Source organism: Calidris pugnax, unplaced genomic scaffold, assembly GCF_001431845.1.
Source record: "Calidris pugnax isolate Ruff unplaced genomic scaffold, ASM143184v1 scaffold44, whole genome shotgun sequence".
NCBI classification, from domain to species: Eukaryota; Metazoa; Chordata; class Aves; order Charadriiformes; family Scolopacidae; genus Calidris; species Calidris pugnax.
The window spans coordinates 1,984,382-2,128,560 of record NW_015094506.1 but is presented as its reverse complement, the minus strand read 5'-3'; positions in this window follow the sequence as shown (position 1 = coordinate 2,128,560).

The following is a 144,179-nucleotide window of genomic DNA, read 5'->3' as shown; positions in this document are numbered from 1 at the left end:
ATCAGAGAAGCAGTTAGATAATTTTTCAGGGCTGTGCTATTGAACTGAAGTTCACATTGATGTTGGAAGGTTAAAAAGGCACAAAAAAATGCAAGCAGGAGGTAGGGTTGGCAAAACACATGGAACCAAAAGGACTGCAAGGTGATGCTATGTATTGCAGAGACACACACTGGTGGTGTGGCATGCAATGGGTTAAAAATAACAAATAAGAAAGAGCACATGGCAAAAGTCACTACACACAGAAATGAAATTCTGTTCCTTTCTGCATGTCTGCAGGGTACAAGTCTGGGTCATACATGGGGTACACATGCTGAACTCCAAGATTATGCACAGCAGTCCAGTAGCATATTTGCTCTGCTGCCTGCTGGTCTGGATCACAACCTGATGATGTGAGTTTCCAGCCCTAACATCGTCCATGCATTTTCCATGGCTTATATGCCTGATATTTCTTTCCAATAATAACTTCCCTTTAGGCACGGTTATTAAGACCTCCGTCACTGTGAAATAGCTTGTGTTCAGTGAGGCAGTCTTTTAATGGGATGTGATGCTGTTTTGCAGAGTTTCATCTACTACACTCAAGAAGGTAAATGATAGATTGTTTACTCCCCTAATCCATCTAATTATGGCAGCTTACAGAAAATTGGAGAAAAAGAATTTGTGCCGTAGGTGATGCTGAGAGAGATCTGAGAGCATGTTGATTTAAAAGGCCATAAAGGCATTGTCTAAAATGTATACAGAACAGCTTGTTGATCTCACTATAAGAGACAGCACTGATAATTCAATCCCTCCTCCTCCCCCAGGAGATGCCCTGTTACCACATACTGTAAAAATTTCTAGCCTCTTTTGTCTTCCTTTGAAGGGTGGGGAGCTCAAGGGGGAAGCTGTAGAGCTGTCCTTATAAAGCTACATCTGACTATGGAAGGGAGAAGGTGTGGAAGAGGAGTTACTACAATAAAAGCAGAGTTTCAGGGCTGGGGCCTGCCTGGGGATCAGCACAGAAGCTGTGCCTCCCACCAGCTGCCACATCAGCCTTCTCCTGTGCCCCCTTCCTTGGCAACAGCACAGCTGCCATGTGTGGGAGCACAGCCTATGGTGTCCCACCAACACCTCCTGGTCACACTGCACTTCACAGAGCAGAGAGAGGAAGACTGGTGCTGCTTTCGTCGCTGACAGCTACTGTGAGTGAAAACAATGAGTTGTTCTGGGAGCTCTGGTGCAAGTAAAGAGTCATGTCTGCAAGGATATTTTTCTTTGGCCATTGACTTTGGTGTTTAAGGAGGTACAAAGTCTGCCTGGACCTTTTTGCCAGGTGTCCCATGAGGACTCGTCTCCATGTGGGTTGCCTGGGGTTTTGGCTCGTGGGACACAAAAAAGTCTCTCCCTCGGGCTCCACGGTAGATGCCCTTGAGTACACAGCAACCTATTTCAGTGAATGTGGTTGGCACCTTCATCAGACTGGGTTAAAATTCAGCATTGTGTTCAAAATTTATTGCCAAGTGGAACAGGAGAGGATACTCACACAAAGCATGTCTATATAAGCTTCTAATAAGAAAACAGATCAAAATGCAGACTTGTTTTAGTTTCCTATGTAAACTGTTGACATTTAGGACATGCATAATTTTTCAAGAACAGTATCTCTTCTGCAGCCTAATTGCTTTCTATACTACTACCATTAACAAATCTGCTATTTTGTGGGTTTCTTTTCTTCCTCTTGTTGCTTTTTGCATCTCTCAACATTTTAAAAAGGCTTTTTTCTTCTCCCCACCCCATCATACTGCCCCCACTTGCCACTATTAAGTGAGGTCAGGTGCTTTTAGAACTAATTGCATCTAATTATCTGCAATATAATTAGCATTTCTAATAGAAGCTCCTTGTGTTGGTTTTCATTGGGGTGCAGAAGAGCAACAAGGTAAAGAGTTTGACAATTAAAGCTTCATTATCATGTTCTTCCCTTTACATTCTCTGTTTAATAAATCCTTCACTGCAGAAATGGACATGCCAGAGCTCATTTGAGATGAACATTGTGAAGAGCTCAATATTATTTTTTCATCTGTTTTGCATTCTTTACAAGGAGGGTGGGGAGGCAGACAGGGAAGGAAGAAGGAATTTGAAAAATTAAGGAAACTAGTAATATAACAAAAATTCTTTCTTCTTGCAACCTGCTTGCCAGATGGTCTGACAGACACAGATTTCAGGCTGAGAGAGAGAATTGTTTTATCTTTTTGTAAATCAGAACTCAAAAATATGTAGTCTGTAGAACGTGTGTGTAAGAGATGCCGTTTTGTTTACCAGGGATTGAAACAAGAACTTCCAGAAATGCAAGCTGGAAGGTTTCCAGTATGCATTGTCGTGACATGTGGCTCTTAAATCCTGAAAAGAAAACTCCTGCTAAGGCTGTAGCAAGTGGAAGGTGCAAATACTGTCTCTCTTAATCTGAGGTTGCAAGAGACCAACATGTCATTGCATAGCTTGTTAGGCAGTTGCAATGATGTGAAGAGGGATGGGGTGCAGGAAAGTTTGGCTTTTAGGCAGAGCTATTAACTGGGTTAGGAAATTGTATATATAAGTGAAGCTTTAGAAGTTTATACCTGGCTGCAAAACACCTTTAAGTTCATGCCTGAACTGAACTACACTTGCAGAATGTGATGGCCTTCCTTCCCTCTCTCCTTCCTCCCAGCCAAAGATGTTTGGGTGCTCTGCAAAGCCCCATTTCAGGAGGAACTCATCCTGCAGACAGTAGACCCTATAATCCCTCTCTTGGTGGTGCTGTATCATCATGTACTCCCCTTTGACTCAAAGGCTTTGTCCCTTCAGCCATAAACTGTGAAGTTAGCAATTGCGTGAGGAAGTACGGAAAGAGAGGAAATAAAGAGACTCTCCAAAGTTCAGCTTTACAAAGGGATTTGGATGCCTAAAGGTATCGGTAGGCTATGTGATTATGACCCTTGGAATCCCAGCTTCTAAATAGATCTCTGTGCCTAGTCTTTGGAAAAGGCAGGCCATATTGAAGAGAGGTTTAAGGGGTTAAAATAAAAGTGCTGAGCAGAAAATTGTCTGGAGGCAGCCTAGAGAAGACATTAGCCAAGGATATTGCATGAAACATGTCTATCTGCAAGTGTTTTAGTGAGTTGTGGTCTAACTTTCATTCTAGGACAGTAAACATGGGGAGTAGGAAAATGGAGAAACTCATAAGAAAAAGAGCATTTATTTTTCCCCTACTACCTATAGAAAAAGCAACAGGAGGTGAAACAAAACTGATAGCTCACTGGGAGGTTAACGAGAAGGTGAGAGGAGAGCAAACGTGTTGATGGAAGAGCCCACTGCCCCCTACAGATTCCAGCTGCTCATGGTCTTCTTTCCCTCTAGTTCCTGAACAGTGAAAGTAAATACAGCAAAAATCAGCAGCTGGGACTGTGTTTGCAAGGCAACAGCACCAAGCAGAATTCCTCCCTCCATATTTTATAATTTATCTGAAGGCTACAGACATCTGTTCGGATGGCCAAAGGGAAAAAAAGCATGAGGGATTTGGGCTAAATTCAGCACCACTTAGGAAAGATGCACCTGGCTTGCCATTTGTTATGTTCTCTCCTCTCTGCTTTATGATTTATATTTTATAAATCCTTTCCATTGTGTCTCCCCCCACTTCCCTCCTTCTGTTCCAGTTTGATCAGACTGTAAAGGTTCAAAGTGTACTCCTGTTACTTTAATTAAAGTCATTTCCCTCTGCCCTCCCTGCTAGAACAGATGTATTGGAAATCCCCAGGCACCTCCTTCCTGAGCAAAATTGGACACAAAAAAGTAAAACTGCATTAAGATAAATTCCCTGTGCTAATTGCTTTTCTCTGTACAGTAGGGATATGCAGGAGAGAAAGTGTGTCTCTGTGCTAGCAAGTCTATTTTACTCTCTGTAATGATTTTAGGGTGGCTACCTGAACTCCTTCTCACATTATCTTGCCACTTTCCAATAAGGGTCAAGATAATAAAAGCTACAAGACACATTTGGCACGATTTGGTACCTTTACTGCCTCTGCCACCCATATCCTGGGGATCCTGTGTCACTGGATGGTTCACTGAATTTACCATTCCAGGTTCAGTGGAGAATCATGCCCAGTGCATGGAGATTATTTAGGCACCCTTATGCCTTAACTAGGTTTAAGGCTGAGAGAAGGAGAATATAGCCTGAGATAAAATCAGACTTGCAATATTAAGTCATGAGATGAGGCAGGAAAATACATTTCTACGATTATGCTCAACAGGAAAGTGCCAGCTCCTGCATTTTAGCCAGCTAGTGAGTTAGCTAATTAGCCTATATGAGCCTGTCCTGGAGAGCATTTAGAGCTATATCTTTCCTGCTATTGCACTTAGTGGTGCCCTTAGCTTCCCCCTCCTCTTCAACCTTGCTTAATGGAGATTTATTCTCCATGTGTTGTTTATAATCCCGCGTTCAGTCTTCATGCTAATTTCCCTCTCTTGCAGCTTCTTTACCAGCACTGCAGATATCATGCTGTATGTGCCTTTCCCCTCTGCAATAAAAAGGATAGCCCTTACAGGCGGGAAAAACACATCTCTACAGAGGGTCATTACATCCTGGCTAGAACATAGCAAAAGGCCTAAGCACAAACACCAGCTCACCCAGGCAGCAAAACAGCTGTACGGCCAGCAAAGATTACTTTAGCCAGTCAAAGCATTATTGACAGGCTGTGGAGGCCAGCAAAGACCTGTGTGGCATGGAGTGTAAAGCTCTGCTAGTTTTGAGGAAGTAAAGCCTAGTTGTGTGTGGAGGTTGAAAGGGAAGTACAAGATCGTGCATTTTTGTCCTTGCTTGAAGATGTATTGTGTATACTGTCTCTATACTGGCCTGCTGTGTAGTCCTGGCTGTGCTCCCCAGGTGATATTCCCAACCTGTGCACACTCAGTAACTCCGTGTCCATGCCAGACTGCATGTTAGGGAAACCCCAAAAATGCCCAACCCCAGCAGCAGCATCCAGTAAACACCGTGCTTTATGTGTGAGTAGAGCTGCTCTTGGTTCACCCCCAGAAAGGTACATCCTTTTTAGCATAATTGGATCCCAGAGTTGAGCTGCTCATTAGTCCTCCCCATCATCAGAAATGCAGAGCAGTTCAACTCCATCTCCTTCCCCACAGTCCTATGCAGATTTATAATTTTAAAAAAGAAAGACAACAGCATTAACAAAGATCTTTCTCCCTTCTCTGTACATTCTTTTCTAGAGACAGTTTTCCTCTCTAATTTTACATGGCATGCTGGGATTTACCATCTGTTTCAGAGTGCCCTCAGATGAGCAGAAAACAGGCCATGTCTTAAACAGCAGAAGAGGAAATCTTTGAGTGCCACACGGCCTTCTGACAGAGCAAGGTTTTGGAGAACAATTTAATTTAACATTATAAACACTTCTGCCCCTTCCTAAGTACTTTTCACGGAAGGCAAGTCTTGCACTGTCAATTCCCAGTCCCAGCTCCTGCTCCCCAAAGGACAACAGAAGTCTGTTATTTTTGGGAAAACTCCTTTTTCCCTCTCCTTCCTAGGTTTTCTGATGGAAATACCAATCTCCCATCTGCCTCTGTGCTGCATTAAGACAGTCATTGAAACCTAGATTCCCAGCCTTGCTACGACACCCTTAGTCAATGTTCCCCAAAGGTCCTAACAAGATTGTGTCTAAATCACTTTAAAGTCATTTCCTTATTAAAGTGGGATTAGACTGGACTGATCTATATGGTCACTAAGCCAAAGTCAGCATGACCAGCACCCAGTCTGTACATTTGGAAATTCAGGAACATTTAGACTCTCTTTCAAGCTTCTATATTTCATATTTAAAACATCTGGGATTGTAAGCAAGCATCCAGGACAGCACACAAAGCAATCATTTTTAATTAAGACTTATAAATTACTAATATTATTCAAATGTTGAAATCCAACAGCCTGCAGATGACTGCCATACTAATGCATAAATATAGTGAAAAATCCAGACATACATGACAGAAGAAAATGAACCCAATGGGAAAAGGTAGTGAACTGGCAAGGATAATGACCACCCAGTGGATAGACATTATATGAGATTCCAACAACAAGCACTAACATGCCTTTTAAAAAAATGCAAAGACGGAAAATAAGAAGAAACACACTTTGTAATGATTTTTTCATTAGAAATCCCTCAGGCTAAAATTGATAAATATGTCACTACTGCCAAAAATTTCATAACCGTTCTGTGCTACACCAGTTACTCCAGGTCAATAATATCAGGCCACAAAAGCTCAATGTCGGACATGGGTAGGCGCCTGTATGTTATTTTTAAACCTGGAAAAAATCTGTAAGTAAATTTTAATTTTCTATCAAGCTAATTGTCATTCTAGAATAAGGGGGACACATTCAAAAGTGTATGTTTAACAGAGAAAGGAATACAGATGGGAGCATGTTCTGGAGCAAGCACTGTTGACAGATTTACAGGATAACTGATGAGGTTTTGGGAAGCAGGTTGCAGAGGATACAAAGGACACCTTGTGCCTGTGAGGGTTGTGAGCACTGATGCGTATGCTGTCAAGGTTTGCACAGCTTGCTTGTGTGTACATTTGCCTTTCCACACTATACTGGAGGTGAGAAGAGCCTGAGCTGGCATGAAGACATGCAGCTTAAACATGACACAAAAGAGAGTTAGTGATCATATATTTGCTGGAGGATGCTACAAGCTTTGGGTGTTTCTGGGGGCTTTACAAGCTAATTTAATTGCTACTTCTTATGAATTTGCTTCTTGCATTTTTTTTCTTTGGTTTTGTTTCATGCTTGGTCAGAGATGGATACTTTTTTCCAAGTAAAAAACAAACATTATAAATTGGAGCTCTCTGAGTAATGAAGGTATCTGAGGGCTGTATCTGATAAAAAGGAAAGTCCTAGTGGGAATAGAAAGAAACAATTCACTTGCACAAGTGTGTAGATTTTTAGAGATTTGACACCTCCTTGAGGAATGTTTTATGCCAAGAAAAGGTCTGTGTGCCTTATTGGTTTTGCCTGCCTAGCATTGTATAGGTAAAAATCATACAAAATTGTTGAAAACTGTGTTATCCATTTTAATGCAAGTACAACAAGAGTGAATGATGCTTCTGAAAAGCCCAGCTCCTGGGGCTGAGAGAACATCTGCCTCAACAAAGACAAAACTGACTACTTCTATCAGCACCAGAATGAATGATGCCAAATTTCTTACAAGCCTGTGAGATTCTACTTGGATTCTCTGCTGTCTTATATGTCAGCCTCAGTAGCAGATTTCAGATTTCAGAGCTAGGAAATTCCTTATGTTTCTTCTTTGTTCATGTAGCTTGGACTCCTGATGATGATATTATTAGCTTTCTGGTAACCATTGTTCCTTCCTTTGCCCAATTGCCCATTCTCACAAAATTTAATGGAAGGTAACATGTCTGAAGACCACTAATGCTTTCACACCTGACTGAAATTGGACAAAAGCTCTTCCAGCCCTAGTCAACTCTTCCAGAGATTCCCTGAGGGCAGTGTGTGCCATTTTTGGGAGGGTCAACAATGGTGGACAGAGGCACCTTGAAGGCTCTCTCTTCCTTAGCACTGCTCCTTCCTGTCTTCCCTCCTCATGCTGAGGAATGTAGGCTACAAATTGTCAACCATTGCAAAATTCAGGCTTTCTTACTCTGCTGAAAGGCATTTAGTGAACCATTTGACTGTGCTCTATGCAAAGCACTTTCCTTTACTATGGCAGAAGTGTTGTGAGCATCCATCTGGTATCAACATTGTGGAAGCTAGTATTCCCAATCACAGCAGTTCACCATCCTGCTATCAACCTTAAATTATCCCCGTAAAAGACCATTTCCTTCTCAGAGTTCTTACAGTGCCACATGCACTTAAAACATTCCTCTTCTAGAAGTACCCTGTTGTGATGCCTAGTTTCAGTCCTTAATGTGGAAAAGAGCAGGTAGAACTCACAAGAAAATCCCAGAGAGTGCCATGTTTATCTAGAGAGGGTCACAAGAGAGTCTTAACTAAAGAAAAAGAGACCACTTAGCTCCTTTGAGGATAATGATTTACAGTTATGCTTCCAACCAAAGTTTGAGGGTCTTGCAGAAAGCCTGCAAGCACATGCGATTTGCACTGTTGTAGAGGGAGGTGAAGGAACTAGCTGATATTGCATGCGGAGCAGAGGGAGTCTCATCTATTTCTTTCTTATGGATTTTCTTAGCAGAGAGGAAGTTGGATAGAAAGGAGCCACTTGGATTATTTAATCTAGGCTGCATCCATCCCTGGCAACCAGGCTGTAATTCCCGCTCATAGACTGAATGGTTGAGTACTGACTTCGTTAAAGGTTGAGTTTTTTTCCTTTCCCCCATCACACTGTTAACTAGGGACCATCCTCTGAATCTAGTTGGTCTTCTATTGACATTCTTTAGGCAGGCAGTAGTCTCCCTTCCAATGTTTATCCACATGATGTATTGCTAGGCAGACACCACATTCTTTATCAGCCCTAAATAAAAGCTAAATAAGCCAAGCTTGATTCCTCTCTTATCTGGGGGAAGGCTTCAGTGTTTCCCTCTTGTTTTAGCAATCTGTTTCTGTGCCTATTCTGATTTAAATTAATCCATCCTCACCAGAACTGGACACAGCCAAGCTATAGTCTTTGCCTCAATACATCTTGAGATCACATTTTGACTCTTTACTCCTCTCACATTGGTGGGTCATAGACAGCCTGTATTTGCCAGTTATTTGCAAGACTTCCCTCATTTTGAACTGTTGACTTTAGAGTGTGACTTTATATCTTAAACTATTTTCCTTGGGGATCTCAACTTTAACACTGTTCTCTTTATTCTTTAAGTTTATTGCATGCAATGCTTCCACACCTCTCTTTTTATATGTATCTGTCCTACACAAAAGGTGTCCCTCAGGACAAGCAGCAATGGGAAGCTATTAGGGTGGAGACAAGAAAATCAAGAGAAAGACCTTCTGGGCCCCTTAAGAATCACAGAAGATCTATATTCCCCCTTGGAAGACATATAAGAGCCAATTTGTTGGCTTTTGCTAACTCTCATTTATTTCAACACATGATTTATCACTGGGGTCTCCTCTCACATCTCTGAAACAAATGCCAGATGCTTTCCACGCTTGCTTATTTCTCCAGCCACTTCAGATTCAGCCAGCATCAATTCCAATATCTCAGGGAGGGCCCTGTTTGTGCAGCCTGACACTAAAATCTATATCTTTATTCACAACATTTAGTGAATTCATAAAATGGGGTCGATGGCATCGTAATGGTTATTTCATCTCTGGGTCAGTTTTAAGCAGATCCTCAGAATACAGATGGATGCTAGCCCTAGGGAAGCCAAGACCCCTATTACTGTGGTGGCACAATGAAGTGGCATGCAAATTAGCTAACTGGACAAGGAAGCTGATTAAGGAAATGGTGTGTAAGCACCAATTCTGACTTTCCCCTACGAAAAGGTGGAGGGAAGAAGGGGTTTTCCCCATCAAGGTGGAAGGCTGGGAGATAAGTGCGGGAGATGTGTTAAGACTGGGATGGGGCTCAGAGCTGCAGTCATTTTGAATTTCCTCAAAGGGAGCAGACACAGCCATGATTTTGGCTGTGAATTTTCCCTCCCTCCCCATGGCTGGAACATGGTAAAGCGTGCACCCTTTAGACTGAGATGCCGAGTTTCTAGGAGTGACAGTAGGGAGCTGAGAGCCTGTAGCTCACTTTGTGTGTTGTGTATCCTCTTGATGACATGTCATACAGGTGTGCCTGTGATGCTGTGCAGCCAAATTGGGTTGCCAGACTTCCCCCGCGTCCCAAATAATTCTGTGCTGGCTGCTGGAGTACTATTGCTGCAGGGGCAGCCCCCCTTCCACAGCTACCACTGTGATAGGTGGCCTCCGTCAGACCTCCTGAACACTTTTGCATAGAGATGCAGGTTTGAGGTGAAAGGAAAGAAAGGAACATAGGGGAAAAATAAAGCCTCTTAGGTGTGGGGGGGAAGGCAGGTAAAGATTATTTCAGTTGTATGAAGACTCCTCATCACCATTCCTACGTGCTTCCTTTGTGCTATTGATCTGATAGCACATCTTATGTGTGTTTAAAAAAACAATCAAAGAAAAAAGCAAACAACATCAAACATAATGTTGATTTTTGGAGGGAAAATAAGAAAGAAAAGCAAAATGCAATACATCAAAATAGACAGTCGCTCCTGAAGGAAAGATCTCTAGAAGGCAAGTGTCAGGCAAGCTTCCATTTTGCCCACAGTTTTGAATTGAGTGACCAAACCCCTATGATGACATCACTAATTCATCAGGCATTTTCAGCTTGGCAGATGTCAATGTACCAAGCCACAGGCTACAAAAGCATACAAGGCAGCAAGTGGGGAAATTCTAGCAGGGTGTCTTTAAGCGCAGTCTCTGCTGTTCCAAAACTCCTCAGCCACCCCACTGCCCTCTCTAGGCCACTGTCCCCACATTTGACCACTGTCATTCCACTGAATATATTTTTTTCCCAGTGTCTTGTCAGAATTTCCTATGTTGCCTGACAAGTGCTGAATAAAGTAGAAAAATCTCCTCCCTTGGCCTGCAGGTTACACTCTTGCTAGTGCAGTCCAGTGTCAGGTTGGCCTTTTCAACAAGGAAATGCAACTGACGTGTGCTCGACTTGTCCATTGAGATGCCCACAACACGCTCCTTAGAGCAGAACTGAATTTCTCAGAGAAACCAGGAACTAGTACCATTTGGGGTACAACTCTCTGAAGCGAACATGGAAATTTTAAGTAGGTGACAAGCACCTCTTTTGCATGTGCCCTGTGGATTTTAACCCAGCCCCCCAAAAGAGAGGAATTCCTGTGTTGTTCTTCTGCATGCCATGAGGAAATCTTTCAAGAAACTTTGTTTGTTATGTTGCTTCCCTTACAGATCCTGGGATTTATAGCTTTACATGCTTTTATGCAGGGGGAAAGAGAAGGAAGAATCATTAGCATATTTTTAAAGACATTGGAGTGCTTTTTCATCTCCATTACTGAGAAATTGAGTCATCTTTACTCTGTATAAATTCTATCTCTGAGAGCTTTTGTTCAAATAATATTTGCTACTTACCAAAATTTGATTTAGTGAGGGGGTATGCATAGAAGAGATGGAAGGGAAATATTAGCATTTCATTGCAAATTTTAATATAGACATTAAATGGCACCAAAACCCAGACAACTCGGTGCTTTTGTTAACTTAGACTCCTAGTCATTAAGTGTTTTTCTTCTACTGTTGTTCCTTCTTTTCTTGCTTTCTTAATACTCTAGGTCTACAAGTCACAGGTATTTTCTCCTGTTTGGGATATTTAAATGGTATCATCCATGATTTTTACACAGTATACATAGTGGATTTATGGACAATGTGGTATGCATAAAAAAAATGAAAGACAAATAGCAGTGACTACCTCCAAGCAGAAAGCAGATGAGCCTTTCCCACATGGCTGTAGTGGGATGGTGTACACCATACTAATGAGATGTGAGGTGACCACTGAACCTCCATCAAGGGAATCTCCATTACTCGAGCTTCTGCTCTTAGATCTTCATCCAGTCCTGTTGGTCCCAGCTTGCAGTAAGGATCCCATCTAAAGACTCCTTCTCATCTTCATGTGTCAGAAGGCTCACCCAAGGACACTTCTCCCTTGCAGAGTGCACAATGAATTGTGAAGCCAAAGGTGATTTGTCTGAATGGGTTTGGGAATGTTACTAAAGTAATAGATAATAATGATTTACATTTCATTCCCTATTCTGGTCATTACTTTAACATTGGTGACCATAACTTGTTTTTAGCCTGAAAGATGATAAAAATGTGGGAGTTTATGCAGTGAAGCAGTAGTATCAGGGCAGTACCAATGAGCAACAGGTTCATATGTCACACATCCATATGAGACCATTAGAAGTCACCAAGTTTGACATTAGATTAGATATGTGGAACTTCTCTTAGCAATTCCATCTTGAAATGAGGAAAACTTTGAGCTTTACTTAAAAATTGTCAGAAGTGAAGAGATTACCATCAGCCTTGGTCACTGCTCCGAGTTGATAATGATTCTCAATCTTCCAAACTACCATCTTATTTTCAACCTGATTGTATCCGCTCCCTGCTTCCTGGCAATCAGAATTTGGTATTTCTGCATGAAACCTGGTGAGAATTCCCTATGCAGGTATTTTGCATTTATCTCAAAACAAAATCATTGCTTCTCTGTTTATTCTAGGAAGAAAAACATTGTTTGACTCAAACAAAAAGAGTCTTCTGCTCTGTTAGTCCTTTTTGAATTATTTCTTGCTAGGCTGCCAGGACTCGAGATAAATTCTCCATTGACTGTGCCCCTGATTCATTGATCTTTACAGCAGGCTCACCCAGAACCTGTTGCTGTCACTGGTAAGCACTCACACAGCCAAATAACACATTACACCACTGATGAAACTCAGCTCAGTAACTACTCCTGAGGGAGCCAGTGATTCAGAGTTTGATACAATGGAGAAGGATATTCCACTTGCAAATAGTTTCCAGCTGTTCATTAAGATGTGTATGCTAAACAGTACTAAAACTGAAAAGATGCTGAAATGTAAAAGCCAAAGAAGTAAAATCTAAAAGTACTAGTGCAAAAAGAAAAAAAGTAGCAATTAAATAAAAAAGAATCAGGACTATTGTTTCACATTCTTTGCAAAAGTGCTGCTTCTCTAAGAAAAAAAAAAAAAAACAACAACACAAAAACAAAATATGAAGAGGTCTGAAAGAAAGAATTAACAGGTTCAGATCAGTTCTCCAGTGCTATATATTTCTCCATCACTCACTGGATTTACACCTCCCACACAGCCTTCCCCTTACCTCTTGTTTTGTGCTATAATAGAAATGCACTGTTGGATTTCTACTGTTGACTTTATACGTTGTTTATTAAGTGTGTAGAACATATTTTGAAAGAAACATGTCCCACGGTACATGAAGACATGTCAGACTGTGATAGGTTTTCTCATAGTGTGCTAAACTGCTGAAGCAGAAGAATTTGCTTATGGTGAAGACTAAAATGAATGATCTGTTTGGTGGCTTGAAATGTGTTGATTATAGGGTGTTGTAAGCTTATGTAGGTGTATGGGCAACTTTCTACTTAGTATTTCACCATATTGTATAGTAGCTAACATAAGCAAAAGGGATATTTTTAGCATGTACAATAATTTATGTTTGAACTTTAGCACATTAAAATCCCCTATTTCCTGTCTAAGGGATCCATTTCTGATTACCTAGCAATAGCCTCTGTTGATATTCACATACCTTTTAGAAGAAAAATTGAGAATTCGTACATGATAATTGCACTTTTGAGGTGAAATAAAAATCAGATTGGAAAGCAGACATTTTTGAGGTATCATGAAATGAAGGTAGTTAACCCTTAACCACTTTCCACTTAACTAATTAACTGCTTACCCCTGAGGTATTTATAAAAGAAATATGGTGGAGTCTCTGATCATCTGCAGAGTTTAAACCACACTCCAAAGCCTTTCTAAGAAGTAACCTCCAGATAATCAAGTAGCTATGGACTTGCTGGAGGAATTGCAAGGAGAAATTTCATAGTTAAGTAGGAGATTAGGAGATCAAATAACATTCTCTGCAATTCTATCATTCAGAGCTTTCACAGAATCAAAGAATTTTCTTCTGCAGCTCTCCAACCACTTAAAAAATGAATACATTAAACTTAATCATGGACACATCACCCTCCCCTTTCTTAGCTGGGCAAACTGAGGCACAGTGAAGTTAAAGGGCTGGTGGTTTTAGAAGCGGGCTGGAATGCTGGTGCCATCTCTTCACGGTGCTCAGCCTTTGATGCACCAAGAGGGGTTAGGCATCTCGTAGTAAGCTGTCTGAGCTCCTGTGCTCCACCTGTGCGGTGGAAAAATGCATGACAGCAGGAGAATGACATCCCCACATCATCCTTTTCCCTTTTATTCTTATCTTGCAGTGATACACGGAGGTTAGCACATTGCTCCATGTGTTGGCAACTACAATTCCAGATGACTGAGTGGATCTGCCAGTGTATTTCTCGGCATCCTGAAAAGAGAGACTCTGTGTTCAATGGGTGGATCAAAAGTCCACCTAGTAGAGTGGGGAAGGCCAGAGAGAGTCACGGAAAGTAGGAGTGAATTGTGAGGTGCTGAAAATACTGCTTCTGCTGCCAAAATCTAAGACAATTTTCCCCTTCTCCCCCTGCCTTTTACCAACAGCAAGCCAGATACCCATAACACATCATGCTGTGACAATAATTAACAGAATGCAGGAAAAAGAAATAACGTGATAACCTGGAGCCCTCTCTAGTCCCATGCTTGGCCTCTTCTCTGGTCTCACAGTGATGTCCCCCAGCATAGACAGACATAGGCTGCCTGCATAATATTTTTGGCCTTCTCCCCTGAGTAGCTGCTCTGGCCAAGTTTTCTAATCAGTGATCAATGATCACCAGACCAGCAAATGGGACATACACACCCAGCAGCAGATGGCAGTGACTGTACTCAGTCATGAGAGCTTTTTGCACAAAGAACTGGCTACAGAGGGAAGCAGACTGTTCAAGCCACCTAGATACAACTCTCTCTCTTCTCTGGGCCTTAAGTAGAAAGCATTTGGCTACCTGCTAAGACATCTGAACATCCTACTGAAGGTCTGGAGAATTCTTTGCTCTATGCTAGAAATGTGCCTGGGAAACAGAAGAGTTTCTCTGGCTTCTGCTTTCTGGGACTCCATAGATGGCCCTTCAGCTGCGTGAATCCATAGTGTCCAACATATGTGAGCAGGAAAAAAAGGAGGCCTGGTTTCTGTAGCACTATCTTCTATTCAACCCAGAGATACACTGTCAGGAGAAGTAGCCTTATCTGTGATTCTAGAGGAAGCACTATCTTTTGAAAGACCCTAAAGACTTGAGAGCTGCCAAAGGCTGTTTATTTACCCCACAGTCTCCTATTTGTCCATATATCCTACTTTCAAGACCTGGAAATTCTCAAGAGTCATCTTCAGCATTTGCTTCCATGTTTCTCTGAAGGGGAGTAATTGAGCTCACTGCTAAGGAGACTGTTCTTTATCATTATGTTAGGGCACTTTGAGACTCCTCCAGCCCCATTTTATCTAATCATACTCTTCTTGAATGTGGTAGATAATTCCTCCTCTGCTAATACTTAATAGCTGTGAATATAGAGGAACCATTTTTGTTTGTTTGTTTATATTGGGTAGCAGCTTCATTTATGGGCTAGAGCCCCATTATGCAGGGAGTTGTAAAAACAGGATTCACAATAAGCTTGTAGATGGTTATCATATCCCTCAGGCATTTGGCACGTTATTCTTTAAGTGGAGGAGAGTTTAAATGCAGATCAAATTAATCTACTTTATAATTCATACCTTCAGATAATTTTGATTAACTCCCATAATAAGGAAGTTCCAGAGCATCCCCATGGAACAGACTCTGCAGCAACTTCTCTGCATCCAGCTCATAAGACGATGTCTAGAACAGTAGTCTGTATTCCCCATATGCTGAGGCAGCACTTTACAGGGGACTGCTTGCTCTGTCCTGTGACACAGCATCCCCATTTGTGTTGCATGGGTCTTTTCTGACATTAGCAAATGAGATATGAGTTTATATTACAAATATTGGTGCAAATTTCATGAGTACACTGTCCTAAATTGAGATAGCCTCTCGCTTTCTCATACCTCCTGGAAATTGAAGACTTGCAAATCCTCTATATACCCATGCTATTTAAATCAATATGTTGTCATTTTCCGTTAACATTTGCTTTCAGCTCCAGCATTGCTCTTCTCCAAATCTATTGGGGTCAGTTTTGTGTATGAGTTTTCCAAAAGCATCGTAACAAACTTTATAAGAAGCAAGCTAGAATACTTGATGTGGCTCATCTCCTCACGGGCTTAAACTCATTGTGACAGAGAAACTGGCGAGTTAATCTAGGTGAGGTGCTTACAGCATAACATTTGGGAACCCTGGAGGGAACAGGTGGAATTGTGGAGAAATGTCAGGAATTTGCAATAGCCCTACACTTTGCATATTGCCAAGTGGAACAGAAGGCCCAGAGGATGCCAGTTTAGTTAAAGATGAGTGTGAGTTAGATTGCAAGGCAGGCCTGGTCTTACCTTGCAGAAACCTTATAAGATGGTAAGTAGACCAGAGAGGCATGTCTTCTAGTTGGAATTCAGTCTCAAAGAACTCATTTTAAAAAAATGTATGCCTGCCTCATATAGCACCTCCTATGACAGAGACACCATCTATGGAGGAAATTATTAGGACCCACTGCAACAGAAGCAATCATCCATGTGCAGACAGGAACATAATACAAAACAGACTGAGAATCCCTGCTGTAGAATTAGCTGAATTGGATGCAAACCATTTTTGGTTGGTTTTTTTTTTTTTTTTGTCTGCATAAAACACTAAGAATATTTTTGTGATTCATCTGTATTATATGTAGCAGTAGCATGTTATCCAAAAGTATATTAAGTTAAACTTCTCCTCCCAGGTGGCCATTTCTTATAACTAGAAAACAATCCCAAGGTTAAGGGAATTGAATATAAGATTTACTACTCACATTTAGACCATAGTTTTAACTTTTGTGCAAGCCATAATAGAGATTGATTCAACTGGAGAACTGAAACGTAGATTTATTGTAGAGACACGCTTCCATTTTAGAGGGGAAAAAAATGTCATCAAAAATAATTTTCATAACAAAGCTTATTGGTCCACATTTAAAGTAGATTGTCAAAAGAATTATAAACAGCTATAACATTGCTATTATCAGAGTATGTAAGTAACAATAGCATGTAAGAGCGCAAGTTGTGTCTACAATGCTGTTCCACTAGATACAATAAAAACAAATAACGGAGATGCTTTCTTTCCTACACTTCAGTGTTTTAATATTGCATGATTGTCCTAGATCTTGTCCCAACATGAAAACCTAGACCCAGACTCCTTCTATTTCCACCAGGAGGGATACAGAGATGATCGTTGCATCTTGGAAGAACATCTAGCTACTTATCACAACAGAGATAACAGCCAAGAAATGAAAAAGCAAAGCTATCAGCCAATGTCTTATCTCAGTTATAAAATGGATTTTGAAATTTGTATTTTTGGTCTTCTGGAAATATTTATAAGGTGGAGAGGAGAAAAGAAGAATGTAGTTGGAATGTCTGCCTTAACAACTCTCGGACCTTGGGAAATTGTTTGCTTCTGACTTTGAAGTACATTTCACTATTCTGTTTAACAGTGAAACAGCCTTTAACAATGTGTTTCTACTAATGCCATAATAGGGTTCCAGTTGTAAGTCAGGGTCCTTTTGGAAAACTGCTGTGTTAAATATTTGCCTCCAAATACTTGACATTTCTTTTAGCTTTTTCTCAACAAACTACTCCTGTGTCATCCTCCTTGTTTTGGCTTTATAGAAACAGTATGCACACTTTCTCCTAGCTTGCTTGCTTGATGCCTAGGTCACTTTTGCTGTCAGAATCTATTTATTGAATAAAACCGTTTTTTTTCCTTCTCAAGATACAGTGAAAAATGTGCAAGAACTCCCAGTACAGGGATGCTGGTTACTAGGAAACAGAGTCTCCAGAGACCAGAGTAAGAGCACAAGCCTTGGACTACAAAGATTTATTCTGGGGAGGATCCTATAACAAGGTTTGGAATTAAAATAATAGTAATCTAAAAAACTGCTTTTGCTGAAGGACAAGTTTAAAGACAGAAATGGGTGCCTGTAAGAGTCTTACAACAATTTTCTCCTCTTGTCCTAAGATGATGTTTTATGTAATGGTCCAAACTTTGTGGATTTCTCTCAAGAAAAATTGAAAAAACTCTTGATCTCAGATCTGTGCACAGTCACGACATGTACAAGACCCCTTTCTCGACATGGGCTTATGCTGGCTAATACCTTCAACTTCAAGTGGTGAATAGGTGCTTGAATATGGCTTTGGAATATGACCTTTGTCTATATTTGTGATTTTCTTAATTATTGTGAGCTAATTGGCAAAATAAGACAACTGAGTTGAAAAAAAAAAAATCCTAAAAGAAATAAAAAATCAACCCAAAAAATAAAACCTATCCAAGAATAGTGATGGTACTCTATACAGTTTGTTTGATGTTTGCATTTTATGTCCACTCAAAAATGGGAATATAAGTTAGGTGAAACCTTCTGGGAGGAGAGACACCACCTCTCAAGGAAGAGATGCTTTAGGTGTGGCAGAAAACAGAAAATAAGGATCATAGGAAAGAGTTCAGGGAAACACAGTGAGACAGTTGAGAGGAACATGGGAAAGACCCACAGCCAGGCCTTAGACATGACAGAAAGAGACACTTCTCAGGGATCAGGAAATGCTGCAGAATCAGCTGTAAATCCTGAAGTTATTGTGCAGATTGAAAGTTCCTGTCTGCCAAAACCACAATGGTCAGGGGGACACTTGTATATAAGCATTATTTCTAGGCTCCTAGTCACTGGGTTAACAACTTAATTAATAGCCTAATAAAATCCAGCTTCTTTAAGTTTAAAAGATTTTTACTATTCTTTGGGATAACTTCCTACAAGAAGTTCAGGGCACAGTTGCACCTGCCTGACTAGGAGCCCTGTCACACTTATGCATTTGAGAGATATCATTCAAAGCTTTTCCCAAATGGCTCCCTGGCTCTCTTGTGAGAAAGCCCACAATACTCAGTGGGTTATATTGGCTGAAATTCCTCGATGTGGCCTGGAAAATAAGCAAAATAGGAAGCAATCCAGCTAGGACTCACTGAAGACAAACTTCATCCAAAACATTTACAGTACTGGAGCAAGGCCCAAAGTACCAATGTTTCTGTATTACCTATTTAGATTCAGATATTTTTGGAAGAGGGTTGCAGGGGAAAGACTTGTTTTGTAGCCTCTTGTAGATTCACCCATCCATCACCAAACAGCGTGGTACATGGTCCAATGAGATTAGAAACATATGAGAAGTCCCATGTTCAAGTGGCGTGAATACCATCACAATAATAAGTAAATTCCTTTTGGACCATTCCTAGAGAGACTGTCAGTTGATAACCTATTATATCTGGTCTGCAAGGACCATGTAAGAAAGCACTGCCTCTGGCTATTTGTCTTAGATATAATTAGTGTGTGTGGGATGCTCTCATGTTCCAAAGCACAGAGCAGAGGTAACTACAAGAGCCAGCTGGAGCCTGGCCCTACGAAGTTGATGCCAGGCATTTTGAAACAAACACCAGTCTTTCCTACCCAGCAGCTTCCAGTGCTAAACACATCAAAAGCAGCCAGGCAGCCAGAAGCAGACTCATGGAGGTATCCACATATGAAGATATGATGTGCTAGATACCAGAAAAGAAGCTAGTCTTAATATTGACAAGTTGTTCTGAGATGAACAAAAGAACAAGCTCTCCTACTCTTAGTTTCAAAAAAAAAATAAATACAAGGAAGGTAGTGGAAAAAAAGAAAGCAAAGAAAGATTTTAGGCCTGTCAGCACCAAGATAAGAGATCTGAAAATGTTCATGGCCTCTTTTGGGAATAGAGTTTTGAAGCCTCTACCCTAGGAAGGCTGCATGCAGCCCTTAGGGTTTAGGAGACTGAAATGCCTCTAGAAGGACAAGAGCTTCTCTTGGACTCTGACCCCAAAGGAGGACTAGATGAGTTCTCTAGGTCATAGGGAAGGTGTGTTTCTCTAAAGGATTAAAGACAGGTCACCCACCTCCATATTAAAGAAAAAAAAAGCTCCCAGGAAAATTGTGGGACATCAGTAGATCGAGTATGGATGGGTCTCTTATGGTGTAGTTCTTCTCATGAATGCTGACAAATGTGCTTTCTTGATTTAGCCAAGGTAGTAAATTGTGCAGGAAACCTGAAGGTTCTGCAGCTGACCAAAGAGGCTAAGAAAGATAATGTCCCTAAGAGAGAGATTCACAAACACACAGAGTGAATACTTCAGTGTCCCATGTGCTCATCTCCTGGGTTCTCTGAGAAAATGGCCTTAGCTAGTACCTACTCAAAACTGAAAAGGTACAGAAGCATGCAATCAACTTGCTAAATTCCAGCTTTGATATTAGAAGTGAAGGGCTCCTTTCCTAAGACTTCACTCTGGTATTTCATTTTTTCATTTACAAGCTTGAATTTGAAGGTGAGGACTGCCAATTTGGAGAGAGCATCATCATTGCATTTGAAAGTTGCTGATTACTTGACCCTGCTAAATAGCTCTTGGGACAATCAATCAAGAACATCAGCATAGTAGAATAATTTCTCAAACTCCTCTGTATATGGATCCAAACCAAAATTGTCACATTTTACATCAGCTCAGCCACAGAAAATAGCTGTGAAACCTCGGTAGCAGCAGTTAAAAACACTCTACCTGGTCAATATTAGTTAAGCATCAAAAATATCTAGGAGTAGTGACTGATCCGTGGTTTGGACCACCAAAATCAGGTTGTACTTGCTAGTGGATACTTGGTTTAGAAGAACTGGAAAAGATTATTTTAAGTAATTCTGGAAACTTGAACTGCTCCCTGTGTCCATGAGTCATGGATTCATGTACCTGGCAGGACACGTCAAAGTTAAAGAAAAATCTTCTTGGGTGCTGAAATACAAAGGGATATCAAGAGAAAGCTCTACCAGCTTGCACTTGTGACAGCTTACGTCAGCCAATTGCCACGGAGAGTGGCCTTCGAGCAACATGTTTGCTGGTCACTGGGAAGACCTGGCATTTGCACGGTGCTGTGGGTGGACCCTGGCCAGCAGCTAAGCAGTCATACAGCCACTCCCTTGTCTCTCCTGTGGGACAAAGAGAAAATAGAAGGAAGGTGAGAAGACTTGTGGATCAAGATAAAGATAGTTTAATAGGTCAAGTAAAGGTGTGTGTGCAAGCAAAGGGAAGGAGGAATTCGTTCACTAGATCCCATCAGCAGACAGATATTTAGCCACTTCCTGGAAAGTGGGGTCTCTGCGTGCTAGCGGTTACTTTGGAGGACAAATCTATACAAAAATTCTCCTCTTCCTCCTCTTCTCCTTGAACTTTTATTGCTGATAACGGCATGATGTGGTATGGAATATCCTTTTGCTCAGTTCTGGTCTGATGTCCTTCCCGTGTCTCCTCCCAATTTACTATCCACCCCAGCCTGCTCACTGCAGGGGGACAGAGAGGGAAAAAGAAAAATCCTTGGTGTTGTGTAAGCACTACAGCAATAGCTAAACATTTCCATGTTATCAACACTGTTTTAACCAGAAATCCAAAACACAGTACCATACAGGCTGCTATGAAGAAAACTAACTCCATCCCAGCCAGACCCAGTACACATGGATTCATAAGATTGTACTGAGCAGAGGAAATAAGGAGAGAACAACAGAAATTGCAGTTGTCAGTAGGAGCTAGTGACAAGCAAAGTCTTAACATCTTCAGTTCTATACCAGACTTTATAGTGCTAGGACCAGTGGAGCATACTGGGTGATACTTAATTACAGGATATGGATTTCAGGCCTTGCAACTGGAAAAACACCATGTTCAACCAGTGTAACAAACTACAGAATCAGGGATGTAGAGTAGGACATGGTGAAAAAAGTCAATTAGTAACAACTGCAATAACTTCAGTAAGCAAGTGCTTAAACAACAGCATGTGGTAATTCTAATTTAGTGCTTCATTCTGTGCTAGGAGGAAATTTCTAGATCATGGACAAGAAAACAGTGCAGATATAATCCATTAGAGCGTAAGATCATTTGCTGAAGGTTCTTTCTCAGAGATACAGTTTACTGAGTTCGCTGATGTAGCAGCATCTACAGTTCTTCCCCCATCTTCACCAGTTAGGACTAGACAATATGCTGTGACTTAGTGATAGCATCAAGAAGTTAAAAAAGCTTAGGAAATCATTGTTAACGATGCTAAGGCCCTGTGATTGACTTAGCAGCTCAATATGAGAACAAATCCAGTGCTACAGTAGCAGGAAAAGTTTGGAAATTGTGAGAATTTAGCATCAAAGTCTTATCAACCTTATCTGTCACCTGCTTTGTCCTCCCAGGAGGAATCAGAGTAAGGTGGCATGAGTCCAAGAACAAACTACTTTTGAAACTTTGTCCTAGAAAAGGACAAATTGCCAGATTGTTCAGCTGGAGGTGTCTGCTGTACTGCACAAACATTTGACATGTCCTGAGGTGTGGGAGAATTAAAAATGGTGCACAATATTTTATCTAATGCACTAATCTCTTCGTCTTTTAATTTTCTTTTTCTGGCTTCACTTAGCTTTTCTGTGTCCAAGCTACCTATTTCTTTATTACTTTGCCACCTTCCTACCATGGGATACTTTTGCTGCTTAAATAGGATAATAATAAGTCCACTAGAAGTTGTCAGTTTTGGTGGAGAGGCCATCAGGGAATTTATTCCTCCAAATCCCACAGAAAGCTTCTCATGTGTAGTTTATGAATAGCCTGAGTGACTCCCTCAACAGTATCCTCCCCATCAGCCCCCATGAAACATGAAGTGGCTTCTCCCCCTTGGCTTAGTTCTTTGCACCAGCAACATCTTGGCTTAATTCTTTAAATCTAGCCCTTTTCCTTAGCACTGTTTTTTTTCCTTACATACCCAAAATGTTCCCAGGAAAACCTCATACAACCTCAAAACCCAAGACAACTCCTTTCTCAATGAAGCTTAGATAAAACTCCCTGCAAATTTTATCTAAGCTTCAGTGTTCATGATATCAGGGTTATTTAATACTTAACCATACGAATTTGTAAGAAAAATCTGATGAGCCTTGGAGAAGCCACCACTAGTCATTAGGAAAAAAGACACCAAATCACAGACTCACAGAATTGTAGGGGTTGGAAGGGACCTTCTGAGACTGCTTCCAATTGATTCAGAGAAATTCAGAGGGACCAGCCTTAACAGATTGGAAATAACGAGAAAAAACAGAGAAACGTTCTGACACAGAGATGCAAGTTAGGCATAGGTAAGTGATCAGCAAAAATTTAGGCCACTTATGCATGATCAAGATCTGAAACCATAGAGAAGGGCATCCATTTGGGGTAGCTTACAGGAACCTCCTTTTCCAAATGCACTATGCTCCTCTTCTAAATTTTTAAAAGGTGCCTGTGCTGCTTAGCCGAGTCACGGTAATTGCTCATGCATATTCCTGCCCTGTGGCAAATGTGAGTTAATGTGCAAGCTCTCAGCCTTTACATATTGAGGCATAGCTCAACTTATCTTTCATTAGCTGCAGGGTAACCTTGCACACAGACCATGGCAAGGGAACATCTGATGCTATTACCTTGTTCATGAAACTGAAAGCTTCCACTCAGGCACTTAGAATTAAAGGCGAGCTGACAACTGTCAATAGTAATTAGTAACTACATTTTCAGGGATAATGATGACGTGAAGAAGTCAGATGTCACAGTAGCAAAGTCTCAAGTAAGCCCCAGGTTTAGATAAATAATCCAAAATGGATCAAAACTTCCTGTTGGAAAGCAAACTGTTTGCAGATACCTGAATCTATAAAACTCATCTTAAGTAACCGTATTTGAAATTAGTTTGGACTTTAAAAAAACTTGTTGATTTTTCCAGTTGGGTCTAAACCTCTCAAATAATAGATCAACAGAGTCTCACCCTGTACCCTTAGCACTCATGCTAAAATAGGGCAGAGGTTTCAAAAATGTTAGCTAGATGAATGGTTACTGAACTGTGTTAGTTCCTAGCGAGCCCAGGACAGGATGAGGCACTGGCCCCACAGCTCTCTTACAGGCTAATGAAACTGCATCATTAAACAGTGATAGACTGAGCATGCCCTGAAGACCACATTAAACTAGGCCTGGTGAGACCATTAGCAAACACCAACTGAGTCCTTAAGCTGTACCATTACCTTCTTCTAGGGAGCAGACATGGATGATGCTCAGCCAAGTAGGGTCAAATGCTGTCTGATTGGTGTCCTGAGAATCTTGGACATTTCCTAAGCAAGGCTGAAGGATATTTTGTCTAAGGCTATCACTGCAGAATAGACCCTCCAATCGCTAATTCACACTCTTTCACTTGCTCTGCTAGTTCTGGTCCAGGGAAAGGGGATATTTTTGGTGGGACAGAGCTGGGATAACAAGTATGAATCTGCTTCTCATTTGATATAAGGGGTTGTGGAGTACAGCTTTGCTGTGCATTGCTGATTGCTGGGTACTGCAATAGCCTTGGGATTCCTGCAGTATAAGAGTAGTCCTTTTAATTTACGCTTACAAGGAGCTGGCTGTCCTCATACTGTGTAATGTTTAGGGAAAAGTCCTTTCTTACCTTTTCCTCCTTCCTTCCAAATATGCTCCATGCCTCTCAGCTGTAGTCGTGCAGATGGGGACCCTCCCTCCAGGTGGAAAATCTGCAGGGATAGACTACAGTCAAAAAGATGGATCTTTTTGATGGTAGCAATGAATCAATAAGGAAATGGATCCCTTAAGCATTGTCCCTTTGCAGAATTTAATTGCTCTCCTCCAGTCCCTTTGCTGTTCACTCCAGCCAGGAAGTCCAACCAGGGCTCAGATGCTGATTGAAATACTTTCAGAAGTTTTTCATCAAGGGCAAGTGCTCTGGCAGTTGATTTATTTTTCTTCATAATCTGTTTTCACTAAAGTCTCATTAGAAGTGCAGCCTCCACATCTATGGGACAATGGTTCAAGCCTGCTCAGCTGATTTAAATGACAGTAGAGCTTATTGAGTTGATCATTACAGAGGGACACTGGAGTTAGAGACCTGTTTCTTTGTTCTGGGCTGTTATCCTCTGCTGCACTTGAGGCAAGAAAGATCACATGCAAGAGAGGAATACAAAACCATGTTTCGCCCCCCCCAACCCAGCCCCCAAAAAAGGAAAACACAGCAATCTTCCCAAAGATCCTTCTTGTTCAGGCTTAAAAATTTAAATTCTGCCAAGATAATGAAGTAGGGTTCTTCAGCTGGAACCTCCTCAGCTGTATCAGAGAGCATGAACTGGATAGTTGTGCAATGATCCCCCAGGTGAGGAACTTGTTTGCATGAGAACTTGGAATTCAGTAGGGACTCCAAGGACTGCTGCGTCAGAAACAACAGCAGCTGCTGTGGGCTCTGTCTCTCTTTTGGAAACGGATATGAGTTGATATAGTTTTAAAGGAAGACACCATCCAAGCAGTTTCAGTTTTCATCATTTATGAGGACATAAATGAACAGGTGCTCAAAGAGTTTTAAGATTGTCTCTAATTTCAGCTGACTGAGATGAGGTTTGAACTCAGTCTACTTCAAAGCCATTTTAAATTCTTTCAAACTTCTTTCACACTATTCCTTGTCCAAATTACTTGGAAGAAAACAGTTAGAAACAGTTTATGTCTTTCTTTTCAAAATGCAACTATATTTCTTTCTCCAGTCCTTAGAGGATGCTAATTCTTTGGGACAATTACACACAACTATGCATATTTTCTGAAAAAAATCAAATTTTTCACTTTTATTTTCTTATAAGAGAATCATATGCTTTTACGGTAAACCAGTTTTGAAGAAACATGGACTTATTATTGTAGTCCACCAGCCCTAGTATAGTATTTTCTCACTCACTTAAATCCTTTCCTAAACCATCTAGGTAAACAAGGGTTCATCTGCTTCAAGTATTTCTTTTAGATCTGCAAAAGCAAGTCATTCCTGTGTGCTCAATTACGAAACCAGTAATCTAAAGCAATTCATTTATGTGAATTTAGGCTTTTCTCCAGACTGTATCACCAAAGATTGAGATCGGCTGCATGAAGGCATTTAAAGGATGCAATCAGTCCCTTTTTCCTCAAGGACATCATACAGCAACAGCCCAAACAGCAACGGTTACACTGTGTACAATTACAAAACAAAATCTATACAAAGCTGCATACCTGGTAACTGGAGCATGGCACAAACAGGTAGAAATTGTATTTTTCTAACTGCTGAAGAGTAACCTTACATATCAGCACAAGGCCAGTGAAGTCAGTAGTGCTGATTTATACTATCAGTCTGAATGCAAACTTGACAAATGTGTGAAACTTTCTATTGTTAACACTCTTTATGCATTAGGTGGTTCACCTCCTCAATGACAATAAGCCCTAACCAGTATGAAGACTGGTTATTTTGTTCCACAGAAAAAAGTTTTATGCCTGTGGGTGTGGGGTAAAGCTATTCTAAAAGCAGGCTATGAGTTGTCTTTTGACGGGGAATCCTTTAAACACATGAAAAAAGTTGTGAGATTTACAGTCTGCCTAGATCATCTATGCCAGGGATATGTCCAGGGAAATAGCTGAGCTGTCATTGTACCAGAGCTCCTGCAGCTGCTGGGAAGGACAGCCACAAGAGTTTTCCTGAGTGGGATGAAGAAGCTCCAAAGCTGATCCAAGCCACAGGAGTGCTCTTGATTTCCATTCCCTGATGACAGAGAAAGAGGGTTTCACAAATACTTTAAAACAAAGGAGGCTGGCAGCTGTTTTAGTGTGTCAGCAAGTCTCTCACCTGGAGGGACAAACCACATCAAGCAAGAGTATCTACCACAAAGAAGTAAGACGGAGTTTTGTCTCCCTGAGCCACCTCTGTACTTCAGAAGAAGGGACTGTGTTGAAAAAGGTCAGCAGCATCAGTTCTACATCAATGCAGGGCTCTCCAAAAGAGGAAATATGCCCATTAAAGGAAATTCAGGAATTTTCTGGAACAGGTAAGAGGATCTGAGCCAAAGAGTCTAAATTTACAAATAAAACATCAGAGTAAAGTTAATTTTTGGCAAGGAAAATGCATCCCCCACCTTAGCTGTGTATTAATTAGACAGGCCTTTTACTTTAGGGAATAGAATATTACCCTTTGCTGTTTGCAGCACTTTCTGCTAACCCAGTCTCTTTGTATATACTGAACCTGTTGAGCAACCAAAGCTTTAAATTGACTGCTAATTTTGTGTTGGGTCAAATTAATTTTGAAACCAGATTAATTAAAGCAGATGAAGCTTTGTTTATCCATTATTCATGAAGCTCATTGGAACAGGAGAGAGTGCATTAGCTTTATTTAGGATATTACTTTGCTTTAATGAACTCTTTTTTTTTTTTTCCTCTCTTAATGCTCCTTTTGAGCAGGAGTTCAGCTTTGTGTTGTTGGATTATTTTTTTTTTCTTTGGTGGTCTCCTGCAAACAATGTAATTAGCAGATTTTCTTGCTCCAAAAAAGCTGCAGCTGACAATGTCCAGCAGTGACTGCGTCTCACCGCAATTCTGCAGAGGGAGAGAAGAGCACATGTGTATGCTGAGGAAGGATCTCCCACTCATCCTGTCCTGCTGTGGAGAGGGTGGATACCTCACTCAGCATCAGAGCCAGAAAATCCACAGACGGTCAGAAGAAGCTGCTGGATAAATAAACTCGAACCAACTAACTGCAAGCGTTTGGGCATCACTGCGGCTGATCCAGGGAAGAATTCTTTTCCCCACAGAGCAGTGATTTATAAAAGCCAAGCTAGACATGAGGGGGTGTGAAGTGTGGGTTAGAAAATATTACTGGAGCTATTACAGTGCTCTTTGCACAAACGTTTTATCCCCTCTGGACATGGTTTAGTTCTAGTAGCTCTGTCTAAAACAATGTATTGAGACCTGAGATACTACTTGTCTCAGAAACTAATGGCATTTATGAGCAAGTGGAAGACTAGAACTCCTCAGACTAAAGAGAATAAAAATAGAGCTTTGCTCAAAAGTTGCAGTAACATCGTATTTGTAAATAAAATTAACTAAGCAAAGGTAAGTTTAAACAAAGGAAAGGTTGTCTTCACAAAGTAGATTGGACTTAATTTAAAAAAGATACCAAGATACCAATTAAACAAGATACAAAGAGAGGTCTGTGTAAAAAGATAAAATGATAGTTTGCAAATTTGGAAGGCAAAACAATTAACACTGCTAAAAAACAAGCATTTTTCCTGCAAAACAGCAAACCAATTGACAGATCTCATTGCTACACGATACTAACAGGAACTGGAGAAATTAAAGACAGAAGTGGTTACCCACATGACTTAGAAAAACATCCAGGTACAATAGCAAGAACATATAAGAGATCCAAACTTATATTTCAGGTTGTGAAACAACAGCAAAAAAAAATTAGGATTAAGCTTTCATTGAAAATAATATCTATTTTCCTCTTACAAAGCTTGCCTGAATAATATGATATTAGCCACTGCAAAAACCCCAAGATAATAAATCACACATAGCAATCACTTGACCCTCTTAACTGTGGTATCTGAATATCTCATGATCTCCATGTATTTATCCTCACAATCCACCTACGGATGTGGGAAAATGATTTGTGTTTTTAAAATGAGGAACTGAGTGGAAAGGCTGTGATCCTCAGAAGTGTTTAGGTACCTTGTTACTGTGGTTTCACACAAAGCTGCAAGAATAAGGAACCAATCTTTGTACTCAATGTCTATTCCCCTAGTCACTTCTTTGTGCTCTTTTTAAGATTAGGTGGTCCAAAGTGACTATTATAGCAATTATTGTTTGCGTCTATCAACAAAAAAAGTATTTTTCATTTGCTTCTGAAGAGAGGGATGGTTGCTAAGCAAAAGAGTACCTAGCGAGGGGAATGTGAAGTGGTTAGAAAGATCAAGGCAAGAAATCAGAATGATGAAGTGAGAGCTTATGTTCCCTTTATTCATGGCACTTTTATTAGTGCTGTATTTTTAGATAGCTAAAGTGCTGTTGTAACATAACCACAGAAAGCACCAGGACCTGGAGAAGAGGCAGGAAAGGACAAATGGCTGTAAAGTACTGAAGAGGTGGGATAAAACTTACACTAAAGCTGTTAGATAGACTCATGGATGTTGAAGAGTAAACCTCATTTAATGGGACTATATATCTGTTTTAGTTATTGTTATGGTCAATGTTATCCAATAAACTTCTATTAAGTAGATTAGTTCCAGAGGGTATGCTTCCTGTTTATGAGCTGGTAATTACCACATCTTGAGCTAAATAAACTTGGAACCTGAAGGCTGAAATTTTTATAGGAAATAAATTCCTTCAGCCTCGGCGTTTGTTAGCTCAGGATATGGTGAAACCAAGCTTAGCTGCAAACACCAGAGTACATATACAAATATATGCTTACCTGGCTGCTCCAGCAGAGCTCTGCTCACTCTCACACTTTCTCCAGACACTGGCACAAAAAAGAAAAAAAAAAGCTATAGTCAAGCTAGGTTTATTTAGGAAGTGTTCTGGCTGTCCCTTTGCACAAGTTGTAGCACTATTTTTTTGTCTGATAGAGCTGGATTTGAGGAACGCAGCCCTCAGCTCATCAGGCTGTCCATCTGCCCTGCTTGGAGACAAGAAGGGGTGATGAGGCTGAGGCCATTTGACTGCCCAAAGAAGGACTATTTTTAACAAGCTGTAAAGCTAGTTGAAGGGAATTGACTTTGAAAAGAATCAGAGCCACTATATGGGTTTAATAAAAGTGGGTCAAAGCCACTACCTAACAGGTCTACACTTCATCTATCTCATGGGCCATTTTGGTCAAACCATCTCTATCACCTAAGAGTGGGGTGAAACCCAGGATGGAGTGTTGGCTGATTTGAAGCCAATAGGAGTTTTCATTGCTGATTTTAATGGACTTGAGGGTTAACTCTGTGTGTCTGGCTCAGGGAAATACGAGCAAGCAGTGGTCTGGCTGGCTTGGGCCACACGCAGGACCAGAATAAATACATTTTTCACAATACTGAAAGGTAACTGCTCTATCTCTATGTAAATCCCACCATACTGATTGGCTGATAGCTGTAAATAGCCAATTAGGCTGTACAGGTTTGCAGATTAATAAATGGCCGTTCCACTGTGGCTAAGCTGCACTGCAATCTGCAGTGTGGCTCGCTGAGAACATTCCACCGCTGCTGACTTTAATTGTTATTAGTTTGCATTATATGTTAAATAGGGGAATATTTTAATGTAATAGCTGTAAGTGCTAAAGCTGAGTGAATAATTCATGGCAAATTATTTATTCAATAAATTTAGCCTCTTTTACTCTTCAATTTTTCAGGAACAAGTTTATTATTTTCTCAAAAGACTGGTTATTATTCAGAATTACTTTCTAGTCAGTTTATTAGAATGTTTCTTGCTCTGCAGATCCCCTGGGTAGGCTATTTTTTACTAAATCAGTAAGCCACACAGCACCATTGCCTTCCCTGTTTTGAAGACTATTACCTTTTAGCAGAAGTTTCCAGTGAGGACTTCGGTTTAACTTAAGCCAGCCCAGCTCCTCTTGCTGCCAGTGTCCCTGATGGAAGGTATGGTGCATATTCTGCCACAACACTTTTACCTTCTACAAAGGCTGGCCAAGGAAGGTGGTCAATGCTCTGGAGGTTGAGGCAAGTTTAGAACTGAGAATTTCCATGTTACTGTGATGAAAAAGATATAGAATTGTTCCTCCCCCTGATTTTCAGACAGAGAGGGCAGATCATAAAAGATGCAGCACACTTCAGGATCCATGAAAAAGCCATTACAAACTGTCCACCAATAAATGGCGTCTCACTAAGTGTCAGAGGATTCCGAAATATATGTTGTTGGCATTTTTTATTATTACTATTTTTTTAACATTTCACAGCTAAAGGAAAGCAGATGAGGAGAGCCAAGAATCAGGAGGGCACAACCCCCACCCCAACACATAATTGTATTGAGCCACCCTCTGGGCACCTCTCCCGGCTCTGCACTTTAGAGGTGAGCAGGTTATAGCTCAGCTTTTTACCCTCATCTAGCTTCCCTTGAGCCTATTTGCAGCAATGCTTAGATAATTGTGTCGCAGCCATTTGTGCCTCAGATCTGCACCTCATATGCCAGGTGTCTGCCTCAGGTGTTTACACGTCTATGTGAGATCTGAGAAAAGCAGAGCTACTCAGTGAGCCCTGATGACTAATAAGCCTTGCAACCTCGCAACACTTCACATTGCTCCCTTGTCTTCCCTCCAAGTTTCCCGGGGATCGCCCCTACTACTCCTGGTGAGGTGTGCTCTCTGTTACTCACAAACCTGTGAGGCAGTGCTGCATCCCTCCTCTTTCCAATTACTGGGAGGTCATCAACATAATGCTGTTCGTCATCGGCACAGGGAGGTCTACTCTTTACTGAAGACCAAGCGGGAAAGAAAATAGTTTGGGTAAGCTCTACTGACAGCAGAGTACAGCTTTATTTAGTAGGATTTGTTTCGTACAAATGGCATCCCAAGGTACTTATCAAAGTTAAATAATACATAATAGCAGAGGGAGAGAGAAATTAAGAGGCACAGGCATGGGAGCAGAGATGTTTTCAGATGAGATTTGAAAATAGATGGGGAAGCGGTGAGGCAGAAAGAAACAGCAGAAAAAAAAAGACTGTTCCAGATGGTGGGAGATACAAGGGGAAAAAGCTTTCACAACGGCTGTGGTTTGAGCATAATTAGGCACAGAGAGATGACCAGTGCCATTTGGAGAGAAAAATAGGAACAGAGGAGAAGGAAGAGGAGTTCCAGGAGTTGTACTGGGAAAAGGTCAGAGAAGGCAAATAAAGAAATGAATGGGGACCTGTGGGAGCTTCCTCTGTAAATGTCACAATGGTGATTTGGAAAGTCAATGCACCTGAAAAAATGGTGTGTTCAAGGATGACTGGAGGATGTTGACATGGAGAATTTGAGCAGAAAGGAAAGTCAGGCACTGCCATATCAGGAGGAGAATTTCCTCCAAACAGCTGCATCTGTCTAACCTTCTGCCATGTATTCAGGCCCAAAAGGTCAAATCCAGGAAGGTGCTGTATAATTTATCACCTTCTCCCCTTCTTCCTGGCAAAGACTGTGTTGTTTTCTCCTTCCTGGGTTGCAAGCAGCAATTCCATTGCACAGTTGCTGCATGGTTTTTTTAACAAAACTAATTTCTTTTAATCCAGTAACCTAGGAGGAGGAACCAAAGTGTTGCTAGAGATATAGTGGATTATGGCAGTCAAAGGAATGAGATGTTTTCTACCCACTATTACTTGAAGTGGTCTCCGTTCCACTGGGTGGAAGAAATATCAAGTCAAGGTACACACCTCTAACGCTAAAATTGAAAAAGAAGGGATTGCTGCAGGAGGACACTCTGATGACCAGGCTGCTTCTGCTTGGCAGACAAGCCTGAGACAAGGCTGTACTATGACTAGATTGGGTTGCGAAGTAAGAAATTAAATGCAGATCTCCCATTGTGTCAGCTCTTGGGCTTCTGACCTGTGAACCTTCCTGTACCAGATGTACAGTGGTCAGACTGCCCAGAGAGGTGGTGGAATCTCCATCTCTAGAGACGTTCAAAACCCACCTGGACAAGATCCTGCGCAACTTTCTCTAGGTGGACCTGTTTTGGCCAGGAGGTTGGACTAGATGACCTCCAGAGGTTCCTTCCAACCCCATATCATTCTGTGATTCTGTGATTCTGTTGACACATAAACTGAGGACCCCAGTGAGTTCTTCTTCAGGGCAGCAATATAAGCTTATCCACTGATCTATGGGCAGTTTGAACCTCCTGTGGGTAGACCTGTGGACCCTGCTGTAGGCTAGAGTGTCTTCAGGGCTGCTCAAATTTATATTAGCGCAGAGGAAAAATTTTCACTACTGGAGGAACCCTGAGAGTGTGTATATGTTAGGGGCAGGTTTATCCTACTTTACTCTGTCTTATCCTAGAACATGCCTTTGCAGCAAGACACAGAATCTGTCCCTAAGGTTGCTCCAGTATTCTGCTGGTTGGAATGCATCTTCAGGAAACACTTTGACCTGTGTGTTGGATTCATACTGTGGGTATGTGAAAGAAGACAAGACTTATCTTTTAAAAGAAAAGAATGGCACAGATGATTTCAGAAGATTTTGCTCAAGCAAGTAGCTCTTCTGAAAGTGCCAGTTAAGTAGCCATGCAAAGCTAGAAAGAAGCTGGAATATGAAGCCCACTGAGCATTTTTGTGCCATGAGATAAGACAAAGCTGGCTTGAATCTGTTCACAGTTTGATTTTTTGTTTGTTTGTTTGTTTAATTCCCATTTTCATCAGTCAGGCAAAAGAGGGATCTGTAGAAAGGTTAGAATCTAGCTCTTTCCATATGCTAAGTCTTTGAAGGCCAGATGAAGAGCAGGATAGATAAAGTCTGGGCCTGTAACTGGTATTTCCTCAACAAGTCAGAAGGAGGAAAGCAAAAGAGAGATAGCAGTACCTCTGAATGTAAAAAGCAAGGCAAATCAGGTCATCCCAGTCATGGAGGCATCCACTAACTGCAGCAGAAGACCCTTCAAACAAAGCTAGTGGTACGAGGATGGTAAGGTACTACCTAGTTATGTCAGGAATTCAGAACTTGGGTTTTGGTCTGGCAGGAGAGGTCACAAATCAGTCAAGAGGAAGCACGTGCTGGGAGGAGACCTAAAGCTCTGAAGCCACTTCATGTGTAGCCCTAGCCTCTGTAGGGAAACCCTGCTGGTCTCTCCAAATTCCTGTTAGAGCTATCAAAGAAGGCAGCCACAGCCCTGGCAGTGAGGGTATAGCTCCAGAAGCCCCTCCAGAAGCCTATGGAAAGAGAAGTTACAGTGAAGCTCCAGGCTCTGGTGCTACATGCAGGGCATAACATTGTCTTTTTTAAAATTTGTTTCAAGCTTTTGCTATTTGTAGCCTCTGTGCCTAAAAATCAGAGGTCAACCAAAAGGCCACAGAAATGAAAGAGAAGGGAGAGGAGATATTCATTTTACTGGGATAGAAATGAGATAACCTTCCCCCTTGGGATGTCTGATATCAAAGTATAATGGGAAGCAGCTATGTAGATCTCCATATTTATTTATCTTTCAGTGCAGAATTCCCTGTAAGAAATAGTCTTGTATTCAAAGATTATCAGAAGGATTTCCAAATATTTTTTCACAGACACAGGGACTTCTAGCAATATTAATATTTAGGACAAGTAATTATCATAAAAGTTTTGCTACCCCAAATCCACCACATTATTTCATACAGTACCAAACCATTACATCCTTCAGATACAATCTTCCCTGCTGCTAAGAGAGGAACTGAGTTAGTGCTCTTAACTGCCACCAACTCCAATAGTTACAGAGCATTAAACGAAACCTTTCAATGATTTCCACTCCTGTGTGCAAGACAAACATGCCAGTACCTGGCCAACCTTCCCCAAGCTCACCAGTGACCACTTGGATCCTCATAGTCCCATGCCTTCCTCAGCAGCCTCACATCACTGCTGAAGTTTCCCGCAGCAAAAAGTGCCACCTGGTATCTATCAAATAGCTCCCCTGCCCCTCTATGGGAGCAGAAGCTACCCACAAAAACGATGGGTTACATCAGATACAAGAAAGTCTTAAGCCCTGTGAATACTTGCAAGAAGCATACTTGTGTTGACCATTTTCATGCTGTCAGTAAAAAAAGGGCCATTTCATTGGTCATGGTCTTGTCAGCTTCAATCACACTGGGAGGTGATGCAAGTTTAAGCTGCAATTTGATTATCTGCTTACAATACCGTATCATGAAGATCTCCATGGCATTTTGTCACAGCTTGCAGTAGCTCAGGACACTCCTGGCTTAGGGTCAGTGTTATAAAGCTGTTTGCCATGACCTTGGGATCACACTTCACTTTTTGTGTTAGTGAAGAATTGAAGAGAGCAGAAAGGGGCAGAGCCACAGTCCAGGGTGAGAGGCAGATGAATCAGGAGTGACAGATGAGCCACAGAGCAAAGAAAACATTGGACAAGGCACAGCTAGCACATTCCCAGAGTTCTTCAAAGCCTCTATAGCATGGACACATGGCACAATGTGACACAGCACAGAGATTGACATGTTTTGTAAGAGTAGTTTAAACAAAGCATTACTGAGCCATGTGGCCTTTTTAAGGTGGGATACCTGTTTATGGAGATGGCTAATCTGGTCAGTAAGGACAAGTGTGGTATCCTGATGACTCTACTTGGTCAAATCTTAGAGCAGAAGAAAGGGACAGGTAGATCCCACAGATGACTAAAAGTGAGAAGGAACAGGCTTCCCTTCCCCCAAAAGGTAATTAGTTCCTGGTCTGCTCACTTTATTATTTTTTTAACCTTCCTGTCTCCAGCTGATCCCAACTTCTCCTGCCCCATTAAGTCTTTTCCAAGCAAGACTGAGCTATGACTGGGTGTCTGCCTCTGAGCTTTCCTTATCCTTCCAACTTGAAGAAGAGAATCAAGAGATTTCTCATTTACGTCTGTTTGTATGTTTTGTGACTGCTTTATTTTGCTTCAGTCAAAATCCTCCTTAAAAATACAAGCACTGCTTCCTTTCCATTTAGGGGCAGGAGGCAGCAGCTGCCTGGCTCTGGGCACAATTACACTCCAATAGCTGACGATAGGAGTGAGTAGCAGCCTCATTCTCCCTCCAGCTTTCATGAGGAAAAAATCATTTAGCAGCTCAGCATGGAGGGTTCTGCACAGCCTCCCCCTCCCTGTGAAGAAAGAAGCATTTGAGATGGCTGCAAGGAGAATATGCACATGCTTTTCAGCTATTTCCTTTTTCATTTACTGCTATCCGAGTTTCCCTGTGCCCTCTGCAAACACATTCTCCCCCATCTGTGTGTACTCCCACCACACTCAGGTGGCCAGCACAGAACAGACACCCATTTTGCTTTGTTTGTTATGCACTTGGGTTTTTTGTTTTTGTTTTTGGGTTTTTTTAGTGTCTTTTAGGTTTCTTGGATGGACTGGTTAATCAGGGGATCTATACTGTGTGACTGAGCTAATCATAGAATCATAGAGTGGTTTGTGTCAGAAGGGACCTTTAAAGGTCATCTAGTGACACCTCCCTGCTGTAAGCAGGGTCATCTTCCACTAGATCAAGTTACTCAAAGCCCAGTCCAACCTGACCTTCAACACATTCCAGGGAAGGGGCATCCACAACTTCTCTGGGCAAGTAACCATCTTCATCGTTGCCAGAGAACATGTTTCTCAGTGATTACCCAAAGCCAAAGAAACCAGCCAAAGAAACCAACCAAAGTCTTATACATTCAACATCAAACTGTTTGAAATACAAGACCAAAGTAGCTTGTTCCATCATCTGGTGAAAAGGTATGGGTCTCTGAATGATTGTGTTCCAACCAAGCTTATCTGTAAATCAAACAGGAAAGTAACATAGTAGAACTAATTACAAATCAATTAACCACATTAACCACAGAAGCTCAGCGGTCTTCATGGTGCCATTTGTAGTCACTGGAGCCTGGGAGTCTCCCCCAAGACATGTGCATAACAGCTGCTACTAGCATTGGCTATGTTAGCTACTGCACTTGCTGTAACTGCCAGGTGTCCAGGTCTTTTTTGCCCCAAACTAAACACTTAATTTCTCCCCCCTTTCCAGGAAGAGAAGGAGCATGTTTTTTCTCATGCATGTGCCTGACCAGGATGGAGTGACAATCTTCTATGACTACTTTGACCTACCACCCTCACATCCATTCCAGGAAGAAGTTTCCCATAGTGGATATGCTCAATACTTTTAAGAAAAAAATTATACCAAAGAACCCATATTATGTTAAGCTCCTTGTACTATTTAACCTGTTCTATAAAAAGTATCTGCAGTACCTAATGTCTCTGAGCTGTTTGATAGATGTCTAAAAATCATAATGCCTAGATTTTTAGAAACCAGATATTACCACACGACAATCCACAGTACCAAGCACACTTTTGTAATCTGAAATTTAAATGCAGATCAACTGATTTTCAGCCTTTTCAACAGGCTACTATTTTGACACTTTTTTCCACCACCTTATCATATTGGGAAAAAAACAGGAGTCACAGTCACATGAAAAGGTTTTCTTTCAGTGCAAGCTATTTAAGCTCATGCTGCTGAACAGTGGTTCGCCATCAAATTACTGGAGCAGATATACTGTGTTAGATAAAATAACTCAAGCACCTCTTCTGTCTCTTGCAGATCCAAAACGCGCCTCAAATAGTGCTGCATGCAGTGTACCCAGAAGATAGTGCTTACTGTCTCTAGGACACACTACAAGCCACCCTTCCAGCCTCAACTAATGCAGGATGACTGTCTCAAGAATGGGGGAGACTTATGTTATTACTGAGTAGGTGTTTGAGCACATGCACTTGTTTCTACAAAAAGGTGAAGAACTTTAGCTGGAGGGGTTCAGCAAAGACAAAAGAATGAGGGATGGGATTTACTTAGCATATCAGTGGACTGGCATGAAGATATCTAAGACTGGGAACATTGCCTGCTGGGCTTGAGCCTGCTGTCTGGATTTGGGCTAGACAACTGGAGATGTGCATGTTCAGAGTGGGTGAATTGCCAGTATAGTTTTATCTAGGCCTTGGCAGCCCCAGAAACCATCAGTAAAAATTACATCTATAGCTGGATCAGCAACCATGCACCACAGACAGACTCTAGTGCCTGGTGCAAATGACACAGGTAAGGTTGTTATTGCAGAGATCATGGTGATGATAGGTCAAGTCCTGTGAAGGAAGATAGTCTTACCACATATTTGTATACTGTTTTGCTGGCTGGGGCTTCTCAGAATGCTGATAACCACAATGAAAAGCTCCTTCCGAATTTGCACATACTGCACAGTTGCCTATAATCTGTTCTGTACAGGAAGCCTTATGGATCTCTGCTAGCATAGAGGGGACTGAAAGGCAGCCTGAAGGCAGCCTGGAAGCTTAAGGGAAGCAGAAAAGTTTAAAAACATGTCTACTTTATCTTTTTTTTTTTTTTTTTTAGTGAAATTCAGTTAGATTGTTAAGCTAAAAACTCACCTGGGGGTAATAGAAGGGGAGAGAACAGGACACATCCTATTTTCTGACTGAAATTGTTAATCTGATGGGAACTTCTGAAAGATAACAACATAATGGACAAAACAAATGTACTGAATCTTTTTAGGCCATGGACATCAATCATGTGGTCTCTCTGAATATTTGTACTGACAAGTAAGATATCCACCGTCAATCACGAGAGGGTGTGCAGTGGAACAGCATTGTAATGGAGTGGTGCTTGGTCCACACTCAGGTTTGTGCTGAGAGCTGGGAATCATGTGGGGAAGCAGTGTCCTTGTCAGGTTTGTTATAAAGAACCTTCCGCTGCCCCTGGAGGCTGCCATGAAGTGGTTTTGCCTCCTGCTATCAGGAAACAGATTATACACAAAGTGCTGCAGTGTTTCTCCTTGTTAGCTGAGGAAACACGTAAGTTCTTTAATGGTACTTTTTTCAATGCACGGTGACAATGACAGAGAGTGGAGAATGCAATTCAGTGGAGCAAATAGTGAGTGCAAGTCCAGTCTTTGTGTACAGACTACTTCCACTTGCATCACAGTTTTCTAAGCCATAAGCACTTCCCAGATCTAAGGAACAGTAGGTGAAACTGGAAGCCACACACACAATGCTTCAGGGCAGTCTGTCTTGCAGGCTTCCATATGCAGGTGATTGGACTAGATGACCATTGTAGGCCCCTTCCAGCTGGAACTAGCTGTTGCACATGCTTTGTCCATGGTGTATAAAGAAACTGGAATGCCTTTGCAAGCCCAGATGTTTCCATGGAGCACCTTCTGTAAAAGACATCCTACATGTTCCAATATTGTGGGGATATGGATATTTGGATAGACAACAGTTGGATTTAAAAAGTATATATATATATAAACATTTTTCATGCCCTAAAATGTCTAAAACAACATGAAATGCCTACATTTACAGGGACAAATCACACCTTATCATACAGTTTACTGGAAGACTCATTGGGATCATTGTAGTCTCCTCTGAGTATACTACAAAAGCGGCACACATGCAGCAAAGACTATATAAAAAGATATCTCAAATAACCACATTTTACAGTGAAATTTCCAGTTCTTTCATGACTGAATTGTAGAGAATAAAACTGAGCTCTTTGATTATGAACATCCTTGTGTAGGATCACAATGCTACCTGGAGTGGCAAAGACAGGATCTCACTTACCAAATGCTTGCAAAACAGCTATGATAAATTTAACTTTGTTTCCAAAGAAATTCTTAAACTTCTTATGGCTGAAGTAGTTTTAGTATAAGGTCATGCAAATCTACAAAATTCATTTTATCCTGCTGAACTGAGCAGAATAGCTGTATCACAAGGGTTGGACATAAAGTCCACTGCTCATGGACAAATCTTTTTTAGACTTTCATATATGTAGACTATTAGTATTAGAAGTATCTTCTGAAATAAAAGACCAGTCTTTCAGCTTCTTATCATAAATATTCATGCATATGATGTAACCATATACACAGCCAATCCAGCCCTTCACTTCTCATACGTGTTGAGACTATGTTTAATAATGATGGAAGTTCTCCCTGGATATACTATTCAAATTTTTCCCAACTTCTCTTCACCTTTAATTTGTTTTTTGTTGCAAATATCCATTATCAGCATGGTCAAATGCCTTTAGCTGTTTGTTGCCTGCCATTTTATCTAGGCACAAGGATGGATTGATTGAGAAAGTTCCTCTTCCTGTTCTCTTCTGGAGAATTGAGAAAAGGAGTCTCTTATTCAAAGGCCCCTTTGAGTTGCGCAGATGATAGGCAATTCAAGCTCAGTATTCCAGTCTTTCATGAAGACAGACTGATGCTAAAGCAAATGACTTCTCCTATGCATCTTAAAAGGAAAGAGGCAATCTTCCCCGTTCAACCTTATGTCTAGGCATGTTTGATTTGCCTTCTGACTGCACTAAAACCATCCTTAAACTGTGTATAATGAGCACAGTGTGGCTCTGCTGTCTTGTAATGCACGATTAGTTTGCTAACAACTTGTTTCAGTAGGCATGTGTGTTGCTTCATCTCTTTAAGATTATGCCTGAGCAGGAATAAAAAAAAAAATCACAATTCTCCTCCTGTTACTCCTACTCTAGCCTTCCTCTAGAGCATTCTCTCTCTCTTATGTCTGTCTTAATTAGATCATGCCAGTCCTAATTTGAAAATGCAGATTTTAAGCAGGGAGAGAGGAAGGAAACACACAGACAATATACTAATTTTAGACAGAGACAAATGTGTCTTTTTGCATTAGGGAGAGGGAAGGAAGTAAAGCAAAGCAAAAAAAAAAAACCAACAGAAGAAAACCCGTAGATGAAAATTGTGAATTGTATCTGAAGTGGTGACTATCAAAGAGCACTAAGAAATTCAGCTGGAGAGAAGTCTACAGCCAAGACAATGCTCTGTTACTAGCCTTAATGACCCTCTAGCTGTTCTTGCTCAAGATATACTGCAGAATAACATTGCACATTTCCATTCAAGTACACCCCAAAAATTGTTATAGCACTCAGAAACTACAGGAGAAAACAGCAAGCATCTAGATTCTAGATTTTCTCCCCTGCGCGTCCATACTAAAGTTTGACATTACCTGTGGCTATTGTTTTCTAAATGATTTCTCCACTGTAAATAGTTGTATGTGTGTGTTTAGGATAAACACAAAGTTCAGGGTTCCAGACAGTGGGAATTCTTTTGTGTATGCATGGATTAGAGGACGATGCCCAGCACACGCTGGATGTAAACAGCAGCTCCCCACCAAGCAGATTTTTGCTACAGCCTCAAGGAGGTGGGGGGAAAGCCCTCAGAGTGATAAGAATTTTTGTGAGGTCTTCAATTGGTTTTGAGTAAATCCTTTCTGTGATTGTGAGCATGAGGAAGACATGCAGTGATCACTGTTTATTACTGTAAATTATTTATCTCTTCCTTTCTCTGGCTGCCTCCTTGAACTGACGTAAATTATGCACATGTGGAGTTTGGATCTGAGAAATACACAAAGAGGATTATAGTTTAGTCCCCCCAAATGGTTCTTCCTTCAGATTCACCTTGCATTCTTCCACCTCATCTCCCATTAGAGAATTATCAGTTCTGAGCCAGGATATTCCACGCTGACAAACCTGGGTGAATGTCTGGAGATGGAGTTGCAGTCCAGATTTTATTAATAAGAGAGATGACATTCAGGAACATTTGTAAAAGTCTAGTTTTTGCAGGTTACCTCTGCAGAATAAACTGCACTGGTGGGGGTGGGGAATGAGGCAGTATGTCACCTAATTTTAGGGATTTGGTCTGACATCCCCTGTTTCTGATAGCAGTCTTGTCCTCGTCCACAGACAAATTATCCAGCCATGTAGTATGATGCATTGAGCAGGTGACATCTGCTTTTGTCCAGGTCAAAGAAGAAGCCACACAGGAGAGTCCACTTGATTCAAAGAGGAAATGCAGCATTGTCAGAAGCACCAAAAGTAGGTGTCATGGGAGTGACTAAGTGTGTAATGTAGGTCTTCTATGAAATGCTGCTGTGCCATCACTTGCCTGCACAGGCAGATGAGAGGTACATGGGCTACAGGTCCTATGCAGCGTGGTTATGGCCAGTGCACTGCAGCTGGAGCTAGACCTCAGTGTCGTAAACATGGACCACTTAGCGCTGTTTGGTTTTACACCAGGATCCCTTTTTAGCAGTGGATGCAAATGGGAGGCTTGATGTAATTTAAGAAAAGTGATAGGTAAGGTAGAAATAGCGCCTTCTGTAGACCAGCAGGTCCTAGATTTTTCTGGTTCTCTCCTATTTAAGAGGCTGGCTTTCCTATTCACCCCAAACTGAGCTCACACAGTGAAGAGGCAACAGAATAAATGTGAGTTTCAGCAACTTACATGCTAATTCACAAAAGCTCAGCCCACGGTTAAAGCACCCTGCCAGGGACACAGCGGTAGATCCTCTGGAGGCCATCGCACAGCCAGAAGTAGCTGGGTCACAGCAGACCCTGCAGCACCGGCAATTCTCTTCTTCTTCTTTAGGGAAGTAGTTCAATTAGGCTTGTTTTCAGCTGCTGGAGTTTTGTGAAGGCGCTACAGTGGAAAACTGCTCTAGAGTGTTCACCTGGCTTTTCTGATACTTCGATTTGTCGTTTAGCAGACTCGACAGATTCCCAGCTAGCAGCAGTTTCTTGTGCTGTTGGTAAGGAACAAGTGACCTTTTCTCTGCACTGCAGACCTTGCTGCAGTTGCTCATACCCTTCTCAAACCCTGAGAATAGGCTGGTGTGATGTCCTCTGCATGGGACTTCACCTCTGAGGTCACTCCCAAACATGAGTAGTTTGCTCATTACATAAAAGTACTCACAAATGGCATATTACAACAACAGAAGTCAGAACTTCAAACTTAAAGGCAAGCCCCAATACTGCCTCAGTTTCCTTTAGGTTTGGCAGTCTTTTTTGTTGGAAGGTTGTTATGGATCAAGCAAGGTACAAGAACTCTCTCCTGTTTGTAAGTTTTCAGCAACTCATTTGCAAGGCCCTGAAATTTTTCTTATACCAAGACAACAGTTTTCTTCATGGCGATGTTTTTGAAACACAAGGTTTTCCCTCACTCTGACAGAACAGTGGTCAGGAACTGCCTTCTTAAAATACCATAAAGGGCTTGAACTAAGCAAATCAATTTTGTGTAAAGTCTCTCAGTTGCGCAGGGTCAGAAGAAGAAGAGAACTCAAACTCAAAATGGTAGAACACATTAGAAAACAGTAGGACAGAATGGGGTCTAGGCTGAGGTATTACAGAGCCTGACCAAAAAGAACATTATGGAGAACAGACATGGTCTGTGTATGTCTGGTGTCCCAATCTGTATCTTCTGTCCAAGACCAGCTAGAAGTCACTGCTTTATTGTGTGGAGTCTACTGTACTGGTTCCTGACTGTGCTCATGGTAACAGTTCTAAGCTGGCTTCTAAAAATAAACCTAAATGATCTGGCACCGACTTCAGGTTCCCATCCTCTAAGCGCTGAAGGACTAAAGGACATTTATTCTGACTTCTGAAATACTCAGAAAACAATTTTCTGCCCTCAAAATGGATACAAACAGATTGGATATCTTTCTAAAATGTATCTAATCTGACTTGAAAGAGCCCAAGCAAAGACAATCCCACTTCTTTGTCCAGGAAGCTACTTTAAGATCTAGCTGACCTCATCACTAGAAAATGGCAGGGTTACCTTCAGCCTCTAAAATTAATATATTCCAGATGGTACTTCCTATTTAGCTCCATCATGAGATTTTTTTTCTGTGCACGAACACCCTTATGAAAAGATTCTAAGAATGCGTCATTGACAGACCCACCGTGACCCACTGTCCCTCCTGGGTGTGTGAATGAAAGAGTAAACTAGATAAACCATCATCCTTCCCCTATTATAACACCTCAGTTTTGTGCAACAAGATATGCAACAAGGGATTTCTCAGGTGGGAAGCTGTTTCTGGATCTTTGCTGCCTTTGGTAAAACAGAGTTGCTCAGTTCCTGAAGATTATCATTGTGTCACTGCCACTGGGTCATTTCTGTGACTTTCTTCAAGTACCTTTTGACATTTGCAGCATCCTTTCGTGAAAAGTGTGCACAAAGGCAACACTGTTCTGGTGTGAAATAATCTTGGAAAAGTGGAAGGAGGCTTTATGACAGACCACAAAAGCACTGTCTCTCTACTCCAAAAGCTAGAAATACATCAGTGATGAGGCACTGGGACTCAGACCTTCCTAATGCAAAGAACAAAAGCAAAGCTATCAGCCTGCAGATTCTCTCTGAGAGAAAGTAAAATATGTTAACTTTCTGGGCCTGGGGGTTCCTTGGCTTGGTCTATGCAAGCACTATGAAAGATCTGGTGACTTCTGCCAATTTGATTTCTGACAGGTACCTTCTATAAGAGAATTGGACTCACAGTGTGTTTTCTGACTTCTATTTTGGGTGCTATTACTTGGGCTGTGTTTCACCACCACCTAGCTGAGTCCACATTTTACAGCTGTTAAAGCTAGTTATCCTGCCCATGCTTTTAATTTTGCCTTGTAGTTTTTGCTTAAAGCACACTTTGCCAAATCAAAAGGAACAAAACACACCTAGCAAGACAAGCCTTTGTTTTACCTCCAAAGTTGAAAAGTGTCCTTGCATTGTATGTGTTTTACCCTCCTCTGTCCTCTTCATAAGGAATAAGAAACAGATGAGCCTCAGAATTTTCTCCTCCGAGCTGTGCTGAAATCTGCCTCTTCTTAATGAGCAGCCTTTTGATTCTTCTAAACACACCGCAGCTTGGCCCCTGTTTTCCTTGACATTTTGCCAAGCCTATTACACATGTCTGAGCAGCTAGGGAAATAGAAGAATTATGATTTCCATTTGGCTTCTACTACTGCTTAGTCTAATTTTCACTGGTTTTGAAATACAACAATTGCTTTTCTTTTATTTTTCGTTGTCATTTTGCCGTTCTCCTTTTCTTTTTCTCTCAGAAAAAAAGGAAAAATAAAAAATTGCTAAAATGAAATCCCCTTTCCCTACACTGCTTTTTCATAAAATAACGACTTACTTGTTCCAGAACAAGATTTCATTATCTGAAGATTATTTTTTGCAGGAAGAAGTGTGCTAATGAAGTCATATGTAATCAGAACATATGGAATTGCCTTACCATTTTCTCTGTTTCAACTGCTTTGGAAGGAGGGTGACAGTGTGTGTGTGTGTGTGTGTGTGTGTGTGTGTGTGTGTGTGTGTGTGTGTGTGTGTGTGTGTGTGTGTGTGTGTGTGTGTGTGTGTGTGTGTGTGTGTGTGTGTGTGTGTGTAGGGAGGCAGTAGCCATGGCTACTAGAGCATTTCTGTACCACGTGAGTAGGAAAACACGTGCCTCTGAAGCAAAAGCATTTGCTTTTCAGAATGGCTTACGCGGGCTGGAGGAATAAGTCAATGGGAACCTTATGGAATTCAATAAGAACAAATGCAAAGTTCTGTATCCAGCCAGGAATAGCCTCTTGCAACAACAATACAGGCTAGGGACTGACTAGCTGGAGAGCAACTCAGCATGTGCTTGGAGGGAAACATTGCTGGACACAAGCATTTCAGGAAGTTTCTGGAATTGGTAGGGATAATTTATGCATGGATAGGTTGGACAAGCCCACAGAAAAGATGCTCTGCTTTGTATGCTGCTCAAGGGTAGAGAACAAATGACCAGGAACACGAAAGCAGTCTTACAATGAAAGCTGCAGTGATCATAAGGTGGTAGCATACAAGTTCCCAAGTGACGTGAAGAAGGCAAGCAGCAACATTACCACCGCTTCACGAAAGCATACTTCAGCTGCTGAAATTTTTAGGTCCTTGAAGGACAGACATTTATATGGGATTACCTCAGCTGTGCTCTTACTAGTTCTCAACCCACAAATACTGCCTCTAGCATACTAGCTGGGACTTCCTAGAAGTGTATAAGAGGCTCCCATGAAAGAAAGATAAAAATCAAATTAAGAGATTTTAAGAGATCCACCACTTCTTCATAATAACAGGGAATTTAAACAATCACGTTCCATATAAGAATCTTTTCTACATACTTTATTTTCCTCTGCATCCATCAGATGTTCAAGGGAAGGGGGTGCATATGTACTTCTCTTCTTGCTATGGAGTCATCTTGAGTAGACAGGATTTCAGAATGAGAGAGGCTGAATTGCTAGATCCTAACATCGTTATGTCCCTTGTCAAAAATGTCATAGGAGCCTCAAGTGTTAAGAAGAGCCTGGGGTGACAGAAGTCAAGCTTGCTGGTTCTTTGCTATTGCCACCAGCAAACACAACCCCTAGAGATTTTTTGTAAGGCTGTGTTCTGACCTAGCTACTGTCACACTCTGACATGGAAGTCATGAAAGAAAAAAAGAGAAGGATAAATAAAGGTTCTGGTCATTAGGCCATGGCAGCAGGAGGAGCATAGCAGATGCCGTGCACACAGCCTAATCCCATGCCTTGGTTCAGGAGGGAACTGAGAAGTTCATGTTTGGAAAGAGTATGGGACTACTGCTCTACTGTTACTGAGCAGAAGCTATATGAGGTTGCAGGTGAAGGATCAGTGGCTAGGAAATTATTTGACCCACACTGGTGCACTGCAGATGGACTGTGACAGTTATCTGACTTCAGGTCATTGTCAGGCAGCCAAATACACAAGTTCTCTAGAAGGAGACGAAGGATTTAAATCACTGCTGATGACTTCTGACTGCTTATAACTTTATCAAGCATGCAAGTACTCTGCAGCAATCAGGAACATAACAGGAGGCATGCATCAACCAATCTCATGCTTCAATGTCTACATGAAACACCCCTCCACGATGCAGACAAGGTTCCCTTGGGATTCCCAACTATTTGATGGTAAGAATCTAACCACAAGTGATGGACTCCTTGCATGGGTGTCTAAGCCAGTGCTGCTGTGCACCCTTAATGAGGGGATATTAATGGCAACCTATTGGGTGTGAGGCACTGGTTTGCAGCTTTGGCAACTACATTTTCATCAGTAGGGGGAGAAATGTGATTCTCAATACATTCATTTAGTCTCCTTACCAAGCAGAGCTAGCTTTTCTTCCAGGTCCTTAAAGACTCCTTTGCCTTACAAAGAAGAGAAATATTGTGTCTCACAAATATTGTGTCTCACAGTGTCTCTGAGGGCCTGTAACCATCAGTACTTAAAATCTATACTGTATGTCCACCATAACATTACATGCTAAAATAAAAAGGCTAAAAAAAAATCTAGGTGGGATGCCATGATAAAGAATTAGACAGCAGTGTGGGCAAAGGAACAACCAGAGAGGCAACCTCTACTAGAAAGTAAACTTCTAGGTCACCTATTAGACATTTTCACTGCTCCTGGGTAATTAACATTATATTTGTGTGGAGCTGGTAGGTGCTTTGTGTATGAAAAGTGTTGCTGTGCAACAGCAAAAACTTGCCACAAATTAAAATTCACCAAACTTACATGAAGAAAAGGGAAAAAGCAACCTGTTCTCAGGAATAATTTTTTTCATCTGACTTCATCCTAAGCAATTAATTTCTTGTAAGGAGAGACCTATTTTGCTCCACAGGGGAGGGAAAAGATATCCATGCCATAAAATATGGTGAAGGCTGAAGAAAATTGAGCTGAATTCACAAAAAAAGCCAAGCAAAAGAGTCAAGTGAAATTGCTCTATAAAGCGCTCATTTCTAGCCTTTCTGCAGAGCTTCAACCAGCACAACAAAAGCTCTGATGCCCCATTACCCTTATTTCAAATTCTCTCCTCTTAGCAGCTCAGTCTCAGTTCCCACAATGGTGACAGGAAGCTCTTCTCAACAATTAAAAAAAAAAAAAAAAAAAAAAAAAAGGAAAAAACTCAACAAACAAACAGACCAAATCCCAAAAGTCGCCCAGTTCAATCCAGCCTATCCAAGGGTAAACAAAACTGTCTTTTTTTCTGTTTCTGCCTTGCAGGGAGCACTATTTCAGGGCTAAAGATTTTCTCCTGAAACAAAACAAAATAAAACAAAGGGTATATTTGATGTTCCATTTTCTATCTTTTTCTCCCCTATTTTTTAAAAAGCAAAATCAGATCAACACAGCTGTCCTTCCTAGATACCATAGACATAGCCTGCCAAGATAAGCAGCCCTTCTCGTACCTGAGCAAATATCATTTAACTTCCTACAATCCAAACAGAAGAATCAAGGTTGGTGCTGCAAATAAGGACTTGAAATCCCTTCTGCCCCATAAGAGGGGTCATTTCTTGACTGTAAGAGTGGTGTTCTCCTGCCCAGTATGTAGAGTCACTGAGGGTTAGAAGATGTCAGCCTGAACTGAGTTTTCAATACCTCTCTGCATAGCATGCTGGGGACTTACCTTTGCAATTTCACTCCAGTAACTGACAGTCATCTGGTAAATGATTATTCACAGAACAGCTCTAACAGTCTTATCCTTTTGGATTCAATTCAAGAAAATACCATAGTTCATGTCCGCGTCTATGGATATTCACTTTTCTCACAAGGCCCCCTTTGCAACATAGAACAAATTTATCAGCAAGCACAAATGAGCTATTCATGCAGAAAATGCCAGGGACAAGTTCAGTAAGGCCTGGGAAAGTTATCTTGTCAAGTTAGTAATTCAGGAAAAAAACCTATGAGGCAGGGATGAGCCGCCTGCAACAGGAGAGATTAGAGCTAGCTGGAGTAGCCTTCTTTTTAGACCTCTGAGGGTAAAAACCTTAGGCAGAAGAAGACTTTAGACATGGCATTAGATTTTAACCACGGCAGATTTTTTCTCCCCACTTTGCATATGGCCAGAGGACGCTGTAGTATTTTTATTTTTGTTTATTGCAAGTTGTGTGCTACATAGACCTGTTAGTTAGCTATTATTTAATTGCATTAAGGCACAAACGCATGCCCTGTCACTTTATTACCAGTTCTTTAATTCAGAATACATGTTGATGTGGTTTTGACCTGTGCCAACCAGCACTGTAAAATAAAACCAGGTCATATTTCAGGGGATGGCACAAGTTGCAAGGTTTTTCCTGGTAGGATGTTCAAAGCAATACTGCTTCAGTTTTTTTCCCCTCTGGTCTGCAGCTGTAATGCCAGCAGCCTCTATTTGGTACGGATTATCCTTCACAAATACACCCTCAACACTGAGCTACAAAATATCAGCTCCGTGCTTCTTCACTAGGGTCTGAGACGAGCAGACCTCTATCTACAATAAAGTCAAGGATTAAGAGGGGACGACAGTTCTGCTCTCCATACACATAGTAATGGTACAAAGACAGGGGCTGTCACCAACAAAGTTTGGTGGCACCTGCTGGCATGATCCTACGCTGTCTGTTGGGCCTAGGGTGTTATGTCCAGAGGCTAGAGGCCATGAGCTAGGTACTAAGCCAAAGTTTGCTTCAGCTGAGGAGTGTGCATGCAGCTAGCTCAGCATGGGGAAGCTAGCTCTGCATGGGGTAGACACACAGCTGTACACAGAAACTGGTTTTGAGCTAGGACGTGATCCCTACACACCGACAAAGAGAGGGTGTGATCACCCAGCCACAGAAGCTTCAATGGCAGCATGTTGGGTGGCCCAGCAAAGAAGAGTTGTACTCAACCATGAGTGTGGTATTGTGACTTCCAGGAAATCCCATGTGTAGAGGAGAGCTGCAGAGGGTCAGCTCAGGCAACAAGGCAATTTATCTGTCAGAGCCAGAGGCCCTTCCACCACCAAATCATTTAGTGTTGCCTAATTAGAACTGCAACCAAGTACAGAAATCCAATAGATACTCTTTTCCCTGCTTGGTTCTGCATTTCAGGGAGCACTTCTCTTGCAGTAAGGCATGTCACAGTCTGTATGATTTCACAGAAGAAGCTTTCTCCATTGCTTAGCCAGAGTGCCCTGTGTGACCCCTTTGTCTGGTCTGAAGAATATCAGTTATCAGAGGAACATCCTCAGACCTGATTTGTGGATCAATGAATATATACATCTGTTTTTCTTCCAGGCAGACCTGTCTGGTGACACCATCTCTGGAGGATTCTCACACCTTTACATCTTCTAGCTCTTGCTATACACAGAGCAGCTACCTGAGTGCCAGCCACAGTTGGAAGGCCTTTAGATAAAACAGTGTGAAACAAGCCAGACCACAACTAAGTCAGGAGAAAAGAAAGTAAAGTGTGAAGCAGAGTAAAGGCTTGGAAGTGCTTTCGTCTTCCAATGTGTAAGAAAATACAGTGGTTTACCAGCATGCTGCTCCTTTTCATGGCAAAGGGAGAAGCCACAATAGGCTGCCCAGTGATTTGGAGTGGCAATCAATACCATGCTTTCATATCAGGCTCATCTTCCATCCATGGGACTTCTGAGCAGCCTGTGGCTCACCAGTGTAAGCAGGTCTGGACCCCATTGCCAATAGCACACTCTAACTCCACATGCAGATTTGCAATCTACACAGCAGATTGTCTAATTTCAAAGCTGTTCAGAGTATAGCTAGAAACAGCATCTCATATTATGGAGCAACACATTTCTGGTGTGGAGCTTCATCCCAGACATGTTCAAAAAGTGGAGATTTTTTTCACAAGTTTTCTGTATCTGTTGTAGATACAAAAGTGTGCATAGCAATGTCCAATGATGAAGGAAGCATGGGTGCAGAGATTTTTTTTCCGAACTGGTACCAGTAGCAGCAAGGGTTATGTGCTAAATCCAAACCAATGTGTGTTAACACTTGACTCATGGCTCATCAACACTGGAGTTTAAGAGCTAGGTTTTATTTGTGAACTCATGGAGACAGCCCAAGAGCTGAAGTTCAAAAGGTGCAAGATTTACATTTAAGGTCCAGTTCTGGATGGTGGAAGCTGGGCTGTGGCACGCAGACCTGGGGTCATAGTTTCACCGCAATGCTCATAGGTGTTAGTTAAACTATTATAAATGCCAAACCATTGTCTAATTAATGATATTAATAGAATCATGGAATAATTTACATTTGAAGGGAGTTCTGGAGGTCATTTGGTCCAATGCCCACTTAAAGCAAGGCCAACTCTGATCAGGTTGCTCAAGGCCCTGCCCAGACTAGTTCAAAGTACATCAAAGGAGTATAAGAAAGGAAAGGTGGATCCATGCTGGGGGACATGAATTAGCATTTCAGAAACTGTGTTTGGGGGAGCTGGGGAAGGAATAGATGGTAGGAGCAAGAAAAAAAAAAAAAAGACTTGCTTTTGATAAAAGAATTGCTTGATACATGTGAAGGGTGGGATTGATTTTGTTTGCTCAGTGGGGTTGTAGCTTTTTGAAATTTAGGAAATAATTTTTGGGGCAAATAGCATATCACTAAGCATAAACAGGTTAGCATGCAGCCTGCTCTTTTGTCATCTCTGCCTAATACCATTATCTGAGAGAACGGAGAAAAAAGGATACTTTGACAGAAGAATGGATTTGGAGTTCTGTGCAGTTGCTGCATGTTTTTGTGATTTCTGAGTGTTTTGAGTGATTCATCTGTTGGGGCTATAGGAGGTTGATAGAAGGTAGTGTTTTCAAATATTTTCTCCCAGAAAAGTCTAAACTTATAGTAGAAAACTGTGTTACATCACAAGTGACTTCATTGGCGTTCTGCAATGTTTTTCTCAGAACCTCAACGCTCATCTCATAGTTGCTGGTGACACTGAGGACTCAAGATATTTAGTGCTGCACCCTTGTAAGAAGCATTAGATAAGATTCTAACTACATTAACGGAAAATCTCAAGCAACAGTCAGTGTCAGAGGTATAGTGGAGGATCTATCAAGATATGCACCAAAGCAGTCATTTAAGTTTTTTCATCCAGCAGGCAACAACTTTTTCAACAGGCATCATTCTGAATGAAACTGACCTACATTTTATCTCATTTATAGTTCAGTGGGGGGTACAAGAAACCGCCCCAATTTTTCGGAGTTGAACAGAGAGGTACAGTATGATAACCATTGCTACAGAACAAAAAGTATTTGAAAGAGGATTAAATTCAGAGGAGGCTGTGCTACAGAATGGGGGCTTTGCTTTGCAATTGCTCTCACTTACTATCAATAGAAACATCAGTCCTAACTGCCCAGCTTTCAGTACAGGAACAGGCTTAAATCTTCACCACAATTTGTCTCACAGTATGCAGACCTCTCCCATCTCCTCCTGTAACTGATCACAAATCAAACTTCAGCATAATTGAAAGAATAACTCAAAAACATTCACCATTTTTCCTTATAGGAGGTAGGAGAAGTTGAAAGGATTGCGAGTTTATACTCAGCAGTAAGTTGTCCAACCTCCCATTAAGTCATTCATCTATAGTCTATTCCTCCAGCAAGTGTTAACTACACAGATGATCCATGTATGCCATTGTGCTCATTTGCTATTTGCCTTGTAAGGCATTTGTCTCTGCCTGCTAACAACAAGTCTTCTAGTATTTCAAGGAAGAGACACCAGGAGAATTGAGGGCAGAGGCTAAGACTGTGACCATTCAATTCATCACTTGGGAGCCTAAAACTAAAAATCTAACCCACACATCACAGAAGTGATCTTTAACAAAAATAGACCAAAAAACAGGAGTTACAAGTTTCAAACATTTGCTTAAAAAATCAATTCTACAGCTACATTCTGTTTTCATGGTTTTCTTCCAAAGAAAATGTCAGAAGTAACTAGCAAGTATTGAAAACTACCTTCCACATTTTATTTCCACCCTCAGCCATTTGGGTACGGGTCCATAATTCTGCCAGTAATTACTTGCAAACCTTCCAAGATACAAGGGCTACAAAGAAGAAACAGGTATAGAAATAAGGTATAATGATAAAAAGCTTACTTGGCCCACCTTGAATTTAGAAATTAAATTTTCCTTAATCATAGCATGCAGTGAAGTCACTGTTTTCCTACGCCAACTGTGCAACCAGAGAGATTGCATAGCTTTATCCAGACCTTATTCGTACCCAATGGTTGTGGTGGATTTGTCGTTTCAATTATGCATGCTCTGAGAGTAGAAAGCTGAATTCATAATGAACTTCCAATGCCATCAAGGAGAAAATCAACTTCATGTGCTGAAGTAAGGTACAGAGTATTTTTGCCTTATGCCTGCTTACAAAACTGTTTCCAAAGACAGCAGGAGGGAGATAAGTCTCATATGTATAGAAAAACAACAGCACACTTACCGTGTCTCTCATACCCATCCATTGTTGCAAATTGCTTCTATAAAACACACTCCCCCACCTCCCTCAATAGCCAGCTGAGCCTTCCTTTCCTTCTCATTGGGTAATTTAACCAACTCCCCCACTTCTTCACCCCCCATCAGTTAATCATGATGACCTACTAGCTCCAAACCGCACTCTAGAGATACACGTCTCTTCCAGAATATCGTGCCTAAATCTGTCTAGCAGAAAATTCATTTTAGCCTCCAAATAAGGCTAAAAGATTTTAAATATTGTAAAGGTGTCATCTTCTGATTATACCCCCTTCTCGCAGAGCCCCTTTCCCTCTGGTATGGTTCCCCCTACTCTTCCTATTCACCTTCAACAGCAAGCATAACCCTAGTTACTCGATTGTAGTAGAACTCACTGAGTGACAGACAAGCACACAGTAACTGTATCAGGTCAAAGTCAAATTTGAGATTATTTCACTTTCCAGACAAAAATCCATTTTCACAACTAAAGTTATTGACAGCACACATGATCTGCCAAGTAAATGAATGTAGATCCCAGAATAAGCTAAGATAAATCTTTGCAGCCATATCTCCTGTAAACCCCATTTAAGGTGTAAACTTGAAAGCAGCTACTGTCACGTGTTCCATATATGTTCCACATTTGTCCTAGAGTTTGTTTATTGAGGGAGGAGGGAAGGAGAAGAAAAAGCACTTTCAAAATGCTTTCCATTCCTGAAGACGCATCCCATACTGTTACCCATTAAGCAAAGCTTACAGTGTTTTCCTCTTTTTACCTAGTTAAAACAAACATTACTTCTCATTTTTCTCTGGAAATTTTATTGGCCAGAAATGTGACAGTTTTACAAGCCACTTTGGACAGTCATTATGCTGCTGACAGATGAAAATAATAACAGTAACATTTAGAAGTGAAGTACCAAAATAACAGGCACTAACTACCTAGCTTTAATTCTCACTAAATACTCTTCAGTTTAATGAGCACCCCCTTATCTCCCCATCTTACAGAATAAGGAACAGCAGCACAAAAGATGAAATATGAAAAAAGATGAAAATATTTACAGAGATGAAAACCCCTGACTCAAAGTTGTAATAAATGTGAAATACAGCTTGAATTTGAACCCGGGACTCTGATATGACCACCAGGCTTCCAAGCACATGATTTCCCTAGGGGAAAGGAAGAAAAAATTAAAAAAAAACCTTGCAAACTTCCCTTGGTCACTCTGAAATCCAGCTGAAAGGATTTCTGGCACCGTAAGGAGAGGACTGAATAGCAACATGTCCATAAAGCCTTTCGTTTTCACACTGTAAGCTTTGATTCTCAGCTTGGTCAGTCTGATGGCAAAAAAAAGACCATTTCTCCTTAACAATTGCTCGGTGGCCTGCACAAAACAAATTGGTTGTTATCTTGATCTTACACAGAATGGAAATTGAACAGGATAACCATTACAGCCGTGAGAATAATTTACAGTGATTTATATACCCAGTGAATGAAAGTGTTTTTCTTCCTGCAAAAAAGTCAAGGCTTGCAGTAAAGAGGGATCCACTAGAATGGAATACACCCCATTCTTTCCCAAATGTAGATCTTCTGTTTAGGTGTGTGAAGATTTATGGCTATACAATGCAGTATAAACAGAAGCAATGCAAGTTTCATCTGTCTTTGCCAACAAACTTGATAGCCACTTTAGAGAGAAGCAATGAGCTTATATTAATTTCAATAGAGCCTGGAATTAGGCATCCAACCAGAATTATTCTGATGGTGTTGATATTCAGTATTTCATGCCTGATCAAAGATGTCAAGAGGATAAAGGGAGTCTCCATCCAAAGATCTGTGGGTAGGGTTTGTTCCTTCAAGAGCGTAATATTAAAGCATCAAGATTAAAGTGGCAGGTGTTTACTTTTTACCCAGAAGTTCTGCAAAGCACCTTGAAATATTTGTGCTGCCTTCCCATAACTGGAGCTGAGATAAGCTTCCAAATCTCGAGATTGAGCTTCCATCCTCTGGAGGGCTTTAGAGTACCATCCATTTTTCACACTGTAAAGAGAGGGTGCCTGTATCAATCTCTTTTTAATAGCTGTGATCAGTTGTGTTTCTTGATTCAACAAATACAACTCATTTTTTTTGGAAGGAAGGAGCAAGAAAGGGTAAAGAAAGTGTGCTAACAACCTTAAAGCTTTTTATGGGTCACAGGAACCTTGCCTCAGCATGGATTTTAGTACTTTTGTACTTTTCTATAAGTAGAATGAAGGTGCTCAATGCTTCCCCCACTACTTCCTGAAGGGGAAATTACATGTTTTAGTGTGCAACAAGCGCCAACCTCCCCTTTCCTTTTTTGTCCACCTGACCCTGGCCTCTGTTAAAGAAATCCTGCCTGCTGTTACGTTAGGGCTACATCTATAGTAGCATGTTCAAGTATAACTAGAAATGTTCAAGATCTGGAGCATGGCTGCCTAGATAATAATTGGTCAAGGAGGCTACTTCCTAGCAAGCCTTGGCCTGTGCAGCTAGTTTCAAGGCATAGCTGGTCAGACTTTGGCCAGGCCCCTTGCAAAGATTGAAAAAGCTGGAAGCAGTCTCCTAGGAAGGTTAACTGTCTTATCCCTTCACAAAGAGGGCAGAGATCCTTCAAACTGGGCAACTCACAGTTCATTTGTGTTCATGAACCTTGGATGTAGAAAGAGTTAGTCAATTGCTATTTTCAAAGACAGGAAAGAGTTAATATCAGTAGATTAAAAACATTTTTTTTCCCAATAATAAATAACTCAGTTGCTCTTACTCAATTTCATTTTTTCTCTTTTTAATTACCAGTTTCTAAGTGTAATATAATAAAGAAGTGGTAAAAGAAGTGATAAAATTAAGGCTTGACACCTGTCTTCAAGTGGTCAGACTAGCATCTTACCAAAAAGCCATTAACTTCTTTTGCAAGATGATTGCAGTGGTGTGAGGCCTTTAGGTCGAGGAAATTCAAGACTGAAATCACCAGTCCTATTTCATTTATCTTAAATACAATGAGAACGAATTCAGAATGTACCAATAGATTCTAATTTTAGTAGCCTTACCCGTCCAATAAGCAAACAGCTGACAGTTAACCAAATATATTCTTTCTTTATCAGTCATCAGCACAAGGAAAGGAAGGATGAAACAATTTGTCTGCCAAAACAAGTGTACTGAGGCTGCAGACACATGCAGTGCAACCCAAGGGTAAATCCCAGGCTTAGCAATCACAGACTGCCACTTCCACTATCCAAGAAAGCCATGGTGACTGCCGGTTGACAAATTGGAAAGGATGTGAAGAAAAAATGTGAGTCGATTTCAATGAAAGAATATGTTGCCTTCTAGTAAAAGGCTTAAACATGTTCACTGTACCTAGGTCATTAGAAGAGTTAAAATCATAGAACCATAGAATAGTTTGGGTTTGAATGGACCTTAAAGATCATCTAGTTCCAACTACCCTGCCGTGTGCAGGGACACCTCCCACTAGACCAGGTTACCCAAAGCCCTATCCAACCTGGCCTTGAACACTTCCTGGCATGGGGCATCCACAGCTTCTCTGGACAACATGTTCCACTATCTCACTACCCTCACAGTAAAGAATTCCTTCCTAATAGCTAATCTAAATCTACCCTCTTTAAGTTTAAAACCTTTATCCCTTTCCCTATCACTACAATCCGTGATAAGAGTCCCTCTCTATCTTTCCTGTAGGCCCCCTTTAAGTACTGGAAGGCTGCTATGAAGTCTTCTTGAAGCCTTTTCTTCTTGAAGTTGCTAGATTGTGATCTAAAACTACATACTGTGGGATTCTGACAGTAAGAGGTAAAGTCATATGTCCAGATACATGACTACAGCTAGACAATTTCAGATCAGAAATCAGGTGTACTTTCAGAACACTGCGATCAGAGGGACAATTTACTGAAGGATGTATGGATAATCTATCAGTTGAACTTAAGATACAAGCTAGGTCAGCCAGAAACAATTTTAATGCACAAATTTCTAGATGTACATCAGTGCTACAACAGGCCTAAGGTTAGGATATAAAGTAGACTGGTAAATGATCAAGTAAAGGGAAGTCTCTTCCCCCTCAACAAAAATACACATACTGACTCTCACTGGACCTTTATACCAAAATAGCTGTGATCGGAAATCCTTAAAGTATGATCCACCTGACAAAATGCAGACATCTAGTATCATGGTAACCAACATCATTGTGAGACTATTTTCTGTCATCTTTGAAAAGTGGTGCCAACTGGGAACATGTAATTACTGGGGAAAAAAAAAGCCAAATATTCCCCCATCTCTAAAAAAAACAGTCAAAAGAGGAGGATTTAGTGAATTATAGTTCAGTCAGACTCCTTTTGGTTTAGGGCGAGACAGTGAAGTAGACAGTCATGCTCAGTAACAGCAAAAGAATCAATAGGTACAAACTGAAATACACCTAGAAAATTCCACCTAAGCACAAGAAGAAAACAACTTTCCTGTGAGGATAGTTAAACATTGTGACAGATTCCCCAACAGAGGTTGCGAGGTCTACATCCTTGGGGATATTCAAAACCCAGCTGGACACGATCCTGAACAACCTGTTCTAGGTGACCCTGCTTGAGTAGGAGGAGTGAACTATGTGATCTCCAAAGGTCCCTTCCAACCTCAGATATTCTGTGATACCTTAACTCAGATCCAGCATACTAGAGAAAGACAGCCAAGTCTTGTCTGGTCCTTGGAGTATTATCTCTCTCTGCTCATGTATGTGGGCACCTGAGACGCTGCCAAGGAAGACTCTAGCCACATAAGGAATGACAACTGAACTCTGGAGGTGGGAGTGAAGGGCATGAGAAACTAGCTGGTGTTCTCTTCAATCCTGCTGCTGAAGGAGAAAGATAAATGTAGGAGCAGGCATTTTGCAAGTCAGTAACTGGTAGCAGAGCTAGTGTTGCAGGCAGAGTTTCAGCTTTAGTGAGTACAGGACCCTCCTCTGAAGAAGTACTGCTCAAGAGACATGGGATCCACCTGACAAAGCAGGACAAGAAGATGTTTCCCAAAAGGCTTTCTAACCTAACAAGGACAACTTTAAGACAGTCTCATTGGAGGGATGAAGTGTGAAGAGAAGCAGGGGTGCAAATAAGTGCCTATAAGGGAATGCATGATTGGGGGAGGAAGATCTCTTGAAAGAAGAGAAATCAGTGTGACTGGGGAACAATTAACGTGTCTATGCACAAACACACACAGCATGGAACAAAGGCTTTATTTGCACTCAGAAAAAATACCTTACCATGCATAATTCCTCCATAGCTAAAATGACCTTATTTTTCCATGGACTTAACTTTCTGTGTGGGTCTTTGTTGAGGGAACAATATTTGTTTGAACGACTCTTTTGCAGATATGAATAGCAACTATTGCAGTTATGAGATGAAAGTCTGTAGAGAAACACCGGAGGAAAACAGGCAAGAAGCATACTTGCTATTTGCATCAAGTTGTTCGTTCTGTTCAAGTTACACTGCTGAACGCATCTTTGAACTGAGTCACTAGCCACACATGCATTCTGCCTCTGTACAATACCTCCCTTGGAGAAACTGGGAAACTGAATTTCTTATAAAAGCTTTAGGCTTCTTCTTTGGGAAGGCACACTGCTTATACAGGGATGCGTAACTTTGAGCTAGATGACTCATGCCTGTAAAAATACATAGTTGAAATGCAGATGAAGAGAAATTTAATACAAACTAGAGTAGAATTACTTGCTCTGATAAGCCTTCATGTTAAGAGTGGTGATACAGCTCAATCCCTCCAAGGCTTCTGGCTTTGCCAGTGTTTAAGCAATTGCCTTATATGAATATATGATATACTGAAAGGTAATAGGCACAAGGTTAGCTTAAAGACAGTAGTATAATTTCCCTGTATTCCTGGCTATTAATCTCAGTTCGGAGGCAGGAATTTCCAAACTGCAATTGTTCTAGCATCACCACTGGCAGTGATGACTACAGCAACTCTTAGTTGGCCATGCACGTATATGGAAAAGTGTTAGGAAAATTATTCAGGCAACATCTGTGTCCTACTTTGAAGTAGCTTGCGTACAGCTCTGCACACATCTGTTTAAGAACCTCATCTAAAGGTTTCTTTTTCTATTTATTAGAGAAAGAAAAAGCTCTTCTTAGATGCTTTCTTCTCTTGGTGTTCTTGTAGCTTCTTCTGTGTTTCCCTTAATATTGTCTACAGCACCATACTGAGTCATGAATATACTATTTTTCTGAAATAAAATACAAAAGGCAATTACAAGTGCTTTTGATTTACTTGAAGTAAACCTGCAGCACGTTTTTGTTTTTTCTTTTTTAACTTCAACTGACATGTTCTGAACTATTAAAAATAATGGAGCTCTTTGAACTGTGTTTGAGGTTAAAGAATTATGTAAAAGTAAAGTAAAAAATAAATAACAAAATCTTTGCCTGCACCACTTTGTTGATGTCAAATCAACAGATGCTAGTGCCTATACAGACAACTTTTCTTGGGATTTGAGAATTTGTGCAGAAGAGAAAGATCGTAACAGGTTAAAGACATAAGGAATGTTTCACTTCAGTATTCACTGCTTATGAGCCCATTTTTGGATCCCTGGAATAAAGCAGGTGTATTCATAACAATCCCAGTTTACTGATGCACTTTACTAGAAAACCAAAGACATCAAAAATCCAATGGGCTATAAGTTCTGTCATGGACAGCTACTGCACTTGTGTTGCAATCTGCCCACCTTGCAGAACGGAGCTCCAAGGCCATCCATACGTACAGCTAGAATTAAAGCAGCCTAATGACTATGGGAGGAGAATTACATGCATTGCTAAATACATTATCAGCTCTTTCATCAGCAGTCATTCTGAAGCGCTGACTTTGATACAAATGCCTCAGTCCAGAAACATCAATTGCCTCTTCACATTTAGCTTGACTGTGGCACTTATATGGCCATCTTTCAGTCTACTCAATTGCTAAAAAATTTAGGTGGAATTAAGCCACTAGTAGCAATCAGTCACAGATTGAGATAGTAGGATTGCAGTTTCCTAATTTTCTGCTCAGCTAAAAACCTCCGGTCTATCTCCTGACAATTTCTGCAATGGATTCTGTATTACGAAGAATGAAAAACCTGCTGCTATAAGAGAAAAAAAATAAATAAATGCAAAATAAATTGCATTTAACATCAAAGCAAATTCAAGGGCTACTGCACAATGTTTATTATTCATTTTCATATTTAATTCATTAAACTTCATCTTTTTTTAATTTACATAAACCTTACTCTATTTTGCCTACTGTCCTAGAGCATTGCAGGTATTCCAGATGTGTCAGATAACTTACACGTACTTTGCTGCTCCATACAGAGGCTCTTGAAGCCACACACAATTGCATACACACACAGAGGCATGAAATATGCATGTTTTCATGCATTTTAGAGAAAGTGATGAAAAAGTACTGTCCCTTTATTACTTTTAATATTGCTTTTCTCATTTTATTTCTCCTTCCTTTCCCAGACTGTCTTTCACACTACCATCTGCCATATCTTCTGTTTTTCCCCACAACCCTTCTCTCCCTCACATTGTTCTATACTTAATATCCATGATAAATTTCCCAAGGTCTAGAGAGCAATATTCCCTCCAGAAAAATAACCACTCAACTCCACACCCCCTAAGGATTCTTCCTTGATTTCTTTTTCTCCTCTTTCATAAACCCTTCCTTGAATTTTCCTCCTTGCTTCTTCCTTACCATGATTGCCCTTGATTCTTTTTTCAGCAGTAAAGCTTAAATCTCTAAGCCTCTACCTGTGCAGTTTAAAAAACAAAAACACAAGGCAAAAAACCAACATCCAATAACACACCCCCTCCCCCCCAAACCTGCTATCATCACCTTAGGATGTAAGGTGTCTGCGCTAAAAATAGCACTACTTGAATAAAGAAAAGATAAGCGAGATGCTCATCTGTAAGATTAGTGTCTCAAGAGCAGGCAGGATCAACATAAGGTAGACAATAATCCATCCCTGAGTTTGGGTATTACTGTTGCAGATTAAGTGAGAATATATTATTTCCCTTTTGACAGTACAATCAAAAAGGAGAAAGATCTGTGAAGGGAATGGTCATCCTGGAAGGCAAGGTGCACATGCTGTACTTTTTCTCTAGTACACGGATTGAAAGAGATATGTTGTCTCAAGTTAAAATCTACAAGGCTTTTTAGGAAGATGGACACCCATGCAGATTCAGTCAGCATGTCTCTAATGTACTGCCTGCCCTGGGGGAGGCAAATCCCCACTGACACAATGGAAAGCTGGGAAAATACTGAACACATCCTTGGTGCCAGGTTCAAATTCATGATGTGGTTCAGCATTTCCCAAAGGATTTCTTACAGCCATTTTTTCTGTGGTGTGCTGTCAGATGAGCTCTACTCCACACAGGAGGCCATACAATCCAGATCATCTCACCTTATCTGCAAAACTACAGCACAGCTTTCTCCTCCCTTTCAGAAGTCGTTTAACAATGCTTATTGTAACTGCATTCCCTCCTTACAGTGGAAAACAGAAGTCAGGAACCTTTCCAGCTTTAAAATGAATGACTGATGTGTGAGCAGATGGCTGTGTACTGAACTGCACCCGAGGGGGCTAACAGACTAGATAACTCCCCAAAGTAGACAGTGTTATCTGACTCTTTTAGCAATCTTCACCAGGAAGAGGCAAGTCAGCCCACAAGGATGAGAATAATCTACTTGCTCCATGGAAGACCTGGTTAGTGGGGGATCAGGATGAGTTTAGACGCACAGATATGGAACATCTCTTCATTTCCCACCACCTCTAAACTGCTCTAGCTCTGAAACTATTAGGAAAGCAATTATAATGTGGGTAATTCAACCTTTTCAAGATAGGTCTAATAGCAAGGACTGTGAATTGACAGGTTCAGCTTCATAAAGTTCCCACTACACTGCACGCCAAACAGAACAACTTTCCCTGTTGCTGTTGATGTAGCTGTTTAATGAAGTCATATATGTTCCTGGACCAAAGTTGCAGACCCTTTGGCTCTGCAGCAGACACACCTTGCAACTCTCTTTTTTTTATTATTTTTGGATTCACTGGGGCTCCACAGAAGGCTAAACTGTAAGCCCATGGTGACTCATGGGAGGGAGAGGAACAATTCACAAACACTCCTTGAAAGAACAGTTTGGGAAGCAGGGAGTGAGAAGACAAACATTTTCATCCCTCAATATGCCATGTAAAACATCACAAGGGGTTTTAAGGAAAAATACCAGACACAGAGTACCTCCTCCCTGCTTCCTCCATGGCATTGGCTCAGCGGAGCGGGCCCCTGCCGTGCCCAAAATGGGGAAGCACTGGGTTGAAAAGTGTGCTTTCATACAGAAAAGGGGAAAAGCTGTTTTTCAATCACAGAAAATACCATGTTGAATAAAGCCTTTCAGCTAGCTTTCAGATTCAGTCACCCTTGGAAATAGCCATAAGCACAGTTTGGCTAATACCATCCATATAAGCACAGTGATCAGTGACCTTTGCCAAGTGTTTTCTAAAGTTTCTGACCACAGCTTCGCACCCTTTAGCAATAACATCCAGATCTTGCAAGAAGCCACAGACACTTTTCATTTTAGCATCCATTGCAACTCACATAAAAAAAAACACTATAAAAAGCTGTCAAAGAAAGCAGTGGACATAAGTGCCACAAGAAAGGGGCTAGAAATAAGGGGAAGCCTTCTGTAAGTCAGAAGGAGTAACAAAGTGTTTCCTACCTTTTTGTTTTCTATTGGCTTTGGTAAGGAGGGTTTTTTTGTGTGTTAGCATGACTTTGGAAAATTCTAGACATGAGGTCTCAGAAGGACAAACAAGCTTTGCTTTTGTTAGAGAGGTCAAGGAGCTTCCAGTGTCTGCTGCGAGCAACTGTATTTTCAAAAGCTGGTATGGAACTAACTCTTTATAACCTCTGGATCAAAGTTGGTAATAACTATCAACATGTTACCAGAATTATCGGGTAGGGACACACAAGAAGGCATATCCTAATTTGAGCATTTCAAATCTACTCCCAAGAACAAACCAGGCTTAAAAACAACCCAAAGAAGAAAAACAGTCATGCATCTGTAATTCCTACCTTTCATGTTTTCGCATGTTCCCTCCTTCACCACATTGAACTGAGTACGGTATATTTATTTACAATACCTTCTTCAGTTTTTTATTATCCATGGGCTGTATCGACCTCAGGATCTGAATCCCAAGCAGAGACCTAAACCCAAGCCATTTGTTTGCAGCTGTAGCTTATCAGAGGAAAACTGCTGCAAAGGTCCCCCACCTCAGCTGTTTCAGGATTCTAGTTATCTAGACCATAGGCATCTCATCTTTCACTTCCCCATAAATCATCTAGTTTGCTTTGTAGTGCACTAAAAATACTAGAAATCACATTTGTTTCTCATTTATTTCTTTATTTACAGAGGAAGAGAGGACCATGAGCTTGAGGTTCATATTGTCTTAAAAGGACTAGAGAAGCAGAGAAATGAGAGATATTCTAGAACTCGCTTTCTGTTAAAAACTAGGAGGGCTTCCCCTGCTCTACCAAAGAATTATCACTGCTCAGATCCTCTCTAGCCATAAAGAAAATTAATCCATATAGCTGCCTACACCAGACTGCCTTCCAGCTACCAGTTAACTTCATAAAGTAGTCTCAACTTAAAAAAAGCCCACAACCCAACAAAACAACAACAAACAAACAAAATAAAAACCAAACCCCTAACAAATAAGAAGTTCTCTGATAACTTGCACTGTCTGCTATTGATAGCCTAACCTACAATTCCTCATACACCACATCACCAATCTGTCCATAAGAATATGCTTGAGGGCCAGCAGCTGCTTTTATGGTGTGTCTTGGTATTACTGATTAGGCCTAAAAACTCCACCTGGTTTGGGACTCAAACACCTATAGCTGGAGGACACCTCAGCAGCGACTTAATTCTTTGTCTGCTGGACCTGCTGCTGATCTCTTTCTCTTGAAATAACTATCCCTTACTGTGATTTTTTTTTTTAGGTGTGGCTTTGTCATTAGTATGCTCAAAAATGTCTCTTAATAAGGTGGAAACCTAAGCAACAAATTCTTTATTAAAAATATCTTTTTGAAAGCTGTATATATCTGATATATACTACATATATCAGACTACCTACTGAATTTGGTGAAATTAATATAAATAAAGTTTAGCCCAGGGCCAAACTATCAGTTTTGCCCTGATAAATGAAGTTATACGCATCACTGTTGCCTCTGTGCCTCAATTTCCCCATATATAAAATATAATGAGCTATTAAACTCACGAAGAAAGAATTAGTGAAAAATCCTAGCATATAAAAAGGCTGGTATAACTGATGCAAAGGGAAATTTAAAAATTGAGAGGCCTGTGTTTAAAGGCTTGTAAAGAATTAAAAGATGCTGAAATTCCTTGCATTTGTGTGGATCTCATTTGCTAGAAGATGAAAGAAAGAAAAAGGAGTAATCAGGCATATACAGTAGGTTGGGATGTGGAAGTGGTGGGAGCCCGGTACCTGCATTGCTTTTTCAATTGCATGAGGAAACTGATGTGTATCAGGTTTTCTAAACAGAGGAAAATGCAGTGAATTTCTTACAGTTGACATGATCTCCCATTAACCATGTGCTCTACTGCATTGCAAACCCGAATTCCCACAGTATTTATGCAACTAAAAATACATACTGCTGCCTAATGGTGCTCTCAAAAGTGCAAATGAAGCGCTTACATCCCACTGAAATCACCTGTCTCCTTAGGTGCTGTACAAAAATCTAGTGCGTGCCTACCTTCACCTGCAGGCACCTAAAACAGCTTAGAAAATGAGGCATTATGTGGGTCAGGAGTCCAAATCCCATTAAATCATCAAGAGTATAGGGGCCATATTCAGACTGCCTGAAGCAATGGTCAAAGATGGATTGAGATGCCTGCTGTGGGATCTTAGCCTGAAGCAGGAGTGGAACAGGGGCTAGTCCAACACCTCTTACTGTAACATTCTCCTATTATGGCCATGACTGCTGCTGTCCATTCATCACCTATCCAGGGGTCTCACAGTGCTCAACAGCTTGGGGCTATCTCATGAATTACTGTCATGGTTAGGAGCTGCAGGCCAGGTCTGCAGCACACTAGGTTTGCAGCAGGCTGGATTTCCAGCAAAAAAGCCAGCTTCTTCTGACACGCGGTCATGGCTCTAAATATGTCTGAACATGGGGCATGGGCTTTTGTATACTTGTGCACATTTTTGGGTGCAGAAGAACCAGGTAAATAGGAATAAACAGTGCTGTGGGAAAGTATCCTGTTTCAGCTGTGCAAGGAAATGTTCCTGTGGAGGTTCACTGCATTAGCAGGATGGATGCAGGATGCACTTGGATTGGGTAGCTTTTCCTCAGCTGACTGTTCACAGACAGACTTGTTCCTTCCACCCCTCCACTCCTCTCCCACTGCCTTTTATTTCCCTCCACCACTCCTGCTGATCACTTTGTGGAATTGTAGAAACTCGCTAGAAAGAAAAAGCTTTTTTTTTTTCCTAAATTCCTAAATTTAAATAAATAAATATGCAGCTGAAATCAGTGTCCATTCACAGCATGTTTATGAAGAATTTTGGTTTGATTTGCAGCTTGTGTAAGCATGCATCAGCCTTGCAAAATAGAAAAGATTGCTTATTGTTCTCATGCATTGAGCAAGATTGCAAGACAACTTCATCCTGTGCATGTACAAAAAAATATATGGGCCCAATTAATTTTCTTTCATTCTGTATTATTATTTAGTCTTCGTGTTATACTGGTTTTGAAAATAAAGTAAGCAGTTTCCAGACCCCTTGCAGAAGATTTAATCTCTATTCCAGTTTGTTTGTTTATTTTTGACAGTTTTCTCTGGCGGGACAATGAAAATACACTTGGCAGTTTCAAGTTTAATTTATACATCATGATAGTAATTTCCTATGCAATCTAACAGGAAATGGTAATTTTCCTTTATGTCTTGGGATCACCCTGCAGAAGATGCTAATGCACAGTTGCTCTGTTGTGATAGATTTAGTCTGTTGGATGACTGAAACAACTTGCATAAATAAAGCTCTATATCTTTGATGTAGCTACTGAATCAATGCAAAGGGAGATTTATGCCAATTTTGCAGCTTCCCGATTCTTGGGACATTCAGTTACTGTGAGAATTCTTGTTGGAAAGTTAAAACTGCAAATGACCAACCTTATCACAACAGCGTCCCATCCTCTCTTTCTGGGGGGTAAAAAATTGAGATAGTAAATTGTATGTGTGTATCAGCTGGTTCTTCACAAAAAGGGTAAGTAAGCAGTGGGATTCTTTGTGGGATTTGATACTGGATGGTTAAAGTTTACAAAGGCTGATAATGTGTAGAGAACCTGGAAATCAGGCACATATTCTGAGAAAGTGTTTTATGTACTTAGGTTGTTGCTACAATCCCCCCTTAGGACCTTCTATTGACTACTTGCAGTGACAATATAATCTTTGATTTGACTTGGCATGGATGTTCTTATGAAGAAGGAAAACTTCATAGAAGAAATTCTGAAAAACTTGCAGAGGGAGCTACAAGCCTTTGTGAGTTCAATGCAGTAGAGCCCAGTGGGAGGCAATATGGCATCTTGCTAATTAATGGGCTGAATTGTCAGGCAACTTTAAGCTCTCAACGGGCTAGTCAACTCCATTAATCAGCTCAACCCTGCATGGGTCTCCTCTAATACTGCTGTTAGTGCCACATTGTATTAATAATCAAAATTCCAATTAAATGACACTTTGCAAGTCTGTCTTTCCCATTTGCAAATGAAACCTTAAGTCACAGTGGTTGTTGTTTCTCTTTTAGAGGATTTTGTGGTTATTGTTCTTTAACATCTGTTTTGGAGTGGAGTATATTTGCTCAAAATCTCATTATAATCCACAACATGCAGCAAACACTACCTTGCAGTTGTCCCGTTGTTTTATTTTCATTTATTTTTATAATGAGTATAACAATTTAAAAGACACCATTTTGATGAACACCCAGGATTCTCTGAACATCCAAGTATTTAATATCCAGGTGTTGTCATAATTTTTTTTTTTAAGTACAAGTCCACCATTTTCATGCTTTTTGATTCACTTGAAACCTGAAACTCAAAATGATGCCACTTAAAAATAGCACAGTCAGCCTGGTTTCTAAATTGTGCAATCTGCTTTCAGGAGGCAGGGAAGACAAAAAGGAAGACAGAGGAGAAGGGCTGCTTTCACAAAAAAACCCAACCAATAAGATGGGCTAGGTTTATTTCCAGACTGCATGCAGATTTGATTAGAAGTCAGCAGCTGAAACCTGGCTAGACCACACCTTACATTTTTTGTTTATTTTCTGTAAGGGAGAGATTTTGCTGGCAATATCTTATTCAAAGCCCTCTGCCTAACATATCCTTCAGGCGAAGTTAATCAGTAGCTGGAATCCAAATCTTTCAAATAATCTTTGAAACCAAAAGTCTCATGGTGCCCTGTGTCACCTCAAAATCCTTCTAACAGGACTCTTTTAACTGGTTCACAGAGCAGCATCCTGGCATGGAAGAAGGCAAGACATTCACATCTTAGATTATTCCTCTCAGGAAGGCCAATGGTATCCTGGGCTGCATAGGGAAGAGTGTAGCCAGCAGGTCAAGGGAAGCCATTCTCCCCCTCTACTCTGCACTGGTGAGGCCACAACTGGAGTACTGTGTCCAGTTCTGGGCTCCCCAGTTCAAGAGGGACAGGGAACTACTAGAAAGAGTCCAGCGAAGGGCAACAAAGATGATTCAAGGATTGGAGCATCTCCCTTATGAGGAGAGACTGAGAGAGCTGGGACTCTTTAGTCTGGAGAAGAGAAGGCTGAGGGGAGCCCTTATCAATGCCTACAAGTATCTCAAGGGAGGGGTGAAGGAGGAGGGAGCCAGACTCTTTTCAGTGGTTCCCACTGAGAGGACGAGGGGCAACGGGCACAAGTTGGAACATAAGAGGGTCCACTCAAATATGAGGAGAAACTTCTTCACAGTGAGGGTGACGGAGCCCTGGAACAGGCTGCCCAGGGAGGTTGTGGAGTCCCCTTCTTTGGAGCTTTTCAAGACCCGCCTGGATGCAGTCCTGAGTAACATGCTCTAGCTCTAGGCAATCCTGCTTCAGCATGGGAGTTGGACTAGATGATCTCTATGGTCCCTTCCAACTCTAGAAATTCAGTGAAAATTCAGTGAAACTCAAATTACTGGGCTATATTAAAGTTCTATCTTAATTATGAGTTCTGGCTCAGACTACTCAATAACTGAACTTTATGATGTTGGATTTAAGAGATATAGTAATTGTCTATTACTAAGATTGAAAATTATAGTCACTGATTTTTTAAAAATCTCTTCATCCTCTTTCACTGGCTGTGAGATGTTATGTGCGTCCCTTAGTGGTGAGCTGCCAGGGACTGAGAATATATTTTGCTATTTGTATCCAAAGAGTTCAACACTGAGCAATTTGTGTATACCACAGGGAAGCTGGGGTGCACATGCATGAAACCTCTGGGGAACTTATTATGGAGATCAACTGCATTTTGGAAATGTCGTTTCTTTTGTCATGTAACTCCTTGCTCACCTGGCCAGGGTCATGTCCTCAGTCAGCAGAGGCCTCAGAATACAGCCAGCACTCAGTCTTTGCCAAATATCAACAATATCTGGCCCCTATTGTGGAAACCACAGAATTAGCAGAAATGTATCCATCTGGGTTCAGGGCTGACTGCTGCACAACAGGAAATACTTTCACAGAGCCAAAGGAGAGGAAGGATGCAAAGAATGCAAGCAGCACTAAATGAGAAAAAATTGTTGGGTCAGTCTGACTGGCTCTGTGCTGTAGCTCTGGAAGGTAAGTCATATAACTCCTGCTGATTTCAGAAGCACAGAATGGGGCATTTCCTGCTTTCCTAAGGCAATGGGAAAAAGAGAGAAACTTATACCAACCACAGAGGTGCTGCAATTGCATGAGCATCCTTAAATTCCATATGGTTTGTTTCATAAGGAGAGGCAAAATCTGAAACCATCCTTTGTCCACTACATTGGGCTCCACAGTGATGAGGTATTTGTATTAGCCTTGCAGTAAATTCTTCTCTGTGCCCCTTGACATGCCGGCACTGTCAGCCCAGCAGGAGATCAAAGCTGTTCCCAAGTTAATCCTATCATCCTATCATCCACATTGTCTGTTTCCAAGCTTCCCCTCTGACATGGCCTCTGGTCAAGCTACAGAGATCAAGGCAGGGTGCAGAATCAGGAGTTTCTTCTCAAACCTATGGTCTATCAGCAGTTTGGGACCACAGGACAAAATCTTCTCTAATACACGTTACCAGTAAGCTTCTGAAATACCTTGTTTGCGTTTCTCATGCAAAGTGTGGCTTCAAGAGCAAATTCAGCCAGGTTACTACCGGCAGCAAGGTCAGAAAGTAGATCAGCTATGGATTATTAGTGCAGACATGGTCCCTGGTGCAGAGGTGGAGCAATCAAGAAGTGGTAGACTGAGTGCCACTAAGACCTAGAGACTACAGGAAGGAGAGAAGACACCCTTGAAGAACACACCACAAGAAGCCCCACAGGGAAACACCTTTACACTGTGTGAGTGTCTGGTTCAACCTGTAGCCTCCTAACCACAGCTAGTCTCTCTGATCATTTCCCTAGAGTGGCTGGGATTTGCTTTCCAGAAAGCAAGCATGGCTTGAAAATATGGATACCTCCTCCTGTCCTGGCAAATTGCCTAATAAACCAAGTCTTAATCTGATCCTTGCTCTTTCTACTTCCATGGTACCAATCTCCTCCTTGCTCTGAGCTTCTGCAAGTCATTGCTGTTACTACCACTGTGCTGGCTCTTCCATCAGGATGGTCCCACAACTGCAGTGCAGACCCCACAGTTGGTAAGGCCAAGTGGATCACCCCACCAAAAAAAGGGTCTCAGCCAAACCCATTGGTATCAGTAGAAAGAAAGATTTGTGGGTTGTATAGACTTTTGGGAAGACTAAAATTCTCTTGCTCTTGAGCTCTTCAAATAGCTTCACTCATTGCAAGGTGAAAAGGAACAAGTGAGACGATGGAGTCCGATCAACCACCTAATACTGCCCTGAATAAATTCGTGTTTGAGCTAGAACACATCTTTAAGAAGACACCAGTTTTGATTTAGAAAGAAGATCCTACCAGCCTACAACATGTAGGAGTCAAAGAAGAATATTAGCTCCAAAGGGGAAGAATAATGGAGTGGAATAAAGAAGTTCACGTATCATGTATCACATCTTCAACTGACGGAAAACAATTCAGAAGACAAAAGAACTATACTGATTTATGCCATTGTAGAAATCTGAGTCCAGGCTTTTTCTTTGTTTTTAAGGAAAGCTTTGCACTTCATTGTAATGCTGCTGTTGAAAGAACAGGTGGGGGGTTACATTTGTGGAGCTATGATGAAGCATGCTGTACTTTGTACCTGATAAGAACAATGTGTTGATTTATTAGGTGGGTAGAAGAGAAGATTTATGTTCTTAATGATGCATTTCCCCTGCTTTTATGTATTTGGTGTTTTGGCAAATGACAACTCTGTAACTAATGCAACTTTGCTTAATTACAGCCTATTTTCTTCAAAACCAGTGGGGACATGAATTTTCAAGAGGACTTGCCTTTATGGAAAATGTGAAGGGATAAAAAGAAACTGCTGCATAACTAAAAGGACAAAGAAATGGTAGTAAAAACAAATTGGAAGAATGCTAGATGACAAGTCAGCTGCTGGTTTTGCTATTCAGAAATTAATTCCTCTCAATTATTTTGAAGGAGTAAGGATTATTAATGCAACTAATTAATTTTTTTTTTTGCATTTAAAAACCCAGTTAATGTTCCAAAGATATTAGACATGGTACAATTTACTCATTTGGACCAAATACATGTTTTCTGTAGGATTCATGGTATGCCAGATACATTCAAAACATGAATGGACAATGCAGAAGCATTAAACAAAGTATTTTCGGGTACAATTAGCAATCCAGTTGTATTAACACAGGCTTCACCATAGGCAACCTAGGAACACCCAGGACCCAGAGTAATGTCTATTGGCTGAAAGACATTCTTTACTGCTAAGATAACTAAAGTAGCTGCTTATAAGTGAGCCTTACTGCCTCCAGACCCCTAGCTCTAAGTTCTGAATTACAGAGGAAACAGCCTCCCTAAGAAGCAGACAGTCCAAGGATGGAAAGGAAAAATATCCAAGGACACAAGAGAAATTTGAGTTATGCTCAAGTAATCTTGATTCACTGCAACACTGCTGCAGATGAAGCTCTTCAAAAGGAGTATAAGAGCAGACAAGACCTGGTGGATGAGCTCTATGCAGGCAGGATATATCGTTTGAAGAAATCTATTGTGATGATTTCAAGTGGTAGTCATTTCAGATCAGTTGGTGACTTGCTGGCAAGACAGAGAGGTTGAGTGGGTTTCTTACAGAGGAGGGAGTATTTTCACTTTGCACAACCCACTTGGAGCATGAATTCAATCCATAAAGCCACAAACAGCAAGTGCAAGTGTGGATTCTTTTGTTTTGTTTCCCTCTTTTGGCAGAAACAGTTAGAAGGCATTTTTTCTTGACATTACACTTTCTCAAGAATAACAAAGTCCTATGGAAAACGCTCTGTAACATTTCCGACATTGAAATACAGCAACGAGATTTGATAGACAGAAAACCAACAACTGGTACATGATTAAATTATTACAATCAATCATGTTAAGGGATCTGAGACAGTGCTGGCTAGCTGTTATCTCATGCATGTCAATACAGCTCTGTTTGAGCTGGTTTTTTTCACTAACATGAAGGTCCTCCTTCTCCCTCCTGCCAGCACCAAGTAACACAGCATTGGCAGTGTAGGGGGGGTGTCTATACAGACTCTGGGGGTCTGTATCTCTAGTAGAGGTGCTCTGATACTCTTGGTCAGTATGGCTTGTAAATTTTGTGCTGCAGTTTCCACAAAACCCTCCTGTTTTCAGCTATGATTGTGTTCCTGAAATTCACTCGTCATGCTAAGTTTTCCATGCTTTGTCTCTGACCAAAGATAAATCTTTATCTGATGTCCAAAATGTGTTACAGAATTCTCAAATCTACAGTTCATTTAATCAACATTAAAGATATATTTGGTTACTTTAATTAAAAACTGTTGTTATGTAGCACTCAGGCATTTAGCTAGAGCACTTTACGTTATCATGCTGGAGTGATTACTCAGAGTTTTCATCCAAGGTGTCTAGGATAGGTATTGTATTATTCATATTACAGCTAATCACCTTCTGGCAAGTATAAAACCTCACATTTGCTAACACTCACTCCACAATAAGTTTTTACTAGACACTCTCCTTGTGACTACAAGTTCTCAGGGGTCACAAGGGAAAACAAGGGAGTGGTTTTGTCTGGACTACCATGTAGGCAGATACTGACATTTGCCCATAGGCTGAACTAGAAAGATGAAAGCCAACTCTGTTTCACAAACTCCAAGCATGTTACTGAGGCCTCAGACATGAGGTGATATTGCAGACCTCTTGCAAAGATGTATTAGTTGGAGGACAGCAGCCTGCTAAGCTGCTGTGGTTATCAGCAATTTAATCATACAACACCTCTGAGTGATGAGGTCACTCTGATCCCTCAGAGAGGAATCCCATTGTCTCTGGAGTAGGCTGGGTTGAGTCAGTAAAACATACAGCTCTTACAGCTGGGCTGTGGGCTTGCAAAATTTCTCACCGTACATAACTGAAGGAAGGTATGGATAATACTAAGGAGTTGAGGTAACCTATCTAGGAACCCTCTCTGACCCCAAGGGAATCATTAAAATCCTGGGGAACCCCCAGTCAGACTTATGACTCTGGTTAGAAGGCAGGCAGTGCTACCCAAGAATGAAAAATCCATGCAAGGCACGGAGAGGAAAAGTTAATGTAATATTAAAACTAGAAATATCCATTCTGTCAAATGAAATGCCCTGCTGTTTGATCCCATTTACTGGAGTAAGGCTTTATATCAATGCATCTTGGGTTTTAAATTACATGTCAGATATAATTTTGCAGTGTGGACATGAAATGTGGGGCTGTCCTTTAAGGGAAGAGAAGAGCAGATCAGCTTGAAGTGGCTGACTAATACTGAGCTCACTTGCATAACGGTTCCAAACCTGGCAGCCAGCCACAGTTGTGAATGAGAGTTTGGAAAGTGGCCGTGGACACTGACAGCAAAGTCCAGTGCTGACTCAGGTGTCTCCATCTCCCTTGGAAGGCATCCCTGCTTTGCAGTGGATTCTGCCAGGAGGACCCTGAAAGCAGAGCATCTCAGCATTTCTTTTAGGATTGCGTGACGGCACATGTGGAGAGCTCCTTTCAGGGAGGAGTGACCGTGTTTGTGCAGGAAAGGATTTCTGTTCTTCTCCTGCAGATAGAGGAATAGGATCCAAGTAACCACACCTTGTTGTGTGGGTTTTCTGACTTCAGAAGTCACTGGCCTGTGAGCATAATAGCACAAAAACACCCTTCCTTTCGTTTCTTGTGGAACAACACTTCTGAATACATGTTCAAACTTCAAGAGGTTTTCTTCCTCTTACAAGCCATTTGCCTACCTTATTTTATTATCCAGTCTTATTGTATCCTTGTTAACAGTGTGCCTGTTGGGATGTGAAGGCAGTATTAGAGTCTGTGTTTCTATTGTTGTACTTTCTGTCTCTTTCTGCCTGAATTTTCATGCTAGAAGAAATTTTAAGGGTGATTATCTACCTAACTGATGTGATGGGAAGATTCAATCATTCTGTTCTTTAAATTAAAAGCCTTGAATACCTAGAATAGAAGGCAGTCCCCATGGGCAATTTTTAATTAAGTTTTCTCTCATTGGTTATCATCCGTACCATGCTAATGTCTAGAGGTCTCAATGCAGATCTGGGCTGCATTGTGCAAGGTGCTGTATGAATCTGGGGAAAGGGATTAATTTCAGCTGATTTTAGCCATCTGAAAGTAAAGCACCTATGCTGAGCTGGTTAAAAGGTTTTTACGCTCTACAGTGTAAAAGACAACAGCAAACTAGCCCGTTTTAGGACACATATTTCAGAAAGGTGGGATGACACTTCTAGGAAAGCCTCTGCCCATTAGCTGTAGCAACCTAAACAAGAAGCTTGGCTTTGGTGCCTCAGTCTCAGGATGTTTAGGTGAGAATCACCCCTGGTGTCTGGCATTTCTCACTTCAGGAGGAAACAGCTCTTACCCTAAATGAATTCAAATTTCTGCTGCAAACAATGGGGCAAGAGAGCCACTAGAAAAACAGTACCAAGTGGTGAAATGATTTGCATGTTTTAAAGTAGAGAGGGAAGCAGAACTCAGATCTCCTGTCCCCTTAGCCCAGTGTTGAGTCACCAAGGACTTTAACAAGTACGCAAGATGGAAATTCAAAGACCAGCTGCCTGGCTCAGGGAAGATGAAAAATGGCTTACTCCAGCTGAGGTGGAATTCCAAAGGCCACTATTTGCAAAGATTTCTACACAATTGTGTCTTACTTTCACCATGAAGGAGGCAGAACCTGAAGAAGCCTTGCAGATCTTTGATTCTTTCCCCATAGGAAGCTCTTTACACCAAAATTACTTTTTGGCATGTTGCTCTCCATGTGATTGTCCAAATGAAGCCTCTGATTTTGTCACAGTCTAATATCTGCACCAGGTACTCCATTCTCAAGAGCCTGTCCTTGACGGCTTTTTAATCAGATGAATGGTCAATTACAGAGTTGGATTGAGTGAGTTAAGCACAATGGATCATTTTTTTCACTTTTTTCACTCTCTTTCTATTTACAGATTGTCTGGGAATAGATGAGGATTTCCTCAAATGTATTTGTTACCTGAAATGATTCATGCATTTTGCTAGCAAATAATTCTTAGCCTGTAGATTGTTCACCAGCAATTTGTTGAGGATATTTGGAATGCATGCAATGTTGGTTAGATACATAATTCACTTCATATTGTTACTGTGCCCTGGTTGTATAATTTATATAACAAAATACAGGGCAAATTATGAATTTTACAATTGCTTGCACAATGAGAAATTTACTCTCAGTGAATATTTGCAGATTCAGTCTCAACATTCATTTTTCATGAGCATTCATTCTGGCAAAGCTGCTTTGCTAAAATATCTCTGGAAAGCAAACACCAAAAGGATCCTAAACGCTGACAGAAGTACGGGAGGTGGGGGTGTCGGGGCGCAGAACAAACAAGCGTTCATGGAAAGTGCTTGCTGGATTCACTCAGGACTGCCGCTGTGTTGTTTTGCCCAGTCCTTCATCACATTGCTGGTCTGAAGATCGAAGTGGAAAAGAGAGTGAGAAAACCTGCATATCAGTGTGAGGCCATTGCTGGCTCGATGATTTGGAACTCTAAGTCATGCACAGAATGGCTGAAACAGAGACTATCCCCAACTATCTTCTCTGCCTTTTGGAAAGGTCTCCTCTCCCCACTGACCATGCTTGTCTATTCATTTACCCAACATATAAATCCTCCCTTTTTAAATTATTATTAATAATTTATACCCTTGTACTCTGCAGCAGTGACAGCTGGGTCCAGGCCACTGCAAGGACTCCACGGCTGCCTTTTGGCTCCCTGAAGGTACAGGTGGCACTTCTCTGCCTGCACAGATCCCAGGTTAGGAAGTCTTCACAAAAGAAAGGCAGAGGCATTTGGCTCCCTGCCACTGTTAAGCAAACTTCCAAGCATGATGGGACAGTCAGCAAACTTGCCATGCTGCCAAGTGTAGTGCAACGCTGACAGCTTTGGAGCAATCCCTTGAGAAATTGGAGGTTGCTGGCTTGGGATTTGTTGGATTTTTTTTAATTCCCTCACAGTTGAGCTCTCCCAAGTCATTCAAGCGAAGTATGGCAAAGCTTGAAAGCCCTGAAGACATTATTTATTTATTTTTACAAATCCTGCAATAAGTCGATTTAGTGGTTTTGAGGTTGCTTTATAATCGTGGAGAATTTTTTCTGGTTTTTCCACTCCTTTTAGCTGAAGCATCCTTTGGTTCTAAGACTCAGAGTAGCCTAGGTAACACCGTGGCTAAAAGTCATGGCATTCATTTGAAATGCTAAGTTCTCCCACCTGCTGTTGGTCTCCTGGTAACCCATGGAGAGGCAGAGTGGAAAGACTGGGACAGCTATTATATTGATCCACCAGTAAACTAGAGCCAAGATTTTCAATCAAACTTTGCCTTTTGTCTATGTGTGCCCATGTATGTTCCATGAAATGTGCTGGATCACCCAGTCCCGAGCTACCAAAACAAAGCAGCCTATATCCTCCATCCATAGTCAAACTCCAGAGATGCTAATTCTGAGCACAGTTTTACAAGACAATACCCAGGAAACCCAGTCCTGCCCTGCTGCTTCCTTCAGCTCCAGAGGGTTGATTGCTTCTTGATTCTTTCCTTCCACAAAGCTTGTGGTATGAATACAATTAATTTTTATTGTGAACAATGGAGCCTTGTTTGAACCTATCTTCCCAGACTGCAGATATTCTTGGTTAAATTCTGTCTTAGTGTAACAGTACTGAAATTGAGGGAATCGCATCCACATTGCAGTTGGTCATATTGGTCCATCTGGACAATTGAAACATATATCATGTGCTTTTATGGGCATGCCACCACACACAAGGTTTCATACTTACATTGCATGTGGCCTTGCATCAGTGATACTCCCTCTGTGGCAGAATGCATGGCACAGCACACGCCATCGGTGATGAGGTGGTTGGTGCAGAAACTGATTGCCACCTCCTTAATGGAGGTATATGAATACGTCTGCCCCAGACATGGAAGTAAAAGAGGACAAAATCCCTTTTGCCAGCTTGCACGGAGAAGCAGCAGCCTCCCCGTGCCATGGCTGCTCTCTCTATACACGCCCGGCTGCAGACTTTAATTAACTTCCCTGACTGAGCAGAGCCGTTGCTAATGAAGCGGCTAATTCTGAGAGCAGGGGGCATGTTCCATCATTTAGTGCATTCGTGTGATTCCAGCATCCCATAATACCCCGTTTTCCTCATCAGTTAGTTCCTTTTCTACTTTTTATATTTATAATTCTAGCTCTCTACTTTCCCACATGGGTGTCTGTGTTCTGGTTTCAATTACATTTCTGCAAAAATCTATCTGAGCTGGATACAAAGCTCCAGTTCAAGATTTACCAATATCTAATCTCAGGAGAAAAGTGCCATGTGAAGTAGAAAACCCCAAACTGGATTTATGTCCTCACTTGGAATTAACACAAGCCTCTGAATGAAATTTCTCTCCTTCCTCAGAATGGATTCTGTCCATAAACTACTCTGACAAAAATAAAATAAACTAGCTTTTTTTCTTGCCATTGTTCACCATTTGCTATTGTCAAGACATCACTATTTCCGCCAGGGAGCAAAGGTGGTGCATCCAACTGGAGGTTTAATATCTGATATAGCCTCTGGCTAGGTCTCCAAATAGATGTAAACCTCACCAATGTGGCATCCTGAGGTGTTTTTTTTTGTTGCTTTGTGCTTTTTTCTTTAACTGCACCTTATCCTTAAGCCAGCTTGTCCTAGAAACTTCAGATGAAGTTTAGTTGAAAGCTCTTGGAATCAATTTTGAGAGAAGGAAAAGCTCAGACACAAAGTACTTCTTGGAAACTTAAAAACTTCAAAATGACAGACTCCAGAAGATATTGAAAGAGTGAGCAAGGGATGAAGGAAGCCCATAGTTCCTGCTGAAAAGACGTGGTTGAGGTGTTGTCTTTCAGTCAGAGAGGAACAAACTTTCTCCCACACAACCCCCACCACCTCCATTTCTGCTTATTGCACTGTCAGCCATTGCCTCTTTGAGAAGCTCCTCACAGTTACTCACAGTGTGGGAACATCCAGTGCAATGTCCAGTTTTTGGGAGCTTGGGCAAAAGAAGAGGACATCACCACTCATTCTGCTTGGTTTTCAGAGACAAAAGAGACAGCAGGGAACTAGTTAGGAGAACTGATTATCTAGCTCGGCACCCAGCAGCAGGCATTAGGTAGCCTCTTGGAAGCCACATGACTGTGAAGCCTCTTGTGGGACCTTTATGCGCCATGTTCTGGATTAAAACTTCTCACCCTTCCTTATCACTGTGCTCCCTTTCAGCCAGAGAAGAGAGCAAGGGAAAGAAAGGTGCTGCTGAGTCAAGGGAATAGAAAACATTTGGTCCAGCAAGGGAAGGGACTGAGAGACAAAGAAAGAAGAGAAACCTGAGTTGGAGGAGGTCCACAGGCAGCAGGAAGGCAGGCAGTAATAGAGCTAGCTATTTGCTCAATTAATTATCATTCATTTAATTTGTAATTTAGAAATTAAATGATTTTTTGTGATTCATTCAGAGGAAATTTCCCGAGGTGCCGAGTGCAGTTTGCTAAAATGAAAGATGATATCCTGTGATTAGGAAGATGATTATTGCGCTCTGAGATGAGGGGGTTGTTATGGCAAGGCACAGCTTAGCAGTACGTCTCCCTGGTCTTAAACCCTGCCCACTTGGCCTTCAATGCTGTACATGCTGCTGGGAGCGGGGGCTGGCTGGGTTTGCTCCCTCGCCATTTGGAGGGCTGTGCGAGACCAACATCTCCATGCTTTATCAAGCAACGTCCTCCCTCTGTCCGGTTTCTGAAGGTGAAGACACTGCGTGAGAGGGCAGGAAAGACAGGAAAAAGTGGGAAGTGTGAAAATGTGAAAGAAGTGAGGAAGGGGCAAACAGAAGGTGAAGCAGCCTGTAGCAGGGAAGAGCTCCTCTGTGCCGGAGGCAGAGGAGGGGGCAGAAGCCGTGTCCATCACAACTGCCAGACAGAAATGAGGGCTTTTATGCAGATCAAGCAGTTGACAACCTTTTGCAGACTGGAATCATCCTTCAGACAGAGGATCAACAGAGGAATTCGACCAGGAATTCCAAAAACAAGATTTGAGGAATGTCTTTTTTCTGTTGTGATTTAGGGATCAATCCCACTATTATTGTTATTGGTTTTGTTGTTATTAATAAAGGAGGAAGACCTAACTTGGGAGATTTTAATGATCTTTTATCAAGAATTGAGGGAGACCTGATAAAAAAAAAGAAGAACCTACACCACAACTAAAAAAGCCAGATCCTGATACTGCTCTTGGTTTAAAGCTTAGTGATGCTAAAGAAATAAAAATACAAGTGCCAATAATGAAGTGAAAAAAAACACAAAATGCAGTGTCATCTTATTAATCATTACCAAAACTGCAATTTTTTTACTTTTAACTATGTATTGACTATATTGATTCCGGACTTCTTTAAAGTAGTATTCTGTTCAAAGACACTTATGTACTTTGCCAATTTCTCATTAGAGGCACAACATACTGAAAGCAAATATTGCCTCTGGTATATGGAAGTTAAAACATATACTGCAAGCTTGTGGTTTTGTCCTGCACATTTTAATGTAGAGGGAGAAGCATTGCTGTTAAGCCAGAAACAGGAGGTATTTTTAGCTGCTGAATATTAATAAATCAGTGAGTTCCCTATCTTTCATGAAAGCATGGAGAATACAGAAATATAAGGCTGTATTAAAAAGGCAGTATCTGTTAAAAACAGCTGTAGGAATAGAAAACACTGACAGATCCTACACCATTTGAGCTTCAGCTTTGTCTCACTTGTGGACCAGGGGTGTTTGTGAGCCGGATTGCACAGAGCCCTCTAGTGGCAGAATAATGTACTGCAAGTGCACTGAAGGATTAATCCTGAAGGATTAAGAATTCGTGATTAGAAAATAGCAAGGTCTGATTATCATAAAAGAGACAGGCTAGTCAGTAACTTTCAGAAATCGACTGACATCCTTAGGCACAATTCTGAGTGCCCATTTTCTACCCGGGATAAAGAATCATTTAGTGGCAATAGCCCTGCACTCTGTGTATCAGAGCACCATTTGCTCCTGGACAGAACAATTTTTTACTCCCATTTTAAGTGAATTTAGCAGAAACTACACAGGGGAAAGGCAAAGACAAGCTGAACCCATTATTATTTACTATTTAGATCATTACACTTCAAAGCTGCAGTAAATTGAGAGATCAGGGTTTCATCTGGTTAGGCACTGGACAAGCACAGACAAAAAGGCAGTATGCTCTTTTTCTCCCCTCCCCTTAATGTTCCTTCTGGGAAATACACAGGGTAATAACCAAAAGCCCCATCTCTAACCTCTCTGAAGTCAAGATTTTTTTTATATTACATCAGGACAGTAGTGCTTGGAAACCTGAAGCTCTGGATTTCACCAAATTAAGTGAGGGGAAAATGCCTGTGCATATATGACCCACAGGATGAGAAAAATAGTGTAAGGTTTGTGAGATGATGTGTATCTACACTGATGTGTCAGTGTTTTCTGGCTGGAAGACATGGGCACCACAGCTACTGCCACCCACTTGGAACTACACTTCCAGTTTTACCACTGCTGATGCTTTTAATTCCCAAATATTTTCTCAAGCACTCCCCACGCTAAAGGAGGACACAAATTTCTCTTCAAGGTAACTGTAAATGACATAGGAAAGAAACTTCCCAGAGAGCCATCACACACACGCTTCTCACAATGTAGGAACATCTCAGAAGAAAGAAAGAAGAGCTGGTCGGGGTCTGAGCAATGCTGAGCCTGGCTGAGCCTCCTTTCTCTGATGTGGCCAAGAGGGGATGGACAGGGTACAAGAAACAGAGCCAGAACACTGCAATGCCCAGACATGTCAATGAATGTGTTGAGACTTCCTAAGGCAGAAGTTGCACCCAGATCATTGTCTTAAATAGCCATTAGTACACCTGAGCTACACAGAGAATGCACAGATTTATCCTTGCCCAAATTCCACCTCCTCTACTAGGCTGAGTTTCGACTCTTTGATTGTACTTGCTGCCTCTGAAAACTTTTCTTAACACCCGAGATAAATGGGAGACAATAAAGCTCAGCTTTTATAGCACTTCTCATGCAAAATGGACCCTTAAGCACATTACCAAGTTAAATCACACAGTTACAGAATTAAATAATGTAAATTTAAATTTTTTCAGCTTTAATGCATTACTCCTTGTTTTATTGCTAGTGTCTAATTTGAATAATTCTTTCCCTTCTATTTTACTGCCATTATTTAATATTTATATAACAGTGCTGATCAGAGATCTCAATAAGTCTGATCTGGGTGCTGTACAGGCTGAGTAGTCACACGTTATGCTCTTCAGGAACCAATGCTGCAGAGATTAATTTTGCTTTTACTGAGGTCATTGGCAAAACTTTAATAGGTTTCACAAAATTCCTTAGAGAGACCTCATCCAAGTATGGATACTGGAGCTGGAACATAGGAAGCTCCATTCAAATATGAGGAAGAACTTATTTCTGGTGAGGGTGGCAGAGCCCTGGAACAGGCTGCCCAGGGAGGTCGTGGAGTCCCCTTCTCTGGAGATTTTCAAGACCCGCCTTGATGCAGTCCTGAGTGATGTGCTCTGGGCAACCCTGCTTTGGCAGGGGGGTTGGGCTAGATGATCTCTGTAAGTCCCTTCCAACTCTGACAATTCCATGACTTCCCTAGTCTCACTGCAGGTGGGACACTTACTGTTTTTAAGAGCCCCAGATGACTTTTTGGATTTTGTACCTGGAGTTACAGCAATTCTCGGCTCATGCTCAAGGCACAAGCATGGCAGCTATGTCTTTGGTGTACACCATGCCAATGAACTATGGTCTGGTGAAAACCTGCCTGAGGTTTTCATCCTGACATGGGCTCTTTGAAAGTCTGATCAGGATGATGTGTGCGAAGCACGTCTGAAAAGTGGGATGTCAGTGGCTGCAGAGCCCTGGCAGGAAGCTGCCAGGAGGCAAATAATGAGCATTAAAATGCTCAGCCTCTGTGTAGCTAAGTGGCCAGAGGCACAAAGAAATATGGAGAACTACTTGATAGGGGATTTGGTGGAAAGAAATGTCCAGCTCTTGTTCCGACTTAAGACCTGCTGGAGTTACAGGACTAGCACATACAAACCTCAGTGCTTGTATCAAGCCCATGCTTTTATTACATGATTATTTCTGGAGTGATAACTTTTGGCTCCCTGCAGTTTGCTAGCAGATCTGCAGACTTGAAAAAACACTTCAAGTGTACTGACCTTTCTATTCTGAGCCAGCTTTTGCCAGTCCCTTAGAAACAGTAGGAAGCCCCAGGGGACCACAGCCCACAGGCTGCAAACTGCTGCCCTGGATACTCCTCGGGCTGTTCTGAAGCACCAGCTTCCCCGAGGATGCAGAAAACCTGACCTTAGCACAACCTTTCTGGAAGGGAACACCCAGACAGAAAAGAATCCTTTCGGATGGCTCCTGTGAAGTAATCTTTCATGGGCAGTTGTCTGCAGCCAAGGGACAATATACTGAGCACCAGACCCAATTCCTTAACAGTAGAAGCTCCTCCCTATGTATTTCATTTTGTCACATGTTGGATAACAGCCAAGTCCCATGCCCAGTGGCCTCTCCCAGACCTTATCTACCTCTTCTTCCTCGTGTCCTTCACCAAAATCTGGCCAGAAGTTTTTGAGCAGAAGGTATTTTTTCTTTTCCCTTTTGTCATTTCAATGACATATAAGTGTGTCAGGAGACTTTACTGATTTTCTAACACAGTTTGAGGGAAAACAGGTTTCCTGTCAATTTCCTTTTCTCCTGGCCACCCACCCATGAAACACTGCAGAACAAAACAACTGCTACCTCTGGGAATTTCAAAGGGAAACTGCTCAGACCAGGCGGAGCTCTCCCGAGCAGGCACCTCAAAACCCTGATGTTAGGTCTCCAAGTGACTCAGGAAAGACTACTGTTTTTCCTTAAAAAAAATGGCAATAAAATAAAATTTTGAGAGGCTTGTTCCATAGTAGTCATAGGGCTTGACCTTAATCGATTGCCCTGTCCTGTTTATCTTCTCTACACATGATGCTCACTTAATGTCTGATCACAATTGCACAAATTTGTATGGTCTTCCACAGCTTGCTCCCCTTTTCATTGATGGGAAGATCCCCCCTCCTCCCCATGATCGCCCTGTCCAGGCAGTTTTTCATCAAAGCTCTCTCAGAACACTTTTCTTTTTTTCTCCCTAAAAATTCTCCTCCAAAAGAACTTTGGTAGAATAACACTTTCAAAAAGCTCATTTCCCCACATTGCTCCAGACAAACCTTTGAAACACACCAAGATGCTGTAGAAAAGCGGAGAGCAGAATGAATGTGTGTTTTCCTGTGAAAGCTCTCTGCAGATCCTCTGTTGCTGTCTATAGTATTTCCCTGGAGGCTGCTGTCTGAATGACAAACAAGGGAAGGGACAAGACACATCTGAAAAGAACACAATCTCCCAGAAAATCCTTAAGGGCCTTTCCACTGCTGCAGAGAATTACCCTTGGGGTGTCAAAAGGAAACTTCTGAGCAGCCAAACAGAAGTTCCCTCTGAGGCTTTCAAATCAAGCAAGACTTCCCTTAAATTTAAGGTTGCCTTTAACCTGGCTTGATGTGGTGTTCCAAGCCCGAGGGCTCTGTGCTCCAGCCATCAATCCAAGACAATTCAGAGGCAAGTTGCCCTGAGCAGACTCCACTTCCCTAGTGAGGAAAATACAGGGAGTGCTTTCCCAGGTCATCCCAAACAGCTTTGTCCAAGAGAACCTTTTTCAACTGACTTTGATTTCTTCAGGGCCAGAGTCAATGCAGGACTCAAATAGAGTACGAAACTTTATGTGTGTATTGGAAATCCTACAGAAATCAGTAGAACAGCAGCAGTCATTCAGTTCAGACAGTCGTGGCTATGAGAGACTTGGATATGATTTGTTTTACAAAGAACCATGCTTGTTGGTTTTGAGAGCAAACTGAGTTTCTGAGATTGAAATTGCACTCTGAAATGAAAGTTCACATGGGGTTTTGTTGGGGTTTTTTTTGTTGTATTTTTGTTTGGTTGGTTGGTTTCTGGGTTTGTTTGTTTGTTTTTTAACTGTGGATGTATAACTGAAATTTCAAACTCCAGCAAGTAAATGAAAGAAATCATGGAAAGGGTGTGCCAAACTGGCTTGTCTGGCTTTGCTGTACCAAATCTGGGTTCTTTTAACCTGGTATGCAAGAAGCCAATATACACCCAGAGGCAAAATATTTGTTTGTTTCATTTCTGTGCAGAGATGAGTCTTAGGTGGTTCATCCACAAAGCTAACATGCCTTGGGTTTGCACGCAATAAACATTTATACGTTTTCAAGCTAAAGTTAAGCAACAGTTGTCAGTACTTTCTACAGTTAGCTTACCCATCCTCATTCTCATTGCTCCTCCTGCTGTGCCTCATCTCTGCTTAAAGGCACAGCATCCTCTTTTCTTGCTACACGTGCTCCATGAGGATGGGGCTGTCCCTAACCAAGGTTGGGTTTTTTATATTAATTAAGATAGTTCACTCATAGTTCAAGTAAATTCTTTGGCCTTGTTAGCAGTTCTATTCCCCTTGACCTTATCTTGGTATTCCCTTATTTTGGCTATTTTATGGTATTGTCTTGTTCTTTCTCCAGGACCACATCTTGCTAACTATTTTTAGTGGTTAATTGTATTCTTTACTTCTAGTATTTATCCAACAGCTTGTGCAAATGGCCAGGACACTGTTCCTCCTAGCTGCTTTTGCTTCAGTGGTCTGTTTTTCACCTTTTCCCCAGGAAAATATCCTAAAGCAATCTCACAGGTTAATGCATCTTGCTGTTGGGGCACAGGTTTCCCAATAACCCACTCTTTTTTTACTATCTTTTTTTGTCTTCTGTTCTCATCCAACTTTTCTTAGTAATATTACTGCCTCTCTGAGACACTGTTAAAAACCTTTCACTGCTTGAAGCTGAAATGGGTCCTGGGCTATGTGGCAGCTCCTGAGGGAAAGCCTCTGTAGGAGAGGCAGCATTCAGGAAACACACAGATGGCAGCAAGCACCAGCTGGTCCTTGTGGCCCTCTTCCCTCTGGACGACATCTTTGTTTCAAACTTCTCAGGAGACCACGGAAGGTTCAGATACACTATTTCTAGTATTTCAGGCTCTGCAGTTCATGGTGGTGTTGCTCTGACTGTTAAGTCAAGCAATGGCTTTATATCTAATTTCCTTTCCATTATGACCTATAATAGGGCAATATCATGGTTCCTTTTGCCACACTCTCAGGCACATATAGTATCTGGTGCGCCGGAAATAAAGACATAATGCCATCTCTGACTTGGTTGCCTTCTCTCTCTAATATTTTAATAGATGCCTAATGTATCTTTTATGTTCTAAAAGAGTTCATTAGTTTACAAATTAGCAGCCTGAAGTGAATTTTGCTACCACTGAGTGACTTTCCATTTCTAGCAATATGTCTGTTTGGATTTCTCTTTTTTAGGATTAGCATTTATGAAATATAAGTGAGATGAATCATTCAGCTACATAAACTATTGAGACATACATGATAATTTCTTCCTCTTATAGTCTGTACTTTCAGTCACACCTCCCACCAATTTGAAACACAAAACCCGTCCCATTGTTTTACCTTCAACCAGAAGAAAACGTATCTTTTCCTCTAGGAGGTCCACTGGGCTTGGGAGAACAAACCAATGATGACACTGAGCACTTTCTTTTAAGAGAAGCTCAGCAGCTGCATCTAGTCTGTATAATTGCCACAGGCCTTAGGTGATTTGCAAGGTGTGAGGCTAAAAGATCAATGTCTCCAGCCTCCTCAGGTGTGAAAAGACATCCTAAAACCTGAATGCCCAGCAGAAACTTAAAGAAAGTAGATTCAATTAAAAAAAAAGCCCTAAATCTAATGAGACAAATTTATGCATTTGCCTGGGATTATAGGCACAAGTTTGATATCACTGACAGCCCGTCTTCAGGTTCCATTCATGTCCTCAGAGTTTAATTAGTGTTATGAACTCCATTCCTATCCACATGAGAAGCTCTCAGGTAAGGATGACAAATTATGGAACAGAAATGGGAAAGTTTTACTGAATTTCAGCAATTTGGCCATAATGCTTCTGGATAATTTTTTTTTCTGGGTAATTACATGGAGAAAATGGGGCAGAAGAACTATCCAAGGCAGCAAAGGGTTAAGAGCAAAAGGTACACTGCTCTATTAAGTGTGTTCTCAGACCAGTCCTGCTGGCCATGTCAGCAGCTTGCTGGAGAAAAGGCAGTGGGAACCATGAGCACATCAGTACTACACCTTCCTTTGAAATTCAAGACATGGAGGGTGCCAGATGCCAACCTTGTGTAGGCACTAGCTTTGGAAATGCTTGAGGGAGATGCAGTGTAAAAAATCTCCCAGAGGTTTTTGTCTAATTAAAATGACTGCTCTCTTACACCTGCCAAACCTCTTTCCTCTGCTGGTCTCAGTGGATTGGATTGTCTCTCTGACAGTTTCTGTAGCACAGCTGGCCTCTTTTACTGGCTTGAATGGTAACAAATAAAATCCTTCCCCCTCAAATGTAGAGAAACAGCAAGCAATAGTGTCCCTGTGGAGGGGGGAAATGAGCCTTCATGGCCTAGACTCCCGATCCTGGGAGGTCTGATGCTGTGTATTTCCACCTCTATGGAATATGCTTTGGCAATCCTGCGAAATACAAGAGACAAGTGGACCATGCCTAGGGATTGATCTCATCTATGTTTAACTTCTGAAAGGCATCTAGTAATAGGTCTCAATCTTCTGTAGTCAGCAGAAAGTGATCACTACCTCCCAACGCTTACCAAATCCTCCCCTGTACCCTCCACAGCTGTTACAGCCAGGGATGAACTGCCTTCAGAAAGTGGAAGTGCTGTAATGTACTATCAGAGGGAATCACGTGACTTTATGGAACAGCAGATGTATAAGGAGATGGAGGAACCCTGGAGAAACATCTTTTTAATTAATCTGAATTCTTTCTATGGTCAAAATATATATGAAGATGTCATTAGGGCACCAGAAAACCCAACGTTGAAATCCACAGTGAAGTCCAGCTCTCGTTTTGGTCTCCATAACTATGCTGATGTCACTGAAGGCATCCTTGGACATCATATTTGTGCTGGTTTTGGCTGGGGTAGAATTAATTTTCTTCATAATAGCTACTATAGGGCTATGTTTTGGATTTGTGCTGGAAACTATTGATGATACAGGGAAGTTTTAGTTATTGCTGAGCAGTGCTTACACAGAGTCAAGGCCTTTTCTGCTTCTCACACCACCCCACCAGTGAGTAGTCTGGGAGCACACAAGAAGTTGGGAGAGGACACAGCTGACGGGGAGGGACAGCTGACCCCAACTGACCAAAAGGATATTATATGCCATATGATGTCATGTTCAGTATATAAAACTGGGGGAAGAAGAAGGAAGGCAGACAACATTCAGAGTGATGGCATTTGTCTTTCCAAGTAACCATTGCATGTGATGGAGCCCTCCTTTCCTGCAGGTGGTTGAACACCTGCCTGCTGATGGGAAATGGTGAATGAATTCCTTGTTTCATTTTGGTTGTGCACACAGCTTTTGCTTATTATACTGTCTTTATCTCAACCCATAAGTTTTCTCACTGGTACTTTTCCAATTCTTTCCCCTATCACAACCCCCGGGAAATGAGTGATCTGCTGCATGGTGCTTAGTTGCTGGCTGGGGTTAAACCACAACAGTAGTAGTTGAAACTATAAGAGCTTGAGTGGATACTGGGTTTTTTTCAATAAAACTGCTGCCTCCTAAAAAAAATCCAAAGTGATAGAAGTTTCAAAATCATACAAAAGGATGATTCCCCTTTTAAATATTTAAAGAACTAGCCCCAGCATGTGCTGGAGTGTGCATGAGTGTGACTTTGTAGCCCTGCATGCCTCAGGGATGTTGCAGGCAGGAAACAAAAGATGATGTGACTTCAACTGAGTAACAGTTCGCTGGAAATTCACAGTTTATTAATCCTTCTTGCTTCAAGATTAGCAAAAGAGAGGTTGGTTGTTTGCTGGTGCTTTCTGTTCAAAAGTCAGAGTGTAGATCTGGGACAAGACATCAGTCAGACCTCTCTCCACTCTCTATGGTAGGCATTTCTATGGGTAGTCCCCAAGTTTGAAAGAGTTAGTAGCTAAAATGATACTAGGCAAATTATAAATGTAGCTGTCCTGCTCCTAACATATCCCTGATATCCATTTCAGCCACTGTCATAAACATCATATTCACTAAAAAATCCTTTGGTCCAACAGGTACTCCCATGGTTATCTGTAGATAACCATGCATGCATACTTTTGCTGCATATTTACTGCAAAAAATCAAATAAAAGCCATTTCTGGTCTGGAAATACCACCATCTTTAAGAAAAGCTTCACACCTTGAATGCAGCACCTCATTAATGTGGCTATATGGCTCTTTAATCAGGTCTGTTTTGTGTCCAGCCAATCTAAAGGAAACATACATGGGACCACACTCATTGCTACAGGTACACCTTACAATAGTCAATATTTTAATTTCTGGGATTCTTTTGCCTAGAAATTTTGTTCAAAATAGAACAAAACAAACTAAGGAAGTGTGACATATGCTAAATATTAGAAAACATTTTCTTACAGTAAAACCAGCAAGGAATGTCATGCTAGGGAGTAGTGGAATAGACCAAGATACTGCCTTTTTGAAGCTGTGTGGTGTTCATCATTGGGTATTTTAAAAGCAGACTAGATATCATCCATCAGAAATGTCTGAAGTCCTAGGAACAGATCCTGAAGGGGCATGATGGCTTTTAGAGGACCCTCCTAACCTATTTTTTTTCTGGACATGCTACAAATTATTATTTTCTAAATTATCGAATTGTCATAAAAGGGGCTAAGTAGGTCTACTAAGTGATCGGTCAGGTTCTATTCAGAATTTTCATTACATCTGGGATGCACTGGGATGCACCAATAAGAGATACCAGGGCTAGCACCAAACCAGAAGAGTTGCAAGCATCCTGAAAGACAGAGATGTAATGATAAGGATGCTGACAAACTTAAGAACTGGTATGAAATCAGCAAGTACAAATCAGTAAAGACACAGGAAAGGAAGGCTAACAGATGGCAAAACAAAACAGGGAGTAATTGGGCAGACAGCAGGATGGCAAGGAAGTATGAAAGCTCTTTAGTGGCTCTTGAACTAACTGTGAGCCTGGTGCATTTTGTTGTGGAATAGGCTTCTTCCATGAAAGAAGCACTGTAAGAAGCCCTAACGAAGCCCTAACAAAACCCTGAAGGCCATTTGCAGTAGGAGCTAGGGGAGGGAATGTGCTGGAGTGGCCAGGGAAGCTGCTTTGAGGAGAACAGTAAAAAATAGGAAATATGTAGCAAACCTTGAAAGCAAGGAAGAGCTGATGTAGTCAGAGATGGGGAGATGCATAAATCTTTCAGCCTGCAGAAAGCTGTTAAAAGGGTGATATGAGAGAGGGACAGCTGACAGAATTATCCAAGAGTGAAGGGTGAAAATTGTTTTTCCTTCTATTTGCACACACACTTACTTGATGGGTTCCTAGCACGTACTCTATGTATTCTTTCCTTCCTAGGAGCTTTCTCATCTTCTCACAGTACGATAAAGTATCTCAACATGTTGCGAATATGGTGAGAAGGGGCTTTAAACTTCCACTTAGAAAGCTTAATTAACAAGCAGGACCTGGAAATACTGAACCTATCTTTTCTCTCTGCTGCTTACTCCCTGGCATCTCTGAAGGGAGATGAGGATGAGATAGTGGATGAAAAGTTGGCAGTCAGTAGCAGCCAGTCCTGTGGTGTCCACAGCTGACCACCCACTCACTAAAAAGATGAGATAAAGAGATAGGGGTCTCGACCTCTCATCCTGCCTTGAATGCAAAGTTGTCTCCCTTTGCAGGTCTCAGTAGTGGCGTAAACTCTTAGGGGCTGCCTGTACACAGCTCCATCGAACACCACCTACCGCAGTGAGGCAGCTATTTATAAGGGGGGTGTCTGAACATTACAGACAAAAGACAAAAGTGGTGAAGCTATGCAAGAACTGCCCATTGCTCAGGCAGCTCATAAAGTGTGGGCTGTCTTGCTCCTTCTTGTGGAAGCATATGAGGCATCATTTGTTGTGAGCTGCTGCTTGGCTTTTGGGTGACTCAGACACAACCTCTCAGTATGTAACTTTCCTCCCTCCAACCTAGTCTCTGCTAACCCTTTACCCGTGCAAACCCGTTGGTTCCTACAAAGTCTATTCATGCAAACTGGAAGGGGAGGGGCTTTATTGAGAAACCAGTAACTCTGAGACAGAAAGGAACTTGCATTTTCTTATGAATCTTCACCCAGCGTTACCAAGTCTTCTAGCTTTTCTGACTAAATCTTTTAGAAGCATTTTTAGGTGAAGACAATGCTGTTTGGACTAAAAGCAGCAGAAGGATAACGCAGAATATCCGCTTATGTTGTACTTAGCACCTTGTACCGAAATACTTAAGCCCATCTTCTGCCTCAAAGTATGATTTCTAGGAACAGAACAGATAAGGCAGAAGAAATATGAAAGGAAACCTTTCTCTAGCTCTTTTTACTCATCCCAGTAGCCAAACACAACTCCTGAATCTGTTCAGGTACTTCTCTTTCACCAGAGATTAAGTTATTGTGTCCTCCATGTGACTTCAACACTGACATGTCTCCGACATAACATCTAGTCAGTTGCTGGCATGCCCATGTGAAAGATGTAGCTGACACTATCCAGCCTCCATGAAATCTCTGATCTCATGTTTGAACACTGCATATCATGCTTTTATACAAGGCCTTCAACCACACATTTCTTGCAGAGCTCAACAGTAATAAAAACTCTTTGTGACTTAGTGAATAAACATATCAAAGCTTTTGAGATGGGATAGGGCTTAAAAGTGACAAAGATCAAAGCATCAAAGCCCAATGGGCAAATAATTCTGCTTGAAAAGCCAGGATGTTTGTCTAAGCACTGGGGAATGTTTTGTACCTACAAGAAATGCACACACAACTGTTATTTGCTGACACTTCAGGAAGACTTCAGAAACCCTATTAGATAGACAAGAAAAGAAACAAGAAATACAGAGGGAAGCAATGTCGACAGCAGTAAACAAACAAAAAAAAATCAATAATATTGTTTTATTTAATCTGTGGTGTTTTCATAAAGGGACTATGTGGCTCAAGCATGAGCTAACTAGCTGTAGAGCCTCTGCCTCCCGTCCTGGACAGCCTGGTAGCTGCCAGAAGTTGCTACAGCTGGATGGCTGCAATGGGATCCAGGTGAAAATTCAGGTGATACATCTCAGGAGCTCACATTACACTGGTGGTGTCACATGTAATGCACTAGAAAATGGAAGTTGTGTCTGGAGTGATGGACTTACGCAGGAGCTCAGAAGATCTCCTGATAGATACTCCAGTGACAAGCTGACTCCGCAATGGTGGAGTCCCAGCTGGGTGCTGGACTCTTGCCTACCCTCCTGGTCTGTGAGAAGGAAATCCAGACACATAGGTTACAAAGAGCTATGGCACGCTCTAGTCAGGTCCCCAAGGCAAACACCTGGTATACCAGGACCATGGACCCTGAATCACTTCTCACTCTGTTCAAATGCAACCTCAGGCACTAGGATTAATCCCTACATCCTGACACTACTTCTGCTAATCATTAGCTGAAGTCTGAGGCATTCCCAGACCTGCAAATCAGTTCCCTGATCTGGTTGGGGAAGATAGTTAACCAGACCTCATTTATACAGAGTTTTTATTTCTAGAGATGGACCAGGTCAGATCTGAGACAGAGCGGCTCAGGCCTGAGAGGAAGCTGTGTTTTCTTTTCTTCCAGGAAAGCACCTGTCTCTCAAAATTGCTGAGAAAGGGAAGAATTAAGGACAGCCTATGAAGTACCTGCTTTGTTTGTCTGTGTTGATGCTCCAGGAATCAGATAACTGAGACAGAGCACTGAACCCAGACTAACATATACCAACCACCCTTCAGCAGAGTTTAGCAACCTGGTCCCAGGCTGCAGTTAATGCAGTTCCCATACAACAACAATCCACATGTTTCTACTCCACTTTTTAAGCTCTGTGCTGTCATGCCTGCATTGCTATCAGCACCTGGCCTGCTTTTTAGCTAGCTCAAGCACTGGGCAACAGACCAGCCCCTTGTGTGTCTCCTTCCTCTGATGCAACCAGAGTGCAGGCTAGCGATGTAGGGAAAGTGGGACTTTCTTCTTCATCTCTCCTCAGTGAGGATAAGAGATCGAAGCTGTCTCTCCTGCACAATGCTCACGGCAGCCAGCCCGCTTGCTGGTCTGTGTTTCATGGGGAGGGAGAGTGAGGACCAGGACCCCAACATGTCCTCAGCTACAGCCCTGAAGAAATCCTTGCTCTCCCAGCTGCAGAAGAATACCTCATTTATAATGAGGAGTATTTAAATATGCCATTTTAAAGGGCATTAAAATCTTAATTCATCTTCTTTAATTTTATTCTTTTTAAGTCCATGGTAGAAAGATGAATATTATAACTGGCAGGTTTTATGGCTTGCAGACATATTGTCAGCAGATGATCTCACAGCTAAGGCTGAAGGTTCAAGCAGTTAAACTGGCTTGACTGTACATGGGTAACTTGGCACATAGCACTCGGCATCCAGCCTGAGGGTAGGAAGTACCCTGTCACTGGAGCCGCTGCTTTTAGAAAGATGAAAGCATGGAGCAGCACAGAACTGAACAACATGGAATACCATATTGTTTGTGAGAGAAAATATGCATATACGTGTATTGAAATGGTGGGCATCTTCTTGTAACTCCCAAGGCTTCCAAGACTTGATGTAGCCCATGACAATTGCTTCTTCTACTCTCCCACCCATTGAGTTGGCCAAAGAAACCCTCTGCACATGTTTGCTGCCACAGCTGAGGAACACCCAGTGCAGCTGGGAGGTTGCCCTTAAAGCCTCTCACCGCCTCATCAACTGAAGGAGATTGGAGGGCTTCTCCCCAGTCTGACCACAGTGCACTGAGGCCACATCCAGCTGTGACACTGTGCCAAAGTGAGTCTTCAGCTGGGGGTCTGGAGACACTGGGCTGCTCCTTGTGCCAGGGTTAGCTGCTTCAGGGAATGCCTAGGTATCTCTCTTTAGTGTGGCATCATGCCAGGTAGCCCTACCTAAAGAAGGATAATTCAATTCCCCAGTCAGCTGCAGCTGTTTGTAGTCACCTGTATGTCAAAGGCTGGCATGTGGTAGCCATTAACGCTTCCTGCAAATGCAGTAACACCTTCTGCTTTTTAAACAGCACCTTTCTGACACGGGTCTAAATGTGCTCATGACAGGGTGAAAACTCTCAGCCCTTTGCTAGGCAGGCAGCATTAATTGTGCTGCACAGAGAAGCAAGAGCAGAGGGAAATGAAAAGTGAGGTCTCTAGAGGCATTAGGGTGTCTAAAGAGCACTAAAGCACCTTCTCTCATTCAGTGCAGTTAAGGTAGGTGTAAAAATCCCAGTGTCTATTGATTACCCTTAGACATCTTGACACCCTTGAAAGTCTGGCTCTTGACTTCCCACTGACTTTACAAATTCACATATGAAGGGTGACAGAGAGTCTGGTTCTGTGCTTCAGGCCTCTACAGCACTCTCTCCTTAAAGATATGGATGAAAATTTACCCACAGCAATGGTGTTCATTAGGCCTGGTGTCCCATCTGAGGTTCACCTTGGGGAAATTATGTTCTGGACAGTCAGAATACCCTCCCTCTTCTTTAACAAATGGATGCAGTATTGTTATGTTGTTATTACATACTGATTTATAAAGCACCTTTCACATACATCACAGTACTGTATGATCTAATTACAGAACACCTGAGACTGAATAAGAGGTATCCAGGCACGAAAATTGCTTGAAGCCTGACCTTTAATGCACTAAAAGAACCAGGGGTTTGGAGTGAGTGGGAGACCCAAGATGAAGAAATCCATCAATCCTGACTATATATAGGAGCAAGAGCCTTGGTACTAGCAAAACTGTACAATTAGGAAGTGGCCAGGTGGAAGAATTATCAATAAAATGGAGAAGCCTCCATTAATCACTGCCTCCTCCATATTTCAAAGCCCATGGAAATCAAGAGGATTGGTGCTCTTGACTTTGCTAGGCCCTCTGTTGTCCCCAGGCTGAATAGTGGGGGTCACTGGTACTAAAATCCTGCCATGTCGCATCCCGTATTCAGTGTGTGTGCAATGATTACTATCCATATACCTTTGCAACAAGTTTGAGGAAAAATATAAAGTATGATTAAAGTACTTCTTTTTTTTTCTATTCTGGCTGGATTTTTATTTGTCTCAATTCTGAAGATTACAATTCACTTTCCTGAAATCATCAACTCAATTTTTATAATTAAATCTCATTTAAATATTTCGGTCACTTTCAGGAACTAATTATAGTGACTTATAGTTGAGAAGATACTTTCATCTTAAGCCTCTATTTGCAGGTGCTTAGAACTTTTAGAAAATAATATCCTTTGGGCTTAAAGCTTATGTTTGCAGAGATCAAAGATGACCTGGTGATGGAAAACAATTGTGTATGAAGCCTTTCCCCCCTCCTTTCTAGCATGCAAAAAAATATGAAATGGTATTTTTCCTTCTGCTTCTTTCTTTATTACCTTCACAATTACTGGGAATATATCCCATTATTTCTACCAGTGTAGAAAGGCTTCTCAGAGGACTGAAGAGGTGAGAAGGAACATATCTCATCAGTAATAAATGTGCTGTGCTTTTTGGCTTTTTAGTACAGGGTTGAATTTTTTTCTCAGTGTTCAAAGTATTTAAGTGATAACAAACCTATAAAAATACAAAAAGATAATTTTATGCAGAATGATTGGAAGGGTTCCCCTCTTCACCACTACAAAAGTTTCATCATTTTGGGTTTGAACCAAAGACTGTTAATCCTGTGGACTGTATTTTGATTGATTTCAGGAAGCCTCATATCCTATGTCATGAATAGATTGCTTAACCTGAATTGTGCGTCAATCAAAAAAGGTTAAATTGCCTGTCTTTGTAGGTCACAGTAAGGTTTCAAAGCCATGTTTCTATTAGTTCTCCACTCTTTAGAGAGGTCTCCAGCAAAAGCAAGGAGCTTTAGGATGCATACTTCTAAGGTTAAAGACCCAACGAAGTCGCACGCCTCCAAGGATTGATCGGCACCCCATCTTCTCCTTGGCATCTGATGGTGACCAGCACAAGAAGCTAGCTCACTGGCTATATAACTCCATCTAGAAAATGACTCAATACATCTGGTGGATGAAATCTGCCAGAAAATTAATGGGGATGCACATGGTTTCTGTTTCAAGGGCATTCAGAAAACACCATTTAGATCAGTGAAACAAAACTACAGTCTCTGTTCAAGCCCTTCGAACATCCTCTGCTCAGACCCAGAGCTGCAGCATCAGACCAGGTTATTCTAGATGTTTCATCCATTTCCTTCACTCCCCAGGAAGAGTGGCTTTCTGAACAACAGGTGATTTACTGTAGTGCCTCTTTCCTGGCCCCCAGGCTTTGTAGCATCTCAACCAAACTGAGGAACTGCCTTGGGTATCTGACTTTGTTGCTTGAGCTCCCTGACCTATCCTTACATGTCCCTTTTAATTAAATAACACTCCACTTGGTTTAGTAGAGATAATAAAAGATGATGAGGATAGTACCAGGTATCTTTACCTTGCCAGGCTGATTTGGAGAAGCTGCAAATCCAATCCGTGTGTCTAAAAACCTCTTCTGTTCTGGGGCTGGAGGGAAAAAGCCATCTTTGTCTTCCCTAACATTCTCCTCTAGGGAAAATTAAAGATGTCTAGGGTTTACTTTCTTCTCCTTCTTCCATCCCGTCTTTCACTTTCTGGCTTCTTTAACTTCCAATCTCCTTTAAATTGCATTAAAGGAATAGGAGAAACCATTGCTTTTCTCTTTTCGCCTTGGAGCTAAAAGCTTTCTCTTTTCTTCACAGTGCTTGTTAAATGCGATAGACAGAATGAAAGCTTCATAAATCATAAACAAGCAGAGGACCTAAATAAAAGTCACTGCCAACTGAGGAGAAGAGAGGCCCCAGCATGCGTATTAGGGCCAGCATCAAGCACGCAGTGCTTATTTCAAACAACACTAGCAGGAGGCAGAGGGCATGCCTGTTTTGTATCTAAGCCAGGAACCAAAACAAAAGCCAGTGGGCCATGAAAATTAGTTAAGAAACATCTCTGCAGTGTTCCAGCCACAGATAGATGCAGATTTCCCTTCTCCAGTTTTGCCTATCCCTCTACAATGACCACCTCCTTTTCTCTCTGTGCCTTCTTATAGCATAGACTAGCTCCTCCATTTTTTAATCAGGGGGTAAGTTGCTCTGGGCTCTGCTGGAGCACAGCAGCAGCAACCTCCAGAGCACTCCAGCAGATAAAAATGCTGGACTGTAATGCTAGCGGGTCAGCCTATGCTTGGGGTTAGGGTAAGGATGTTGTGATTCTGGCAAGGAAAAAGTTACTTTCAGAACATGCATCTTTTCCTCATGCCTGCTTACAAAGCCATGAGGTGTTATGAGCAGGTGATATAGCCAAAAAAATTGCAAAAGCAGTCCACGTTCCCTTAAGGAAAGCATTCATTGGTGATAAAGAAGCAGAACAAGTTAATGAAGAATCAGAAAATCAGGCCCCATCCTCCATGCTGGTGGGGCGCAGTGTTTCAATGGCTAATCTCTGCTCTGCAGGAGACAAAATGGGCTCCACTCTTCCACCCCCCAGAGCGAGCGCACAAAGAAGGGAAGAGCTAGACCCTGCCCACCACAGCTCAGGTAGAGCTGGCACACCTGGTCAGTCAACAATGTGTGTAATAAGCAGGTTGGTGTCCTCACCTCTGTCTTAAGAATGTAGGTGTTGCTAACTGCATTTTTCTGAAAAGATTTCTCTTTGTAAGGAACTCTTTCTTGACACTTTTCTTCCCTGATGCAGAAAGATTCAATCTGAGTTTGCAGTTGTAATGGTGTGCTCCTTCTCCTTGCTCTGAAGTGGAACTTTATTCTTTCATTCATGTTGCTCTTGGAGGTGGGAACTTTCCAGCCTTGGGTCTGGAAAATACCTTGCCAGGGACTGACACTATAGGACTCTTAGCAATAACACAAAGTACTGTCCTCTTGTTCCAATTTTTTTTTCCTCATAATTAGCCTTTAAATCTATGACAGTAGTTTTCTCTTTATGGTGTAGTTATCAAATTTCTTATATTACCCTCCTGTGAGCAGTTTTATCATTTTGGGTGGAATGGTTTATACTTTTTTATCAGTCCACCATTATCCATTATATTTTTCATTCGTATACAGTATTCTAGTAAGTTAAACAGGATAGATTTACATTGATAGAAGTCACATTGCTTTGTTCCCACTGCCCTCATTTCGGCATATTTATATTTTTAGCTTCAATAATTAAGCCATTATCTACTGCACTAAAGCACATCTGCCTAAAATTTCTTGGATCCTATTGAGGTTTTTTAAGAAGACAAAACCAAATTTTGAGATTAACTATAGGCTGATTTTCCTAGAGTTCAGGAAGGTAGTTGTTTCAAAGAAATGGTACTCCTCACTAACACACAAATCAACATCATTTTGTATTCCTTTAGCAGTGTTTGAAACATATTTTACTAAGTTAACTTTAAAATCTTGCGTTAACTGGTAGGGAATGTTTGGATTTGTTTTTATATTCCTCTTCCTGATAACTTTTTCTGCTGGTGCTTTGCTTTTACCACCTAAAAAGACAGACTATAGGGTAGCTCTCTTTTCCCATCACATCCTGGAGCAACTGTGGGAAAAGACACATTTAGTCCTTTGCAGTCAGTTTTTTCCTTTGCCTTCCCTCTTCATCCTTTTGCAATTTTAACAAACCCGCTTGCTCCCCCACAGGCTGCCTATTTCAGATACACTCTGGAAACTGCGTGTCTCAATTTTGCTCCTAGAAATCTTGACTTGACAAATGCTGCTCGTTCCTGCCATCCAATACAACCTTTTAATAACTGACGAGAGGGGTTAACCTTTGGTCTGGAGAGTACAAAGTTATAAATCAGTTGCCGTTCCAAAGGGCTGAGTTTGCATCAGGTGTTTCTCTTTTTTCCTTTAGAAAAAAAAACAAACCAAAAACACAACAGAAAACCAGAACAGATAATCTAATACAGCTGTGGCTGGGAGGAAACAAGACATTTGTAACAGCTTTTAAAGCATTAAAAAGGAAGCATGCTAGGAACAAATACTGTGTTTGTGTTCTGAGGCTAAAACATGACAGTTCTGAAAGAAGAGATTTACCGAATAAGGTTTGATGCCTTAAAATAATGAGAGGGTAGGAACTTCCAGGGGAGGAGGGGGAACAGAGTTTGGGTGCGTGGCCTCATTTAGAGAAAACATAAGTGTGCACAGAGCAGAAAGAAATTGAACATTTAAGCCTTAGTTTATTTTCATAGAGGAAAAAGCTCTGTAATGTTAAACATTTATCAGGAAGGCTCTTACTGATGTGGTCATGCTGAGCCTAGAAGCGGCTTGGGTTCAGAGGTTTGAGTCACAACAGAGGGATGCTGAATTGCTCCCTGTAGCAAGAGAGGACACAGTCTCCCAGAGAAGGGCAGGATGGAGAGCAACATAGGGAGGAAGATGAAGAGAAAAAGAAGAGGAGGGCTGGGTGTTCAATGCCAGCAGAAGCAGAGACTTTAGCTGAGGCTTGGACTGGGTGTGAGATTTCTGTGCTAAATCCATTTATACATCTCAGATCATACAATGCAGTCAGGCTAGGCAAAGACTCTACCCCAGCCTTTAGACTATATAGCCTATTCTATTTGAAATGCTTTGGTAAATGCCTGTAGCCAAGACAGTTGTGTCCTCAGCTTTCTGGAGATCCCCACCAACAAACTAGGGAACAAAAGCGGGCATGTCATTGCCTGAAAGAACCTGCATCTGACCTGAGTTTTCCTGGAAAGTAAATAAAACTTGTGATTCTTTTCATCCCCACCAACAAACTAGGGAACAAAAGCGGGCATGTCATTGCCTGAAAGAACCTGCATCTGACCTGAGTTTTCCTGGAAAGTAAATAAAACTTGTGATTCTTTTCTTTTTTTTTTTTTTAAGAGACAGTTTTGCATTGTTCTTTTTCCATTTTTGAACACTACTATTGCATTGATCTGCAGTCCCTGTAAAAGAGAATACACTGATGGCTCTACATGGAATTTAAGTGATATGTGTTCAATTTTCTTGTTTAGCACTGATAATTTTGTCCCATATCTCCTTTGGTGCTATTATATTAACATGAGCATCTATTTGCCTTTGCCAGCATGGATATTTGAAGAGGCAAGGGGAGGCAAAGGGTTTGCCAAGGCTGTTGTTCAGGTGGCCCAATTCCATTGTGGCACACACAATATTTTCACATCTTCCGTAAGGCCACAAAATACCTATGGTTTGCTAGGAAAGAGAAATTGCCAAAAGGAATGGTGGATAAGCACTGACAGACTCTGGTTTCCAGAAGCAGAGAGTCATTCAACCATGGATAATGACCACAGCACAGACGACAAGATAAACACAGTATGTGAGATTGAAGTAGACACACAGCATTTAAAAACATCATCCCAACAATGCCAGATGCTACATTCATTCATTCAACAGCGACAAAAGTGCTATTTAAAGAGGGTAAAAAGCAAATTGGAGTTAAATGGACATATATAAGTGCCTCGTAAGTCCACATACAATAACACATGCTGCTACATTTATACATATTATCACACATGGTATTCACTACCCAACTCTTCTTAAGAGCGTGCTTTGCATACACATATACATATATTCTGCCACTGAACTTAATTCAACACTGTAACTCAGCACACTTTTATGTTCAACACACATAGGCTATAATCCTGACGTTTCTGGGTGAAGTTGAGGCATCAGAACTAAACTCACAATGGTAAACTACATAAATACTTTGAGTAGTTTAATGTAAATTATATTCCTAGAGCCAGGGGTGATCCTACTAAACCAGGGAAGTCCTGTGATCAGAGATACTTCAGCAAACTATTTACTATCTACTGTCAAGTTAACATTCACTGAACGTATGAAATATATCCTAGAGGAGTTGTGTTCCACTTCTGTTTTGGCTGGAAGTAGCCAACTTTTTGTTTCTTTATAAACACTGTGTATTTCTCACCCTTGGCTCAGTCGTGCAATTCATATTCTGAATAATTTTCATTAATTCAGATGGATAACGCCAAGTTTGCCTATACTAAGGATATCCCCGAGTAGTCTTTCCAAAAAGCATACAGCTGACCTTTCATTTAATATCCTAGGCCAAAAATATTTATAACTCTTAAGTTTCCTTTTGTCATGATTTGGGCCAAGCTGGCCAATGACAAGATGACAGATGCTCTCCCCCACCTCTCACTCCAAGGACAGGAAGAAGAGAGATGAAGATTTACAAGTTTAGGAAAAACAAAACTAATTTAATGAAATAATAAAATTAAAAAAAAAAAAAGAAAAACCAAAATAATGAAATAGATACAATATACACAAACATATACAAAACCATATCAAGCTCACAGGGAGATGTCACCAGCAGACACTGGTAAAGTTCCAGACTGGTGTCAGTGACAAATGGGAACTGGATTCCGGAACACAGTGATGAGGATTGAAGGTAGACCAACTGACAAGATCTTCCTCAGACAACAGTCATCAAAGAAAGAGAGCCATTGAAGAAGCAGCCATTCAAGAAGAGGCAACCTGACCTCTTTGATCCTTCAGCTTTTCTGCTGAGCATGGCAGATGGGATGGAATACCCTATTTGGATCACCTGACCTGTCCACACCTCCCCTCAGGTGCAACCCTTCTATGGGGTAAACAAACAAGTCAGCTGGCCCTGGTTGCCACAGCAACAAACATAAGCAAGAGCCTCTCTCACTGAGCAGAGAGTTGGCTCTGCTCCACCCCAAACCAGGACACCTTTGTATGCTAGAGACATTGGTGATCTGATGATGACAAAAAGATGGCTTCTGTCAACTAACTATATTGAATATCCCTGTTCCTCTGGTCTAGTTTTGGAGCAGCTTTGCCCAGAATGGGATAGCTAATTTGGTTTTCCACTGTTGGTACTTGAGTGACGACAGCAGAATGGAGGACAGCTTGTGTAGCTAAGCATTTGTCACAGTCTACTCCAGTGCTCAGGCAGTAGCCCTTTGAGGAGTAAAGCAGCTCCAGACCACAATCTGGAGAAGGATGTGGGGGGAAAAAAAATGTAAAAAAAAAAAAAAAGCAGCAGCATTTCTCCTTCTAATAACAAGGTATTAACTTAGATGCCAGGCAGCCTGAATAAAGCTGCTAAACCCTACGCAGTCCATGAAGAGTGTCTGGGATTGTACTTCTCTTTGACTCCTCTGCTAGGTGCCTACAGCCCTTTGCCATTTGTATTACGGCAGTCTATTACCACATCAAAAGACGTTATAGCTCAGCTGGAAGCTTTTTGGCAAAGTAACATTTACTTAACTGCAAGAAAGACAAGGTAAAATCCTAGCTGTGGCCTGTGTGATGGCAGTAGATTAAACAAGATGATTCTCCATATCTGTTCATCTGGCAGGCTTCTCCTAAAAGAACACCAGCACTTCAAAATCCAGGATACAAGGATCTCTCACCACCATCCATATCTGAACATAGAAGTCCTGGACAGACAATGACAGGTCTGTCTGCCTAACAGGAGAACACACTAACACATGCAATATAGACACAAGATGTGTATTGGGAACTGGATTTAGGCTTTCAAGAAAACATAAAGATGCGGTGTCTGTCTGCTTGGACTAGCATTCCAAGGAAAAGAAGCCCATGAGCATCATAACCAGCCATTTCCCCTGTATTGTTGCTGTGTACAATTCGTACAACCACATGTTGAGGAGGTTGTCTCTTTCACTGTTGTCTCTTTGTTCTAGCATACAAAAAGTTACCTTTTCATACAAACATTCAGGTTGGAAGACACCTCAGGAGGCTTTCTCAACCTCTTTCTCAAAGCATGGTCAACTCTAAGGTCAAACCAGATCTCTATTGGCTGTACCCATTCAGGCCCTCAAAACCTCCAAGGATGGGATGCAGAGTCCCTCTGGATAGTTCATTCCACTGCATGGCTGTCCTCAGTGTGAGAAGTTTTTCCTTATATCTGATCTAAACCTCTCTTGTTCCACTTCATGTCCACTGTGTCTCTTCCTTCCATACACCACTGTGAAGAGCCTGGTTCTGTCTTCTTAATATGTAGGAATACTGCTAAAGAAGAACTGGTTATATTTTACTTTCATGGCGGATATAAATAAGCAGATAATTAAGCTGAGCTATGGAAAACACAATAAAAATACTCTGGTTCTTTTTCTATCAATTGCAGATGAAGTTAGTAGCTGTGAGTATAAGAAGGCTTTCAGCTGCTGTGTTTTTTAGGAAAATGATATGTGCTTATATTGCCCATTAAAAGCATGCCATGATCTTTGTGCAATGCAACAGGGATGATGTAGTCATGTATTCCAGGGCATAAAGGCAATATATGCTATATATAAAGAAAACACTACTGCATTACTGCAGTAGTATCAAGAAGAAATTACAGCATGCTTTACTCTGCCTTTTTAAAAAGACAATACGGGTACCTCAAAGTTCATGCTTGCTTCGAAAGCTGTCTTGCCAAGGACAATTTTGTTCAGTGTAAATCTAATGGAAAGCAGAGCTGGATGTCCCATCATTTTGTCATTATTCTGAGTAGAGGAGGTATACACAGTATTTTGTAAGATGCCCTGGACAGAGAATGCATTGTAATCTAGTTCTGACACATACTGCAATTAAGTACTACTTCAAGAGCAAAATGGGCTTGAGTCTTCCTCGCTAAGGGCATTATTCTTGTAGTTTTTCATTGTTCCTGACTGAAGTACATCTTTCAGAGAAATACCTAGACCCACTCAGTGGAGAAAGGCTTATTGCCTCTGAGAAGTGATTTAGAAGATCTAAGGATCCTCTGAGAAGAGAGCAGCCTAAAGGCAGTCAAACAAGCACTAGTCCCAGGACTTGGGTGAACATACTAGGGCATCAGCATGCAGCCTTCAATCTATATTTGTCCACTCAAACGAGTGGCTTAAGGACTCAATTATTTTCTGTATGAACAATATTTACGTTCATAAAAGAAAAAGTCCCAAGGCAAAGCGTGTACCTTGATCACAGAGTGTTTTGTGCTGGCTAGAAGGCAAATAAGGGGAGGGATAAGTATGGTGTCTTTTGGATCTGTGCTTGACAGACAAGTTCCTTGTCCTCTAATTGGTGTTTGCAACAGTACAGACACCTGAGGCAGCTGTGAAAAATCAAAAAGATGAAAAAGGCTTTTATGTTGTGCAAGGGGCATTCAGAGAAGCAGATAGCTGGTGGTTTTAGGTGCAAAGTCTAAAATAAATAAGAAGCTTCTTTTGAACACATTAATGTGGGAAGCATGAGTCCAAAGAAGGAGCTGTAATTTCCAGCCTGTCTGTGACTGATAGCTCTGGTGAGAGCCAGACACATAGTCCAGGCAAGTGTCCTCCATGCAGTGGTGTGACACAGAGTGTATTTTCAGCATCCATGACAAAGGCAATATGTATGTGCTCTACTTTCTCTTTAAGCCAGCCCCAACGCTGCTATGGCAGCTTGAGTCAAGAAAAAAATTTCTTTACTAGATCAGCTCTAATTTTCTGCACTTTCATCAATTACCAGGTTAGGGGTGAGGCAAATGAGATTCAGTTCCTTGCTTTAGGTAATGCTGTGCCAAACTGCTGAACTACTCCATGCCTCACTTTTTCAATCTCTAAAATGGGGAATGCTATGTGAATAAAATCTATGATGGAAGAGAGCTATTATGGAGGCAATTTTTATTATTCAGTTTTGCCATGCATTTTGACATCCTCATTTTCTTTATTTCTTCAGATCACACTCAAGTTTGAACAGCAACAGAGTTGTTCCGTGCCTTCATTAATCTACATGGATGAAAGCCTACTGACTTATTTAACCTTTGTCTGACACATCCATAGGAAGCTCCCAGGATTGATTTGAGAAGAGAGATAGGTGTTTTCTGTACTCACCTTTCATTCCTCAGAGAACTGGGATAGGCCTCGTCCAGTGTAAAAGTAGGCTCCAAGCTGAGCCAGGTGAGTAGCTCCTTCATATAACTTCTCAGAGCAGCAGGTTGTCTGAGATTGCAGGTCAGAGGCCTGGAAAACATGGTCTAGGATGTCCAGGAACTTTAAGTATCTTGTTTCCATGAATTTGAAAAAAAGATGGAGAGAGAGAATAATCTGTTACTTGCAAAAAAGACCTGCATAAAATATAGAATCACTGAACTTGGAAAAGACATCTGAAGGTCTCTAGTCCAGCTCCCTGCTCAATGTGAAGCTAACTTCCAAGTGGATCAGATTGCTCAGTGTCTTGTTTGGTCAAGTTTTGCAAATTTCCTAGGATGGAGATTACACAACCTCTCTGGGAAACCTGTTCTGATGCTTGACCACCCTACTTGTTAACTTTTTTTTCTTTATACCTACTTGCACTTTCTTAGTTGGTATCAGGTGGCATATTCAGAGTGATGGGACTGTCAGTTATGTTTAAACATCAGGACTTAAGAAGTGTTTTCTTCCTCCCCAGATGTTTGTGCACTTCCAGGCTGTGTCCTGTCACTGGGAAGTTATTATGTTGAGCTAGAGGTGATCAGGCACCAGGACTCCAGATTCATCATGGATTCATCAATGAGGTGCTCTGCAGCTAGTATTGGACACCGTACCTTGCATGAAAAGAGTAAGAAAAAATATTGTGATGAATTATTTTAGCCTGTAAAAAACGCTCTCTGAATCTAGCTGCTTTCCATGAAGCTCCTATGCCTCTCTGGGTCATATTCCTGATCTATCTCTTCTTCCGCTGGCAGAGAAATGGGGTTTCCCATCACCTTTCTACTCTGCTCCTCTTTCCCACCTTCTTGACACAAACAATATTTTACAAATATTTGATTTCTGACATTTTTCTTCAATGTTTTCAAACCATCAGTTGAAACACTGGAAATCCATTCAGTTTTCAATGGCCAAATGCCAGAAGTTCTCACGTTTCTAGTTTGGTAATTTGCAACAAGACGTGGAGGTAGGAAAAGGAAAGGATCACTGGAGCATACAATTCATACTGTAATATTTCTGAACATCCATAGAGAGAAAAGTTAGGCTTGGCTCATTCCAGTTCAGCTGTGAGGGAATGATCAGAAACTCTGACAGGAAAATTAAAATGCCTCATACTCATTTGATTGTTTGTACACAAGCTGCACTCACCCCTTCAACAGCTCGCAGTCTGCTGAAGATTTCAGTTGATTTCCTAATCAACTGTGTTAACTTCAGCTTTGCATATACCATTTTTCCTGCGTGACCAAGGCCCTGATTTTTGAAACCAGCTCCCTTTCCCTTAACAAAACGGGAAAATGACATTGCAAATATAAGAGGGCTTGTATATGCAGACTTATGGGTTTAACTGAGGACTTAATGCTATGACAGCCAGAAATGTGGAGTCAAAGAAACAATGAAATTAGGAAAACCACATGTGTGTGGTAACAGAGTATATTAAAGTACATGCCTCTTGGACTTAATCAGGAAATTCATTTAATCGGGACATCTCTCGGAGCAAACCTAATTTAAGCCTAATGACATTTAATAGTGATAGCTATGGCTTGGTGGGGATGGTAATTCCATTTAATTGGGATGCCTCCAGGTGATACAATGGTGCTTGTGTGTGTATGTCATAACTGCAGGCGGGTTCTGACTGTTTACATTCCCAGCAGCAGCCTTCAGTCTCTGTCTGGCTGCCAAGCACAAAGACAGCCCAAGAAAAAGGGTTTGAAAGTCCTTCACTGCAGCTTGAATTTGGCAGACACCGTAACATATTCACACCATGCCAGCTATGCTAGTTGATGTCTTCCTTTCTGTCTCCATATTTGCACCCCTCCACCCCCAGGAGGGCTCCATTCCAGTCCACCTTCACAACATCCTCCCCTAATTTTCCAGGATCCATCCCATGCAGGTGAGCTTTCTGTACAGCTTCCTGATCTCAAAGGTCCCCTCCAACCACGAATATTCTGTGGTTCTGTGATTCTGTAAATACTGCAATGGAACCTGGTGTTAGATGGAAATTCAGGCTCACCAGGATGAAGACCATCCCCAGGGGTGTCCCAGAGAAGTGGCTTCTAAGGCAGCTTGTCAGCAGTGTCCCTTTTAGTAATAGAGATTTTAGCCTCTATGGCTCTTTTGGAGCTATTGCTGCTGAATTAACAGTCTCTGTGTTTGTCTCTTCAGTCTCTGTAACACCAGCATCCAGCTTATTACCGAAAAACTCTTTGGAATACCTTGAATAGGAAAGTATCCAGGAAAGCCAAATTTCAATCTTTTAAAACTTCTTTCTCAGTCCCAGTGGGGTATGATTGTGAGAAAAAATTGGCCATTTCAGTTCCCTCTGTAGGACCCACAAAGAATAATACTTAGATCTTGTCTGCACACAAAAGTGGCATTGATTTAAATAATCGGGTTTAAAATGAATTTAACTGAACTAGTGCAACCTTTTACGTGGACTTTAAGTCAATTTAAAAGAGCCTTTTATCCTTATTGCTCAAGGGTAGAGTCAGATAATCATAAGTGATTGAGTTAAAGTGTGTCAAGAAGTTATTGTCTCTTCAGATGAAGGCAACTGTTCTCTCTGTTGGAAATTTCATACCCCGCACCCTCCTGCCTCAGCTGGAATTGAGCCTCTCACCCCACCACACCCCATGACTTTGCAGCTGTTCTCAGTTCACTGCATTGCAATTAAAAAGGAAAAGTGCGGGCTCTTTCACTACTGAATCCTTGGCTTGTTGGCCTGCATGGTGAAGCAGCATCAAAAAGAGCAGGGGGAAAAGTTTCAGTCCTGGAATCATGGAGGGAAGCAGTAGGAAAAGGCACCTTTAAAAAAACATGATAAACCAGAGCAAATTCTCTACTGAATTGCAGATGTCTTGATTGAATGAACTTTAACCCATTTTTATCAGCAGAGGATTTGGTACTGAAACCTTCAACCTAATACGCATGATGTACATGGATGGGAGGAAGCTAAGAAAAATACACGTGCATCCAAAAGTGCACGTGTTCATTATGTGGCTGGTTTCTTTCCTGAAAAGACAGAATGCTATTTAAGAGGAGGCCTAATGTTTGTTCCCTTGAATCATGGCTGAAAATATCACAGTATACAGAGCAGAACTTCTGTGGGGAGGAAGGAAACACAGGCAGAAGAGTACTGTCGCTAGAGACACAGTTGAGTAAGGGAAGAATTTTAATGACATTATGAAAACTGTTAAGAGTGATTAAAAAGAATCCCACCTCAAGTGAAAAGGATTCTGATATTTCAGTTTTCTACATGTTCAATTGAATGGATGCACTGGTCTCTCCTCAACATTTCAAAATACTGCATGTTTAAATAGATGTGTTAATTTTTCCCAATTTTAAACTAGAAATTGCTTTCTATTTTAGAACAGAAAAGTCATCTTGACCTCTCAAATAAAACATTCTAATTGAAAAGAAGCCAACATGTGATGCTGAAGGAAAATGCCAGAGGAGTTAGTCCTTTTCTGCAAAAAGCTTCATTTTGATGAATCAGCATCTTCTGACAACAAGTATTTAGTCAAAATTTTCCTGTTCTGCTCCAGGCCTGCATATTGGTTCTTTAATGCAGGTTCTCCAAAGCCAATACAGCAGATTGTATCCAGCTTGCTAGATGTATTTGGCTGATGGCTGTGTGCTCCTATAATAAGTCAAATAAAAAGGGTGGCTTGCACAACCTACAACATGGTTGGTTGTGCTTCTGAAATATAAGGAACATACGCCTTTAGTCAAATGAAGAACACAGAAGTGGTTACATGAAGGAGAAAAACTAGAAAAAAGTGATTTTCAAACCTCCATTGCCAGCTAAGAGATACCTTTGCTTTCGGACCATTTTTACAGATTGAGAACCTCTAACCCTGCAAATATAGGCAAATATAAATCTATACATATACACATATACATATGTATATTTACATCTATATGGGTATATATGGATGGATTGGTCTGTCTCTGTATTTGTAGCACAGCGTCTACAAGAATAATGGACCTACCTTCATTTTTTCTTTGATTTACCTGAACCAAAGAAATAGCCGCATTCCCACCCCAGGTTAGGAGACACCAGAACTCCTAAAGGCTGTCTCTTCGAGCCTCCAAAGAACCTGCTAACACTGAAGAACTTCTTAGATTAAGTGATCTCCCCTACACTCAGCAGCTCTGTCAAAGCAGTATTTCATTGCTACATTATTATGCACAGAAGTGCACACTCAAGCCATTTCTGTTTGTTCAGAATAGTGTTTACTGAAATATGTTCTGCAGTTTACAGTTCCTTATGGAAGATAATATTGTATATACAAGACCAAATTGAATATATGCAGTGCAGTAATTGCCATCATGCCCAACAAGTTGATGTGTTTGAATATTCAAGATAGATAAGATTTCTCTAAGGATTACCCCTCAGCACATTCACCAAATTTAATTTTGTATTGTTACTTACAATTTCTTCCAGCATATTACTCATAAAAGAAAAAAAATTGCTGTGAATATTTCTTTGAGAAAACGTTGCACATGCTCCCCACAGTGTCCACCCTTGGGATCTTTGGGAAGCAGTTTTATTTTTCCTCCATGCAGTAATGGGCTCCATTACTGAAGAGCAATCCAGGGCCATTATTCTAGAACGGAGTTTGGGGGAAGCTGAATGCTGACTATGAAAATTCACATCCCTCATATACTTTAAATACCCCGGTGTATTTATTTGGTATTTGGTAACACAATTAGATGCTAAAAAATTGACCTAGTTATCAGATACTGTTGGGAAGGAGTTTGAAGAGCAGTCAGCATTTAAATGAAGACATGAAAGAATACCTGTGAGAAAGGAAAGGTTTGGAAAAAAAAAGAGGAGAAAGGATTTCTCCTTTTGGGATTCATATAGGATTCTGATGCAGCATGGCAGGAAACAGAACCTGGAACAAAACATGATGAAAGAAATATAGGCAAGCTTGTCCAGGCAAGGGTCATGTTCCAGCCCTGGTATGAGAGCACTTGCCATGCATGCACACCTACAGATAACCCCCAGCATCATTCACTGCCTCCCCATGGCCCTACACATACTCTTCCCTCAACGCTTCTCACAGTTTGACGGCACTCCAGTTTTGTTACTCCTTCCTCTTCTTGCAGCCTTCCATCTCTCTGGCTGCTATCCTGGAGCCCCAGTTTCACCAGAGGAGTTAGCACTATAAACCTGTTATACAATGACATCAATTAAATAGTTTTTTAAAAAAAAATCTCAAAGCTAACTTATTACAGCACTGTAGATGTCAGTCCATGTAGAGTCTAAAATTTAACAACCCAACAGAAATAGAATCATAGAATCATAGAATCATAGAATTTCCCAGGCCGGAAGGGACCTCCAAAGGTCATCTAGTCCGACCTCCCCGCAGTCAGCAGGGACACCCCCAACTAGACCAGGTTGCCCAGGGCCTCGTCGAGCCTCTCCTTGAATATCTCCAGGGATAAATACTCCAAAGCAACACAGTATACTACGTATGCATCTTTTCCTTCAGGAAAGAATGGGAGAAGAGTGAACTACAGATAACAGACACTCCTCATGTCATCTGATGGGCCACCAGGAAGGGTTTGTATATTACTGTTAAGGGATGTAAGAACCTGTATGACCTGGAAAGTGAGGGGGAAGCATCACTTGCCCAGTTTTCAGGAGTTTCTGTGTCCCTAGGGTTTTGACCCTGATGGTCTGCACAGTTCTTGCACCACTGCTTCAGTATCAGGAGGTCCTGATTGAGCCTGCTCCACCAAGGATGTTAAGACAAGTGAGCTTCTCTCTCCTGCCCTTTCTTCCTTTCCTGATTCATGCAAATCTTTCACGTTCCCTCTGGTTCTGGCTACTGGCTTTGAAGCCCCCTTCTCTCTCTTCCACCCTCCCTTCTCCCTCCTCTTGAGTCTTCCTGACAAGAAGAGAAGAGAAGCAGGATTTTGCAGTAGACAACAAGAGAGTTTTGTGGCAGTAATCAGCATTTGCAAATGAAGATTAACAAAAGTGCAAACAAGCCTATGTGATAACTCCACAGCCTGACCTAATCTTAATGAAATCTACAAGATCTATTTATATAAATAATAATGAATTTTCTTGCTTTCAACATGGTGCAATTTGCGCATATAGATTACAAGTGACACACACAATTGTTTTGCCTGCATAAGTTCCCCAACTTTAAAGAGATTACTGACAGCTCCCTGCGAAGTGAAGACGTGCAGCTGACAGAGCTGTCTCAACTTTATTCAGCTCCAGTGGGAGGGCTCTCTGGCTTTTCTTATAAAATACATTCCATTTAATTCCTTACTTCCCTGAGGACATCAGGCAAGACTGAGTGCTGAGAAGAGAGGGATCTCTGAAAACCAGCCTAATGGCATGCAGTGGAATAAGGACAGAAAGGGATAATTTTGCCTGAAGGTCTTTGGGATTCTCCATGGGGAAGCGTAACTTAGTCTCACAGCTTTTTGCATAACAGCAACAAGGGCTAAGTACTGTGCACATGGAAATGTATATTTAACTTAAAACATTCATATGGGACAATCTAGCAAAGGACTGAAACACCAGCCACAGATGAGGTAGGACCACAGGGGAGGAGCTCACAGCTGAATCAGGAGACATCAACTCTAGAGTAGATTCAGTTGCCTTGTGGACAAAACAGTTCCCATCTCATGTTGTGAGAAACTTATGTGTTAAGGTGTCCATCTAACCAAACCAATACATAATAAGATAAATAAGGAACAAGGGTTCCAAACTGAGGACCAGGAGTTCTCTGAAGACCAGCATGTATATGTAACTGTACAATACTTTACATCACTCTTCTCACAGTCCCTCTCCAGCCTCCATAGCCAAACTTCTGCTGGCACTTTATCTCCATTCCACGTGTTTTGTTACAACTTCAACTATAGTCTACTTATCAGACTGGAGATACTCCTTAAAAGTGTTCTGTAAGATCTACGGAGAAAATAAAAGGCCCTTACCCTTTCCTTGGGTATATCAAAACTGACAGGTACCAGAAAATTAAGTAGGAAAGAGATTGAGGAGTAAATAAGGCTGTTGTAACCTTCCCCAGCAGTTGCTTTTGGCTGCTGACACCTTAATATATTATAAACTAGCAAATGGAGGTCAAGGGGAAAGAGAGGGTTGTAAGAATACCATGGAAGGCAATGATTTCACTGCAGACATTTTAGCATCTTGCCTGCTGTTCTGCCTGCTCATACGTGGCAGACTTCTGCTAATTTGGTTTGACAATAAACTTTGAAAGCTGTCAAGTGCTGAGATATCTCTGCGTATCTGCATTCATGTTTGCTTATTGTAACCCGTCAGATAACTTTCCATCCCACAGGTTAAGAAGAAAAGCAGCAGTTTTGGATAGTTTTCCATGAGGTATTGCCCTTGCATCATGCATGATGGGCTTTCATGGCAAATTAAATTTTGAAGAGTCACAAGTCATTTACCACTGCATTTGCCCATCTTTCATAGACAACTACTGCTTATTGCTGTGGGCTATCCATCTGTTTCTCTAGAGATCTGCCTGCCATATATTTTTGCCATATCTACATTTGCAATATTTATGCTTGCCATTTTTCTGTATTTGTTTATCTTTTTCCATTCCCTCTGCCTTTCCTTGTGTATGTGTGTTTATGTAAGGAAGGAGCAGCATGTCACTATCTGTCTTCATGCATCAACAAAACCAACTCAGTTACTTGAGATTAGAAACACTAGCACACATGAAGTCTTAGAAATCATAGGCACACACTAGTCATCCAGCGTATTCAAACACTCATTACAGAGACCAACTGTGGCCCTGAAGGTGAACCATGTGTCCAGGTGGCATTGTGTTCCCATGAAAACTTACTGCAGAGTCTCCAACTCTTGCTCTGGAGAAACCAGTGGCCTTAAAGCCTCTCTCAGTGAAGAGAAATGGGAGCATCTGTCTGTGCAGATAGAAGCAAAAGAGGCAATTGGACAAGGCTAGCCCAGCACATCAAGGTGTGGAGGAGACACTTGAATTCAGACCTTTTGTGAGGGGCACTTCATATATCTTTAGCCTGTGGGAATTACAAAGCAAGCAACAAGCTAATTTGGATACTGACATGAGCTACCCCTCAAAATCAAAGATCAGTGCTAAGACTTCAAATCAACAGAGGAACCAAAGAACACAAGCCATTGGCAAGGGCTGAGCTGGTCACTAGCTGCATGAAGGGGCACCTTCACCTCTGATGAGCATTGCTATTTCATGTTTATTTGTTGTGATGGCTTTAATCATGTACTGGCTGTTTCCAGACATAGTGGTGTTCTTGTTTCTGCCTGGAGGTGATAGTTCAAAATTAAGGGAAAGGAGAAAATATGAGATCTTTATTCAAACATATCCCATAGCAGTAGATGACTTTTATGAGGGGGATTAGAAAGGATGAGGCCATGCTCCTTTGGAAGAAATACAAGAAGTTGTTTGGTTGTATTGGCCTCCTTGAAGAAAAGTAGACAAGGAGGCAAACTAGTGGGTAGCAGAAAAGAAGAGAGAATGCATGAGCTTTCATCTTCATTTTTGGTTGCATGCTGGGGCAGTTTATATGAAATCATTTAGGCCTACAGATGGTACCTTCTACTTATCTGTTTCCTCAGACACTATGGTCTTCAAGCTATGGATTTGTGATCACTAAATGAATGTAGTTATTGCCTCTGTACAAGGAATATAAGACTTGCTTATTCACCTAAAAATAGGCCAGACATCACAGACTACAGACTGAAAGCTACTGCACAAATACATACTTACATGTAATATTCACCATTACTAGTTTGTAGAAAAATGCATGTTAAACCCCCTCCCTGACAGCTCTGCAGAGTGAAAAGAAAGCATTTAATTCTTGCACCCAAATTTTGTCGAAATGGAAGGTAGATTTAGAAGATATAGTAAGCAGCTATTTCAATGCAAATGCAGAAGAAATCTATTACGGGAAAATTGCAAGTTACTGCCTAGGGCTCAAGAATCTGACATGTCAGTCTCCAGAAATAAAAACACACTTCTGAGAATTCAAGCTTTCCCTGAAACATATGTAGTGAGATTTTAGCGAGGGTTACCAACATTTTTTTAAGCTTAATCTGTAACAGAAATAATCACTTGCCTTGTAAAGAGAATTTACACTAATTCACTACCAGGTCACTTCTCACTAATTCACTCCCATGGATGTTGTTTTGTATTAGTTGACAGTAAATGGAATAAAAATATGTAACATCAATGTAAAAGTAGTGATTAACTGCTCCAAATACCACTTATTGCCAATTTCTGCACAGAATATTAGTTGTCTTTTCACTTAACAACTGGTGTGTAATTTGAGGCTTTCAAAACATATCTGCACACCAGCAGATTCACAGAACTATTAAGTGGGCCAGAAAAGAACAATAACCTCCCTTTCTTTCACTGAAAAGTACAGAAAAATAACTCAAGTTTAGCTCATTTTCTGGCAGTTTTCAACAGCCCCAGGTTGCTAGATGGAAGTGCAAAAATGAGTAAGAGAAGGTTGATGATGATCTTCTGTTCAAAACTCACATCAAATGAAAGACTTTGGAAAACTTCTTTCTACCTCCCATCTTTTCATCGTTTAGCTGAAGTTCATGAGGCTTGTTTATATTCTGGGCTAGTCAAGAATTTCTTGTAAAAATGCAAAGGGGAAAAAATCCTCATGTTTTTCTTTAAGGGGAAGAAGGTCAAAGGCCAAAGTAGTTTGGCACAAAACCAAACAATATGATTCACTAATACTGTTTTTGCCAAGTCACCTGAGAGTTTAGGTACCTGATCTCTCCAGCTTCTGTGCAGCAAGTTCGTTATTTGGACAACAACTCAGCATCTGCTTATCTAATGTCTGTAGTTGTAGAAGTGTGGGAGCTCTACTTCTTCTCCAAACTTCTTTTATGAATAAGATGATGGCAAAAGGAAATCAACTACAGCATGGAATATCACAGTAGACTACCCAAGCAAAATACGAGAGAAGTCAGGTTTAAAGCTATTTTATACACACCTGCCAGACTCTCAGAAGCACAGGTAGGCATTCTTATAATTGGAGCTCCCACTTTTCTGCTGAAAAAACGTTTTGATATACAATTTCTGACCGTCAATTTCAGCCATTTAAATAAGCCATCCCCCTCATACAAAATGATCTATTCATATTTAAATTGATAGAAGGACAGTTTGAAATGTTAATGAGCTGGAATACATGTAACAAGCTTGTATTCGCTTTTGGAGAAGAGTGCAGAGGATGGAACTATGGACACAAAAGCATTATTGTATGGGGAGGCCTAGGTTTATATTTTCACTTATATTTTCACTTTCGCTCTCTATTGAGTGAGGAAGGAGTAAATTTTACTTTAACTGTCCTCAATCCCATGTATTTTTAAAAAGCTATTTTTGTATAACATTTGCTTTTCAAATATTTTATGTACATTCACAAATATAAGCAAATAAAGTTTCCTGTTGTAATGTACTTATTTTTAATAAACATCACATGAAATTCACCTGTGCAGTCTGCAGCATAAAGCCTTGCAATTATCTGACATGTACTTTTCGGATTTCATTGTGTACTCCTTCTTGTTAAAGCTGCAATTGCTTATTCTCACTGCTATGATGTTTGCTTTGCTGCAGTGAGCTTTTTAACTCTGTATGGCATCAATAGCAACATGTAATCATAGAATCACAGAATAGTTTGGGTTGGAAGGGACCTTTAAAGATCATCTAGTGCAAACTCCCCTGCAATAAGCAGGAATATCTTCAACTAGATCAGGTTGCTCAGAGCCCTGTCAAACCTGACGTTGGATGTTTCCAGGGATGGGGCATCTATCACCTCTCTGGGCAACCTGTTCCAGGGGTTCACCATCCTTATTGTAAAAAATTTCTTCCTTATATCTAGTCTAAATATACTCTCTTTAATTTTAAAACCATTATCCCTTGTCTTATTTCTACAAGCCCAGCTAAGTAGTTTGTCTCCATCTTTCTTATAAGCCCCTTTAAGAATTGAAAGGCCACTACAAGGTCTCCCTGGAGCTTTCTCCAGGCTGAACAACCCCAGCCTGTCCTCATAGGAGAGGTGTTCCAGCACTCTGATCATTTTGTGGCTCCAACAGGTCCATGTCCTTCCTGTGCTAAGGGCTCCAGAGCTGGATGCAGTACTACAGGTGGGGTCTCACCAGTTTGAAATAGAGGGGCAGAATCACCTCCCTCAACCTGCTGGCCACACTTCTTTCACTCCATCATAGAAGACCACTAGATTGAGCAGGCAGAACTTACCCTTGATGAAGTCATGCTGGCTGTCTTGAATTACCTCCCTGTCCTCTGTGTGCTGTGTATAGCTTCTAGGAGGATCTGTTCCATGATCTTCCCAGGCACAGAAGTGAGGCTGACAGGTGGGCAGTTCCCAGGGTCCTCCTTTCTACCCTTTTAAAAAATGGGTACAATATTTCCCTTTTGCCAGTTGCAACAGACTTTGCCTGACTGCCATGACTTTTCAAATATCATGGAGACTGTCTTGGCAACTACATCAGTCTATTCCCTCAGGACTCTGGGGTGCACAGAAATGATGGATGGAACATGGTGATAGTAGAAGATACATCACAAGGAAAAACTCCCTTTCTTCACTCCTAAATGTTTCTTGAGCATTCCCATGATGATATGAGACTGGGAGACTAAAAAGAATCAATGAGAAAATGATTATGTGTCTCAGGGCAAGGTGGTTTATGGAGCTAACAGAGTGGTCACAGAATTAGAAGCTCCATGCAAGGGTGCTGTTTGTGTGGGATGATGATAGTGGTATTATTAGTCCCTATGTTTTAAGACTTGGTGCTGGCTTGTGACTAAAAGAACAGCTGGCTGCAAGGAGACTAAAGCTCCCTCTCCAACAGCAATACAGACAGCTGCTGTCCATTCTCCTGTTTTGTGACTTCAGAAGCCTATGATATCAGTGACAAACTCAATAAGCTCTTTCAGATCCCATCAGGCTGCTCTGCTGTTTCCACTCTTCCAGGGGCTAGCTTCCAAGTTCACCAGCCCTCTCCTCTTCATTTTATGCAGAGTGGGAGGGATAAGGACCTTTTGAATAAATCATATTTGAAGTTTCTAGGCCAAACCATTCATGAGCTATTGCATGACAGTAGTGCAAGAATCATTTCAAATTGTTCCAGATATGATTTACACCAAATTTTTCAAACTCCGCATTTTACAAGCTGCTTCCCTGCTTTTCTTATAGTCTACCCACAAATAAATTATTCCCCTTCTGCAGACTACACACGTGACAAACTTTTCAGAATATGAAGTGGGTGAGAAAAACTATAAATTCTCAGACATTCTACCAGTGAGTGCTCTGGACGTGCCTTCATCTTTTATTTAATTAACGATTTTACTATTAGATTAAACTGACTCATAATAAATAAATTCTAGCTACAATCTTAATTATGCAGAGGTTACTTCTTTCCACTAATCAAAATCTTGACTGAAGCCCAAGTATTCACAATAGGTCATCATGATCTGAATCAGTGAGTTGTCACAGGTGGGATTCTAAATTGTCCTTCCTTCATTACATTTAATGAAAATGTGTATGCCAAGGAAATTGCTTTTAATAGAGATGAACTATTAAGAGAATCAAATGTACATAGGGAAGAGGGGAGGGAGAAGAATTCCTACTGAATCGCTGGATGTGTTTAGACAAGCTTCTCATTTCAAAGCAAAATTCCTCTGTTGCCTTGTTTTCTAAATTGTAACCCCAGAGCAAAAGCAACTCTGCTGAGCTCTGAACCTCCGGGGAGGAAAGGATAAGAAAGACATTCCCTAGAGAAAAAGAGGAGCAGGAACAGGGAGAAAGAGATGCATGCTATGGGCTGTAAGAAAAATGTAGGAACTGTGAGACAAAGTACTAGAGGAGTGGGGGCAGCAAAGTATTATGAGGAAGGAAGATGTGGGGAAACAATGCTGAAAGGTCATAGAATGATTGCAGTCTCAGCTGCCTTAATTGGGAACTTTTTTATCTTATTCTTGCTTCTTATGTACGCAGTATACATATAGTCATAGAATCATAGAATCGTTTTGTTTGGAAGACGCCTTTACGATCATCAAGTCCAACCATTAACTGAGCACTGCCAAGTTACCACTAAATCATGTTCCTCATCACTAGATCTACATGTTTTTTAAATACCTCCAGGGATGATGAGCCAACCACTTCCCTGGGCAGCCTGCTCCAATGCTTGACAACCGTTTCAGTGAAGAAATTTTTCCTAATATCCAATCTAAACCTCCCCTGGCACAACTTGAGGCTCTTTCCTATTGTCCTATCACCTGTTACTTGAGAGAAGAGACTGACCCCCACCTCGCTACAACCTCATTTCAGGCAGTTGTAGAAAACAGTAAGGTCTCCCATGAGCTTCCTTTTCTCCAGACTAAACAACTTCAGTTCCCAGCTGCTCCTCATAAGGCTTGTGCTCTAGACCCCTCACCGGCTTTGTTGCCCTTCTCTGAACATGTTCCAGCACCTCAATGTCTTTCCTGTAGTGAGGAGCCCGAAACTGGACACAGCACTCAAGGTGTGGCCTCACCAGTGCTGAGTACGGGGGGACAATCACTTCCCTAGTCCTGCTGGCCACACTATTCCTGATACAGGCAAGGATGCTGTTGGCCTTCTTGGCAACCTGGGCACAGTGCTGGTTCATATTCAGCCAGCTGTCAACTAATCCCTTCAGATCCTTTTCCACTGGGCAGCTTTCCAGCCACTCTTCCCCAAGCCTGTAGCACTGCATGGGGTTGTTGTGACTCAGATACAGGACCTGGGACTTGGCCTTCTTGAACCTCATATCATTGGCTTCGTCCCATTGATCCAGCCTGTCCAGATCCCTCTGCAGAGCCCTCCTACCCTCAAGCAGATCGATACTCTTGTTTAATTCAGTGTTGTCTGTAGGCTTACTGAGGGTGCCCGTGATCCCCTCATCCAGATCGTTGATAAAGTCAGCTTGTCCACATGAATATGAATCCCTTCCCCCCAGTGACTGTTGAACCTGCTGCCTGATTTCATTTCAATTTAATAGAAATGGAAGAGATGTAGGAGGTAATGAAGCTTCTAATATTTAATGCAAATAGCGAGCTAGAAAGAAGAGTCTTTGAGAGACGTAGATGTGAGAAAAACTGCAACAGAAGCCCACCTTTTACTAGGTTCCATGCAGAATCCATCCTGAAACAATTCCCCAAATACAAGCAACATTTCAATCAGAAGTTACATTCCCCTGGAAAATACAGCTGAGCACATGTCCTGGTGTTGGCTGGGATGGAATTAATTTTTTTGCTGACAGTCAGTATAGTGGTATGTTTTGGATTCAGGATGGGAGTGGTGTTGCCAAACAGTCAAGGAATTTTCTGTTCCTCACACCACCCCAACAGTGAGTAGGCTGGGAGATCGCAAGAAGTTGGGAGGGGACACAGCTGATGGGAGGAGGACAGCTGACCCCAACTGACCAAAGGCATATTTCATGCCATATGATGTCATGTTCAGTATATAAAACTGGGGGAAGAGGAAGGAAGAGGGGAATATTTGACGCGATGGCATTTTGTCTTCACAACTAAATGTTATGTGTGATGGAGCCCTGCTTTCCCGGAGATGGCTGAACACCTGAACTACCTGGGAAGTAGTGAATTAATTCCTTGTTCTGCTTTGCTTGCATGTGCAGCTTTTGCTTTATTTATTAAACTGTCGTTATCTCAACCCATGAGTTTTCTTATTTTTCCAGTTCTCCTCCCCATCCCACTGTGGGTGGGAGAAGTGAGCAAGGGGCTGCATGGCCCTTGTCACCAGCTGGGGTTAAACCACAACAGCCCAATACACAAATCCATAGAAATACGGGCTTCCTTGTATTCTTGTGTTCACTTCTTCTTTGTTATCATCAATGAAAGCTCGAGTAGCCTCACTGGGATATTGAAATTGAAAGGCCTGGGTTGCAGGTCTTGCAATTAGTGTGTAGCCCAGGAATTCTCCCTCAGACACAGAAATGACTTCATTACCTTTTGAATGTCATTACTACTGTGAATGCACAAAGAAGTTCTACATATCTGTGTTTAGGACTGCCAAACAAATATCTACTGAAAAATACAAAATGTGTAGACAGCAAAATAACTCATTCCTGAAGTAACTGACATTTAAATGGCCAGATATAAAGCAATGTATATTTTAACATAAAAACAAAGTCAGGTCTTTCTCCTTATAGTTGTACACTTACACTCCCTCTTAACTCCAACTAAATTATATTACACATATTTGCAATAAAGCTAGCAAATTTCAACCAACTGCTCAACCTGATCATAATATGACACAAACCTTGCACTTGTTTGTTTTGTGTTGTTAGAAAAGATTTAAGCACTCTGGATGAGATTCTCAGGTAGTGGAAACCACTGATTTTCTGTTGATTTTCATTAGCAATGTCAATTAACATTAGCAGAAAGCTACCTCCTTTTACTGATTCTCTGCGTGCAGATGAGGGATTTCATTATCCTTCATCACAGCTCATAGTATGGTTACAGTGTATTAAATAATATTAAGTTCATACAGAGCAGTAAGAAGAAACCCACATCCCCACCAGCTGCATTTCTTTCCCTGTACCCTCTATCCAAATTTACTTTTCAGAAGGGAAATAAACTATCAAACCCCGAAAAGAGTTAGAGCTTTCTAGAGCCACAAAGATGACCAGAGGGATGGAGTATCTCTCCTGTGAGGACAGGCTGAGAGAGCTGGGGTTGTTCAGCCTGGAGAAGAGAAGATTCCAGGGAGACCTTATAGCGGGCTTTCAGCATCTGAAGGGAGCCTACAAGAAAGCCAGAGAGGGACTCTTTGTCAGGAAGTTTAGTGAAAGGACAAGGGGTAATGGTTTTAAATTGAAAGAGGGAAGATTTAGATTAGATACTAGAAAGAAATTATTTACAGTGAGGGTGGTGAGACACTGGAACAGATTGCCCAGGGAAGTCGTGGATCCCCCATCCCTGGAAGTGTCCAAGGCCAGGCTGGATGGGGCTTTGGGCAACCTGGTCTAGTGGGAGGTGTCCCTGTCCATGGCAGGAGGTTGGAACTAGATGATCTTTAAGGTCCCTTCCAACCCAAACCATTCTATGATTGTCTGATTCTAGGATTTCTGCAAAGAAAACACTGCTACAACTGTATTGTACAACTGCTAGATAATTCATGTAAACTTTCAAGGCTACAAAAGTATATGGGTCCTTTAGCTTCAAAAAACATAGTTCATAATTCTCTCCCTCCTCAATTTACAATGCCCTTAATCCATTTTTTCCCTCTATATGTTCCAAAATATGCTTGTAATTACTATTCAAGGCCCTTTCCTATTTCTATTATATTGTGTCTAGGGTTTCAAAGACATAAGGGAGTTAGATGCATGACTCTATTAGGCTGTTTTGAACCTTCAGCTTGTAGCACTAAGAAATTATTTACTATGCAGTGTGTGCATTCATCCCATATAGGCTCATAAACCACGTAGCTCAACACAAACTTCCATATATGAGCTCTCCCTAGATTATATAATCTACACATTTCATAATACAAATGGATTGATCACTCTGATCCTAATAGCTAAAGCGTTCTTCTGCTTCAGCACATAATACTGGTACAAGCTTTTACCATCCTCTGGGACAAACAAAATAATCCTGGGATTATTGTTTGTTCAAGCCCTTTACAGCCCATTTGAGAAGACCATATTTAAACCTGCAATGTAAATCCAATGATGTATTTCTATCAGAATCAAACAAAGAGCAGAAGGAAGCTTATAAAAGACAAATAATTTAAAAACCTGTGGTGGTGAATGATGGAGGGTTATGTAGTGATGGGGAATATGCTGTCAGACTGTTAACCATTCATCTTCAGCCATTCCAAGTTTTTTGAGCAGTAAAACTTTTGCAAAGGAAGTAAAATAATGGTTTTCTGATCATTAGCTGGACTGTAGCAAAATGCATTTCAGCCATAACTCTCTTCTAACAAAGCTTTTTGTTTGGGAATAATGCAAATTATCCTCATTACAATCAGATGGGATGGTTGTTAATATCTTTGCATAATTAGAAGCTATTTTCCTTAAATACAGTTTATGCATGAACTTTCCAAGGAGATCTATCTGCTGGGGTAAGACTGATTCATTTTCATCTAGAGGGACACACTGAAGGTTACACAAGTCAACATTTTAAATTAGTTTCGTAGATGAACCAACTCACACCCTACATATGGTAAGAATTCCGGTCCCAATCCAGGTATGTGCTAAGGGCACTTCGCTAAATTCAAGTGCATAAATAGTCTCAAGGAGAAACATGCCTAAATGAATTTCAAGGCCATGAATGTTCAGCACCTCACAGGAATTATGCCCCCTTACTGCGATATCAAAATGCTTCCTATGCAAATGAGTTTGCACAACCAAGTGTTGGATGGAGGCATTTTCTTACTTAGCAGATAAGACCCCTTTGCCTTCAGAATAAATCCCTTTTAGGACTAAATAACCTTGGTTAAAATATCCCAGTACCATGTTTTGTGTCCATTCTAGCCCTAGCAAAGCTAGTGACGCTGAGATATTTTCAAGCACCTGTCAATAACTTACTACATTCAAGCAAAACCTAGGACCCAAATTTACATATTTTGATTCTCTGCCTCTCTTGGCTATGACCAGTTGCTATGATTTTTGAACAGAAGAACATACTTTTGCCTGGAGCCCCAGAATTGCCAAGGCTTCAGTGGTTCTTCTAGACATAAGATGGGAGGGGAACAAAGCTTTTGGATTGAAATGGGAGATGTGGGTTTACTGTAAAACAGCAAATCCCTTAGCACAGGCTAGATGGAAAGATAAACTTTTAAGGAAAGTACATGCTCTGAGTAGAAAAGCAAGCACCAACAGCAGACAAGGCTGGGGAGAAATTACAATTGCCCCTATAACCAGTCTTAAATTATGAAAGCGATGTTTCTCAGCCATAATAGTGAGACCCTTCACAGCCAGGACTAACAAGATGAGTGTGTTTTTCATTGTTTTGTTGTCTGTTTTGTGGTTGCTGGTTTTTTCCATTCAAACGGCTTCAGCTTTCCATCAGACTGTGATTATTGTTATTTTTTAGATCCTCTCACAGCTTGTGTCTAAGTACTTTTTAAGGGCAAAAGATTGTCTACCATAAGGTAGGAAGATAAAACAAAATGGTGTTCACTGGTCTATAAAATAACAGAAGAAAGCTTGAAATAGGGCTTGAGATCCCATGTGAAATCATCGACCTAAACTGTGAACCCTGCAGTGAAATGTGCTCTTGATAAGGGTGGCTAACACAGGGTATGGCTGTTAAGGAGGGCCACTCTGCCTGCTTCCCTTGCTGCCTTGGGTGGGTGAACAAGCTGCTGCAGACAAGTACCAAATGTTGTTTGAAATGTGACAACTGACTATTTCTGGGAAATAAAATGTCCCAACTTGAGCCCCAGAGGAAGAAGTTTCCCTTTGTAGTGGACCAAGAGCAGGCAGAGAAGCTTAGCTGAGGCAAAGTAATTCTTTGCACACTACAATGAGCCCTGCCAAGAGAAAAATATTGCTCTTCCTTTTCCTTTTTTAACTATTTTTACTTTCTCGAGAGTTGAAAAAGACAGGAACAACAAGGAAATGACAGCAGTTAAGAAGGTCATACTACTTCAGGAATGTAGAGGGAGAGGAATATCAATTCAGAGAAAATTAGCTGAAGGGGTATGGGTGACTCCTGTGAGACCCTGCGTGTAGTACTCAGGAATTGATTTGCTGCAGACTTGGGGGCAGCTTTTAAGACCTTGTTTTCCCAGTCATTTTCTTGAACTCACCGATGCCCTCAGATTTGGCAGCATCGTGCCAAGTGGAGTATGTGTTGCTTTCATTTCAAGGAACTAGAAATTTTGCCGCTCTCTCTCTGCCACTTGAGGGAGGTGGATTTTATCATTGGCAATTTCCCCACAAGGGTCTTAGCAGGAGGACTGTGATGAGAGATTTTTGCCACAGGGAGCGTGCCATGTCACATCCCTTCTTCTGCAGGAACACTGGTGGAGATGAGACATATCTCGGGAGCAAGATATGTGGTATTACAGTAGTATTACAGGACCACTGAAAGTGCTAGGAGCTCCTGCCTTTACTTTAAGCTCCTGAAGGCACAAAAGCAGGATCCAAAGGTTGGAGAGGAAAGGATCCCTCTCACAGAGTTCACAAAGTATGATTTTTCCAATGTCCTAAAAAGAAGTTTGAACCTCTGAGCTGGAGCATTAATTGCCAGAGCTGAGACTGGGTAAGATAAAGAAGTGACACTGTATATTAAAGCCTGTCTTTTCACATCTCTGTGGACGTAATGTGACTTGACATCACAACATCATCCAACAGAGCATCCCAAGACGGCAGTGAAAATAGCTTGCATAAGCACGTGGAGATGCTGAAGCCCCTAAGTACTTCAGGGGCTCTGAAAGTGAAGGGACAACTCAAGCTCCCAGCATGAATGATGCTCACAGTTGAAGTGAGATGAAGATGTTGCCTTGTGGGGATGTCTCCTAGGGTCATACAGAAATTAAGAGGCCTTGAAAAAACTTCCTATTGTGACGAAAAGCTTTGTATGGAGCTCCAATCCTTTAACAGTCACCCATGTCCTTTTGGGACATGTCATTTGGAGTTGCTAGCATCCGCCAAGGTGCCTGTGGTATAACAGGAGCTGGGTCTGGGGGCCAGACAACATGGGCATGCATGGTCAGGGTTCATGTCGCTGCTTTGAGACCTGCCACCATATCTCTGCTCTGCCTGAATTGGGTGGGATGTCAGGCTCACTCGCCTCCTCACCTCACTGTACTACCACAGAGGGTAGTAGAGGTGACACAAAGTCCCCTCAGAAGAAGGAAAAAAAAATATTTTGTCCCAGCCTTGGGACAAAAAGGGGATTAAGGAAGGAAGAGGAAACAGGGGGATTACACTTTTGTGTGTTTCTCTCTCACCATCTCTCACACTGTACATATGTAATTGGTTTGCCCCGTGAGGTATAGCACATGGTTGTAGCTTCCATGTGTCTGCACAAATGGGCCATTGTGCAATGGGTATTGAAGGGAAACCCAGTTCATGTTTTTAAACTAGATCAATACTGAAGCAGTCTATCATTTTACTTAATGGCACATAATTAGCTGCCAATCAGTCAACTTTACATTCAGGATCAATATCTGCAATACAATTGATAAACCATGAGACCAGACACTTAAAAATGTTACTGTACACAAACAGATTTTGCAACATCCTTTTATAACTAGTCCGAATTTTCAAATCCCACATTGAAAAGTAGGATCACACATCACCCAAAGGAAATGGAAGTTCCCTTTCTTCTGTGTGAGCTGCAAGTGCTTGGGGTTTAGGAGTACCCTTACCTTTCCCTACAAAATGCTAATGCCTAAGCCTGCGAGAAGGGAGGCTGCACCTTATAGCAGGCTGCTTGGGGGGTGCTGTGTGGATGCAGCTATCTGGCTTGGGCTGAGGTCATGGTACCACAGGGACAGCTGCTCAGAGGGTCAATCCAAGTTGCTTTCCTATCAACTACGCACTATTAGCTATTTTAGTATGGTGAATATGTAACGTGTTTTAATGTATTTTATTTGCTGACTTGTTTCTTTCAACTACTCAATAAGTGTTCGCATTTAGTTGTTTTGCAGGGTCATTTTAATAGGGAAAATTTGATAGGGAAAAGCTCTCTTGGATAACGTTTGTTTGTGGTCTCTCCTTGTGTCTGGATGAGTGCTGTCTATGTGTGAGGGGAAGAATTTGTGTAGGAGAGAAAGAGCACGTTTCTTTTATAGTAGGGAAGGGATTCTCTAAATCATAGCTGTATTTTCAGTGCCTGGAAGAAAAGATGCTTCTTTCTGTTACAATTCGGTTTTCATATGAATGCAAATACTTAATTCCTCAAAAGCTCAGTACTTATTTCTTAAATGCTACTTTAATAAAAAGGTATTTTCTTCCAAGAGTGTTGTTCAATCTTTAGTGGGAAATTGAATGGATGGGATACAGAAAATAGTAGGGTAATGATTTTAAAATAGCCCCATCAAACCAGTTATTGCCCTGAGGTGTCATAAATAAATGAAAATGGTCTGACATAAAATGATTATGTTTACTCTCATCTTACTGTAACTGCTTAAGGTTCCTCTGACTCAAAGCTACACTTGTACACTGTGCTCCTCTTAAAACCCTCTTTGGCCCCTGACTCAAGAAACCAAATGAATGCACCCCTACATCCAAGCAGACACTTAAAAGCCCAAAGCAGGGAAGTTTTATGAGCAGAAAATAAAGGGAAGGGGCTCTCTTGACAGTAGAGATAAAGCACTGGGGGCATATGACAGACTTCAGGTAAAACATGTTGTTCCCCATATTTCCAGGATCATGCTCCACAGTGAAGTCCCACAGCAAAGTCTGGTTTCACAAACACATTGTGGTAGACAAAGTGGGAAGGAGCACTGTTAGAAGTACCATGTTTTCTGAGTCATTAAGCCAGAGCTGCCTTTCAGCTATGCAAGGGGATAGTTACAGATGCAGTGTGTGCAGTGGTTTTCTGCTGCTTATGGTGTTGTTCTGAGCCCAGGGGCTGGGGGATGTGTTGAATAACGCTTGCAATAGGCATCTCTGAAAGCCAAGATGCAATCACTTTGTTAAATTAAAGCTAATTTCCTCCACTGTTAAAGACAATGTACACGATCACTGTCACCAAGTGATTATATTTAAAGTGAAAGGATGCAGAGGGAATGCCAATTCTTTTGGTCTATATTCAGTCACAGCTGTGAGGGATTAAGGGTTGTTTAAAAATCTCTTAAATGCCTGCCAAAAGTTGTGAATCGTTAGAACCAATAGGTGCTTATCATTCCAGGCATTATTTGAGATATTGGAAATTACACAGCCACAGGTGACCACATTGCTTACACAAAAGGAGTGTGTGGGAAGTCTGAGAGAAAGGATTTGGGCTCCTTCCATCCACTTTCAGTATATTCATTGCTGGAAGCCTTTTTACATGTGTTCTTCAAACATCTCCACAGAAGTAAATTTCAACCCAAATCACTCAGTTGCTAGACCCAGCAATCCTGCCAAGCCTTAGGGTTTAACCTGGAAAGAACTACACAGAAAGTGAAGAGCAGATATTAGTGTTCCTTTCCCTTCACTCCTATGTATATGTGTGTGTGCCTATGCATCAGGCTGCAGTGCTGTCATATTTTCTTCAGAACTCATTTTCCAAAATGTGCAGTTTTCAAGCAGACCATCACTTTTCTTCACAAAACTATGTTTCAATGGTAGAAATTAAGTTTCCTCTTTTCAGCAAGATGAAGTGAAAATTGGTAGTTTTGCAAAGTAGATTAGTGAAGTAAAGATACACGGCACCAGAGTAGCTGGCACCGCTGGGTAGAAATTATAGGGTCCATGCGAAGTCAAACACCAGACTTCAGGATTCAAAAGAGTTTCCATTTCACCCCTCTCTTTTCACTTCATTAGCACTTTCCATGACAAGCTGGATTTTCAGGTGAAGATGCTTTTCCACTTCATTGTTAGCTGACAGGTGTGTTTTTGTAAGCATGTTTGAGGAAAATCTGTTCAATTTTCTATGCTCCTGGAGCAGAGTCCTATTCAGTCATCTCACTGGGTTTTGTGTCACTTCCTGCAGCAGGCTGAAAAGAACTCCCCTCAGCATGAAAAGAGAAGCATCACAGTTTCTTTCCCTCCCTACACACAGATAATTAAAAAGCTCCTAAATCTGCAACTCGGGGTGCCTGTTTTGAGGCTGCATAAGGCGCAAGTCCATCTGCGGCCTGCAGAGAATGGGTTAGATAATGAAGTTTGAAAGACTTAAATGACGCTCACAGTCAATCAGCATCAACCAGGAATTTCGGCAGACCTAATTGACCTTTTGTGACACCACAATGAATATACGCTCTGCCCAAAATAGCTGCCTCTGGGGCAATTTGCATGAGAGATATGGACGCATTCACATCAATCTGAGCAGCTTCAGACAGAGAAGCTTAAAAGCTCAAGTGGTGAAACTTTTAATAACTCATCTCAGCTCCCTGCCCCCAACTTTTCCATTAATATTCCCACATTCTCTCCCCTTTAAATAGAAACATTAAATGCAGATAAATAAAACATTAGGTTGATAAAATTACTTATATTGTGGTACCAGCTGGAGGCCCTGATAAATTCCTCGTGATTCTAGGTCTTGTTTGAACGGGCACCAGAGAGACAGTGCCAGCTCCAGAGACACAAAGCTGAAGTTTTTGACAAGATGCAAGCAGAAAACAGGAGTGAGGTGTAGAATGAGATAACAAAACAGGCAGTAGTATTTGCTTCAATTAGTAAACATCAAGCACTTCAGGAGTTTTCACTTTATGTTCTTTATTTGTATAAGCAGACAGAAGCTATTATTTATTGCACTATATATTGTAATTGAAGGTTCTCTGAACCTGTTTGGTGTTATGAAAAATGACTTTTCAGCATGGGTGCCAGAAGCTTGTTACTACTTTGGACTCCTGTTTGTTATTTGTCAAGCGGAGAAGCTTATAAGTGTGGCAGTTCAGAAAGGTTATTAACATAACACGTTAATATCATTTAGTGGCACGGTTTAGTGATGTGGTTTTTTTGGTTTTGTCGGAGTTACGTTGATGGTTGGACTAGATGATCTTAAAGGTTCCTTCCAACCTAGACAATTCTGTGATTCTATAACCTTTGGATTATTTTTTTTTTAATTATCCAAGCAGAATTTGTATGAACAAGCTAGAGAGTCAGTGAAAGAACGGTCACAGTAACATGGGTCACAGTATTGCAGCAAGAGGCACTGTTTCAGGTCCCAGCAAAGAGTCCCAGGATGCTGGAATCACACAGGCAGTGCTGGTCACAAAATCTGAAAATTGTGTGCATGCTTCCAGGTTCTGCTAGAAAACACAGAGGGAAAAGAGAATATTTAATTTTTTTTTTAATGACACTTAATGCTCCTGGTCAGAGGATTCCAGTCTTTGTGACCTCTGTTAACTGCACGAGTTGCACAAGGAGCCTTCTAATACATAGCCACTGAGAAAAATGTATATAGGTTGGTGATTGGAGCAGAGGAGAAGATATCTATCCTTTTGTGTAATAGAGACATTTCTACAGACTAGGTGGAGTAATGTATTCCAATAACCGATACTTTACAATTAACATTCCTGTTTGTCCAATATTAACTTGCAAATAAACATGCATCAATTTTCAGCCTGCTTTCTTAAATAAAGAAATCTCTCTGATCACTCTGTCAGTCCATTCACTTCTAAAAATTTTAAAGCAGTTTTCTCTAAATATATTGAACTTTGAAAGAAAACAGACGTCTCAGGTTTGCTTTGTTCCTGCAAGATTCATGAAAATACATGCCCCAAAAGATCTTTTCAGTGTCTCTTATGAGCAAATTTGCCACGTGAGTCCCATCCACAGGAACGCACCCTTATCATGCCCTCCAGGGCAACAAAGGCTTCAGCTGGAGCTTTCATCTTGTTAAATTCCTGGAAATCCAGTCACGAGACACAAATCAATGGAAAGCCGGGCTTTATTAGCCCTACTGCTCATAGGGGCAACTTGATTTTTAATATGAGGATCAAAAAAAAAAGCTATTAAAAGCCTAACTTTATACTCTGAAATTGGTTCTTTTCTGTGCTGTGTGAAAATTTGCATGCGGTTATGCTAATTTGGGCTTCCCAGTATGGGAGCTGAATATCCTGCTTAATGGTAACCATACTTAAGAACAAGACTCTGAATGGGATCTCGTCAGTGCTGAACGCTTTTGAAAAAAATGCAGACGTTTATTTTGGGAACCTAATAAAGACTTAGAGGCCCGACTACAGGCACTTCTTTGTGCAGATCTTTGTCCGTCGTGTGTCAGTTACAGCCGTACTCTGGGGCTCTGTGCCTGTGCTGTCAGGGCATTGTACGTAGGCACCGCGTGTGGCTTTTCATGCACGTTCCCCTTGATGTAATTCCTCCACAAGGAATTTCAGGGCTCAGTTAGAATAAAATACAGGTGCTCTAGAGCAACGTGTCTGCCCCGGGGCAGTCTGCTGCACTTTTGCTCCTCGTAGCTTAAAGAGAGGGGTCTGCAGGGACTCTGGCTCCCCTTGCTGTGACTTCTCAGCCTGGGAAATAGGGCACGGCGTGAACTCACTCAACCCTTTTTGGTAGGATTTCACTTTTGCCCACAGGCACTTCTGGACTGATGTCTCTGCATTAACATACTCCAAGCAGAGAGTGGCAGCTGAGCTACTGAACTGCCACAAAGGGCCTCTTAGGGAAACTGGCCCCTTTTTCCCTATGCTTCTTTCTGACCAGACTGACACTTATTAGTTCAAACAATACTGTGAAGTTTGTCACTTTAATGTATTGCCTCCTCTTTAAGTTGCAGTAAGAGGAAATGATGCTATTATTATAAGCCTATCCATTAAAAGAGCAGTAGAAGGGTCACTTTGGAAAACTAAAAAAAGAGATTTTTTTTTTTCCTTTTCAGATGAGTTAAATTGTGATTCTGAAATATCAATAGAAATCTGAGGCACAGACAAAGCATTACAGCAGGACAATTCCCTCAGTTCATTGCTGATGTTGGAAACAATTCTTCAGAGGATAAAACCTTTTGTAGGCTGGATTCCCTTTCTGTCTGTGAAACCAGTCCTGTCTCTAACTTGGTGAATGTTACAACAGCATTTTTTGTTTGTGGTGTGGCAGAAGAGCTGGGACTAGCCATCTGATTTCTGAAGATATTGTTGAAACCCCGTGACATTGCTTACAGCTGACATCACAAATGAAGTGTTTTGAGCCTCAGCAGGTTTGCAGGTTCTAGGATATAAGTAGTGCAGTGGCAAGGGGTAAGAAATTGCTGCATCTCCAGCTCTCGTGGTGTGTTTGTGAAAGGTTATCTCTCAAAGTAAGGAGTAACCTGAATGCTCTGGGAATGAACTTTTTGGGCATGCAGCAATGGTGTAAAGCAGTGTAAGGATTTGTGCCACAGCTGTAGACACTGAAAAGTGTAATTTTAGAGGCATTGCACCCAGAATCGCCAAGGGGTGCTAAGGAAGAAGGAAAGCACTCTTTTTAAACCAGTACCTAGAAGCTTACTCAGCCTTGAAAGTCAGCTGTGTCAAAAGACAGCAATAAGCTCAGAGAGGGGACAGAAAATATTGAGATATCTGCTACTTGTAATTCTCTTGTAAATAATGGGTAACAGGGAGAGTGAAGTCCTGCCCTTGCCATAAATCTTGAATTGTGGATGGGTGAAAAAAATAGAAAGTAATAAGGAAGAGGCAATATTTGCAAGCACAGTATAGTAAAGAGAAAAAAACAAACAACTTAGTGGTAGAGGAAAGGAGAAAAAAAGTACTTTTATGGAATCAAGATTAACTCCCAACTTTTCATCTGGTCATTCTCCAAGTTCCCAATACACGAAGGCTTGGTCTTTCTTGAACACCTGTTTAGAAAGCACCTCCTTCATTAACTATGTCATGAAAGTGGACTGCAACAAGTGGAGAAGACACTGCCTTTTATATCTTGTGCAGGTATGTAGGCCAAATGGTAGTCATGCTTCTTAGAAGAAGGTTGTCCAACATACCTGTATTTCACTAATGCACTGCTAACAGTCTAACATAAAGAAGTCAAATTCAGTATTGACTTTCTTCTTCCCATAGCTTTCTCTGGAACTTAACAACAGGATAGAAATGCATAGAAAGTCAATGTAGATCAGAAATCAGGAGCAGGGGGGCCTGGAACCAGTAAGACTAAATGTTAAAAGACGTGTCTTGAGATGGGGGTTATTTAATATGTTGCCTGTGGTACCAGGCAATGAGACTCTCAATGACCCCTGGCGGTGATATCTCTCTGACTTCTCTCCTTTTCAGCATTGAAAACAGCAGGCATATCAGTTCACAAGAACACTTTCAAGAGATATTTTCCCCAAAATAGAGCTTCCACCTTAAAGGACTCAGTGCCGTATCTGGAAGATGGCTCTCAACAGAGAGCACTTTGTGCTGAAAAAGATACTGAATTTCTAATATATGTTCCTGGTGAAGGGAAGTTGTAACTCAGATGACACACAACAGATTACAGTACATTGTTCCAGACTGTTCCAGCACAAAATTAGATCTATCTTTCACAGGAATTAATTGCTTTCCTACAGGTGAAACAACTTTGTCACTTGGTTTCGAGTAAGTTTCATCAGATGTGCTCTTCCCCATCACTGTCTCCATGGCAAAGACTGAGCTGTTCTGCAGTTATTCTGCCCAACAGGACACGGTATGAAGTCCTTTCTCCATCATGATCCCAGTGAAACTGTCAACTGAAAGCAACTGAAGCTGAAGCAACAACTACAAGTAGACAAAGGTAAGTTACCACACTTCTTCTTCCCCTGCTCGTCATTCATGTGAATGACTGTTTCTAGAAGTCGGAGAGGAAAAATAAATGATGCAAAGGCTGAGAGAATGAATCAGAGGAGTAAAGGGAACAAGATTTAAATTTTGGAAGGAAGATAGTTGTTATTCAAAGGAGTTGACTAGTTGAAAACTCCTCTCTGCCACATTTCACACTCATCTGCTGCTTTAAAGAAAGATGTAAAGTGCATTTAAGTTATTTTATGAGCAGTAAGCTGACAGCACTGGAGGCGAAGGCTTTCTCTTTAACCCCTCACTGCAGAACAGGATGTGGGTCTGCAACCTGTCCATTGTTCTGCCAAACCATCTTTCCAGGTCCATCTCTCTTGTAGCCCAGGTACCACCCATAATATTTCGTGATGGCTGGAAAATGTAAGGTATTGCTGCTGGGGAATTTATGTCCAGTCAGCAGCTTCTGCTTTCCCTGGCCTTTTCTTTTGCAACAGTGGCTGTTACAATAATTTGTGGTGTTAGTAAATATAAAGATTCAAAAGAATGAGATGTATAGCTTATTTTGACAGTTTTTCAGTGAAAAATTTGGTTTCCAAAACTCAAGCATACCATCTTGTGTTTTCTGAATAAGAGGAGAAGGGTAAGTATTAGTATTCCGAAAATTTTAAATTACAATAGCCTTTTCCAACTCCAAAACATTTATGTGCTGAGTTGAAGCAGATGTACTTCATGAGCCCATGCTCTACATTAATCCTCTAGGCTGGGCTCAGATAGACCCATTTCCCAAAAGGATGATGAAACTGATGTGAGGCCTCACCAGCTCCTAGCAGATCAGAGATCATGATGCATTGTATAGGATATCATTCCTGTAGGAAACTCAGTCTAAAGTGAGAATGGTGGAGCAGGAGGCACCTGAACTACAACTTCATTTCATAAGCATTTTATAAAGAAAATGTTTGAATTTTCAAAAGAAATATCTCATCTTGATTTATTGGGTTGCAAAGCACTAAATCTCAACATGTTTTTGATAAAGCAGGCTTGTTTGTATTCATGTCAAAATTTTCCGCACTGTGTATTACACTCAGGTCTGGCAAAAGGAACACCATGAGCTCTTTTCACATAAGCTAGTAAAATCACAAAAGCTTTCAAAAAATAGCTAGCAGGTCAAACTGGCCAAAGCAGACAGCCATTTTTCCTGTCCTTAAGAAAGTCATCATTGAAATTGATATGAAATAATTACCACAGTCAATAAAATGACACTTTTTTCAAAAAATTGCCTGACATGGAACAGATGTAAGAGACTTCATCTAGGAATATCTACTTGGGCAATTTGCAGAGAGCTTCTTGACCAGGGAATGGTAATTCAAAACAGTTCACTTTTGCCTTCTCCTTATCCTTCATGCTTTAATCCTCCCCCACATGTGCGTGCTCATATACACACTCATAAACTACCTTAGATGTGGACGCGCTTTAATCTTGGGCCTGATTCACTTCCCAGCATGAAACTGATTAGAAAAAAAACACAGGGATGCAGAGACCGTGAGCAGAATGAGTGAGTCAGGGTTTTCTCATTGTTAAAGTGCCTTGGCTTCACTCTGTGACAAGTTTTTGCTTTTAAGGAGCAGCGCCCAAGCCAGGACCTCTGAAGTAGGGTTTCATTTGATGCTCTTCCAGAATCACAGAGCACAAGCAGTAAGCTTGATCTGCCATAGACCTGAGGAAGGAGTAGGGTCTTCCTCTAAAGATCAAAAAAATGGGCAGAACTCCCAGCTACGCATCTACATGCCATTATTCACATGGCTAGGGTGAAGAGAGGACTTGGGACTCATGTCCAGGATGAGTTGGTTGTCCACATTCTCAATGACTGTGCTAATTGCCCTGAGTATGAAATCAGTGGGGGATTACACAAGGATGAAACAATTTGCAGGATCTGGATCTATGATAAAACATCAGATACCAATATCCCCTACCCCAGGGCAGTTTGGAAAATTGGTAAGAAGAAGACATGAGATGCCTGACTCTGGAGCAGAGACTGGTGCATAGGATATCCGCTGTGTTAAGCATGCCAAAATCATTGGATTAGCATGCTTGCTTTTCCTTCCTTACTTCCTTCCGGTGCAGTGAGCCGCTGGGCTGTATGTTGACTTGCCATCAATGGATCAAGTGGTGAATCACTTCCCCATCAACCTCAATCCAGAATAGCCTGGAGTCTGGTGGTTAGGGTTCTTTCAAGAAAAGAAGGTTCAATTCCTATTTCTATTCAAGTTCCTCTCTCTAAGGAATCCAGTGAGGTTGAAAAGGTTATGGGAAGGTTACATGTAGTAAGAGAGGGGCAAATTTTAGGATTATTACCTGAGTCTGAGTAATCTGGGTTTAGCTGGCATCACGGTCAGCAAACCAGTTCTTCTGTTTTGAATTGTCTCTTTCTCTGCACTTGCCATTTTGGATCCAAGGGCTGATGCCTAAAGGTTATTCTTTTCGAGATTCTAGTTTTGGATTTGTGTCCCTGAATTCTTCCACACAAAGTATGGTGTTAATGTTCCTTTCTTCTTTTTTTTTTTTTTTTTTTTTTTTTAACCCAGTACACAAGAAAACCTGGTTTCAACATTCTTTTTTTTTTTTTTTTTTTTTTTTTTTTTTTTTTTTTTTTTTTAACCCAGTACACAAGAAAACCTGGTTTCAACATTCATTTGGTGAATTGTAAATAAAGCGGAACAGTACAAATCATGAACCTCCAAATTCAGATGGAGGTCTTTCAGCTTCAGAACCGTACAGGCAGGTAGTGAGTAGGCATTGGGCAAAGGAAGACCTACGTATTGTGCCTTTGTTTGTTCCATGAACCAATAATTAGGACCCTTGAACAAATCACGCCAGAATTATGAGTCACCAGAGTAGCACGACAATGCAGACATCATCTGTGAGAAATTTGCTTGCTCTCTGGCAACCTGAATTAAACAAGATGGAGCACTGGGGAGACATTTTTGTTTTGTGGCTTTTGTTTAAAGTGAGGTTATGCTGAGGAAAGTGGTGATAAAAATGGCACTTCATGCACTAGGTCTCCCTGCCTTAACGGCGGCCCTTATTTTTACTGACACAAATAAAATCTTACTAGTGTCAGCACTATAGTCAGGCAAAAGTGAGCTCTGTTCCATGTTGACACATCCATCATGAAAACACACCCCCCCCTTCTCCTTTTTGACCCCAGAATCATTGTTGTTAGTGATGATGTATGAAACAGAAAGAACATAACTTGATTATGAGAAATTGCTTTGAACTTGTATTTGCTGGCAGGTGAGAGCCTTATTTTTGAGTTTTAAATGAAGCATATTTGGTATGGAAGTCACTGAGAGGGAATAAATAGGGAATGCTAAGAATTCATTTTACAGACTCACTTTTCAGGCCATACTTTAGAAAGGAAAATGGGCTGAATTTAAATGCTGATAACAGGCCCTGGACTGACAGTCAGGGCATGCTCTAGTGCCCAAGATTATTGGTTTGTGGTGGGATGTTGTGTGGGTGGGTGATGGTTTTGGTTTGGTTGTTGTTGCTGTGTGTTTAGGTGGTGGGTGGTGTGGGGTTTTTTTTGTTTGTTTGTTTTTTGGTTGGTTTTTTTTTTTTGGTGGTTGGACTCGATGATCTCTGAGGTCCCTTCCAACCACTACGATTCTGTGATTCTGTGATTCTGTGAATAATGTTCTCAAGACATTGTACTAATTGTTTTGCTACAATGGGAGTTTCTTACTAATTGCTAGTCAGTCTGAGGGCTATGTTTCCCCTTCCTTCAGTCTCCTACCTCATGTCAGAATGCCATCCTCAGCGCAGTGAAGTCCAGAGTGGTGGTAGGCAAGGCCAAATGAATAAATGGGCATGTGGTAACTGTCACGTGCACTTGTGGTGCAGTGACTTCAGGTAATAACAACAGCAATCAATCTGTGCCTCTCCAAAATGGCCATTTGAGCTGACAGGTATGCTCGGTGTTAATACAACCACATGCTTTGTTCTGATCAGCAATCTATTGCTGGAGAGGAGAAGGCTGAGGGGAGACCTTATTAATGCTTACAAGTACCTAAAGGGTGGCTTGAGGGAGGGTGGAGCCAGACTCTTTTCAGTGGTTCCCAGTGACAGGACAATGGGCAATGGACACAAGCCAGAACATAAGAAGTTCCATTCAAATATGAGGAAGAACTTCTTTATAGTGAGGGTGACAGAGCACTGGAACAGTCTGCCCAGGGAGGTTGTGGAGTCCCCTTCTCTGGAGATTTTCAAGACCCGCCTGAATGCAGTCCTGAGTGATGTGCTCTAGGCAATCCTGCTTTGGCAGGGGAGTTGGACTAGATGATCTCTAGAAGGTACCTTCCAACTCCAACAATTCCTTGATACCATGTGATCCCAAACTGAACTGTAGAGAACAGAAGCTCTAAGGATAAATTTTTGTTTGAATCCCACTTCCTCTTCTCCTTGTTTATTTTTCTGAAAATTTCTTGAAGGTGCTCTTTTTGAAACCTCTATCCCTCTCTCAAAAGTAATCAAGTCCCTTGATGGGTCCAAAGTTTCATGGGAGAAGCAGCAACACAGAGGCACATACCTGCAGACCAAATGGTCACATTAACCTTATTTCCATTGGGAATCAGACTAAAATGTGGTTCTAATATGGGGCATTCCCTCTACCCTGTGAACCACTACAAGTCATTGCCAGATGCCGCAGTCAAAGAGAGTGACCTGAAGACAGATACTTGCCCAAAATTCCACTAGGTCCATTTGTGGCTTCACTGTTCTAACTGCTGTTAGATGAAACGGTGGTGGCACAGTGCTCTTGCAGGAGTGTGCACACTCTTGTCAAAGCCTAAAAGGGGACAGGTTCCTGAGGGAGCTATCAAAGGCGTGGGGAATATGGTTCCTCCAAGACAGTCAGCCAGCCAGCCAGCCCATCTGGGACTTCATCTTTCTGGCCCTTCCAATTATGTGTTGCTGCATAATATTGTCCTTTTTACCTTCTTTCTGTTTTCCCCAAGGTTTAATAAAAACTCTTTGTGACTTTTGGATGAGAGGTGTTTCACTTATTCTCTGCTAGTCCGAGGAAGTATAATTTTCATGCATTTTCATATTTTGAATACTGGTGGGGAAAAAAAGTAATCTTCTTCCCTCTTTTTTCCCAATGATTTATATGGCTTGTCTCCTCTGGGTTCCAGCTGTGCATTAAGCCTCTCATTTTCCACCTCTAGTTTATGACCACTGAGTCTGTTTGGCAAGTGTATGCCTTACATTTATATATTATAGCACACAGAGGTCTGCTAGTGTTATGAATCTGCATGGGGATCTGTGGCATCCTACAGTCTTTTACGGTTTTTAATGGGTTCTTCCCAAAGATTTGCATTTTTGTCTGCTGCCTGGGCATCATGAGTGGTTTTTGGATTTGTTGATTTTCTGACCCACTGTACAATGCTGTGCACATGGAAGTGCATAGGTAACGTCTCATTTGGATGTAACCCTTGTTACTGTACTCCAATGATCCCCAAAGATCAATTGCTTTAAGACTTTGCATGTGGCTTTGGAAGGTGAAAAATTGAGGCTAATAGGGAAGAACAGAGTACAGTGTTGACTAGGGTATGCTCAGAGTCAACAAAGCACCACCAGGCAGAGGGTTCTGCCCTAGAGCTTTGGCATAAAGAAAATATATGCTTCTCTCCTTGATGTTGGAACCTGAATATTTTTTTCCTTCAATATATTCAGTACCTCAGGAGACTGAATTGGTTCAAAAGTGCAAATGTTCAGCAGTTTAACACTAAACTAAAACTGACTGGTCTTTCAGTGAGGATTTAAGAATATACAGCTTGTTTTTCTCATAAAATCACAGAGACAAAAGCTTGATCCCATTTCTAAACTATGACTGAATTATCCTGCTTTCATCAGGGAGACAGGATGAACTCTCAGAAGGGTGATTGTACTTAAGAGCAAATGGCCGAGATTTTGGGTTTCAGGCAAGAGCTGTTCCAGATTATTTAGCAAGTTGCTCATAGCTAGATCAAAGAAATTTGAGTTGAAATTACAGGGTGATCTTGATTTTTCAATAAGCTTTTAGGTTTCCATTTTTATCCTATTTGTGTTGTCTATTGTTGCATCCAAACTCCATCCCAGCTCTGCCTGCCAGTTTGACTTCCTAGCAAAAATGACCAGATGGAGTCTTTTTAAGAAAGTCTGTGAAGGGGAAAATAAATTTTGTGGTGGGTGGGGGCAGATTAACACTTTTGTTAATGGTATCTGTAAGGTGAAGATGTTGTCTGTGGTTCATTTTTCAGGAAGGAAACCAATTTGGCTTTTATTAATTACGTTGTTAGTGGCCACAGACGGTTTCATTCTTTTTTGGAGTAATAGTCCAGGGGAACAAGTTTTTGAAGGAAAAGGACAGGATAGTCTGCTGATGTAGCTATTAATACAAGTATCTCTGCAATTACTTTTCTTGAGAGTATCTCTGCTTGCATATATTGGGCAAATTAGTTTGTTGCAGTGTGTTTCTGAACATGTTAGGGCTGAAGGTTTAGAATAAATAAATCCCGTGTTTATTCAGGCCCACGTTTCAAAAGCTCATTTGAGATGTTGCCGACATCACATAATTTTCAGAGTTTTAATTTGTAGAAGTTGCCCTTTTGTTCCTGTAATACATCAGAGGTGTCAAAAAAGACACGACAGTCATTACTGGTCTTTTCAAGTTTGCTCTTTTTCTTATGAAGCTGGGTATTTTTCTTTTGTGTAGGAATTATTGTTTCACAGAGGTTCTTCAGGTATTCTGTCTAGATTTGACCATTCTGGATCTTTCTTCATTTAAACTCTCCCCAGATCATGCCAATTTAGGCTGTTGCAGCATGTTCAGTATTGCTAGTTTGATAATACAAGGTTGTACCTAATTACACTTTTGGAATAAAATATTCAGGCAGAATACAATTGCTCAAATTGGATTTGAGGCAACATGTTAAGATATTTCTTTTTCACACACACAAAAAAGGTATTCTCAGTAGCAATATATTTTTCATTGAAAATACAGGAGTCAACAGACACTACTGAGTGAGATACACTATAAACATACTTGCAAAGCCTGTTTTTAACATTTCCATGTAGTGATTTTGAAAGTTTCTGACTTGAACAAGATTAAAAGGGTGAGAATGTTTTTCAAAATTCACAGAAGACTTTTTAGATGGGCATAAAATGCTTGTGGTTGCTGTTTTAACTGGCAGTTTTTATTTCTGAATATATTTTTAACCTCTTAACCAGCTTAATGAAGAAAAGGTCATAAAAGTTATGTCCTCTGCTTTGTGCTGTCTCCCAGAATGATTCCCCATCTTTTGCTAGGAAGTTTCTCCTATGCCATTCTCTTCTTAATTTTCCTGCTTATAAAATTGGGCAGTGAGAAAATGACAAATGTCAGGAAAGCACATTAAGGAATGAGAGATGTGCAAACAAGTGGTAAAGCAACACATTGTAAGTTGCTCTGACAACTATCTTCAACAAGTATTTGGGACAGAGATTTACAGTTTAGACTAATGTTTTTCAGGTGGTAGCCCAAAGTTCAAATCTGGCACTAAATAATTCTGTCTGAGTCATCATCTTTCTTTCCCACCATCCCCACTGCCATGCCCAAGCAAAGGCAGGGAGTTTGCCTTCATGTCATTTCAGAAATAGCTCCTGAATTGGTAAGAGGCTCAAAAAGAATTGTAAAGGATAGATCAGGGGCGATTACAGTGCACAAATCAAGCAAATGTTGTTTGTGTTCTTTCAGGAATCTCAGGGAGTTTCACACTGACAGTAGGACTATTTGTAAGGTTTTGCTAACTTGAATGCTACTTTGGATAACAATAAATGTAAAGATTTATAGCTCTATCCATATGTAGATACAGGCATGGGTCCATTTCTAGCTTTGACAAGAAACTCCAGTTGAGCAGAGCATAAAAGGCCCTGGGAAAAGCACATTAAAACATTGCCCAGCTGGTTTGCATGCCTGTGTGTTCAGAACTGTCAGAATAACCACTTACTGCTTCTTGTAGCCATGATGATGCAAACCCAGATTCTGAGTAAAATCTGAAAGGCCCCCGCTGTGATGAGATCGTGCATTTGCTGAGGCTGCAGTTCACTTGGAGGCTGAAAAGAGCCTGGCCACACCAGGAAAATAAAGCTCAATTGACATTTTCCTGCTGGGACCATTTGCTACCCCTTAGGGCTGCTGAACTCCGGAGCTATTTCTCTCTGATCCTGTAATATCCATCTGTTAATAGCACGTTTAGCACATTGCACTGGGAACAAGAGGGTGACGGGGTGGTAGTTGAACTGTATATATGAGGAACACAGCAGAAACATGTGCTTCCTGCTCTCCAGAGCCTGATAACAAAACAAAACAAAAATGCCATTGAGAGCTGTTGTTGCAGTGGAACAAAGCACAATAAAAGCTCTTCAAAGAGCCATCTGGACTGTGCTAAGGATGCTGCTCCATGCTAAACAACCGTCCTTTGGCAAGCCTGCATTATGATCAACGTCTAGGGTTCTTCGATCTATTCTAGCAGTCTCAAGCTGGAGAGCTGCACAAGTTGTCAATGACTCTGACGTCCTTGGAGGTTTGATTGCAGACTGTGCTGACAGGCTCAGGCCTGGTGTGAGAGGAAAGAGTATGTTCTTAATGACTTTTTACTTTTTTTTTATTTTTGGAGGAAAATCTGTAACTTTTTTTTTTTTCACACAACTGGGTTTGGAAGTGAGGTATGATCTTGAGGAGAGTTTTGCCTATTCCACTGGATGACAGACTATCTCTATTCAGCGTGGCAGTGAAGGTCACACTGATTGCAGTGAAGAAAAGGTTTTACCTCTATTTGTAAAGGTCAGCAGAAAGACCAATAGCAATAGAGAATAAATCATCCTATGGTCTTGTTTTCCTTTCAGTGATGAAATCCAGTTACTCTATAATCCATGTCTACTGAAAATGGGTGTTTAAAACATCACTGTTCTTTCTCTGTCTTGAAATCAATTGTCTTAAGCATTTGCTGACAGTTCCTATACCCAAAAGCAAAGACAAAATATTAAACTATGTTTAAAGTAATTACCCTTTTATCCTGGGCTAACACATCCTTCCCCTGTGTTTGGTGGCAAGCACTCAATGTTGTGGATCTAGTCCTCAGTGCTGAAGAGTTAACTCTCTCATTCCAGCAGCTTCCCATCTCTCCATGAAGAGTACAGACAAAGCCAAAGGAACTAGAGTGGCTTCAAGAACTAGAGTGGCTTCAATATCCATACATCACATCAGTTCTTGTCCTACACACAGATTTGTTGGAGCTACTGGCAGCTGATGTAGGCTGTAAGGTTGTCCTAGACTTTCCAAGAGAAGTTGGATCCAGGGCAAAGAAATCTCAGGATAAAGAAGATCAGAGAAAATCTTTGTGCCTTTGAACAACTTATTCCTCAGCTGGTTCTTCATGTCTGTCAGATGAAGTTCAGTGTTAATCCAAGTACAGGTGTGTTGACTGTAAGACAAGAGAAAACCTTGGTGGGAATGATTTACATTAAGTCTCCTGGATATGTACATCTACAGTCTCAGTTGCCAAGTGTGAGGAAAAGAGGATGAAGGTTGCCTATAAGATCTCTTTCTTGAGTTTGTGACACTGATAGAAAGAAAAATAATTTCTCTTTTGTTCTCTTTTAAATTAAGTGAAGCTGGTTTACAAATCATGCAATTACTGTTTTTTGGGTTTGGTTTTTTTTTTTCCCCAGACACAGCCTCCCTTAAAGAAAGACATTATACTTGCAGCTTTAAAAGCCAAATATTATTTATGAAAATAATACAACAAATTAAAAACATTATTAGCATGAAAATTAATGAACCTAGAGCCTTTATTAGGTCTGTCTGACATCCAGAAAACCAAAGGGTATTTGCACTGATAGGAGTCAGTGACCTGAAAAGATTAACCAGTGCCAGCTAATTATGATGGCCTTATAGCAGGGATTCTTTGTATTAATACTGAGATTTTTTTTAACATAGAGCTTTTGTGGACCATCAGCACTACAATCCACAAGTGTATAGCTAGTGCCTTTTCTGTTCACTGATATATTACATCCCTGGGCCAATTATAGTAATTGCCTGTATGGGAAAGTACCATTATGTGGGCACTTAAATGTATTTGTAACTATTTCTAACTCATCTGTAGCTGCTGGAAATGAAGAGAAGGAGCCAGAACCATGTGAGGACGCAGCTGCTGTTGGCAACTAGTCCCATGTGCTCTGTAGGACACAGTCTGAGAACCTCTGTGTTGGAGCAGGAGGCTAGGTCGCAGCTGCAGCCTATGTTCAAAAAAAGTGCCAGCAGAGCTTTGCCCACTGAGATGATGCCAGACTAAAGTAATGAGAAGCTTTAAGACTGATTTTTTTTTATTATTATTCAGTTGTGCACCTTCAGGTGTCTTGAAGCTTTAGTCAAGGCCCTTCTTTTCATCACAATTATGTGATATTTTCTAAGTCCACTGTAATGGATCCTCTCTGGGACAGCTGGTGAATCTGAAAATTAAGAGAACTTCTGTGTTGGAACAAACCAAGCAAAGATTTCTCTGGCACAGGTTATTGTCCTGCGATGGATGGAAAGAATATGAGAAACAGGACAGACAGGAGGTGATCCTTCCTTCTGACATACCCCTCACTCTTCCAGAGAAAGGAATTTTGGGAGTCAGCTATTAAAATCTACCACAAATACATCTTTGGTTTTGGTTTGACTCCACTGCTGGCAGCAGCAATTGCCTCCATTGTCATTCAATTCTACTGGAAAATGTCTTGTTGCATTCTGCGAAGCTTTGCCCTAATCCCAGAACATTTATATAAGCCTCTGTGATGTTGCTGTTCCAGTCTGAATGTCACAGTGCTCCCTCCCTATGTTACTCCCACGTGCACGCTGGCCGGTGCTTCCTCTTTCATCAGGACTTGCTGGGCCAGACACACATCCTTGTCACCAGCACCAGCCAATCCTGTCCGTACTCCTTTTACCACTACTGGCTGAAATTACCTAATACGAGGACTTTGAACCAAATAGGCAGTCCACGGCATTTTAGTCGGAACTTCTCTGGAACAAGGCAGATGTATGTGAATAGATGCATCACTTATCCTGCAGCCCACCCTCAGAAGCTCATTGGAATGCTGAATAAGAGCGGCAAACAGTAAACTCAGTAATAAAAGCTAATTCCTTGCTCCAGAGTCAGGAGGAATTCAGTGTAGATGACACAGACACAGTTAGGAAGAAGATGATCTTCTTAGGTATGTCTGGGGAACCATCCAAATTGTGCAAAACTAAAATGAAATTAATTATACTCAGCTTTCTTCCAACTAATGTTTTCACTTTAGCATGAGCAAAACCCTGCCCTGTAGCTCCCTGAAGAAACCACACTCACACAGGACTACATTCCTCTGATTTGTTCCAGTTCATCCATATTCAATCATACTGAAGCCACTTCACTGTTACAGAGAAGTGTTATCACTGCATAGAAAGGATATTTCATATGTGCAGTAACTCAGCAGTGGGTCCCACACCCCTAAGTCTTCTTCAGGGAGCAATGCAAAAGGTCAGAAGAGTCAAGAAACCTTTAAAGAACCTTTAAAGGAGACCTTTAAAGAAGAAGTGGCTCATATCAGGAGGGAGTTAGAATTGGAAATGGCCCAGCTGATGAATGTACAACAGCAGCTGGGCCAACTTACAGAAATATGAACACTAAATAATAATAAATAAATGTATAAAAATAATAAAATATAAAAAATTAAATATAAAATTAAAATATTAAATAGTAAATAAATAAAACAATTCCTACCTGAGTTTCCCAAGGTCAGCTTCCAGTCCTGGACTTTAGCTGAGGATGTATGCAGCCTGTGATCTGGGCCCTTTTTGGAAATACTTGTCTTGTTCCTGGAAGGTATTACCAACCTGTCCAAGAAGTGCTTGGCTAAACTCTATGTTGAAAATGGCAAAGGTTGGGCTGCAGTGAGAATGAGAATTCTCCTTCCATGAAGTTTCCTAGAAGCTCTACAAGGCAGAGTTGGGAGGGAATGGAAACACTAACCAAGTAGAACAAGATTATAGATCAGTTTTCAGAATGGCAAAGAAATCTTTCCTTATTTGGACAGATTGCTTGCTAAGGATCATTAACCATTTAGGACATATTTTTTCTTTTCCTTCCCTTATTTTTTTTTTATTGCAATTCTTTTCAGACCTAGTAATATAAATATGAAACACCATTATGACAAAATAATATCCCATTTGTTTTCTGCAGCCAATCTTTCACTTTTGATTAGAGAGAAGAGGTGTCTCGTTGGAATTCAATATTCAGTGTCTCTGAGAGTAGACTGCTCTGTAGAGGCATTTCAGCATCTCAGTAAACAAACAGAAATGTAAACAGTGCTCCTACCACTTAAATTTTAAGCTAGCCTTACACTCCCGGGCAAGGGTGTGCTCAGGCTTAGCCAAGGAATGAAAAGGAGAGATCCATCACTTCTCCAGAGACATTTCTCCAGATCTTGGAGCTAGGCTTAGTGTGATGAGTGCATTTACATGCCCATTTTCTACGTAGTGCAGATGGATGCCAAGTGGTCAAAATTGAGCCATCATTTCCACCACTTACCTACTGATGAGTCCTATATTCACTGTCAGTAATGATTTAGTTATTTTTGGTTGTGAACATGATTTTACTTATGCAGTTGTTACAGTAATGCAGTCCCTAGAATGAACAAGCCCATAAAAAAGCTCTGAAATGGGGTAGGATTATTTCCATCTGTACAGAGGTTGACATCCTGAAATGGATATAACTGTATCTCCATAAGTGACCATTATGCTGGTTTTAAGAAGGAATTAAGTTGCCTAAACATGAGCATATGATACTCTCAGGTGTCTAAACCGGTATCTACTATCCTTGCAAGGGGCTGGTAAATATGCCAGCAGTTCCCCAGAAGACTCACAACCTTTTGGAGTCATGGCTGGAGAGCAGATGGGCTTTGGCAGCTTTAGAAACTTGAAGCAAACAAAAAATGTTACAAGGCAAAGCCCCCTCATTGAGTGAGGGCATTGAAGGAGGTGTTGGGCCACATAGGACAAATGAAAGGATGAAAAGGAGAAGAGAAAAACTGAGAAAATGGAAAATCACAGTTGTCTTGAATGTGAAAAGAAGCCTGTATGAACCTCAATTAATCAAAGCCATCAAGATGCAGGAGCAAGAACAAGAGCTGATTGGAAATTTTTTTTTTTTACCTATATTTTTTCTCGTAGAATATGAACAAACCTGGACTGAGGATCATTGTTTCAAGCTTTAAATGAAAAAAATGAACCACCTACCACATCTAAACAAACACTAGCTGTCACTAGTAAAAAAC